General features: G+C 48.2%; 1 protein-coding gene across 1 annotated transcript; it reads left to right on the top strand.

The window, feature by feature from the left end:
* Positions 1-59853: 59853 nt before the first annotated feature.
* Positions 59854-130762, top strand: dnajc12 (DnaJ (Hsp40) homolog, subfamily C, member 12). Its single transcript, XM_085994991.1, has 5 exons — positions 59854-59950; positions 82064-82142; positions 112011-112150; positions 125500-125722; positions 130292-130762. The coding sequence occupies exons 1-5, from the start codon at positions 59873-59875 to the stop codon at positions 130384-130386; spliced, it is 615 nt and encodes a 204-aa protein (XP_085851117.1). The 5' UTR covers positions 59854-59872; the 3' UTR covers positions 130387-130762.
* Positions 130763-144179: the final 13417 nt, after the last annotated feature.

Here is a 144179-nt window from a genome sequence, read left to right as displayed (position 1 = left end):
ATGGCAACCGGGACGCTGCGCACACCGATGACGTCATCGGTGCCGGCGCAGCGCTACCGGTCTAGCGCGACGGAAGGGCCCCAGGCAATTTCGGCGCCGGCGCCAATTGCAGCGCTAGGCCCTCTAGCGCCGCAAAAGCGGCGCTAAGGCAACTCAATTTCTAGGCCTTGATGTCTGTGTCGATATGCGCGATCTTCTTGGAGATCCTCTCCACTTTGAGCCGGCAGTTTGTGGTGTCAATAGTAGCCATGGTGTGGAGATGCTGGTGTTGGACTGGGGTGGGCAAATGTAAGAAGTCACACAACACCAGGCCATTTATCACACCTCATTGTTCTTTGATGTAATGTTTTCCTGACTAACCTATTTGGACACCATTCACAACTTTGATTGCTGTGATTATCTCTCTGCCGAGGTGTGATAAATGGCAGTTAGAAAGATTACCTGTAATCATCTGGCATTATTCTCTGACTATATAAGCTGTGTCTTTATGCATCTCTCCACTTCACCTGACGAAGGAGCAGCACTCCGAAAGCTTGTGATTTCAAATAAAACTGTTGGACTATAACCTGGTGTTGTGTGACTACTTACATTTGTCCACCCCAGTCCAACACCGGCATCTCCACACCATATCTACAGAGAGACACAGAGCTGTGTCTGGGCTCATGGTAAATCTACAGAGAGAGACACAGAGTGTATCTGGGCCCCTGGTATATCTACAGAGAGACACAAAGTGTGTCTGGGCTCCTGGTATATCTACAGAGAGACGCAGAGTGTGTCTGGGCCCCTGGTATATCTACAGAGAGACACTGGCCCCGATTTTCGGCTTATGTGGGGAATGGTCGGATTTCCCCGAATGTGGGGTTTCTGACACACATAAAAAAGTGTCAGCCAGCTCCACGCAATTTTCCCTCAATTGGCCAATTAATTCCCAGCATGTGGGGAGCCTTGCTAATTGTCCAATTCGAGTCAGAAATCCCCACAATATGATGTCATCATTCGTGGTGCTTTCAAGCTCCATAGCAAGCACTACATCCTCTGAAGGCTTCCAAATGAACCATACAGGATGGCAGAGGAGCCTACAGCAGCTGTGGCCAGTGCCAGACCCCGAGCTGCCTCCAAATTCGACGAGGCTTCACTGCAGGCATTATTGGATGGGGTTAGGGCCCACAGGGTGGTCCTCTTCCCTAGGTCAGGGAGGAAGAGGCCTCCCACTGAGACCAATGCTGCATGGATGCAGGTGTCAGCAGATGCCAACTCGCTGGGAGTCACCAGAAGAACCTTGGCATTACATCTCTATCTCCTTTCTTTACTCCCCCACAGTACCATTCAGAGCCCCCGTCCTCACTGTGGAGGAGGAAGAGGCTGTGCAGCCAGACTCCTCAGAGGAAGCTCCAACCACTGAGGGTGCAGCATCAGCAGAAGTAAGCGCACCCAGCACCAGCGCAGACACTCACACCTTGGGGGGACCTTCAGGACATAGAGTAGTGTTGTCACCTGGTGTTTCACAGCTCACAAGTGAGCCTCAGCAGATTCTGGAGACAGGGACAGCAGTGGAGAGTCCTCGTCGGAGGGCACAGGACTCTGCCAGCTCAGCTCAGCTGCACTGCATAGCGACCCTCTGCCTCTGGGTCCATCCGCAAAAGAAGAGGTGATGGATCTCCATGCACAGATGCAGGAGTCTCTGGCAGGTTTTGTCTCCAGGGTCGCTGCGAGTGTGGAGCGAATGGAGGAGTCCATAGCGACCATGAGAAGAGCCTTTGTGGAGTCATTGGCGCATGAACGCATCACCATGGAAAGGTTGGCAACCTCCATGCAGGAGATAAGGTGACTGTCTGTGTGGAGTTTGCACATTCTCCCCGTGTTTGCGTGGGTTTCCTCCGGGTGCTCCGGTTTCCTCCCACAGTCCAAAAATGTGCGGGTTAGGTTGATTGGCTATGATAAATTGACCCTTAGTGTTAGGGGGATTAAATATGTGGGGTTACAGGGATCGGGTGGGATATGTGTCGGTGCAGGCTCGATGGGCCGAAATGGCCTCTATCTGCACTGTGGGGTTTCTGTGATTCTGTGATTTCTGTGATAACTCACCAGGGTACGGAAAACATGGTGAGTGCTCATAAGAGAATGACATCTCTTGAGGAGCGTTGGCCATCTGTTGAACAGAGAAACCAAATCTCCATGGAAGTCTTTCTGAGTAGGACTGCCAGTGCAGAAATGGGTCCCACTGGCCCCCTAAAGTGCAGCAAGGTGCTCTCAAGCCACTTCCAAGTGCTGGCCCCTTCTGGCCTGTGCAGCTTCAGGTGAGTGAGCAGCAGCCTGGTGCTCCTGGTGCTCATCCTGCTGTTCCTGGTTCTGCTGCTGCCACCTCTGCTGTTGGAGATCCTCTAATGCCAGGAAGGGAAGGTATCAAAGGCCTCCCATGCTTCTGGCAGATGCCTCCGTTGAGGGGGCGCTGAGTTAGGGTGGTGAGAGGGGCTTCCCAGGAGCTCACACTAGAGAAGTGTGTGAGGCTCCAACTTTCTACAGCTGCTCCTAAGGCTTCAAAAATTCCCCCAAGCCTTGATCAACAAGGTCCTGCAGTCTGCAAATGCTGCCTATTTAAATCTCTTCAGCCCTCAGCGACCTGCTGCTGCAAGCAAGCAAGCCAGCTGTTTTCACACCAGCTCTCATCGGCGGGGTTCCCCGCAGGCATGTTTCATGTGGGGAAAGCCCCAAAGTTGCAACAGCCCCGGAAAATCTTCCTTAACAAGGTGATTGTAATGTTATCTTAGTAACGTAATTACGAGTCTCACAAGCAGTTGTTGAGGAGAACCATTTTATTCAGTCCTGCTTCTGTGTCTCCCAGTACAGTCTGAAAGCATGGCCAAGATGGCGTCGGATCCCGCCCCCGGATATGACATCAGCCGTCAACCAGCTGTCAATCAAACCCCCGCTGTCCTTACAACAGCTACGGTTATCCTTACATCTTCCCCCTTCAAAGAAGACATAACACAGTAACAACATAACACATAGAACTTGTTAACATCATATAGAACCAGTCAGTGTAACTAATTGCAGGTAGGTATAAACCTTACCCACACCCATGAGTCCATTAACTGTTTACAGTCTTATCAATCCCTGTCTACAGGTCAAGTTTAACTACAGGCTTTCTGGTGCGCTGTGACCTGCGTGGCTGGACGGGTGTTTGCTGAACCACCCCAGTTGTATCCACATTATCATTATTGTGTCCTTCGTCTCCTTGTGGCATTTCCCTCATCTCGTCTCTTTGTGGCATTTCCCTCATCTTGTCATCCTCTCCGTCCTCCTGAGGCTGAAAGGTCTGTGTGGTTTTCAGTGGGTGCCTCCTGTTTCTGCGAAGCACATTGCCGTTCTCTGTCATGACACTTTATGACCTGGGGGCGACCTGTTGTAGAACTGTGGCTCTTTTAGGCCATGACTCAGGCCCTTCAATGCGGACTATATCCTTCTCCTGTAGCGGCACTAGTGTAGTGGCTGTGCGATCATGAAGTGTTTTTTGTTTCTGTTGTAGCTTACGAGCCTTGTCTGCCCAAACCTCATCTCTGTGGTCAGGTGTGACATAACTGGGAAGTCGTGTACGGATTTTCCGACCCAGTAAGAGCTCAGCTGGAGACTTGCCACTTGCTTGCGTGCCCACCCTGTACGACATCAGGGCCAGATATGGGTCAGTGTTGCTGTGTGCTGCTTTCTTTAATAGTCTTTTCACAATCTGTACCCCCTTCTCCGCCTTTCCATTAGCCTGAGGATAGAGCGGGCTGGAGGTTACATGATTAAACTCATACTCTGAAGCAAATAACTGAAACTCATGACTGGCATAGGGAGGGCCATTATCAGAGACCAGGGTTAGAGGGATGCCCTGCCTGGCAAAGATTGACTTCAGGTGAGTTATCACAGCTCTTGATGTAGTACTGGACAAGAGAGCAATCTCTGGATAATTGGAATAATAATCAATAACTAACAAATAGTCTTTTCCTTCATAGTGAAATATATCAGTTCCGACCTTTTCCCAAGGTTGTGATGGGAGCTCTGTGGTAATGAGGGGCTCTTTTGTTTGCTTGTAGTGATACTCCTGACATGTAGCACACTCGCTGATCAACTGGTCAATATCAGAGTTCATGTTTGGCCAGTAGAGTGCCTCACGTGCTCTCCTTTTCGATTTTTCTGCACCCAGATGCCCTTTGTGTATCCTGTTGAGCATTTCTCGTTGCATAGAGGCGGGCACTACTATCCTGTCACACTTAAGCAGTAATCCATTGACCACAGAGAGCTCAGACTGAATGTGATAATATTGTTTACATGACCCTTTCTTCCAGCCCTCTTGAAGATTTTTCATTACTTTACTCAGCACTGGGTCCTTTGATGTCTCTGTGACTATCACTGATAGTTTCTCCTGTGTAGCGGGCAATGCTGCGTAGACCATATCCACATGAAGAGCCACATCCTCTTCTGTTTCACTGTTTTGTGTGGCATACGGCGCAGCCCTGGATAGTGTGTCTGCAATGAACATTTGTGTCCCTGGCACGTATGTTAGCTCGAAATCGTAACGTTGAAGTCTCATCATCAGGCGTTGTATCCGTGGTGACATGTCACACAGATTCTTCTTTGCGATCCCTAGCAGTGGCTTATGGTCCGTTTCTAAGATAACCTTGGGAAGACCATAGATGTAGGTATGACATTTTTCACACCCAAATGCCAAGTCAAGGCACTGCTTCTCGATCTGCATGTACCGGCACTCTGTAGCCGTCATGGAGCGTGACGCATACGCCACTGGTCGCCATTCTCCTTCATCTTCCTGTAGAAGGACAGACCCTAATCCATTCTTAGAGGCATCTGTGGACACTTTTGTCCTCTTTTTAGGGCAGAAGAACTTCAGTAGGGGTTCACTTGCTAGAATGTGTAGCAGCCCCTTCCATTCTCTCTCATGTTCATGCCCCCATTGGAACTCAGTCTCTTGGTGCAGCAGTTTTCTCAGATGAACAGTTTTCTCTGCTAGATTTGGAATGAATTTTCCTAGGTAGTTAACCATGCCAAGGGCCCGCTGAACCCCTTTTTTGTCCTTTGGTTTCTCCATGTCATGTGTAGCTTTTACCTTTGACTTGTCTGGCTGAATCCCCTCTGTAGAGATCTTGTCTCCGAGGAATGTGATTTCATTGACACCGAACTGACATTTGTCTTTATTTAGTTTGAGTCCATACTGCTGTATTCTCTGAAGTGTTTTCTCCAGTCTGGTGTCGTGCTCCCCTTGAGTGGAGCCCCATACTACCAGATCATCCACGTACACCCGCACTCCCTCCAGGCCCTCGATGATTTGCTCCATTGCTCTGTGAAAGGTTTCTGGGGCGGAGCTAATACCAAAGGGCAGACGTTGGTAGGAGTATCGACCAAATGGGGTGTTAAAAGTGCACAGCTTAGCACTTTCTTCATCAAGTTTCAACTGCCAGAAACCATGTGAGGTGGCCATTTTAGAGGAGACTTTCACTTCTGTCATTTCGCTGACTATTTCCTCTGTCTTTGGAATTTGGTAGTGCTCTCTTTTGATATTGGCATTAAGGTCCTTGGGATCCATGCAGACACGCAATTTATCAGTTTTCTTTGAATTGACGCAGACCATGGAATTTACCCAGTCAGTCGGCTCCTCAATCTTCTATATGACAGCTAGTCCCTCCATGCGATCTAACTCTTTCCTCAGTTTTTCACGGAGAGCCACTGGAACTCTCCTGCGTGCGTGAATCACAGGTTGTGCATCCTCTCTCAGTTTGACGGAGTATGTAAAGGGCAGTGCTCCGAAACCCTGAAAGAGATCTGCATATTTGTGTGCTATAGTCTCAAGAGACAAATTTGTCGTATCTTGGGGGGCACTCTGCACACAGTTCTGTTCATTGATAGTATAGACTCATTCTACCAAGCCCAAATCCACACAGGCCTTGTCCCCCAACAGTGACTCATGTCCTTCAGGCACTATAACAAAGGTCAAAGGGTGAATGTGATTTTTTACCTTAACATTCAGCCTACACGTTCCTTTTGTTTCAATGCTTTGTCCATTGTATGCCTTCAAAGACACAGTCTTGTTCAGTATTTTAGGTCGCACTTTGAGATTCCGTGCATCACTCCAACTTATGAGGTTTGCCTTAGCACCTGTATCTAGCTTAAAGGGAACAATGGTGCCATTTACCAGCAAGGGAGCTATCCAAACTTCAGTCTGTGGTCCTACAGAGTGCTCTTCATTAGCATTGTTGCCCTGTTTTGACTCATTTTGCACCATTCCAACAAACAAAGTCTCCGCTCCTGTCTCTTCAGTCGCAATAGCATGCACTGTCTTTTTACCTTCAGTTTTCTCTTCTAAAAAACACATCTTGGCAAAGTGATTCCTGCGTTTACATTTTGCGCAGTTCTTCCCATAAGCAGGACACTGTCTGGCCATGTGTTTATAACCGCACCATCTTCATTCGTAAGGCGTCATCGTCTTGAACTCCGTGGGCCCTCTTGTGTCCCTTTTGTGTATCACATCCACTGGCAGGTTTTTTAGCCCCAGGTCGCTCTCTTCTGCTATGCTACTCCCTTCGAATGTTTTCATGTGCATGGCTGAGAGTTCACTAGCATGACTAATTTTCACTGCTGCATCCAAATTTAGGTCATTATCTCTAAGCATTCTCTCTCTCACCGTCTTGTCGAGTATTCCAAAAACAACTTGATCGCGTATCATCGATTCCTTCAGGTCCTTAAAGTTGCATGTTTGTGTTTTTAATTTCAAGTCCATCAAAAAAATCAAAGGATTCTCCTTGCTTTTGCACGCGGGAGCGAAACACGAATCTCTCATACGTTTCTTTCTTTTTTGGAGCACAGTATTTGTCGAACCGTTCTATCACCTTGTCCAGATCATTTTTATCATCTTCGGCTGCAAACGTAAATGTGTTAAACAGCTCGATTGCCTGCGAGCAACCCACTGTTAGCAACAAAGCTACTTTACATGTTCCAGAGCTAGTCGAAGCGTCAATCGCTGTGAAGTAGAGAAGAAAGCGTTGCTTGAAGACACACCAATTTTCATCCACATTTCCTTCTAGTTGCAGATTAACCGGAGGTTTAATTCCTTCCATTGTTGTAGTATGTCCTTATCGTGAGTTCTATAAATCCTGGTACCATGTAATGTTATCTTAGTAACGTAATTACGAGTCTCACAAGCAGTTGTTGAGGAGAACCATTTTATTCAGTCCTGCTTCTGTGTCTCCCAGTACAGTCTGAAAGCATGGCCAAGATGGCGTCGGATCCCTCCCTCGGATATGACATCAGCCGTCAACCAGCTGTCAATCAAACCCCGCTGTCCTTACAACAGCTACGGTTATCCTTACAGTGATCATTGGTGATTAGTGCTCCGACGAGCAGTCACGCCAGCGGCGGCCGGGACTGAAGCGGGTGACGGAGAAATGGCGGTCCGAAAGTCGGACAGGGTGGGGAATCAGGCGGGGGGGGGAGGGTCCCGACCCGCATTTTCCGCGATTTTCGGACCCCGGCCGCATGAAATGACGCCTGACGGCTGCCAGAAAATCGGGGCCACAGAATGTGTCTGGGCTCCTGGTACATTTACAGAGAGAAACAGAGTGCATCTGGGCCCCTGGTATAGCTAGCGAGAGAGACACAGAGCTGTGTCTGGGCCCCTGGTAGCTCTACAGAGAGACACAGAGTGTGTCTGGGCCCCTGGTATATTTACAGAGAGACATAAAGCTGTGTCTGCACTCCTGGTATATCTACAGTGAGACACAGAGTGTGTCTGGACCCCTGGTATATCTACAGAGAGACACAGAGTGTATCTGGGCTCCTGGTATATCTACAGTGAGACACAGAATGTGTCTGGGCCCCTGGTATATCTACAGAGAGACACAGAGTGTATCTGGGCCCCTGGTATATCTACAGAGAGACACAGAGTGTGTCTGGACCCCTAGTATCTCTTCAGAGAGACAGAGAGTGTGTCTGGGCTACTGGTATATTGACACAGAGACACAGAGTGTGTCTGAGCCCCTGGTATATCTACAGAGAGACACAGAGTGTGTCTGGACTCCTGGTATATCTACAGAGAGACACAAAGCTGCGTCTGTGCTCCTGGTATATCTACAGAGAGACACAGGGTGTGTCTGGGCCCCTGGTATATCTGCAGAGAGTCACAGAGATGTGTCTGTGCCCCTGTTATATCTACAGAGATGTAATGATCAGTAACCTGTCATTCTGGAATGGTACACTAGGTGGTGCTGTATGTATATAAGAGTGGGCTACCCATGATGCACTAGGCTACCCACAAGGCAGCAGTCCAGATGGAGGCCTCTACAGATACTGTACCTAGTCCACATGTGCTCAATAAAGTGTCTAGCAAAAGCTAGCTGTTCTTAATAAAAACGACTAGTTATTAATGAACATAACATGGTACCAGGATTGGTAAGATCTGCTGAATATTGTGCAATGCGACATGGAGAATTTGAAGCCACCAGAGCGTTTGAAACTCACAGGAAATGTCGACTACAATTGGCAGACTTTTAAACAACAATTCCAACTCTACATTGCTGCCATCGGGTATGGTACGAAGCCAGACGCAAGGAAAATAGCGTTGCTGCTCACGGTTGCAGGCTCACAGGCGATAGAAATATTTAATACATTTGTATTTAATCCAGAGGAGAACAGAGAAAATTTAGACGATGTGCTAAAGAAATTTGATACACATTGTTCTCCCAAAAAGAATGAGACCTATGAAAGATACGTGTTCTGTTCAAGGGCACAGCAGCAAAATGAGACTTTTGATTGCTTTGTGACTGATCTGAAACTGAAAGCACAGACATGTAATTTCTCTGAGCTGAAAGCATCCATGATTCGTGCCCAAATTGTGTTTGGTATTCATGATAAAAAGGTTAGGGAATGTCTGTTGAGAGAAACCGAATTAACATTGGAAAATGCTGTGAAAATATGCCAAGCCAGCTAGCCAGCTCAAAACCATGCGAAGACTTTCAGTGAAATCAATAATGATGCGATTGTAGTAAGTGCTGCTGTTGGTGCTGTGTCCTACAAGGGGAAGAAACATGGGCAGAACAGAAGTGAAAAGCCATCGGAGGAAGGAATTTTTAATTGTAAACGCTGTGGTTACAAACACCAGTTAAAACAATGTCCAGCGTTTGGAAAAATGTGCACAAAATGTCATGGAAAGAATCACTTTGCCAAACAATGCTTTTCAAAAGTAAAACCTAAGAAAGGGCAACGAGTTAATGTAATTGAGGACACTGATTTAAGTGAGACATGTTTTGTAGCAATGGTGTCATGTGACAATATCAAAAAGGATACAGAAAATGTGCAGCCCTCAGGAATTAACAATGCTGAACATAAAGTTAATGCAGTAAAAGAGGACAAATGGATGATCCCACTGCAGGTAAATGGAGCATTAGTTACATTGAAACTAGACACTGGGACAAAAGCAAACTTAATCAGTATGAGTGACATTAACAATATGAAAGAAAAGCCCAAAATACAGAAAAAGTCAGTACTACTGAAGGACTATAATGGAGAGAAAATAGATAGCTTAGGTGTATGCAGACTTAAAGTGACAGTCAAAGACAAAGTGCATCATCTCATGTTTTCTGTTGTGGCTGAAGGACTTGATTCACTACTGGGTGACAAAGCTTGTGAGGACTTAGAACTGGTCAAGAGAGTCTACCGTATAAACTGTGCCATAAGCAGACCAGATGACTTGGTGGATTCTGTAGTGAATAATTTCCAGGATGTGTTCAAAGGATTTGGGGTTCTACCATTCACTTACAAGATCCAGCTAAAGGAGGATGCTCAGCCACGAAGAGTTCCAGCACCCCTGCATGACCGGCTCAAGAATGAACTGGACAGAATGACCACACTAGGAGTCATCAGGAAAGTCGAAGAGCCAACAGACTGGATTAACTCCATGGTATGTGTAAAGAAAAAAAACAATGATCTAAGAATATGCATGGATCCAAAGGACTTAAATGCAAACATAAAACGTGAACACTACCAGATTCCCAAGCGAGAAGAAATCACCAGTGAAATGTCAGGTGCCAGATACTTTACAAAGCTCGATGCCTCACAAGGATTTTGGCAACTAAAACTGGATGAAGAGAGCACCAAATACTGTACCTTCAACACACCATTTGGCAGGTATTGTTTCCTCAGAATGCCTTTCGGGATAATATCTGCATCTGAAATCTTTCATAGAGCGATGGAACACATAATTGAAGGTCTGGAAGGAGTTCGGGTCTATGTTGATGACATCATCATCTGGGGCTCCACACTGAAAGAACACAATGAGAGACTGACTAAAGTGCTACAGAGCATACGCCGGAATGGACTGAAACTCAACAAAGCCAAGTGTCAGTTTGGCGTCCAGGAAGTCACTTTCCTGGGAGATAATCTATCTGGTAAAGGAATAGAGCCAGATATGGAAAAAGTAAATGCCATACTCAAAATGCCCCGACCCACTGACAAAAAAGGAGTGCTACGCATCATGGGGATGATAAACCTCATTGGAAAGTTCATTCCTAACTTGTCAGCCAAGACAGCCTGTCTGCGAGACCTGCTACGTAAAACAAATGAGTTCGCATGGACAGAAAGACATGAACAAGAGTGGATAATCCTCAAAACAGTGCTGACAACCACACCTGTACTCACCGTCTTTGACCCAACAAAAAGAATCAAAGTGTCAACGGATGCATCAAAAGATGGCCTAGGTGCGGTCTTGCTACAAGCAGAGGGTGAAGATTGGAAGCCTGTTGCCTATGCCTCCAGGTCTATGACTGATACTGAGTGTCGATACGCCCAGATTGAACAGGAATGTCTAGGCTTGGTAGTTGGACTAGAAAAGTTTCATGGCTACATATATGGACTTCCCACCTTCACAGTTGAGACAGACCACAGCCCACTGGTTGCCATCATAAAAAAGAACCTGAATGAGATGTCTCCAAGGATTCAACGACTCATGATGAAGCTGCAAAGATATGACTTTGAACTGATCTACACACCAGGCAAATACATATTGTTAGCAGATGCACTATCCCGAGCACCCACAATGAGTCATGTGAGCTCTACTGAAGAAGACGTGGATGTTCATGTGAGTATGGTCACTGCTGCGCTGCCCATGTCAGACACAAAATCAAAGCAAATAGCAGAAGAAACAGTAAAAGATACAGTATTACAAACAGTAATAGAGAACATTCATCATGGTTGGCCAAAAGGTTCCTGTCCAAAATATTTTCACATAAGGTCAGAATTGAGTGTCGCAAGTGGACTATTACGAAAACAGAACAGAATAGTCATTCCACAGGCTGTACATCAAGACATGCTCAAAAGGATTCATGAGGGACACCTCGGAATTGAAAAATGCAAAAGGAGGGCAAGAGACACTGTTTATTGGCCTGGCATAAATAAGGACATTGAGAACATGATAGGCAAATGTGAGACATGTCAGAAACACCAAAACAAACAAGCAAAGGAACCAATGATAGTAGCTGACATACCAACAGCACCATGGCAAAAGGTTGGTATGGACCTTTTTCATTTAAATGGTAAAGACTATCTAATAGTGATTGATGACTATTCTAACTTTCCTGAGATGGTGCTGCTCTCAAGCACCACAGCAAGCAGTGTCATAATGCATGTGAAATCCATCTTCGCCAGACATGGAATTCCCAGGATTGCCGTTAGCGACAACGGTCCGTGCTTCAACTGTAAGGAGTGGCAACAGTTTGCAGCACATGATGACTTTCAGCACATCACATCCAGTCCTTTGTATGCTCAGTCGAATGGTAATGCAGAGAAACGTGTTCAAGTTCTCAAGCAGCTACTGAAGAAAGCGACAGAAAGCAAGTCTAATCCTTATCTCGCCCTGCTGAGCTACCGAGCCTCACCTTTAGACTCTGGTTCTTCACCTGCTGAACTCCTAATGGGTCGCAAGTTGCGCACCACGCTACCCTGCTGTGCAAAAGAAAAGCAGAGTAAGGAACTGAGACAGAGACTTCAACTGTTAAAGCTGAAACAGAAATCATCAAACAAGTCATCCAAAGCTCTGAAACCATTGACAAGGGATGATGTTGTCAGGATTGAGGATCCAGATGCATGGAACAGGAAAGCTACAGTTCTTGAGGAAGTAGGACCAAGGTCATACACTGTTAAAACTGAGGAAGGACAGATTCTCAGGAGGAACCGCCGTTCCCTCCTAAAAACACAAGAGACTATTGAAGAGCAAATCGATGACAATGCCACAACTGAATCTTGTCACTCACCACCAGAACAATCTAACACAAATACACATACAGGCTCTCATGAAAACACATCAGACTTACCTGTGCTGAGAAGATCCACACTTAATCTTTGCGTACAAAGAAAACTACATTGAAAATGTATTGACTGTTGAAGATGTTTATGTTGTTATTGATTGATATTGATTGATACTGATTTTGTTTAACCTCAAAGAAAGGGGGATGTAATGATCAGTAACCTGTCATTCTGGAATGGTACACTAGGTGGTGCTGTATGTATATAAGAGTGGGCTACCCATGATGCCCTAGGCTACCCACAAGGCAGCAGTCAAGATGGAGGCCTCTACAGATACTGTACCTAGTCCACATGTGCTCAATAAAGTGTCTAGCAAAAGCTAGCTGTTCTTAATAAAAACGACTAGTTATTAATGAACATAACAAGAGAGACACAGAGGGTGTCTGGGCCCCTAGTATATCTACAGAGAGTGACACAGAGTGTGTCTGGGCTCCTGGTATATCTGCAGATAGACACAGAGTGTGTCTGGGCCCCTGGTATATCTACAGAGAGACACAAAGCTGTGTCTGGGCCCCTGGTATCTCTACAGAGAGACACAGAGTGTGTCTGGACTCCTTGTATATTTACAGAGAGACACAGAGGGTGTCTGGACCCCTGGTATATCTACAGAGAGTGATGGAGCTGTGCTGAGCCCCTGGTAGATCTACAGAGAGACACAGAGTGTGTCTGGGCCCCTGGTATATCTACAGAGAGACACAGAGTGTGTCCTGGGCCCCTGGTATATCTACAGAGAGACACAGAGCTGTGTCTGGGCCCCTGGTATATTTACAGAGAGACATAGGGTGTGTCTGGGTCCCTTGTATATCTACAGAGAGACACAGAGCTGTGTCTGGGCTCCTGGTATATCTACAGAGAGACGCAGAGTGTGTCTGGGCCCCTGGTATATCTACAGAGAGACACAGAGTGTGTCTGGGCCCCCAATATATCTACAGGGAGACACAGAGCTGTGACTGGGCCCCTGATATATCTACAGAGAGACACAGAGCTGTGTCTGGGCTCCTGGTATATCTACAGAGAGTGACACAGAATGTGTCTGGGCCCCTGGTATATCTACAGAGAGAAACACAGAGTGTGTCTGGGCTCCTGGTATATCTACAGAGATACACGGAGGTCCCGATTTTCTGGCAGCCATCGGGCGGCTTTTCATGCGGCTGGGGGCCGAAAATCGCGGAAAAAGCGGGTCGCGACCCCCCCCCCCCCCCGCCTGATTCCCTGCCCGGTCCAACTTTCGGACCGCCGTTTCTCCGTCACCCGCTTCAGTCCTGGCCGCCGCTGGTGGGACTGGTCATCGGAGCACTAATCACCAATGATCACCTTGTTGAGGAATATTTTCCGGGGCCGTTGCAACTTTGGGGCTTTCCCCACGTGAAACACGCCTGCGGGGAACCCCGCCGATGAGACCTGGCATGAAAACAGCTGGCTTGCTTGCTTGCAGCAGCAGGTCAATGAGGGCTGCAGAGATTTAAATAGGCAGCATTTGCAGGCTGCAGGACCTTGTTGATCAAGGCTTGGGGGAACTTTTTGAAGGCTTAGGCACAGCTGTAGAAAGTTGGAGCCTCACACACTTCTTCAGTGTGAACTCCTGGGAAGCCCCTTTCACCACTATAACTCAGCACCTCCTCAACGGAGGCATCTGCCAGAAGCATGGGAGGCCTTTGGTACCTTCCCTTCCTGGCATTAGAGGATCTCCAACAGGAGAGGAGGCTGGAGCAACTCCAGCAACAGCATCACCAGCAACACCAGCCACACCAGCAGGAGCAGTAGGCTGCGGCTCACCCACCTGAGGCAGCACAGGCCAGAAGGGGTCAGCGCATGGAAGGCCGTCGGCGCAGGAGATACCCCCCAAACAGGGTGTACAGACACAGGGTCAGCTACCTCAACATGACTGAGCAGCAGTGCCAAAGGCGGCTGCAACTTTCGCGAGAGGTTGTGACTGACATCTGCGCAATGCTGCAGCAAGACCTGGAGCCCAGAGCACCAGGTCCACACTACTTGCCAGTGGCCATCAAAGTCACCACCGCACTCAACTTTTATGCCTCAGGCTCCTTCCAGGGATCAGCAGCAGACATCAGCGGCATCTCACAGGCGGCTGCACACACTTGCATCAAACAGGTAACCGATGCCCTCTTTGCCCTTGCGCACAATCACATCCATTTCACCCGGGATCGCGCAAGTGTGAGGGCGCGAACGTGTGGATTCGCTAAGCTGGCAGACTTTCCAAGGGTGCAGGGCGTCATTGACTGCACACATGTGGCCCTTAGGGCACCCCACTACAATCCAGGTGTTTTTGTCAACCGCAAGGGCTTCCACTCCCTTAACGTTCAGCTGGTGTGTGACCACAAGAAGGTGATTTTGCATGTTTGTGCCAGGTTCCCTGGCAGTTGCCATGACTCCTTCATACTGCACCAGTCTACTGTGCCTCCGCTATTCAGTCCACCAAACGAACTTTAAGGATGGCTGCTTGGAGACAAGGGATATGCCCTGCGCTCTTGGCTAATGACGCCGTTGAGGAGACCAGCCAGCAAAGCTGAGGAGCGCTACAACTCCAGCCACATTACCACAAGATGCATTATCGAGCAAACCATCAGATTGCTGAAGATGCGCTTCAGATGCCTCGATAGATCAGGTGGAGCCCTACAGTACTCATCAGCCAGGGTCTCCAAAATCGTTGTGGTATGCTGTGTGCTTCACAACATGGCACAGCGTCGTGGCTTGCAGATTCCGCTGGACCAAGAGGCTCCTCACAGAGCCGCCTCGGATGAGGATGATGCTGAGGATGATCCTGAGGAGGAGGAGGAGGAGGAGGAGGAGGAGGAGGAGGTCAGAAACGAGCATCCTGCAGAGACCCGCGAACCAGCGGCACCAGTGCGCGAGAACATTGCTGGGCGGAATGCAAGGAACACACTCATCCTGGGCAGATTTGCGTAGTCTGATGTATCAAACATTGCAGCCTCACTGCTTCTGAACTGACCATGCACATTGGCCCATGCCTGCACTTTCCAACAACTTTGATTAGCTTGCAGTCATCAGCAAGTTATCCTAAGGCCTCTATGTGACATCCCCATTCGCCAAATGACAGACGCCATAACTGCAGCAGCTGGCACCAGATTTTTTATGTACAGGAAAATGATGCCATTAAAACTATTTACAAGACTGGATGGTGGAATAGTTCTGTGAATGTGAGCATAGAGAGAGATGGAATGGGTAAGGGTGCATGGATGTGACTGTGAAGTGGGATGTGGAAGAAGAGATTGCTGAAGCTGAACGCTGTTGGGGAAAGGCAATGGGGATGAGGTTGAGGGTGATGGAAACTTCACACTTGCTTTCCCTGTGCGGTGAAGGTCATGGAAGCACTTCCTGCACTGCAGCCAGGTGTGACGGGTGACACCCAGAGAGTTTACCTCTGCTGCCACCTCCATCCAGGCAGCTGTGGACTCTTTCGGAGGCCTCTTCCTCCCTGAGCGAGGGTACAGGACCTCCCTGTGGGCCCTTACCCCATCCACCAAGGTCTGCAATGACGTCTCGTTGAATTTGGCGGCAGCTCAGCCTCTGCCGCTGGCAGCAGCTGGTGCAGGCTCCTCTGCCATTGTGCAAGAGTGGTTGAGAAGCCTGCAGAGGTGGAGAAGCTTCCTGGACACTTTGAAAGCACCACGAATGATGACATCATTCTGTGGCGATTTCTGACTCAATTTAGACAATTAGCAAGGCTTCCCACATGCTGGGAATTAATTGGCCAATTGAGGGAAAATTGCGTGGAGCTGGCTGACACTTTTTTATGTGTGTCAGAAACCCCACATTCGGGGAAACCCGACCATTTCCCACACAAGCCGAAAATCGGTGCCACAGTGTGTCTGGGCCCCTGGTATATCTAGCGAGAGAGACACAGAGCTGTGCCTGGGCCCCTGGTATTTCTACAAAGAGACACAGAGCTGTGTCTGGGCTCCTGGTATTTCTACAGAGAGACACAGCGTGTGTCTGGGCTCCTGGTATATCTACAGAGAGACACGGCTTGATTTTCATTGAGCCGTGGAATCGGACTTGGAGGCGTGCGGGGGGTTAAAATCGCAAAACCTGGCGGCCGCGACCCCCACCCGCCTGGTTCCCGACTCCGAGCAATTTTAACTCAGACATGTCTGATGCTCCCGACTCCGTCCTGCATCCAACAGGCCGGACTGGTCTTTAAGGCCCTTAATAACCACTAAATGGCCTCTCTAATGCTATTTTAAAAGGCCCTTGCAAATTTAACCCTTTTCCCACATAAAACACGCCTGGTGGGAAACACGAATGTGAAACCTGGCGGGAGCACTATTGGATTGCTGACTATCAACTGCAGGTCAACCATTAAAGAGGATATTTGATCAGCCATGATTTGCAGGTGGCAGGACTTAGTGGTCTCAGGTCTGGGGCAACTTCTAGAAGGCTTAACCACACCTGTAGAAGGTTGGAGCCTCACACTCATCTCCAGTGTGACCTGGGAAACCCCTCTTGCCATCTTCACTCAGCACTTCCTCAACGGAGGCATATGCCAGAAGCATGGGAGCCATTTATTTCCTTCCCATCTGGGCATTAGAGGAGCTCGAGCACCAGCCATGGCACCAGCAGAATCAGGAACAACAGCAGCACTAGCAACAGCAGCAGCAGCAGGAGCGACAGGCTGCTGCTCACCCACCTGAAGTTGCACAGACCAGAAGGGGCCAGCGCCTGGAAGCCCGTCGGGGCAGGAGATACCCCCCAAACAGGGTCTACAGATGCAGGGTCAGCTATCTCAACATGTCTGAGCAGCAGTGCCAAAGGCGGCTCCAACGTTCGCGAGAGGTAGTGACTGACATCTGCGCAATGCTACAGCAAGACCTGCTGCCCAGAGGACCAGGTGGACAAGCATTACCAGTGGCCGTCAAAGTCACCACCGCACTCAACTTTTTTGCCTCAGGCTCATTCCAGGGATCTGCAGCAGACATCAGCAGCATCTCCCAGGCGGCCGCACACGCTTGCATCGCGTAGGTAACCGATGTCCTCTTTGCCCTATCACACAATCACATCCATTTCACCAAGGATCGAGCAAGTGTCACGGCACGAGCGGTTGGATTAGCTCACCTGGCAGGCTTTCCAAGGGTGCAGGGTGTCGTTGACTGCACACATGTGGCCCTTAAGGCACCCCATCGCAATCCAGGTATTTTTGTCAACTGCAAGGGCTTCCACTCCCTTAACGTTCAGCTGGTGTGTGACCGCAACAAGGAAATTTTGCATGTTTGTGCCATGTACCCTGGTAGCTGCCATGACTCCTTCATACTGCGCCAGTCTAGTGTGCCTCCGCTATTCAGTCCGCCAGACCAACTTAACAGATGACTACTTGGAGACAAGGGCTATCCCCTGAGGACTTGACTAATGACGGCGTTGAGGAGACCATCCAACAAAGCTGAGGAGAGCTACAACTCCAGCTACATGTCCACCAGAGCCATAATTGAGCAAACCATCGGAAGGTGCGCTTCAGATGCCTGGATAGATCAGGTGGAGCCCTACAGTACTCAGCAGCCAGGGTCTCCAGAATCACCGTGGTTTGCTGTGCACTTCACAACATGGCACAACATCGTGGCTTGCAGATTCCTGAGGACCAAGTGGCTCCTCATGTATCTTCCTCAGATGAGGAGGAGGAGGAGGAGAGCAAAAACGAACATTTTGCAGAGGCCCATCAACCAGCGGCAGCAGTACGCGAGAACATAGCTGCCCGGGATGCAAGGAACGCACTCATCTTTGCCAGATTTGATTAGCCTAGCCACTCAAGCAGTTGTGCCTCGCAGCTTCTTACCTGAGCATCGACAATGGCCAAGAACCAGCTGATTCCTAGTAATTTGACCACCAGACTGACAATTGCAAGTAATCCTAAGCCCTCAATGTGGAAGTCCCATTCGTGAAATGACACATGCCACAACTATAGCAGTAGCCATCAGATTTTTTATTTATATTATTCATCTGATGGCTTTTCCACATAAAACATCAAATTTCACCCAAGTGACTACAGTTGTGACTATTTGTGCAGTATCTTTCTCTTACGCGTGCTCCTACGTGGTGCTTCCCCTGTGGCTTCAGCAGATGTGGAGGCCGCTTGCTCACTTTCCTGCTGCTCCTGTCTCGACACCTTTGGCGGGCATCCTCTGGGGTGGCGAACCTGTGAGGGCTCATCAACAGTCTGCAGCTCCCGCGGCTGTGCAGGGGTTGAGACGCCGATCTCAGTTGGGTATGGACTCTGGTGGGGCTCTGACCGAGGGCTCTGCAGTGGCATGGAAGTGTGAGCGCTTGGAGAGGAGCCCCCACTTCCTTGGCGTCTGCCACCAACTTCCCTCGCATGGGTCAGGTCCCGCTCAGCACTTGCAAGTGGCTTGAGAGCACCTTGCTTCACATCAGGGGGCCATGGGGACCCGTATCTGCACTGGCAGTCCTACTCAGAAGGACTTCCATGATGGTCTGGTTCCTCTGTTCAATAGATGACCATCGCTCCTCCAGAGATGTCATTCTATTCTGAACACTCACCATGTTTTCTGCACTCTGGCGACTTATCACCTCCATGGAGGTTGCCATCCTTTCCCTGGTGATGCGTTCATGTGCCAATAACTCCACAAAGGCTCTGCTCATGTTCGCTATGGACTCCTCCATTCGCTCCACACTCGCAGCGACCCTGGAGACAAAACCTGCCAGAGACTCCTGCATCTGTTCCTGGAGTTCCAGCACCGCTGATTTTATGGATGGACCCAGAGGCAGAGGGTTGACATGCAGCTGAGCCGAGCTGGCAGAGTTCTGCGCCCTCCGACTAGGACTCTCCACTGCTGTCCCTGTCTCCAGAATCTGCTGATGCTCACTTGTGAGCTGTGATACACCAGGTGACAACACTACTCTATGTCCCGAAGGTCCCACCGAGGTGTGAGTGTCTGCGCTGGTGCTGGGTGCGCTGAATTCTGCTGACGCTGTGCCCTCAGAGGTTGCAGCTACCTCTGAGAAGTCTTGATGTTCAGGCTCTTACTCCTAGATAGTGGGAAAGGGTGCTTGCGATTGTCCTGTGGGGGAGTAAAGGAAAGAGTCAAGTATGTGATGCACATTGCATATTGCAGATGATCATTAGTCCATCTGTTAGAGCTTCAGAATCATTATCAGCGACTCATGCAATGTCAATGAGAGAGATGAAAAACTATTCTGTCACCAGCTTGCTGTGATGCACCCCTCTGTCCGACCCCCACTTGCGCATCTTCCTCCGCTCCTATGATCTCCAGGACCGCCTCCTTCCAGGGGGTGAGGTGGGCTAGTGAGGGTGGCCCTCCTCCTGTCCTCGCTCTTTCTCGCTTATTGTGAGCTCTCTTTTCCTGCAATGAGGGAGACAAGTGGAGGTTGAGTGAGAATGAAGGAGTGAGTGTAGAGATTCCATAGTATAGATACTTAGAAGGAGACAAAGATGGAGTGAGGTGGCAAGACCAAGGGCCCTCCCTGTGTGTTGTCAGTTGTTTTCATAGCATCACAGCAATAGGGAGTGTGAGGGCTGCATAGTCGAATAGTTAGGTGAATGTGACCATAGAGAGAAAGGGAATGGGTAAGGGTGCATGGATGTCAGTGTCAAGTGGGATGTGGAGGAAGAGATTGCGAAAGATGAGTGCTGGTGAGGAAAGGCAATGGGGATCAGATTGAGGGGGAAGGGAAATTTCATACAGTACTTACTTTCCCAGTGCGATGGAGATCATGGAATCTTGTCTCCCTCATTGCAGGAAAAGAGAGCTCACAACAGGAGAGAGCGAGCCAGGACAGGAGGAGGGCCACCCTCATTAGCCCAGCTCACCCCCTGGGAGGAAGCCGTCCTGGAGATTGTCGGGGCTGACAGAAATGCGGAAGTTGGGGAAGGACAGACAGCTGCATCCCCGCAAGCTGGTGACAGAATAGTTTTCCATCTCTTTCATTGGCATTGCATGAGTCGCTGATAATGATTCTAAAGCTACATCATATGGACTTATGATCATCTGCAAAAAGCAATGCGCATGTAACCTTGGCATCACATCTCAAACTTTTTCCTTGACTCCCCCACAGGACCTTCGAAAGCTCCCGCCCCCAGTGTGCAGGAGGAAGAGCCTGAGATGCCAGACTCCTCAAAGGAATCTGCAACCTCTGAGGGCGCAGCGTCAGCAGAAATAAGCGCACCCAGCATCAGCGCAGACACTCACACCTCGGTGGGACCTTCGGGACATAGAGTAGAGTTGTCACCTGGTGTATCACAGCTCACAAGTGAGCATCAGCAGATTGTGGAGACAGGGACAGCAGTGGAGAGTCCTTGTCGGAGGGCGCAGGACTCTGCCAGCTCGGCTCAGCTGCATGTCGACCCTCTGCCTCTGGGTCCATCCGTAAGATCAGAGGTGATGGAACTCCAGGCACAGATGCAGGAGTCTCTGGCAGGTTTTGTCTCCAGGGTCGCTGCGAGTGTGGAGCGAATGGAGGAGTCCATAGTGAACATGACCAGAGCCTTTGTGAAGTCAGTGGCGCATCAATGCATCAACACGGAAAGGATGGCTACCTACGTGGAAATGATTGCTGCCTCCGTGTTAAGGCTGGCTACCGTAGAGGAGAGGATGGCTACGGTAGAGGAGAGGAGGGCTACGGTAGAGGAGAGCTACGGCCATGGAGGAGGTTAGTCACCAGGGTATGGAAAACATGGTGAGTGTTCAGAATAGAATGACATCTCTTGAGGAGTGATGGGCATCTATTGAACAGAGAAACCAGACCTTCATGGAAGTCCTTCTGAGTAGGACTGCCATTGCAGATACGGGTCCCCATGCCCCCCTGATGTGCAACAAGGTGCTCTCAAGCCACTTGCAGGCGCGGAGGGGGAGCTGACCCATGAGAGGGAGGTTGGTGGCAGGCCTCCAGGAAGCGGGGGTTCCTCTCCAAGCACTCACACTTCCATGCCACTGCAGAGCCCTCGGTCAGAGCCCTGCTGGAGTCCACACCCAAGTGTGATAGACGTCTCAACCCCTGCACAGCCGCAGGAGCAGCAGACTGGTGACGAGCCCTCACAAGCTCGCTACTCCAGAGGACGCCCGCCAAAGGTGTTGAGACAGGAGCAGCAGGAAAGTGAGCATCTGTTGAAGCCACAGGGGAACCACTACGTAGGAGCACACGTAAGAGGAAAATAAAGCACAAGTAGTCACAAGGGTAGTCACTTGGGTGAAATTTTGTGTATATTGTTAAAAAATGCCATCAGTTGGTTCTTGTGCATAAAAATTCTGATGGCAACTTTTGCAGCTCTGGCGTGTGACATTTCGCGAATGGCGCTTTCACATTGAGGGCTTAGGATTACTTGCAGTTGTCAGGATGCTGGTCAAATAGCTCGGAATCCGCAGGGTTTGGCCATTGTCGATGCTCAGGTAAGAAGCTGCGAGGCAAAAGAGTTTGATTTACTAGGCTAAGCAAATCTGGCCAGGATGAGTGTGTTCCTTGCATCCCGGGAAGCAATGTTCTCGCGTAATGCTGCCGCTGGTTGATGGGCCTCTGCAGGATCCTCATTTTCGCCCTCCTCCTCCTCCTCCTCATCATCATCATGTGAGGAGCCACTTGGTCCTCAGGAATCTGCAAGCCACGACGCTGTGCCATGTTGTGGAGTGCACAGCAAACCACGACGATTCTGGAGACCCTGGCTGCTGAGTACGGTAGGGCTCCACCTGATCTATCCAGGCATCTGAAGCGCATCTTCAGCAAACTGATGGTTTGCTCGATTATGGATCTGGTGGACATGTGGCTGGAGTTGTCGCGCTCCTCAGTTTCGTTGGCTGGCCTCTGTTGCGTTTGCATAGATCATCCAGAGGCCGTATGCAGAGCTCAGTTCATGTTGCTTTTAATGGCTGATCCAAACACACTCTCCCAGGCAAAAGCAATCGAATACTTATATCCAATGTCAGACACGATACAATGGTAACAGCACTATCAAACTCCATGTGCTCAGGCCAAGGCAATCGAGTACCTATCACCAATGTCAGACATAACATTTCCTCCCCCCTCACAGACTTTCAAACATGAAATGTAGTGACAAAGTCGTGTAGGTGGCCAGGGCGAGAATGTGTACGAACAGGCCGAGTTGTGGACTGGTGAAGAGCAGGCCGAAGTGGGGACTGGTGAGGAGCAGGCTGAGGCACAATATCTGCTTGAGGGTTGGCTGGCTGAGCCACATGTGCATCCTGCCACTCTGGGGGTAAGGCTTGGGGATTAGGTCCATATAATCCCACATCAGGGGGTGCTGGTACCTTCCGAAGGCGGCTGGCATGCCACCGAGAGCCGTCAGTGAGGCAGAACGTGGCTGGTCCAAGTTGGCGGCTGATTTGGAGAGGGGAGGACCAGAATGAGGCCAACTTATTGTTGCGGTGAGGCCTGCAGACTCTGACCCAATCGGAGACTGAGATGTTGGGCGCCTTGGCCCTCTTCGACTGGTCGAAGCGGAATTTCATCTTCTCCTGCTGTCTAGTGACTGTGGCTTGAGCCCGTGGAGCAGGGCTCTGAGTTAGCGAGGGGCGGAGCCTGCCAAGAAGCAGCATGAGCTCACGGCCTAGCATGGGGGATGCGGGTGAGACCCCTGTAGTGAAATGCTGGGAGGCTCTGTAGTGCAGCAGTGTGTGGAGGAGGGCCTTGTCAAACGCACACCCCTGGGATAGGTGTGCTCTGAGGCCATTTTTCAGTGTTTGGTTAAAATGCTCCATCCCCCCATTTGACTCGGGGTGGTAGTACGTATGTGACGGATGCCCTTGCTCTCAAGGTAAGAGGAGAGTTCCGAAGAGACCATTTGGGGGCCATTGTCTGTGGTGATGGCCTTTGGATACCCCCAGCGGGAGAAGAGGGACTCAAGGGTATCGATGATGACCCGAGAGGTGACGGAGCCCACGGCAGTGACCTCTGGCCATTTTGAGTGCAGGTCATAGGTCACCACTAGGAACCGTTGATGGTGGGGGACACCATGGATCTCCCTGCAGGCGTCCAGCTGCAGGTGCTCCCAGGGCTGAGAGGACCAGGCAAGGGGTTGCAGGGGTAGAGGAGCTTGGTGGCCAGTCTTGCCACTTAAAAGGCAGGCTGCACAGTCCTTGACCAGGGCCTCGATTTCCCTGTCGATACCCGGCCACCACACTAGGTCTCGGCATCGTTGTTTGAGCTTCACTATGCCCAAGTGGCCCTCGTGCGCCATGGATAAAACATGCGCACAAAGGGCACTTGGGACCACAGTGCAGAGCCCACGTGCAACACAGGAGTCATTCCAGCAGGAGAGCTCCTCTTTAACTCTGGAGTAGGCAGACAGTTCCTCAGGCACCTTGCGAGGCCAGCCATCTCTGATGAAGGTGCACAGCTGGGAGAGGGCCGGATCCTGTTCAGAGGCCTCTTTGAGCTCCTGGAGAGAGACTGTGGTTTGGAGAGGCGTGTGCAGCATCTGCACGATATCCTGTTCCACATGTTCAGACCCGACGAGTGGGGCTGGAGCAGAGACAGTGCGGGAGAGCAGATCTGCAACAACATTGTCACGTCCTGGTGTGAACTGGAGACTGGAATTGTATTGGCGGAGGTGGTCAGACCAGCGGTGTAGACGCAGTGGTCTGTGGCCCATGCCGGATGTCGACAGCAGGGCAGTGAGAGCCTGGTGATCGGTTCGCAGGGTGAAGGCACGGCCAAACGTGTACAGGTGTCACCGCTCACATGCCCAAACGCACGCTAGCGCCTCACGCTCGCCTACTGAGTACTTCTGTTCAGTGGGGCTAAGGGCTCGGGATGCAAAGGCGATTGGTTTCTCCACTCCATTCTATATCTGCGATAACACCGCCCCCACAGCTGCAGTGGACTCGCCGCAGGTGACGAGGGTGGGGCTGGCGACGTCAAAGTGAGCCAACACTGGAGGCGACGTGAGCTGCGATTTGAGGAGGCGAACAGCTTCCGTACAGGCTTGTGACCACACCCAGGGCTCATCCTTTCACAGGAGCTGGCACAGTGGGGCTGTGGTGGCTGAGTACTGGGGCAAAAACTTCAGGTAGTACCCAGTCATGCCAAGGAAGGAGGCAACCTGTGCTGCAGAGCTGGGTTCTGGGATGCTGTGAATGGCATCCACGTTTGACTGGAGTGGGGATATACCATCAGCCAACAACCAAAACCCCACAAATTCGATCTCTGAAACAGCAAAGACACACTTTTCGCCATTCAGTGTGAACTTGTGTTTTGCTAGAGCCGTGAAAACTCTGTGAAGGCGTTCGTCGTGAGTGGAGGTCAAGGGCCCATGCACGATGATGTCATCCAGGTATATGGCCACCCCAGGAATGCCCGTGAGCACAGAGGACATCACCTTTTGGAAGCAGCTGGGTGCAGAGCTAAGTCCAACTGGCATCCTGGTGTACCGAAAGACGCCAGCATGTGTCACAAAAGCAGTGAGGTCCCTGCTGCTGGGGTGGAGGGGAACCTGTAGATAGTCCTGTCGAAGGTCCAGTTTCGAGAACAGGATGGAACCATAGAACTGCGCTGTGAGTTCCTCTGACGTGGGCAGTGGATATTTGTCAGGGATTACAGCCTTATTCACTGCTCGAAGATCGACACAGACGCGTAGACCACCTGACTTTTTCGTTGCGACCACCAGGTTGGAGACCCATGGGGAGGCATCAACTGGTTCGATGATGCCAGCTTCCAGTAGCTGCTTTAGTTCAGCTGTGACCCTGTCATAGAGAGCAAGCGGGATGCGGCGCAGTGGCTGAATGACAGGGGTAATGGCGGAGTCAACCATGGGCTGGTGGGTGAAGGCAGTCAGGCAGCCCAGACCCTCGAAGAGTGCTGGCCACGTTTGGCACCACGGTGAGGCGATGTGCAGAATCGCAGACCCGCCCGTGTCCAAGAGAGAAAAACCCAGGTCAGTGAAAAGATCCAGTCCCATCAGGTTAGCTCCTTGGCGTGCCACATGAAAACAAAAATCTGGCAAAACTTTTGTTCCATAGCGTACAGTGAGGTTGACAGCCCACTAGTCCAATTTTCGAATTACCATACCCGCAAAGGGCAGTGGAGGACGCAGAGAGTGGCAGGGAGCTGAAAAAACGTTTGAATGTGTCCACATTCAGCAGTGAGATGCTGGCGCCGGCATCCAACAACAGAGGGATGCACATATCATTCAGGTTAATTGTGCATGACTTGAAAGCCGCTACTGGCCCAGAGCTCACGTTGTGAATTATAGTGCTTGAGGACTGAGAGTGTTCATTTGTAGCAACCGGGGCAGAGCGGCAGACATTGGCAAAGTGATTTTGTTTTCCACAATTGCGACAGGCTTGGCCGCGCGTGGGGCAATTCTGCGCTCTGGTAGCATGTGAACGAGATCCACAGTCTCCACACTGTTGCCGCGGTAGCGCGCGTTGCTGCCGTCACGCGAGCATTACAGTGTCAGGGCTGTCGGGGCCGAGGGCGTCGTCACTGGGTGTGTGTGCTAGTTTCGCTGCACATTCGGCTGCAGACTCCACTTGAAAGGCAATGTTAACTGCCTGTGACAACGACAGATCGTCGGACTCGAGTAACAGTCTTTCACGCACTCTCACATTGTTGGTGTGCTCTATTAGTTGATCACGCACCATCTCGTCTTGTAGTGCAGCGAACTTGCACGAGCTAGCTAACCCCCTCAAATTTGCCACGTATTGATGCACAGACTCGCCGGGAAGTTGGTGACGCTGTCTAAAAGTGACTCGCCGCAGGAGGGCACTTTGTGGGGCAGAGAAGTGTGTGCTTAACAGAGCCACAGCCACATCATATGTTTGAATTGAGTCTGCTGTGTCTAATGTCCCAAGAACACGCTGGCCCTCCGCTCCCAAGCAATGGGATAACAGTGCCTTTTTCCGTGCTGTACTCACATTTTCTAGTCCGAGAGCGGTGAGGTAGGTTTCAAAGGACTGTAACCAGCGAACCCATGGAATCGGGGGCTCACCGTGTAGTGCAAGGAAGGGAGGAGGTGGTGGAAGAAAGATTTCGGCCATCCTCGTCACCAAATGTTGCGTTTGCAAAGATAATCCAGAGGCCGTATGCAGAGCTCAGTTCATGTTGCTTTTAATGGCTGATCCCAACACACTCTTCCAGGCAAAAGCAATCGAATACCTATATCCAATGTCAGACACAATACAACAATAACAGCACTATCAAACTCCATGTGCTCAGGCCGAGGCAATCGATTACCTATCACCAATGTCAGACATAACAGCCTCCTCAACAGCGTCATTAGCCAAGTCCTCGGGGGATAGCCCTTGTCTGCAAGTAGCCATTCGTGAAGTTGGTCTGGTGGGCTGAATAGCAGAGGCACACTAGACTGGTGCAGTATGAAGGAGTCATGGCAACTGCCAGGGTACTTGGCACAAACATGCAAAATCTCCTTCTTGTGGTCACACACCAGCTGAACGTTAAGGGAGTGGAAGCCCTTGCGGTTGACAAAAATACCTGGATTGCGATGGGGTGCCCTAAGGGCCACGTGTGTGCAGTCAATGACGCCCTGCACCCTTGGAAAGTCTGCCAGATGAGCTAATCCAACCGCTCACGCCATCACATTTGCGTGATCCCTGATGAAATGGATGTAATTGTGGGCGAGGGCAAAGAGGGCATCGGTTACCTGCGTGACGCAAGTGTGTGCGGCCGACTGGGAGATGCCACTGATGCCTACTGATGATCCCTGGAATGAGCCTGAAGCAAAAAAGTTGAGTGCGGTGGTGACTTTGATGGCCACTGGTAAGGAGTGTCCACCTGGTCCTCTGGGCAGCAGGTCTTGCTGTATCATTGCGCAGATGACAGTCACTACCTGTCGCGAAAGTCGGAGCTGCCTTTGGCACTGCTGCTCAGTCATGTTGAGGTAGCTGACCCTGTGTCTGTAGACCCTGTTTGGGGGGAATCTCCTGCGCCGATGGGCTTCCATGCGCTGGCCCCTTCTGGCCTGTGCTGCCTCAGGTGGGTGAGCAGCAGCCTGTCGCTCCTGCTGCTGCTGCTGTTGCTGGTGCTGCTGTTGTTCCTGGTTCTGCTGCTGCCGCGCCTGGTGCTCGAGCTCCTCTAATGCCAAGAAGGGAAGGAGAAAAATGGCTCCCATGCTTCTGGCATATGCCTCCGCTGAGGAAGCGCTGAGTGAGGGTGGCGAGAGGGGTTTCCCAGGAGTTCACACTGGAGATGTGTGTGAGGCTCCAACCTTTCACAGGTGTGGTTAAGCCTGGTAAAAGTTGCCCCAGGCCTGAAACAACAAAGTCCTGCCACCTGCAAATGATGACTGATCAAATCTCCTCTTTAATGGTTGACCTGCAGCTGATAGTCAGCAAGCCAATAGTGCTCACGCCAGGTTTCACAGGCGTGATCCCCACCAGGCGTGTTTTACGTGGGAAAAGGGTTAAAAATGCAAGGGCCTGTTAAACTGGCTTTATAAAGACCAATTATTGCTGATTAAGGGCCTTAAAGACCAGTCCTGCCTGTTGGAGGCGGGACTGATTCGGGTCCATCAGCCACGCTTGGGTTAAAATGGCTCGGGGTCGGGAACCAGGCGGGCGGGGGCGGGGGGGGAGTCCCGCCCGCCAGCTTTAGCGATTTTAACCCCCCGCACGCCTCAATGCCCGCCTCACAGCTCAGTTAAAATTGATCCCAAAGTGTGTCTGGGCTCCTGGTATATCTACAGAGAGACACAGAGTGTGTCTGGACCCCTGGTATATCTACAGAGAGACACAGAGCTGTGTCTGGCCCCTGGTATATCTACAGAGAGACTCAGAGTGTGTCTGGGCTCCTGGTATATTTACAGAGAGACACACAGTGTGTCTGGGCCCCTGGTATATCTACAGAGAGACACAGAGCTGTGTCTGGGCCCCTGGTATATCTACAGAGAGAAACACAGAGCTGTGTCTGGGCCCCTGGTATATCTACAGAGAGACACAGAGTTGAGTCTGGGCTCCTGGTATATCTAGAGCGAGACACAGAGCTGTGTCTGGCCCCCTCGGATATCGACAGAAAGACACAGAGCTGTGTCTGGGTCCCTGGTTTCTCTACAGAGAGACACAGAGCTGTGTCTGGGCTCCTGGTATATCTACAGAGAGACACTGAGTGTGTCTGGGCCCCTGGTATATCTACAGAGAGACACAGAGTGTGTCTGGGCTCCTGGTATATCTACAGAGAGACACGGAGTGTGTCTGGGCTTCTGGTATATCTACAGAGAGACACAGAGTGTGACTGGGCCCCTGGTATATCTACAGAGAGACACAGAGTGTGTCTGGGCTCCTGGTATATCTACAGAGAGAGACACATTGTGTGCCTGGACCCCTGGTATATCTACAGAGAGACACAGAGCTGTGACTGGGCCCCTGGTATATCTACAGAGACGCAGAGTGTGTTTGGGCTCCTGGTATATCTACAGAGAGGCACAGAGCTGTACCTGTATAAAACACTGGGTCTGTGTCCAATTCTGGGCACCACACTTTTGGAAGGATGTGAAGGCCTTAGAGAAGGTGCAGAAGGGCTTTACAAGAATTATTCCACATATGAGGTGCTTCAGTTATGTTGATAGACTGGAGAAGCTGGTGTTATTCTCCTTGGAGCAGAGAAGATTGAGAGGGGAGTTTTGTATCGGCTCCCTGGTATCTCTACAGAGAGAGACACACAGATAGCTAGAGTTAAGAAATAATGGAGCTGCCGTTACTCTACTAGGTGTATTCTTTTGGCCACCAACTAGTGGGAAAAATTTGGAGGAGCAAATTTGCAGAGAAATTACAGAGAGACGCAAGAGCTATAAAGTAGTGATAATGGGGGACTTCAACTAACCTAATATAGACTGGGATAGTAATAGTGTAAAAGTCGAGAATGAGGAAGTATTTCTGAAGTATGTACAGGAGAACTTTCTTGATTAGTACATTTTTGGCCCAACGATCTGGTTCTGGGAAATGAGATAGGTCAAGTGGAGCTAGTGTCAGTAGGTGAACATTTAGGGAACAGTGATCATAGTATCATAAGGTTTAGATTAGCTATGGAAAAGGACAGGGGGCAATCTAAAGTGAAAATACTTAATTGGAGGAAGGCCAATTTCAGTGGGATGAGAACGGATCTGGCCCGGGTAAATTGGAATCAAAGATTGTCCGGCAAAACTGTAGTGGAATAATGGGCTGCCTTTAAAGAGGAAATAGTTCAGGTACAGTCGAGGTACATTCCCACAAGGGGGAACGGTAGGGCAACTAAAGTCAGAGCTCCCTGGATGATGAAAGAGATAGAGAGCAAGATGAAGCAGAAAAAGAGCACGTATAACAGATGTCAGGTTGAGAATGCATCTGAGAATCAGGTTAAATATAGAAAGTGCAGAGGAGCAGTGAAAAAGAAAATAAGAGGGACAAAGAGAGGGTATGAGAATAGAACGGTAGCTAACATAAAAGGTAATCCAAAAGTCTTCTACAGGCATATAAATAGTAAACCGGTAGTAAAACTAGGGGTGGGGCCGATTAGGGACCAAAAAGGAGACCTATGCATGGAGGCAGAGGGTATGGCTGAGGTACTAAATGAGTACTTTGCATCTGTCTTCACCAAGGAAGAAGATGCTGTCATAGACATAGTGAAGGAGGAGGTAGTTGAGATACTGGAAGTGTAGCGTATGTGCCTTTAAGAGCCCCAGGTGTGCTGTAATGCCGGTAATGGCCACTCGGGCTATATAAGCCTGTATATTGTGTATATCCGTTAGAACCCCCCCCAGACTTTGCTTAGTAAACACCTATGAACCAACTCCTGTCTTCAGTGTCTCTATCAACACACGGACACTACAGTGGCGACGAAGTGGAAACGGACTTACCTGCAATTCGGCAGCACCTCAAGGACATCGATTCCTCGGGCGTCCAGAAGATTCAAGAAAGTGAGAGAAGCTGTGGTTTCACCAGCTGGCCAAGCTGGTGGCAGGTACTGCGCTAATCCTTCCTGGGCATCAGGCTGAGGCTCCAGCGGCTGGCTCTACAGCTGAGACAGGCAGCGAAATCGGAGGCAAGCAATAACGGACTGGGAGGGAGCACTCGGGAGACGGCCGGCGCTGCAAGCAGGTCGGCGTTCAGACCTGGAGAGAAAGTCCGGCGGGAACGAGTCTCCAACTGTAAATAAATAATTTTTTTTTAAAAAGAACGGAAACCGCGGGAAACAGCGTTGTCATCGGCAGCAGCGGCGGGAAAGCGCGGGAAGCGCCATATCTTTTCTAAGATGCCTAAGTCTGGCAATATTGATGCTTTTGATAGCGAAATAGAGGATTGGACCACATATGTGGAAAGAGTAGAGGTATATTGCACTGCAAATGGAATAGAAGATGAAAAAAAAGCTTCAGCACTGCTGAACCTAATGGGCGCAAAGGCATACGGGCTGTTACGAAATTTAATCACTCCAGCCAAACCAAAGGACAAGAATTTTAAAGAAATTGTTGATACCCTGCAGGAGCACTTAAATCCAACACCGCTGCTGATAGCAGAACGATTCAAATTCTTCAAGAGAAATCAACACAAGAATGAAAGTAACGCTGATTACCTCACCGAATTAAGAAAGCTATCAAAATACTGCCAATTCGGGGCAGGACTAGCAGATTATCTTTGAGACAAATTCATCTGCGGTCTCTTAAGTGAAGGAACACAAAAAAGGCTGCTTTTTGAAAAAGATTTAACACTGGACAAGGCTTTCAGTATGGCTGTATCATACGAAGCAGCAGCAAGAGGAGCTGCAGAGATACAACAAAAGACACAGGACTTCGGCACCCATGAAATGACACAGGGTTTCGAAAGATGTTATCGCTGCGGAAGATCCACCCATAACCAGAGGGACTGCTGGTTCAAGGACAAAGCATGCAGGCAATGCGGAAAGATTGGACACATTGCACGGGTATGCCGATCTGGACAAAATAAATCCACAGACAGAAAAAAAAAAATCAATAAAGAAAAGTACAGAAAGGTACAAATGATGACGGACAGTAGCTCCGAAGACCAGAAGAGCGATAGCGACTCTGAAAACAAGAGACTAAGCTGTCTCAAATTACATAATATACTTGCCAAAGATGATTACCAAACCGTTTGGGTTACCCTCACGATAGCAGGGTCCCCAGTTAAAATGGAACTAGATACAGGATCAGCTCTAACCGTAATAAATCGACGGGATTACGAGAGGCTATTTCCGCATATACCTTTAAAAGACACATCCATTATCTTAAAAACATATACGGGGCAGAAAGTGTACCCCAAAGGAAAAATAAGGGTGCCTGTTGTATACAACGGCAAAGAAATACAAAAGTTGTATTTATACATTCTACAAGATGGTGGTCCACCGTTGTTGGGACGTGAATGGATCAGAAAGATATGTTTAGACTGGCACTCCATTCAGGCACTGACGGTGACCAGTAAGGAAAAAAACGATGATTACATCATACCTGAACGATTAAAAGACATCTTGGCCAACGCCAAAGAAGTGTTTCAAGAGAAACTAGGAACCTTGAAAGGCATCACCGCCTCAATAAAAGTGGAAGATGCAGCAATTCCCAAGTTTTTTAAGGCAAGACTGGTGCCATACGCAATTCGTCCAGCAGTCGAGGCAGAGCTGGAGAATTTGGAAAAGGCAGGCGTATTATCCAAAATAGATTGGAGCGAGTGGGCAACACCCATCGTTCCAGTCATGAAGAAAGCATTGAATAAATCTGAAGAACAGAGAAAAATTCGCATCTGTGGAGACTTCAAGGTGACTGTAAACCCGGTCCTTCACACAGTACAGTATCCTCTTCCGAGGATAGAAGATATTTTCGCCTCACTATCCGGAGGGAAACGTTTCACCAAAATTGACTTGGCACAGGCATATCTACAGATGGAGGTTGAAGAGGCCTCTAAAAAATATCTCACGATAAATACACACAAAGGTCTATACCAGTACAATCGACTGGTTTTCGGTGTAGCATCCGCTCCAGCTATCTGGCAAAGAGCTATGGAGCAAGTCCTCCAAGGGATTCCGGGTACTCAATGCTACCTAGACGACATCCTTGTAACAGGAGAAAACAACAACGAGCAACTTGCCAATTTGGAGCAGGTGCTCACTAGGCTGAGAGAACGGGGCCTACGAGCAAATCGCCCCAAGTGCGAATTTTTCCAAAATCAAATATCATATTGTGGCCACATAATTAATAAGGAAGGGTTGCATAAGTCACCTGAAAAAATTGAAGCGGTCATAAAAGCCCCAGCACCTGAAAATGTTTCACAATTAAGGTCGTTCCTGGGATTAATAAATTACTATCATAAATTTTTACCGAACTTATCAACTCTTCTACACCCTCTTAATGAACTGCTACAAACAGGAGTGATTTGGAAATGGAACGAAGACTGTAAACGTGCCTTCCATAAATGCAAAGACTTAATCACATCCGAAGAAGTTTTGGCTCATTACAACCCATCACTGCCAATCAGACTGGCGTGCGATGCATCCCCTTACGGCATAGGAGCAATATTATCGCATAAATTCCCTGATGGCTCAGAACGACCGATAGCTTTTGCGTCACGCTCATTAAACTCAGCTGAGCGTACCTATGCCCAAATCGACAGGGAAGCACTCAGCCTGGTATGGGGAGTGAAGAAATTCAACCATTACCTACACGGACAAAAATTTACCTTCTTGACTGACTATCAACCCCTCATCTCCATATTCAACCCTAAAAAGGGTGTTCCCATTATGACAGCGCAAAGGCTACAGAGGTGGTCCCTTTTTCTAGGGGCACACCAATACAACATAGAATACAAAGGATCAAAACAGCATGGGAATGCTGACGGTTTATCGTGCCTACCGTTGCCAACGGTAAAAGAGGCACCTACAGTAGACCCAGTGGAGATGTTCCACTCTACCATAGTGGAATGTCTACCAGTAACAAATTCTGCCATTGAAAGGGAGATGAGAAATGACCCGACTCTTTCACGGGTCTATGATTTAACAGTGAAGGGATGGCCAGCACACGGCGAACCACTGTTGCCAGCATTCTCGCAAAGAAGAGAACAGCTGTCAGTGTGCCGAGGAACCTTGATGTGTGGATCCAGAGTGGTGATTCCACCCAAACTCCAGGATAAAGTGCTAAAGGAGCTTCACGAGGGGCATCTGGGTGGAGTGAAAATGAAGAACCTAGCCAGGGCGTTTGTATGGTGGCCAGGTATCGATGGAGACATCGAAGAAATGACCAAGAGCTGCCTAGGATGCCAGAAGGTCCAAAACGCTCCACCACAAGCCCCTCTACATCCATGGGAGTGGCCCTCATCTCCCTGGCAAAGGGTACACATCGACTTTGCTGGTCCATTTATGGACTCAATGTTCTTAATCGCGGTTGATGCACACTCCAAGTGGCCGGAGGTAATAAAAATGTCCTCCACCACCATGGAAAAAACCATCACAGTATTAAGGACCATATTTGCCAGGAATGGGCTGCCGGAACAGATCTGTTCTGATAATGGACCGCAGTTTGTGTCCGAAGAATTCAGGAAGTTCTTAAAAAACAATGGGGTTAAGCACTACACGTCCGCCCCATACCATCCCGCCACCAATGGATTGGCTGAAAGGTTTGTCCAGACCTTCAAGAAGGCCATAAAGGCCATGGGTAATGAAGACATAAAACTTCAACACAAGGTGGATAACTTCTTATTCGCATACAGGAATGCAACACATATGGTTACAAACCAAACTCCCGCCATGATGTTCTTCAATGGAAACCTAAGATGCCGGCTGGATTTGGTCAAGCCCAACATCAGAAGGGACGTGGAGAACCGGCAGTTTGAAGGCATGAATGAAAGGCCAACTAGAACCTTCCAGATAGGTCAACAAGTTTTGGCCCGGGACTACCGTACCGAGAAATGGCAGCCTGGAACTATCTGCACATGACTAGGACCACTGATGTATACCGTGGACATCGGAGAAAGCATAATAAGGCGCCATGCTGACCAAATCATAGAGTCATCCGAAAAGGGACAACCTACACCACAACTCTATACGTCTAACAATGAAGTAGAGATACCCATATCTACCTCCGATCCGGTGATACTGGAACCCGATGAACCCGACACTGGCATTCAAGCCGAATCAGCCTTGCCAAAAGAACCTACTACACCACCAGAAACTACTACACCACCGAGGCGTTATCCGGACCGAGTCAGGAAGCCTCCTGAGAGACTGACTTATAATTAATTAACTACAGCAATGTGTATATTATTTTTCTTATAACATGTAATTAATAATTACTTAAAATATGATGTACTGGTTAGCTAAAAGGGGAGGAATTGTAGTGTATGTGTCTTTAAGAGCCCCAGGTGTGCTGTAATGCCGGTAATGGCCACTCGGGCTATATAAGCCTGTATATTGTGTATATCCGTTAGAACCCCCCCCCCCAAGACTTTGCTTAGTAAACACCTATGAACCAACTCCTGTCTTCAGTGTCTCTATCAACACACGGACACTGCAGGAAGGGATAAAAACTGATAAAGAAGAGGTACCAGAAAGGCTGTCTGAACTTAAAGCTGATAAGGCACCAGGACCAGATGGGATGCATCCTAGTACGCTGAGGAAAGTGAAGGAAAAAATCGCAGAGGTACTGGCCAGAAGCTTCCAATCCTCCTTAGAAATGGGGGTGGTGTCAGAGGACTGGAGAACTGCAAATGTTACACCCTTGTTCAAAAAAGGGTGTAAAGATAAACCCAGCAACTGCAGGCCAGTCAGTTTAACCTCGGTAGTGGGGAAGCTTTTCGAAACAATAATCAGGGACAAAATTAACAGTCACTTGGACAAGTGTGGATTAATTAAGGAAAGCCAGCGCGGATTTGTTAAAGGCAAATCGTGTTTAACCAACTTGATTGAGTATTTTGATGAGGTAACAGAGGGGGTTGATGAGGGCAGTGTGGTTGACGTGGTGTACATGGATTTCCAAAAGGCATTCGACAAAGTGCCAGATAATAGGCTTGCCAGTAAAGTTGAAGCTCATGGAATAAAAGGGACAGTGGCAGCATGGATACGGAATTGGCTAAGTGACATTGTTCTAGGACCATTGCTTTCCTTGATATATATTGACTTGGATGTGGGTGTAAAGGGCACAATTACAAAATTTGCAAATGACACAAAACTTGGAAGTATAATGAACAGTGAGGAAGATAGTGATAGACTTCAAGACGACATAGGCAGGCTGGCGGAATGGGCGGACACATGGCTGATAAAATTTAACACAAAAAAATGTTATATTTTGGTAGAAAGAATGAGGAGAGGAAATATAAACTAATGGGTATAATCCTAAAGTGGGTGCATGAACACAGAGAGCTAGGGTGTATATGCGCACAAATCATTGAAGGTGGCAGGGCAGGCTGAGAAAGCAGTTAAAAACCTTACAGGATCTTGGGCTTCATGAATAGAGGTATAGAATACAAAAGGGTGGAAATTATGATGAACCTATATAAAACACTGGTTCGGCCTCAACTGGAGTATTGTGTCCAATTCTGGGCACCGCACTTTAAGAAGGATGTGAAGGCCTTAGAGAGGGTGCAGAAAAGATTTCCGAGAATGATTTCAGGGATGAGGGACTTCAGTTACATGGGTAGACTGGAGAAGCTGGGGTTGTTTTCCTTAGAGCGGCGGACTGGTGAGAGGCACAGAGTCAGCAAGAGGAGGATAAAAAGAGTGCGGAGAGGAGGCCTGGGAACGGAGCTGAGCGGCGGACCAGTGAGAGGCACAGTGTCAGTGAGAGGAGGATAAAAAGAGCGTGGAGAGGAGGCCTGAGACCGGAGCTGAGCGGCGGACCTGCGAGAGGCACAGAGTCAGCGAGAGGAGAGAGAGAAGTAAAAAGTAATCGAAGTGTGATGTCACCAGAAAGCAGGTAAGTGATTGGTTGGTGAGTATTTCTCTCTTTCTCGTTTTTTCCAAACTTAATTTTTGTGGTTTATAGTTTTTAGGGTCTCTGTTGTGTAGCGGGGAGTGCTGTTAAACAAGGGCACTTGAGCATATCATTTAATTGTAGTGTAATTAGTGATATTGATTTGATTTAATTTAATTTGAATTAATTAAAGGGTAAGTCATGGCAGCACAGCTCGGCCTCGTGGCATGCTCCTCCTGCACTATGTGGGAAATCAAGGACACTTCCTGTGTTCCTGACGACCATGTGTGCGGGAAGTGTATCCAGCTGCAGCTACTGAAAGACCGCATTGTGGCGCTGGAGCTGCGAATGGATAAATACTGGAGCATTCGCGATGCTGAGCACATCGTGGATAGCACGTTTAGGGAGTTGGTTACACCGCAGCTAAAGGCTGCACAGGCAGGTGATCACCAGGCAGAGTAGTAGGCGCAGGCAGGAAGTGCAGGTGTCCCCTGTGGCCCTCCCCCTTTCAAACAGATATACCACTTTGGATATTGTTGAGGGGGATGGCTTATCGGGGGAAGGCAGCAGCAGCCAACTTCCTGGCACCATGGGTGGTCCTGCTGCACAGGACGGGAGGGAAAAAAGCGAGAGAGCTATAGTGATAGGGGATTCTATTGTAAGGGGAATAGATAGGCATTTCTGCGGCCGCAAACGAGACTCCAGGATGGTATGTTGCCTCCCTGGTGCAAGGGTCAAGGATGCCTTGGAGCGGCTGCAGGGCCTTCTGGAGGGGGAGGGTGAACAGCCAGTTGTCGTGGTGCATATAGGTACCAACGATATAGGTAAAAAATGGGATGAGGTCCTAAAAGCTGAATATAGGGAGTTAGGGGGTAAATTAAAAAATAGGATCTCAAAGGTAGTAATCTCAGGAATGCTACCAGTGCCACATGCTAGTCAGAGTAGAAATAGAAGGATATTTCAGATGAATATGTGGCTAGAGGAATGGTGCAAGGGGGAGGGATTCAAATTCCTGGGACATTGGAACCAGTTCTAGGGGAGGTGGGACCAGTACAAACTGGATGGTTTGCACCTGGGCGGGACCGGAACTGATGTCCTAGGGGTAGTGTTTGCTAGTGCTGTTGGGGAGGGTTTAAACTAAAATGGCAGGGGGTTGGGAACCTGTGCAGGGAGACAGAGGAAAGGGAAGCAAGGATAGAAACAAAAGACAGGAAGGAGAAAAGCAAAAGTGGAAGGCAGAGAAATCAAGGGTGTAAATCAAACAGAGCCACAGTAAATAATAATTCTAAAAGGACTAAGAGTGTTAAAAAATCAAGCCTGAAGGCTTTGTGTCTTAATGCGAGGAGCATTCGTAATAAAGTGGATGAATTAGCTGCACAAATAGATGTAAACGGATATGATATCATTAGGATTACAGAGACATGGCTCCAGGATGACCAAGTCTGGGAATTCAATAGCCAGGGGTATTCAATATTCAGGAACAACAGGAAAAAAGGAAAAGGAGGTGGGGTAGCATTGCTGGTTAAAGAGGAGATTAACACAATAGTAATGATGTGGAATCTGTATGGGCAGAGCTGAGAAATACCAAGGGACAGAAAACATTAGTGGGAGTTGCACACAGACCGCCAAACAGTAATGCTGAGATTGGAACTCACTACCACAGGGAATAGTTGAGGTGAAGAGCATAGTTGCATTTAAGGGAAGGCTAGATAAGCATATGAGGGAGAAGGGAATAGAGAGTTATGCTGATAGAGTTAAATGAGGAAAGATAGGCGGAGGGTCGAGTGGAGCATAAATGGCGGCATGGACTGGTTGGGCCGAATGGCCTGTTTCTGTGCCGTACATTCCATGTGTGTAACTCTCTCTAGATATACCAGGGGCCCAAACACAGCACTGTGTGTGTCTCTCTTTCTCTGTAGATATAACAGGAAGCCCATACACAGCTGTGTGTGTGTCTCTCTCTCTGTAGATATACCAGGGAGCCCATACACAGCTATCATAGAATCATAGAATGGTTACAGCACGGAAGAAGGCTATTCGGCCCGTCGAGCCCATGCCGCCTCTCTGCAGGAGCACCTCAGCTAGTCTCACTCCCCTGCCCTTTCCCCGTAGCGCTGCAAATTTTTCGCCTTTGGTTCCTTTGCCAATCACCTTAAATCTGTGTCCTCTGGTTCTCGACCCCTCTGCCAATGGGAACAGTTTCTCCCTATCTACTCTGTCCAGACCCCTCATAATTTTGAACACCTCTATCAAATCTCCTCTCAACCTTCATAGAAACATAGAAACATAGAAGATAGGAGCAGGAGTAGGCCATTCAGCCCCTCGAGCCTGTTCCGCCATTTAATGAGATCATGGCTGATCATCCAAATTCAGTACCCTGTCCCTGTTTTCTCCCCATATCCCTTGATCCCTTTAGCCTTAACAAATATATCTAACTCCTTCTTGAATATATTTAATGAATTGGCCTCAACTGCCTCGTGCGGTAGCGAATTCCGCAGGTTCACCACTCACTGGGTGAAGAAATTTTCCTCATTTCAGTCCTAAATGGCTTACCCCTTATCCTTAGACTGTGACCCCTGGTTCTGGACTCCCCGCCATCGGGAACATCCATCCTGCATCTAGTCTGTCTAGTCCTGTTAGAATTTTATAAGTTTCAGTGAGATCCCCTCTCACTCTTCTAAACTCTAGCGAATATAAGCCTAATCGACCCAATTTCTCCTTATGCGTCATTCCTGCCATCCCAGCTATCAGTCTGGTGAATCTTTGCTGCACTCTCCCCATGGCAAGAACATCCTTCCTCAGATAAGGTGGCCAAAACTGCACACAATACTCAAGGTGTGGTCTCACTAAGACCCTATACAACTGCAGCAAGACATCCTTGCTCCTGTACTCGAATCCTCTCGCTGTGAAGGCCAACATACCATTTGCCTTCTTAACTGCCTGCTACACTTGAATGCTTATCTTCAGCGACTGGTACACAAGGACACCCAGGTCTCGTTGCACTTCCCCTTTTCCCAATCTATTGCCGTTCAGATAATAATCTGTCTTCCTGTTTTTGACACCGAAGTGGATAACCTCGCATTTATCCACATTTGCCATGCATCTGCCAAATCACCCAACCTGTCCAAATCATATTAGAGTTCCTCTGTATCCTCCTCACAGCACAGACGCCCACCCAGCTTTGTGTCGTCTGCAAACTTGGAGATATTACATCTAGTTCCCTCGTCTAGATCATTTACATATATTGTGAATAGCTGGGGTCCTAGCTCCGATCTCTGCGGTACCCCACTATTCACTGCCTGCCAACTCTTTGCTTCCTGTCTGCCAACCAGTTCTCTATCCAAGACAGTACATTACCCCCAATTCCGTGTGCTTTAACTTTGCGCGCTAATCTCTTATGTGGGACCTTATCAAAAGCCTTCTGAAAGTTCAAATACACCACATCCACTGGTTCTCCCTTATCTATTCTACCAATTACATCCTCAAAAAATTCCAGTAGATTAGTCAAGCACGATTTACCTTTTGTAAATCCATGTTGGCTTTGTCCGATCCTGTCACTGTTTTCCAAGTGTTCTGCTATTACATCTTTTATAATGGACTCTAGCATTTTCCCCACTACCGATGTCAGGCTTACCGGTCTATAATTCCCCGTTTTCTCTCTACCACCTTTTTTTAATAGTGGGGTTACATTAGCTATCCTCCAATCCATGGGAACTGTTCCAGAGTCTATAGAATTTTGGAAGATGACCAGCAATGCATCTACTATTTCTAGGGCCACTTCCTTAAGTACTCTAGGATGTAGATTATCAGGCCCTGGGGATTTATCAGCCTTCAATCCCATCAATATCCCTCAGCTTTATTTGAAATCACAAGCTTTTGGAGCGCTGCTCCTTCTTCAGGTGAAGTGGAGAAATGCATAAAGACACAGCTTATATAGTCAGAGAATCATGTCAGATGTTTACAGGTAACCTTTCCAACTGCCATTTGTCACACTGATGCGGTGTCTACACAGATGCGGCCGGACCTGCTGTGATTTCCAGCCAAAAAAAATGTTTTTTGTCTTTTTTTGTTTTTCATACAGACCCCAGCATCTGCAATATTTGACCCCTTGTGACCCCACCTCATTGTTCTTTGATGTAATGTTTCCCTGACTGACCTGTTTGGACACCATTCACACCTTTGACTGCTGTGATTATCTCTCTGCCGAGGTGTGACAAATGGCAGTTGGAAAGGTTACCTGTAAACATCTGACATGATTCTCTGACTATATAAGCTGTGTCTTTATGCATTTCTCCACTTCACCTGAAGAAGGAGCAGCGCTCCGAAAGCTTGTGATTTCAAATAAAGCTGTTGGACTATAACCTGGTGTTGTGTGATTTCTTACATTTGTCCACCCCAGTCCAACTCCGGCATCTCCACACCATCAATTTCCCTAACACCATTTCCCTACAAATACTGATTTCATTCAATTCCTCCCCCTCATTAGACCCTATGTTCCCCGACATCTCCAGGATGTTATTTGTGTCCTCCTTTGTGAAGACAGAACCAAAGTATGTATTTAATTGGTCTGCCTTTTCTTTGTTCCCCATTATAAATTCCCCTGATTCTGACTGCAACGGACCTACGCTTGACTTCACCAATCTTTTTCTCTTCACATATCTATAGAAGCTTTTACAGTCAGTTTTTATGTTCCCTGCAAGCTTACTCTCATAATCTATTTCCCCCCTCTTAATTAATCCCTTTGTCCTCCTTTGCTGAATCCTAAACTGCTCCCAATCCTCAGGTTTGCTGATTTTTCTGGCCAAATTATACGTCCTCTCCTTGGATCTTATGCTATCCCTAATTTCCCTTGTTAGCCATGGTTGAGTTGTGGCGGAGCCACTAAGGGACTCCGATCAATTGTATATAATTCCCTTTAATAATATGTTAGCTACAGCCTGAGTCTGTATCTTTGTTTTCACTGTTTACATGTACAGAGCACGATCACTTTAATAGCGCGGGTAAACGTGATGACGTCACGCCGTTCATCACGTGATCCCTCACCGGTGGGAAAAACGTGATGACGTCATGACGTCAGCCACGGGACCGCCCAAGCAGTCCTTGTGGAGCCTCAGAACTGACTAGACGTATATTCGATGTTCTCCTGTAATTATCCGTTAAACTCTGTTAGTTTTCATTAAACCTCGTTTATTTGATCGCCTGAGTGGACCTCAGTCTTTTGATAGGAACTAGACATTCCTACATTGGTGTCCCCGACTTTTGCGAATGGTTTTCGCAGAAGTTACTGAACATGGAATCGAACACCGTTGCTTTGAAGCTACCACAGTTCTGGGAGCAACAGCCAGCCGCGTGGTTCATCCAGGCTGAAGCCCAGTTCGCAATCAGGAACATTGTTGCGGATCAGACCCGTTACTATTATGTGGTCTCCGCCCTCGACAGTGCCACAGCCTTGCGGATCATCAGCCTGCTTGGTAATCCACCAGAAGATCACAAGTATGAAACGATAAAGGCGCGGTTGTTACAGGTCTTCGGGCTCACAAAGTCGGAGCACGCCCGCCAGCTGCTCGCTATGCCCGGCCTCGGGGACTCCAAGCCGTCCGAGCTCATGAGCCAAATGCTCACGCTCCTGGGCTCTGAACCGGAATGCTTCCTCTTCAGGGAGCTGTTCCTCAGCCAGCTACTGGAGCAAATTCAGGCTGCTCTAGCCAGGTCGGAAGTCACAGACTGCACAGAGCTGGCTGCCGAAGCGGACAAGATTTTCACGGTGACACAGCAGTACTGCGCTGCCACGAGGCGCCCATCCCCCACAGACGCTGCTCCAGCCCCTCAACCTGCGGGGTTGTGCTCCTACCATGCCCGTTTTGGCGCAAAAGCAACATGCTGCCGCCCTCCCTGCAGCTTTTCGCTCAAAAAAAACCCAACAGCAACCCTGTCAAAAGAGGACTGGTTATAACTAGCGCCCCGCAGCTGCGATGGCAATCGGTAATTCGGGAAAACTCCTCTTCATCACCAACTCCCTATCTGGTCGACGTTTCCTCTGCGACACCGGGGCGCAGTGTAGCATCCTACCCGCATCAAATCTTGATATACAAGCCGGGGGGCATGGCCTCTCCCTCGAGGCAGCTAATGGTGGGGCCATTTGGACCTTCGGAAGACGGCGGGTCCAGGTGTGCTTCAGCGGCCAGCGGTTTTACTGGAATTTCATCACGGCCAAAGTCTCTCAAGCCATCCTCGGGGCGGATTTTTTGTGCGCCAACGGCCTCCTGGTGGATGTAAGGCACCGCCGGTTGATCAATGCGGCCACTTTTCACTCCATCCCGTGCCACCGCGGTAACGCCGTGTCGCGCACTGTCTCCTGTGCGTTCCCACCTCCGGATGACTTCACTCGCGTCCTCGGAGATTTCCCAGACCTCACCAGACCTACTTTCTCTTCCACGGCCACGAAACATGGTGTCGAACATCACATCACCACTACTGGCTTCCCGGTCTATGCACGGGCCCGGCGCCTCGAACCTGGCAAGCTCGCGGCTGCGAAAGCGGAGTTCGACACGATGGAGCGGCTAGGGATTATTCGCCGGTCGAATAGTCCCTGGTCTTCGCCTCTCCACATTGTTCCGAAACCTGGTGGTGGATGGCGGCCTTGCGGCAAATACCGACGCCTGAACGACGCCACTACTCCTGATCAGTACCCGATCCCTCATATTCAGGATTTCTCTGCCCATTTGGCGGGAAATACCATTTTTTCAAAAGTCGACCTTGTCCGTGGCTACCACCAGGTCCCCGTGCACCCACAAGACGTCCCGAAAACTGCAGTCATCACTCAATTCGGCCTGTTTGAATTTCTGCGGATGCCGTTTGGATTGAAGAACGCTGCACAGGCTTTCCAGTGCTTGATAGACTCCGTGCTTTGGGACCTCAAGTTTCTATTCGTCTACCTCGACGACATCCTCATTGCCAGCCCTAATAAAGAGGCGCACATCGGCCATTTACGCACCCTCTTTAGATGCCTCAGTCAACACGACTTGATCATCAACCCAGCCAAGTGCCAGTTCAGCCTGCAGCAGATTGATTTCTTAGGCCATCACATCACATCGGATGGCGCAATTCCCCTGCAAACGAAGGTGGAGGCAGTTACTTCTTTCCCGCGCCCGCAGACTGTCAAGGCCCTGCAGGAGTTCCTTGGGATGGTAAATTTTTATCACCGGTTCGTCCCTAATGCAGCTCTGCTCATGCAGCCCCTGTATGAGGCCCTCAAGGACAAGTCCGGCAAGGATCCGATTAGCTGGACGGTCGACATGGACTGGGCGTTCGTCGACACAAAAGGTGCCTTAGCCAACGCAACCATGCTGGCGCACCCGCTGCCAAGTGCCACCATCGCCCTTACCACCGACGCATCAGACTACGCCATCGGCGCAGTGCAGGAACAGTGGGTGAATGGGACATGGCAACCGCTGGTGTTTTTCAGCCGTCAACTACGGCGAAACGAACGGAAATACAGCACGTTCGACCGGGAGTTGCTGGCCCTTTTTCTGGTCATCCACCATTTCTGGTTCTTGCTAGAGGGCCGTCCGTTCACGACTTTTGTGAACCATAAGCCACTAACGTTCGCTATGGCCAAGACCGCTGAACCGTGGTCAGCTCGGCAACGTCAGTTGACGTTTATCTCAGAATTCACCACTGACATTCAGCATGTGTCCGGTAAAGACAAACTGGTGGCGGATTGCCTCTCCCGCGCGACCGTTCATGCAGTCCAGCTCGGCATCGACTATGTCCTTATGGCTGCGGATCAAGCCTCGGATCCGGAAGTCCAATCTTACAGAACCAACCCCTCTAGCCTCCAAGCGGCCGACGTCAAATTCCATGCTGCGGGCACTACGCTACTCTGCGATGTCTCCGTCGGAGATCTTTGCCCTATCGTGCCGGTCGCCTGGCGCCGAAAAGTTTTTGACGCCATACACAGGTTGTCGCACCCTGGCATAAAGGCCTCGCAACGGCTGATGTCGTCCAAATTCGTGTGGCGAGGCATGCACATGGATGTTCGCGACTGGGCCAACACCTGCGTGGTCTGCCAAAAGGCCAAGGTGCAGCGTCACGTCAAGGCTCCATTGGCCACTTTCGCTGTTCCGGAACGTAGGTTTGATCATGTGCATGTGGACCTGGTGGGGCCACTTCCGCCTTCGCACGGGTTTACTCATCTTCTTACAATGGTGGACCGCACCACTAGATGGCCTGAGGTGGTTCCTTTGTCATCCACCACTTCCATAGACATCGCCAGGGCATTCATCTCCGTTTGGGTCGCCCATTTCGGGGTACCGGCGGACATCTCGTCTGATCGTGGGCCGCAGTTTTCTTCTGAGCTCTGGAATGCTGTGGCTCAGGGGCTCGGCGTCAAGCTACATCGCACCACTGCCTACCATCCACAGGCGAACGGCCTGTGCGAACGATTCCACAGGTCACTCAAAGCTGCACTGCGAGCCAGCCTTCAAGGCGCGGGCTGTGTGGACAGGCTTCCATGGGTCATTTTGGGTCTTCGTACGGCACCTAAAGAAGATCTTCAATCGTCCTCGGCGGAGCTCTTATATGGCCAGCCGCTACGCGTACCAGGGGATTTCCTTCCGACTCCAACAGAGCCATGGTGCGCATCCCAGCAGCTCATCAGCCACCAGGAGGCAGCCAGAAGTTTCGCTCCAGTGCCTACATCGCATCACGGCTTGCAGAGCTCCCACGTCCCAGTTGAGCTGAAGAACGCCGACTATGTGTTTATCTGCCACGACGCTCATCGGGATCCGCTCAAACCCCCTTACACAGGTCCTTTCTGCGTGCTAGAGCCAGGAGACAAAACTTTTTCAGTCGATATCGGAGGTAAACCGGACCACATTTCGGTTGACCGGTTGAAGCCGGCACTTGGACCTTGACCGCCCAGTTGAGATCGCACAACCGCCGAAACGTGGCCGACCGCCCACAGTCACCGTGCCAGATCAAACGCAACCGCCCGCCAGCTCGCCCGCCATCCATCAGCTTCCACTTCAAGGCTACAGAAGTCGATCTGACAGGCTTGTCAGGCCTCCTCGCCATTTTACTTTTGCTGTTAAAGACAATTCTGGGGGGGCGCATGTGGCGGAGCCACTAAGGGACTCCGATCAATTGTATATAATTCCCTTTAATAATATGTTAGCTACAGCCTGAGTCTGTATCTTTGTTTTCACTGTTTACATGTACAGAGCGCGATCACTTTAATAGCGCGGGTAAACACGATGACGTCACGCCGTTCATCACGTGATCCCCCACCTGAATTCCCGATTTGATTTCTTGGTGACTATTGATGGCCTCTAGTTTTGTTTTTCCCCACAAGTTGAAACACTCTCTCTGTATCCACTCTATCAAAACCTTTCATAATTTTAAAGACCTCTATTAGGTCACCCCTCAGCCTTCTCTTTTCAAGAGAAAAGAGACCCAGCCTGTTCATCCTTTCCTGATATGTATACCCTCGCATTTCTGGTATCATCCTTGTAAATCTTCTCTGCACCCTCTCCAGTGCCTCTATATCCTTTTTATAATATGTCAACCAGAACTGTATGCTGTACTTCAAGTGTGGTCTAACCAAGCTTCGATACAAGTTTAGTATAACTCCACTACTTTTCAATTCTATCCCTCTAGAAATAAACCCGAGTGCTTGATTTGCTTTTTTATGGCCTTGTTAACCTATGGTGCAACTTTTAGTGATTTGTGTATTTTACTCCGAGATCCCTTTGCTCCTCTACCGCACTCAGACTCGCACCCTCCAAGTGATAAGTGACCCCCCTATTCTTCCTACCAAGATGTAATACCTCACATTTATCTGTATTGAAATTCATTTGCCAATTATGTGCCCATTCTGCAAGTTTATTACTGTCTTCCTGTAATTTGTTGCAGTCCTCCTAAGTATTGAATGTCCCCCCAATTTGGTGGCATTCGCAAATTTAGAAATTGTGTTTTTGATTGCAAAGTCTAAATCGTTAATATAAATTGTGAATAACAGTGATCCCAGCAATGATCCTTATGGAACACCACTACCCACCTTCTGCCACTGTGAATAGCTACCCTTTACCCCTACTCTCTGTTTTCTGTCTTGAAGCCAGCTAGCTATCCATTCTGCTACTTGTCCCCTGACTCCGCATTCTCTGACCTTGTTCATCAGTCTATTATGTGGTACCTTATCGAAGGCCTTTCGAAAATCTAGATAAATTACATCTACTGCATTACCCTTGTCTATGCTCTGTTACCTCTTCAAAAAATTCAATAAGGTTGGTCAAGCAAGACTTTCCCTTTTGCAATCCATGCTGATTATTCATTATTATATTTTTGGTTTCTAGATGTTCTTCTATTTTCTCCTTTACTAGAGATTCCATTATTTTTCCTACCACAGATGTTATGCTGACTGGTCTATAGTTCCCTTGACATGCTCTATCTCCCTTCTTAAATATAAGTATTATGTTAGCTATCCACCAGTCCTCTGGCACTACATAATTTTCTAACGAATTATTAAACATGTGGAGTAATGCCGCTGCTATCTCTTCCCTAGATTCTTTTAAAATACGCGGATGTAATCCGTCCAGACCAGGGGTTTTATCCTCTGAGTTGTAGTGTATGTGGGCTCCCAGGTATATCTACAGAGAGAGTTGCACATACCTGTATATGGGCTCCCAGGTATATCTACAGAGAGAGATGCACATACCTGTATTTGGGCTTCCAGGTATATCTACTGATGGATATACATGAAATGTAAAGGCCACTCATTTACAGTTTTCCTGGAATAACATTGAATTCCCAAAGCAGCAGTAAAGACCCCAGAATACCATTTAGTCTCTTGTTATAAAGCAGGGAATCCTCTCACTCAGCATGAGCAATGCCACAGGAGATAGACTATATATTTATCTTTGCCCGGCCTGTTTGGTGTCAATCCTGCTCATCACCCAGCTCCTGTGGCCCCCTCCCAGGTCTTCATAATTCATTTTCACCAGTAAACTGCAACTTTACTTCTGTCAGCAGAACCAGTGCTCGGAATGTATTCTAGATGTTCATTGTGCTTTCTGTGTGTTCATTATGGTGCTAGTTTACCAGCGAAGATAAAACAGCATCCCTGACAATGTGGACAATTGGCCAGGAATTTCTTATCCACCAAAAACAGGGCACATCTAGCCCAGCCCAATACCACTCCACCAGCCTCCTCCCAATCATCAGTAAAGCGATGGAAGGAGTCATCAATAGAGCCATCAGGTGACACCTGCTCACCAATAACCTCCTCAGTTCAGGTTCTGACAAACCCACAGGGCTCTAGATTTTGCTTCCACCTTGATCCAGATGTGAACGCAAGTGCTGAATGCCAAAGGAGAGAGAGTAACTGTACTCGACATCAAAGCAGCATTTGACCTAGCGTGGCATCAAGAAGACCTGGCAAATTGGAGGTCAATGAGGGGTCAAGGGGAAAACCATCCAGTGGTTGGAGTCATGCGTGACACACAAAAGATGCTGGCGTCTGTTGCAGGCCAAACGCAATGGCATCATTGTAGCAGTTTCTTAGGGCAGTGTTTTTGGCTCAACAATCTTCAGCTACTTCATCAATGGCCTTTCCTCCATCATATGGGTCAGGAATAGGACTGTTTACTCACAATTCCACAGTGTCCAGATTCATTCCAGCCTACAGCAGGGCCTAGGCAAGGGTTGACAAGTGACAGGTAACATTCGCACTTCAGGCATACCAGACTATGACCATTCTCACATTTTTGGGTCTTGACGTTGGATATTTTCTCAAATTCCACGTTGCTGGCCATTCCTCCGTTGGCTTTGCCTTCCCTACAATCCAGAGCATACCCTTTTCTGCTCAACAACATATTCTATAACTGGAGTGCAATTGGTCCCACTGGTGGGGGTGAAGGTGAAAGTTACTCCCAGTGAATGAGACCATATGCTGTCTTGTAACAACAGGGGCGTTAATGGCATGTCAAGAACAACATCAGCACCACTGGTTTACAGGCTCTGAATGAGTCAAATTCTGCTTTTATTACATGTATTTTTATCAGTGTTTTGAGGATTCTTTCTACGATTATCCATTTTTCTGTGAAAGCTCTAAATTAGCAGCCTTCATTTTTCTTATACAGTCCCCACCATATATACTGGGTGTGTTGGAGTTAACGTGATAGGGTAGACGTAGAGAGCGTGATAGGGTAGTCTGCAAGTGTGACTCCGAGCTTCTGGTAGCCTGTCACTTTAATTCTCCGCTCCACTCCCACTCTGACCCCTCTGTCCTTGGCCTCCTACACTGTTCCAATGAAGCTCAATCTAAGCTCAAGGAACAGCACCTCATCTTTCTATTAGGCACTTTACAGCCTTCCGGACTCAACATCGAGTTCAACAATTTCAGTTCATAACCTCTGCCTCCATTTTGTTGATGATGATTCTGATATTCCCATTTACACCTCCTCTAGACCCATCTTTTGTTTCTTTACTGATCCCATTACCATCTCCTTTCACCTTGTATCATCATCGCTTTTGTCATTTAATCTCTCCTGCCTTCCACCCTATCACAGACATTTCCTCCCCCCTTTCCCTACCTCTGTACTTGCTTGAAACCCGTTACATCTCTAACATTTTCCAGTTCTAATGAAAGGTCATCGACCTGAAACGTTAACTCTGTTTCTCTCTCCACAGATGCTGCCTGACCTGCTGAGTGTTTCCAGCATTTTCCCTTTTTATTTCAGATTTCAAGCATCTGCAGTATTTTGCTTTTGTAGATGTAGAGAAGATGTTTCCCCTTGCAGGCAATACCAGACATGGGGCCATAAATATAAGATAGTCACTAATAAATCCAATAGGGAATTCAAGAGAAACTTCTTAACCCAGAGAGTGGTGAGAATGTGGAACTCACTACCACAGGGAATAGTTGAGACGATTAGCTTGATGCATTCAAGGGGAAGCTTGATAAGCACATGAGGGAGAAAGGAATAGAAGAATATGTTGAAGGGGTGGGAGGAGGCTCGTGTGGAGCATAAACACCGGTTGGGGTGAATGGCCTGTTTCTGTGCTGTAAATACTTTGTAACAAACGGCATCTTTGTAACTGACACCTATGGTAATAACAAATGGTTAGCGCCATTTGCCCGATATAGGCGGCTGTCTGTGATAAGCATATACGGTTTAAGTTTCGTGGACTGTATTCATAAATAAGTGGTCCGGTTTGTAACTTTCTAATAAAGTTCTGCAAAAATTGAATGAATTGTTTTATGGTCAGTTCCTGGAAAATTACTGTTTACCTTGGGTAGTTAAATATCCCAGCTGCATAAATAAATACATAGGTGGCACTATTTGTGTCTCTCTTGAATAGCAAATAAACACATGGCTGCTTTAGCAAAATGTATTCTTATTTTCAATCAGTAAATTTCGGCCAGCAACTTTTACACTTTCGGAAAGTGGGTGCGGAACAGGGCTTGCAACCAACATCCTTTGTAAATGGCAATTATTCCTGTCAAGCATAATCAATTTGGGATATGATCTCAGACAAGATTACTTATCTTAGATAAGGGTCCAAAGGTACTTTGTATTGGACACAAACCTGAGAATAATCTAATTGGCTTATGTTGTGGCCAGGTTAATATACAAAATAAAGTTAACTTGCCACAGCAAGAGCAGAGAGGAGAGAGCAGACGCAGGGAGTGAGAGGAGTACTGGTAGGTGACCTGAGGCCGGGCAGGGCTGGGAGAGAATATAAGGTGGATGCCAAAGCACCTCCTAGCTTCCGGAGGACTCAAGTGTAAGTATAATGGTAATGATAAACAAATGTATCTTAGTTTATACAGGTCAAAAGTAAGGCCCAGGTGTCATACTCAGCCGTGACACCCAGACATGATGGAAGTTATGTGACAAATCATGGCATAGGAACTAAGTGTGACAAACAAAGTGTGTGCTTGCTCAAGACTTTGTATATTGGTAACCGGTTCACAGTGAGTTGGAGGATTCGCTATTTTATAACATCGAAGGGAAATTTACACCATATGGGGCAGGACGTCAGGGCCTTGACTTATAGTGACAGAATAAGTCATTTTTATTGCATAAGAACATAAGAATTAGAAGCAGGAGTAGGCCATATGGCCCCTTGAGCCTGCTCCACCATTCAATAAGATCATGGCTGATCTTCGACCTCAACTCCACTTTTCCGCCCAATCTCCATATCCCTTGATTCCCCGAGAGTCCAAAAATCTATCAATTTCAGCCTTGAATATACTCAATGACTCAGCATTCACAACCCTCTGGGGTAGAGAATTCTAAAGATTCACAACCCTCTGAGTGAAGAAATTCCTCATCATCTCAGTCCTAAATGACTGACCCCTTATCTTGAGACTATGACCCCTTAGTTCTAGACTCTCCAGCCTGGGGAAACTACCTCTCAGCATCTGTAAGAATTTGCAAAAATTTACAGTTCTGAAGATTCATTTTTTTGATTAAAGTATCCCTGGGCAATGTGCTTTTAAAATTTCCAGGGATAAAAATGGCAGTCGCACCACATGGCCGAATGACAAAAGAGGCTTGGAATGCAGCTTTCTGTGTCTGGAAGTAAGGTTCAATGAAGACAAAGGACATCTAAACTGCAGAAGAGACTTTTGTATCTTGAATGGGAAGCATTAACATTTGAATAGATTTTAAATCACCCCAGTACTGGACAATAGAGCAGATGTATCTCCCTCTTGTTTCAGCACAGGGAGCTCCGAAAATCACATTAACTCAATCCAACCACTTTGAGTTAGCCTATCACAGCTTTCTCTTGTGTATTGGACCCTTTTGGGTGGGGAATTTTGCACACAGCCTTGCAAGGCAGGACGGGAGGGGCTCACCAGATATAAAGATAAGGGCTGAGAAGCCAGCTCTCTCTCTTGACTGCTTGGGACCATAGGTGAGTCTCTCTCTCTCTCTCTCTCTTCGCTGGACCACAGGTGAGCAGAGTTTCTGACTCCTCAACAAGGCAACCTAGCAGGAGTTTGGGGTGGTGATTTAAGGGAATTGCTAAGATTGTTTAAATAACATTGTAGCCATTGTATCCCTCGTTTTCGCCGTTTGCAACCCCCCTGTTGTATAGTTTTACAATTTCACTGTGTTCGTGTGGGATAGTTTGATATTTTGATTATAGTTTCTTTTAGTTAATAAAGCTTGATTTTGTTCTCTCATCCAAACCACGTGTTCCGTTTTAATATCATTAATTATAAGTTCCTCCACTCAGAACTAAAGGAGGGGTAGCGATTCGAAACCGCTGTTTGTAAATTGGTTTAGAGTGTAGCAGCAAAAAGACTGCTGGCCAGGTAGATTATCTTAAACCAGTTTAAAAGAAGCCCCCGGAATCCTTACAATGGCGAGCCAGCCAGGAGTGGAGGCAGTTTTTGATTTAATAAGTGGTCTGGATCTGGTGAAAGCATCAACTCTTGTTTCTCTTGTTGTTTTCAGTATGTGGGTAGGCCTGCGGATGTTAGCAGCAGCGTGTAGGCTGACCTATCGGGGTATAGGTGGCTGGGTTAGGAAGGGTGTGAAGAGAGAGCAGGAGGAAAGGTTTAGGGAAGCAAAGGCAGCTTATCAGCTGGCCTGTGCCCTAAGGTTTGAGGAAGCAGATCATGGCCCCTGTAGTGCAGAGCTAGAAAGCCTTAACATGGTTTTAAATGCATCTAAGGGGATGATTTGCATGATCAGCCTGAAGGCAGGTCAGCCGGGCTTTACTGGCAGCCCAAGTAGAACCATCCCACAGGCAACACCCAGAACGGTGCTGGATTGGGAATTAGAGACCCCAAGACCGCAGCCCACAGCTCCGAGTCTTGAGGAGCTCTGGCAGCGAGGAGGGGTGGACAATGGGGTGGTAGGAGAACACCAGCAGGTCTCGCTAGGCAGGCGGGGACCAGGACCAGTGTACCCCCTCCAACAACGGAGGTACGGTCCGCCCGTGAGGAGTGAGCCTGAGAATAGGAATCCTCAGCCCACAGCAAGTTCGAGTTCACAGGCAAGCACTGTGGCTTGTGTGGGGGGAGGAGCCATTCATATTCAGAATAAGCTGTTTAAGCCAGGGAACAGGAAAGGAGAGTTCTGGGACCCCTGTAGAGCAGGCCCAGTAGCAGAAATCCAGGACAAGGGAGGCACACAGGGGATAGTTTTGGCCCTAGGAAAAAGGCAGGTCCAAAATTCCCCAGTTAAAGCCACCTGGGTGAGGGAACATGAGTTTGCTGTCCATGCAAGTTCAAGTTCACAGCCTATAAAAACAGGAAATGTGACTTGTTTCCAGGGAAAAGCAGACAAACCCAGAGAGAGATTTGCACCAGCAGGCTGCCAGGTATATTATACAGTGCGGGCTATTTGGACATGGGGGAGCAGGTTCCCAGCCAGCTGGGGCTGTGACCCAAGCTCAGGGTCCGCCAGCCAAAGTTACCCCCATAGAGACACCCCTCAGAAGGTCTCAGCGGGTGCCCCAGCCTAAGAAAGCATGGTCACCCACTTTACAGTGGAGTAGGGCGGTCTCCCGAGCCAGGGAGAAGCCAGAGAACAGGGGTCCCCACTCAACAGCCATAAGCTGCGAGGGACCAGAGACAGGAGGCAGTCCAGCTTCGCTGCAGCCAGCAGCAATCTGTGACAGTGCCAGAGATTAGACTGGCCGTCCGGAGACGGGCGGCATTTGCATTATAGCTATGTGTGTGTATATAGCGTGCTTTTAAGGTGTATTTTAAGTTTTGTTGATTTAACTAGTTTTAAGTTAAAGTGCAAAGAGTTTAAGTTCACATGTGTGCCAAATGTTTGTGTTTTGGTCCGAGGTCGAGGGACCTGACCATGTCTCCACCTAAGGCAGCAGGTCAGTGAGACCTGGCTGCATGTCCCTTTTAAGTTTTGCAGGAGATTGGAAAATGAAGCAGCCATGTTCGCCCAGCCCGAGCTGGACATCGAATGAAGATACGGAATGTTGGGGATCACCTCGCTACTGGACGAATCCAGGAGACCCCGCAGCGATCTTCGGGAAAAACCGGACAGAGTCTGGAGGAACTTGCCTACTCCTCCTACGGGGAGGAGATGGCCCCAGCTGGGTGGGGCATGGCCCCCAACCCAGCACTATCCTGACCGAAGTTCACTTGCGGGAGACCTCGCCGTCGAGGAGTCATGATGGGGAAGCGTGGGCGCCTTGTGATAGGGACGCGTTCCCCGGGGGTGGGTGGTGATGGCCCGGGAAGATTGTATAGAGGAGGGGGAGACCCAAGAGTCGCGTGGGTGCGGTCGGGGGAGGGAGGAACTCACCCGGGGGCCCACGGGCAAAGAAGGTAAGTTGTGGCTGGGAAGGATGAGTGGGTGGCCGGATCAGTGTGAGGCCAGGGAGTGCTGCCACACAGGCACCCATCATTTTCTGCAGCCAGTCGAGGGAAGACGGGAGGGGGAGGGACTGGGAGTCATGAGATCCCATACTCCCCGGTCTCGGTCTGTGCCAAGGTAATTTTAAACGTGAGGGGTACCCTGCCTCCACAAAGGGACAAGGGAACGGTTCGGGGCTGGCGGAGCAGGCTGGTCGCTAAATCCATTCTGCCTGTTTTAAAGTTTAAGCCGATCAAAGGGGGGTGGAAGGTACTTTTACTGCCCGAGTGGGAGGAGCAATACCCACTCGAATTTCGCGACCCATCATCGGCACATGATGATCGGGGTTCATAAGCATGTTGTTTAATGATTTTTTGTATTTTGTGTTGCAGCCCCAAGTTGAGCAGAGGCGTAAGGTCATCTCCGTGCTTGGGACCAGTTTGTGACAACTCCAAGTTGAGCAGAGGCGTAGGACTCTCTCCGTGCTTGGGATCATTTTGATTACATTGTGTAACTAAGATTGCAACATTTTTGTAATAACTTATGATGTAAAAAAAGGTGATTGTAAATTTGGTTTACACTGTATAATTTTACAAGCGTGTAGGGGTATGAGACCCCTTATTGAAAACTGAAGTATCTGTAAGATGCCTACCGTACCATGGTTTTTTTCTTGAATTTAAGGGGAATAGACGGGACGGGGATCAAGGCAGATAGCTATTAGGTAAATACAGGGGATGGTTGTTTGTGGGGGGTCAGAAATCATTGCTCATTTCTTCAAGAGGATACTACAAGCAAGCTGGAAGTATCCAAGGGCGGACTGTAAGAATTCGCAAAAATTTACAGTTCTGAAGATTCATTTTTTTGATTAAAGTATCCCTGGGCAATGTGCTTTTAAAATTTCCAGGGATAAAAATGGCAGTCGCACCACATGGCCGAATGACAAAAGAGGCTTGGAATGCAGCTTTCTGTGTCTGGAAGTAAGGTTCAATGGAGACAAAGGACATCTAAACTGCAGAAGAGACTTTTGTATCTTGAATGGGAAGCATTAACATTTGAATGGATTTTAAATCACCCCAGTACTGGACAATAGAGCAGTTGTATCTCCCTCTTGTTTCAGCACAGGGAGCTCCGAAAATCACATTAACTCAATCCAACCACTTTGAGTTAGCCTATCACAGCTTTCTCTTGTGTATTGGACCCTTTTGGGTGGGGAATTTTGCACACAGCCTTGCAAGGCAGGATGGGAGGGGCTCACCAGATATAAAGATAAGGGCTGAGAAGCCAGCTCTCTCTCTTGACTGCTTGGGGCCATAGGTGAGTCTCTCTCTCTCTCTCTCTCTCACTTCGCTGGATCACAGGTGAGCAGAGTTTCTGACTCCTCAACAAGGCAACCTAGCAGGAGTTAAGGGGGGATGGTGATTTAAGGGAATTGCTAAGATTGTTTAAATAACATTGTAGCCATTGTATCCCCCGTTTTCGCCGTCTGCAACCCCCCTGTTGTATAGTTTTACAATTTCACTGTGTTCGTGTGGGATAGTTTGATATTTTGATTATAGTTTCTTTTAGTTAATAAAGCTTGATTTTGTTCTCTCATCCAAACCACGTGTTCCGTTTTAATATCATTAATTATAAGTTCCTCCACTCAGAACTAAAGGAGGGGTAGCGATTCGAAACCGCTGTTTGTAAATTGGTTTAGAGTGTAGCAGCAAAAAGACTACTGGCCAGCTAGATTACCTTAAACCAGTTTAAAAGAAGCCCCCGGAATCCTTACACATCTACCCTGTCAATCCCCCTCAGAATCTTATATGTTTCCATGAGATCGCCTCACATTCTTCTAAACTCCAGTGTAAGCATCAGCGCAGGCCCCAAGGATTTTTGTATCGGACATTTTGTATGATTGTTACTGCTGATTGACCTGTTTGGAGAAGATGAGAGGGGCCCAGGTGTTCGTGATGGACAGGAGATGCCAGCCAGGCCTACAAATTGATTACCGGAGAAAGTCTGAGCAGACAGAGTTCTCTGGGAAACAATGGGAAACCACTTAACCCAGGATCGGGTGAGAAGTGCGGCCCATCATCTGCCATTAACACTAGCACCTAGATGGGATAGCCCCGAAAGGCGGGAAGCCCGACAAAGAAGGGTGATTAAAAAGACATCACTGAACTTTTAGGGTATAAGAGAAGGCAGCTTTGGCCATTCTCGCTCTCTCTCACTTGCTCTCGCCTTCGCGGGCCCTCATCTCTGAACCAAGAACCGAGCACTCCGTCCGGGATGGAGAGAAGAAACCACCACGAGCGACAAGAGCCTCGCCTTGCTCTTCGACTGTAGGAATGAACCTCGAAACTGGGACTTGGATACTGCATCGGCGATACGGAACCAGGAGACACGCCCTACACAGGGAAGCAGCGAGCAAGAAAACAGACAATCTGGGTGAGCATTGTCCAAGCTCACAAATCCTTAAGACCACCGATTCTGTGTGAGGGGGTGTTGTGTGTCCCAACCAATCCAGAAGGGCTTAGTGGGGAGGTTCCGTGTGTATTATATAGTGTATGTTCCGGGATTTGTGGGACAAGTCCATGTTTACTCTGTATAGCAACACTGTGATTTTAGGCGTCTTAATACGAGACAGGGGCCTGTTCGACGGACCAAGTTGTATTGTTGTACAGTGACAGGTACATGTGGCACAGGCAGGATGGGCCTCTTTCTGTGCTGTATCATTCTATGATTCTATGAAGATCAACATAGCAAGAGTTCGATATTCCCAGAGATAAATACAGGGAATAGACACACACTGAAAAACAAAACACACAGAAAAATACATACATATACACACACAGATGTACTGTATCACACACATGCACCAAAGGCAACTAAATAGGAAAACAGATACATGCATATATACACACAGATACAGATAAATACATAAACACACAATCACCAACAGAGGCCCCGAAATTAGTATCTCTGCAAAAATAGCGCAGAGAGGAACTTCAGACATATTCCTAAAATAAGCAAAGAGTTGGAATAAACGGGTTGTTTTCCGAGTGGCAGGCAGTGACTAGTGGGGTACCGCAAGGATCGGTCCTAGGACCCCAGCTGTTCACAATATATATTAATGATCTGGACGAGGGAATTGGATGTAATATCTCCAAATTTGCAGACGACACAAAGCTGGGTGGAAGGGTAAGCTGTGAGGAGGATGTCGTGAAACTCCAGTACGATTTGGACAGGTTGGGTGATTGGGCAGAAACATGGCAAATGCACTATAATGTGGATAAATGTGAGGTTATCCACTTTGCTGGCAAAAACAGGAAGACAGATTATTATTTGAATGGCAATAGATTGGGAGAAGGGGAAGTGCAAAGAGACCTGGGTGTTCTTGTGCACCAGTCGCTGAAGGTAAGCATGCAGTTGCAGCAGGCGGTTAAGAAGGCAAATGGTATGTTGGCCTTCGTAGCAAGAGGGTTTGAGTACAGAAACAAGGATGTCTTGCTGCAGTTGTACAGTGCCTTGGTGAGACCACACCTTGAGTATTGTGTGCAGTTTTGGTCGCCTTACCTGAGGAAGGATGTTCTTGCCATGGAAGGAGTGCAGCGAAGATTCACCAGGCTTATACCTGGGATGGCAGGAATGACGTATGAGGAGAGATTGTGTCGATTGGGCTTATACTCACTGGAGTTTAGAAGATTGAGAGGGGATCTCATCGAAACCTATAAAATTCTGTCAGGCCTGGACAGACTAGATGCAGGAAGGATGTTTCCGATGGCCGGGGAGTTCAGAACCAGGGGTCATAGTCTAAGGATAAGGAGTAAGCCATTTAGGACTGAGATGAGGAGGAATTTCTTCACCCAGAGAGTGGTGAACCTGTGGAATTCTCTGCCACAGAGGGCGGTGGAGGCCAGTTCATTAAATATATTCAAGAAAGAGTTGGATATATTTCTTAAGGCTAAAGGGATCAAGGGATATGAGGAGAAGGCAGGGACAGGGTACTGAATTTGGATGATCAGCCATGATCTCATTGAGTGGCGGAGCAGGCTCGAGGGGCTGAATGGCCTACTCCTGCTCCTATCTTCTATGTTTCTATGTTTCTAAAAACAGAACATACTGGAAACACTCTTATTTCTCGCTCCTACACTATCACCCCACAGGGAGGCTGTAGAGACGGACACATACATCAGTTTTTCAAACTTCGCCCCCTCCCTATCTCTATAACCTCCTCCAGCCCTATAACCCTCTGAGAGCTCTGTGCTCCTACAATTCTGGCATCTTGCACCTCCCTGATTTTAATCCTGTAAGATGCTTCTTAAAGCCTACCTCTTGGACCAAGCTTTTGTTCACCTGTCCTAATATCTCTTTAGAATCACAGAATCATAGAATGGTTACAGCACAGGACGCCATTCGGCCCATTGAGCCCGGGCTGGCTCTCTGCAAGAGCACTTCAGCTAGTCTCACTCCCTTACCCTTTCCCCGTTTTCTTTCAGGTACTTATCCAATTCTCTTTTGAAAGCCACGATTGAATCTTCCTCCACCACCCTTTCAGGCAGTGCATTTCAGATCCTAATCACTTGCTGCGTAAACATTTTTTTCCTCATGTCGCCTTTGGTTCTTTTGCCAATCACCTTAAATCTGTGCCCTCTGGTTCTCGACCCTTCCGCCAATGGGAACAGTTTCTCTCTATCTACTCTGTCTAGACCCCTCATGATATTGAATACCTCTATCAAATCTCCTCTCAACCTTCTCTGGTCTAAGGAGAACAACCCTCCAGTCTATCCACATAACTGAAGTCCCTCATTCCTGGAATCATTCTCATAAATCTCTTCTTCACCCTCTCTAAGGCCTTCACATCTTTCCTAAAGTGCGGTGCCCAGAATTGGACACAATACTCCAGTTGAGGCCGAACCAGTGTTTTATAAAGATTCATCATAACTGCCTTGCTTTTGTTACTCTATGCCTCTCTTTATGAAGCCCAGTATCCCGTATGCTTTTTTAGCCACTTTTTCAACCTGCCCTGCCACCTTCAACAATTTGTGCACATATACCCCCAGGTCTCTCTGTTCATGCACCCCCTTTAGGATTGTACCTTTTATTTTATATTTCCTCTCCTCATTCTTTCTACCTAAATGTATCACTTCGCATTTTTCTGCATTAAATTTCATCTGCTACATGTCCGCCCATTCCACCAGCCCGTCTATGTCCTCTTGAAGTCTATCACTATCCTCCTCACTGTTCACTATACAGGTTGAGCATCCCAAATCCAGAGTTCCATAATCCAGAATGTTCCGGAATCCAGACTCCGGGACGATTGGTGGCAGGGGTCTGGAATCCGTAAAATTTTCCGGAATCCGGACACCCTGAGGGAGGCTGACCAAAAGCGCAACCTGGGCCCAGGCATTTCCGGACTCGGCACGTATTTCTGATGTCCGAAGTCCAGAAATATCGCAACCTGGGCTCGGGCGTTTCTAGATTTCGGACATCAGAAACACGTTCTGAAGTCCGGAAAACCCGAAAACCGGCTCGGCCTCAGTCCCGAGGTTGCTGGATTCGAGACGTTCAACCTGTACTTCCAAGTTTTGTGTCACCTGCAAATTTTTAAATTGTGCCCTGTAAACCCAAATCCAAGTCATTAATATACATCAATAAAAGCAGTGGTGCTAGGACCGACCCCTGGGGAACACCACTGTATACCTTCCTCCAGTCGGACAAACAACCGTTCACCACTACTCTCTGCTTCCTGTCACTTAGCCAGTTTCGTATCCAGGCTGCCACTGTCCCTTTTATTCCATGGGCTTCAACTTTGCTGGCAAGCCTATTACGTGGCACGTTATCAAACGCCTTTTGGAAGTCCATGTACACCACATCAACTGCATTGCCCTCATCAACCCCATCATTATGTGGCTCGGTGTCAAATTTTGTTTAATAACGCTCCTGTGAAGCGCCTTGGAGCATTTTACTACTTTAAAGGCGTTATATAAATGCAAGTTGATGTTGTTTTGGAATTCAGTTCCTACCATTCTTGATGAAGTCACCCATTTGAAACTTGTCTGAGTTTTGAATTAGCCCTGATTCCCTCAGATTGGGCTGCTGGCTGTATACCATTGCAGTCTGCAGAGATCAATGAAACTGTCGGAGGCTGCCCCGCTGTCTGTCCTCAGACTACAAGTCCCAGGAGACTGGCCAGTGTGTGTGGTGTGTGTGTGTCATTCCCCGGGATTTAGCGAGTGGGCGGCACATCCGCCAGCTTCTTTATAAGGAGCCGAACCGGCGGCCGAGCGCTGGCTCACCGGGCTGGGAGCGGGCGACAGGTGTCAGGCGGGGTCTGAGCCGGGCTCCGCACATGGACGGGACGATGAACCGCACTGCCGACTGTCCCGACGATTATTACCGGCTGCTGGGCTGCGACGAGCTGTCCACGGTGAGAAAGATCCGCGCTCTCCCTCCGGGCACATTTAACTGGCTCCAAGCGATCGCTGTAACCCAGTTTGTATCTTAGTGCGAACCAGTTTGTACCTTAGTGTGAACCAGTTTATGTTAGTGCTGACCAGTTTGTATCTTAGTGCTGACTAGTTTGTATCTTAGTGCGGACCAGTTTGTTTCTTAGTGTGAAGCAGTTTATATGTTAGTGCTGACCAGTTTGTATCTTAGTGCTGACTAGTTTGTATCTTAGTGCTGACCAGTTTGTATCTTAGTGCTGACCAGTTTGTATCTTAGTGCTGACTAGTTTGTATCTTAGTGCTGACCAGTTTGTACCTTAGTGCGTACCAGTTTGTTTCTTAGTGTGAACCAGTTTATATGTTAGTGCTGACCAGTTTGTATCTTAGTGCGGACCAGTTTGTTTCTTAGTGTGAACCAGTTTATATGTTAGTGCTGACCAGTTTGTATCTTAGTGCTGACTAGTTTGTATCTTAGTGCGGACCGGTTTGTATCTTAGTGCTGACCAGTTTGTATCTTAGTGCTGACTAGTTTGTATCTTAGTGCGGACCAGTTTGTATCTTAGTGCTGACCAGTTTGTATCTTAGTGCTGACCAGTTTGTATCTTAGTGCTGACTAGTTTGTATCTTAGTGCGGACCGGTTTGTATCTTAGTGCTGACCAGTTTGTATCTTAGTGCTGACCAGTTTGTATCTTAGTGCTGACCAGTTTGTATCTTAGTGCTGACCGGTTTGTTTCTTAGTGTGGACCAGTTTGTTTCTTAGTGTGGACCAGTTTGTATCTTAGTGCGGACCGGTTTGTATCTTAGTGCTGACCAGTTTGTATCTTAGTGCTGACCAGTTTGTATCTTAGTGCTGACCGGTTTGTTTCTTAGTGCTGACCAGTTTGTATCTTAGTGCGGACCAGTTTGTATCTTAGTGCGGATCAGTTTGTATCTTAGTGCGGACCAGTTTATATCTTAGTGCTGACCAGTTTGTTTCTTAGTGCTGACTAGTTTGTATCTTAGTGCGGACCGGTTTGTATCTTAGTGCTGACCAGTTTGTATCTTAGTGCTGACCAGTTTGTATCTTAGTGAGGACCGGTTTGTATCTTAGTGCTGACCAGTTTGTATCTTAGTGCTGACTAGTTTGTATCTTAGTGCGGACCGGTTTGTTTCTTAGTGTGGACCAGTTTATATCTTAGTGCGGACCGGTTTGTATCTTAGTGCTGACCGGTTTGTTTCTTAGTGTGGACCAGTTTGTTTCTTAGTGAGGACCAGTTTGTATCTTAGTGCTGACCAGTTTGTATCTTCGTGCTGACCAGTTTGTATCTTAGTGCGGACCAGTTTGTATCTTAGTGCGGATCAGTTTGTATCTTAGTGCGGACCAGTTTATATCTTAGTGCTGACCAGTTTGTATCTTAGTGCTGACTAGTTTGTATCTTAGTGCGGACCGGTTTGTATCTTAGTGCTGACCAGTTTGTATCTTAGTGCTGACCAGTTTCTATCTTAGTGAGGACCGGTTTGTATCTTAGTGCTGACCAGTTTGTATCTTAGTGCTGACTAGTTTGTATCTTAGTGCGGACCGGTTTGTTTCTTAGTGTGGACCAGTTTATATCTTAGTGCGGACCGGTTTGTATCTTAGTGCTGACCAGTTTGTATCTTAGTGCTGACCGGTTTGTTTCTTAGTGTGGACCAGTTTGTTTCTTACTGAGGACCAGTTTGTATCTTAGTGCTGACCAGTTTGTATCTTAGTGCTGACCAGTTTGTGTCTTAGTGCGGACCAGTTTGTATCTTAGTGCGGACCAGTTTGTATCTTAGTGCTGACCAGTTTGTATCTTAGTGCTGACCAGTTTGTATCTTAGTGCTGACCAGTTTGTATCTTAGTGCGGACCAGTTTGTTTCTTAGTGAGGACCAGTTTGTATCTTAGTGCTGACCAGTTTGTATCTTAGTGCGGACCAGTTTGTATCTTAGTACTGACCAGTTTGTATCTTAGTGCGGACCAGTTTGTATCTTAGTGCGGATCAGTTTGTATCTTAGTGCGGACCAGTTTGTATCTTAGTGCGGACCAGTTTGTATCTTAGTGCGGACCAGTTTGTATCTTAGTGCGGACCAGTTTGTATCTTAGTGCGGACCAGTTTGTATCTTAGTGAGGACCAGTTTGTATCTTAGTGCGGACCAGTTTGTATCTTAGTGCGGACCAGTTTGTATCTTAGTGCGGACCAGTTTGTATCTTAGTGCGGACCAGTTTGTATCTTAGTGCGGACCAGTTTGTATCTTAGTGCGGACCAGTTTGTATCTTTGTGCGGACCAGTTTGTATCTTAGTACGGACCAGTTTGTATCTTAGTGCGGGCCAGTTTGTATCTTAATGCTGACCAGTTTGTGTCTTAGTGCGGACCAGTTTGTTTCTTAGGGCGGACCAGTTTGTATCTTAGTGAGGACGAGGTTGTATCTTAGTGCGGGCCAGTTTGTATCTTAGTGCGGACCAGTTTGTATCTTAGTGCGGACCAGTTTGTTTCTTAGTGTGGACCAGTTTATATCTTAGTGCGGACCAGTTTGTATCTTAGTGCTGACCAGTTTGTATCTTAGTGCGGACCAGTTTGTATCTTAGTGCGGATCAGTTTGTATCTTAGTGCGGACCAGTTTATATCTTAGTGCTGACCAGTTTGTATCTTAGTGCTGACTAGTTTGTATCTTAGTGCGGACCGGTTTGTATCTTAGTGCTGACCAGTTTGTATCTTAGTGCTGACCAGTTTGTATCTTAGTGAGGACCAGTTTATATCTTAGTGCGGACCGGTTTGTATCTTAGTGCTGACCAGTTTGTATCTTAGTGCTGACCAGTTTGTATCTTAGTGAGGACCAGTTTATATCTTAGTGAGGACCAGTTTGTATCTTAGTGAGGACCAGTTGGTTTCTTGGTGCGGGCCAGTTGGTTTCTTGGTGCGGGCCAGTTGGTTTCTTGGTGCGGGCCAGTTGGTTTGTTGGTGCGGGCCAGTTGGTTTCTTGGTGCGGATCCGGTTGTCGTGTTCCACGTAGGAACCAACAACATAGGTAGAACTAGGAATGACGTTCTGCTGAGAGAGTTTGTGGAGTTGGGGTCCAAATTAAAAATCAGAACCTCAAAGGTAATAACCTCTGGATTGTTACCTGAGCCACGCACCAATTGACATAAGGATAAGCAGATTTGAAGCTTATATGCATGGTTCAAAGAGTGGTGTGGGATGCAAGGGTTTTGCTTCATGGGGTACTGGCACCAGTACTGGGGAAAGAGGGAGCTCTTCCTTTGGGACAGGTTCCACTGGCTGGAACCAGTGTCCTGGCGAATCGAATAACTAGGGCTGTAGACAGGGCTTTTAACTAATGAAGGAGGGTGGTGGAAGGATTCAGGAAAGAGTAAATTTAAAGGCAGCAAGAGAAATGTCCAGACTCTAGAGCAGTGCAGAGGTTTGGGTAAAAATAAGCAGAGTGGGTCAGGAAGGGACAGAGAGAGTAACAAAGGTAGTAAGGCATCAGTGACAAAGGTGACAGCAGGGATAAATAGAAAAAAGTCAAAGCTAAAGGCACTATATCTGAATGCGCGAAGCATTCGCAACAAAATAGATGAATTAATAGCGGAGATAGAAATTAATAGATTTAATCTAATAGCCATCACGGAGATGTGGTTGCAAAGTGACCAAGGTTGGGAACTAAATATTCCAGGCTACTTAACTTTTAGTAGAGATAGGCAAAATAGAAAAAGACGAGGGGTAGCCTTGATAATAAAGGATGGGATAAAGTCAGTAGAGAGAAAGGATCTTAGCTCTGAAAATCAAGAAGTAGAATCAGTTTGGGTGGAGCTAAGAAACAGCAAGGGACAGAAAACATTGGTGGGGTTGTTTATAGGCCCCCAAACAGTAGTTGTAATGTAGGGCAGAGTATAAATCAGGAAATTAGAGGCGCATGTAACAAGGGTAATACAGTAATCATGGGGGACTTTTATTCTACATATAGACTGGGCAAACCAAATTTGCAGTAATAGTGTGGAGGACGAATTCATGGAATGTACACAAGATAGTTTTCTAGATCAGTATGTTGAGGAACCAACTAGGGAACAGGCTATTTTAGATCTAGTATTGTGCAATGAGGAAGGGTTAATTAATAACCTTGTAGTAAAGGGGCATTTAGGGAAGAGTGACCATAAGATGATAGAATTTTATATTGGGTTTGAAAGTGATTTAGTTCAATCCAAAACTATGGTCTTAAATCTAAACAAAGCAAGCTACGTAGGTATAAGGGGCGAGTTGGCGAAGGTAGATTGGGAAACTACATTAAAGGGTATGATGGTAGACAAGCAATGGCTAGCATTTAAAGAATTAATACATCATTTACAACAAATATACATTCCTTTAAGGCACAAAAACCCCACAGGAAAAGTGGTCCAAACGTGGCTAACAAGAGAAGTTAAAGATAGTATTAGATCAAAGGAAGAGGCTTATAATGTTGCCAAAAAGAGTAGTAAGTCTGAGGATTGGGAGGATTTTAGAATTCAGCAAAGGAGGACCAAGAAATTGATAAAGAAAGGGAAAATAGAATATGAGAGTAAACTAGCGGGAGACATAAAAACAAATTGTAAAAGCTTCTATAGGTATGTAAAAAGGAAAGCATTAGCAAAAGTAAATGTGGGTCCCTTACAGGCTGAGACAGGAGAAATTATAATGGGGAATAAGGAAATGGCAGAGAAATTTAACAAATACTTTGTGTCTGTCTTCACGGAAGAAGATGCAAATAACCTCCCGGAAATAGTGGAGAACCAAGGGTCTAGCAAGAATCAGGAACTGAAAGAAATTAGTATTAGTAAAAAAAATAGTACTGGAGAAATTAATGGGACTGAAAGCCGATAAATCCCCATGACCTGATGGCCTACATCCAAGGGTTTTGAAAGAGGTGGCTACAGAGATGGTGGATGCATTGGTTGTCATCTTCCAAAATTCCATTGATTCTAGAACGGTTCCCACGGATTGGAAGGTAACAAATGTAACCACACTATTTAAGAAAGGAGGGAGAGAGAAAATGGGGAACTACAGACCAGTTAGCCTGATATCAGTAGTAGGGAAAATGCTAGGATCTATTATTAAGGCCGTGGTAATAGGGCACTTAGAAAATAAGAGGATTGGGCAGAGTCAACACGGATTTATGAAAGGGAAATCGTGTTTGACGAATCTGCCTTTTTGAGGTTGTAACTAGCAGAATAGATAAGGGGGACCCAGTGGATGTATGTATTTGGATTTTCAGAAGGCATTCGATAAGGTGCCACACGAGGTAATTAAACAAAATTAGTGCTCATGGGATTGGTGGTAATGTACTAGCATGGATTGAGGATTGGTTAACGGACAGAAAACAGAGAGTAGGAATAAACGAGTCATTTTCGGGTTGACAGGCTGTAACTAGTGGGGTACCGCAAGGATCAGTGCTTGGGCCTCAGCTATTCACAATCTACATCAATGATTTGGATGAGGGGACCAAATGTAATATATCCAAGTTTGCTGATGATACAAAGCTAGGTGGGAATGTAAGTTGTGAGGAGGATGCAAAGAGGCTTGAAGGGGATATAGGCAGGCTAAGTGAGTGGGTAAGAACATGGCAAATGGAATATAATGTGGAGAAATGTGAAGTTATCCACTTTGGTAGGAAAAAAAGGAAAGTAGAGTTTTTTTAAATGGTGAGAAAAGCAGAGGTGTCCTTGTACATGGATCACTGAAAGTTAACATGCAGGTGCAGCAAGCAATTCAGAAATCAAATGGTATGTTGGCCTTTATTGCAAGTGGATTTGAGTATAAGAGTAAAGGGCCTAGAAATTCAGTAGCGTTCGCCAGCCGTTAACGCCTTAAGAGGGGTAGATTTCCAGCGCTAGGCACTTAGCGCCCGGGCGCAGTCCGATCTGCGCCTACGCCCAACTTCAGTTGACATTTAGCGCCGGCGCAAAGTGTTTGCGCCCGCTCAGCTGCGTGCGCAGCTTATGACGTCATTTCGTCGTGCAACGCTGTTTGTGCGCCCCAAACCGGAAATTCAGTGGCGCCCGCCCAATGTGGGCGTGGCGCTGTTAAGAACTGTGAACTGGAACACAGCAGAGGCCCTGCGGGCCTCGGGGAGCGCTAATTAAAGGGCACTTAGACTGAACTATAAAGGCCAGCCATTTTGCTGCAATGACTTTATTGCTTTGGATTTCTGGACAGAGACCAAGGAACAGACCTTACTGATTTGGGACAACATAGGCGAGGTATTTTTGGCTTCTGGCCAGAGCTTGGAAATTAGACTCATTGTGATTTCACTGTTTGCAAGTTTATTATGGGGGCTGCATGGGGTTCCAACCCTCAGTTCCAGCATTATGTGCGAAGGGCTCACAGATGCTGTGTGAGAGGGCCAGCCATGCCTAGACGCAGAGGGGCCATCAGGTGTCGGCAACGTAGGCCTTACCCACTCAGGGAATACCGCCAGCAGGTGTCCTATCTCACCATGACTGCCGCGCATTGTGTTAAGAGGCTGCGCTTCAGAAGGGAGGTGGTTGCAGAGATCTGCCAGCTGCTTCACAGAGATCTGCGTCCACAGCTGATGTGCAGGACGTCTCTGTCGGTGGAAGTGAAGGTCACGGTGGCTCTGAACTTTTATGCAAGCGGCTCCTTCCAAGCCGCTGCTGGGGACATAGCGAACATCTCCCAGTTCGCCGTGCATCGCTGCATCCGGCAGGTCACCTATGCCCTTTTCGCAAGGAGACACCAATTCATCTCCTTCCCCATGACCCTAGAGAGGCAGGAGCAGCGTGCAGTCGGATTTGCCAGGATCGCCGACTTCCCCATGGTGCAGGGCGCCATTGACTGCACGCATGTGGCTATGCGGGCACCTATCGACAATGCCGAGGATTACCGCAACCGGAAGGGCTACCATTCCCTCAATGTACAGCTGGTGTGTGACCACAGGCAGCGCATCCTAGCTGTCAATGCCCGCTTTCCAGGAAGCAGCCACGATGCATTTATCCTGCGCCAGACTACTGTGGCTGACATGTTCGAGGCACAGCCTCCACCAAGGGGATGGCTTATTGGGGACAAGGGCTACCCTTTGTGTACATGGCTCATGACCCCGCTCCGCGCGCCCAGGACCCCTGCGGAGGAGGCATACAACGAAAGCCATCAAGCCACAAGGAACATCATAGAGCAAACGATTGGCGTCCTCAAGCAACGGTTCCGCTGCCTGGATCGTTCCGGCGGATCTCTACAGTATTCGCCGGATAGAGTCTCCCAGTTCGTCGTCGTTTGCTGCATGCTGCACAACCTGGCTATCCGCAGGACTCAGGCACTGCCACCTCGCGTTGGACCACCACCTCAGGAGGACGAGCAGGAGGACCATGAGGAGGAGGAGGAGGAGGAGTACCAGCCCAGGAGGGAGCCACAAGGTCCAAGGGCCGTCCGCCGGCGGCTTATTGAACGACACTTCTAGGCCCCCTGTCAGGGAATGGCTTGTGGCAATGAACGCACCTGAATGCAGCCGCTCCGCAAGCCCTCAGCCGGTTAACGCAACAACCACTTGAAACATGACACCTGGACAAGCTGAATAAATAAAAAGCTTTATTTAACAAACTCAGGGCCCTTCCCACATGAAACAGAAAAACAGACAAGACCCCCAAAAAACAGTCAAAAACATATCTCACTCCCACAACCTGGGGAGGAATAACAAAAATTGTCCTTCCAATTGGCCTTCATCCTCGGCCTTACCAAAATAAGCCCCCCCCCTCCAGAACACAAACACCCCCATATAAAAAAACATTTGCCTTCATCTTCGGCCTTACCAAAATAAGCCCCCCCCCTCCAGAACACAAACACCCCCATATAAAAAAAACAGTTGGCAACACACTCTACTTGGTGTGCCGAGAGGGCGAGTCCTTGTGCAGGCTCCTCCGGCCCCTGCCCGACCTGTTGCTCCGCCTCAACCTGGGTCCTGTGGGTGTTGCAAGGCTGGGGGAAGGCTCCTGAGGGGCACAATGCGTGACGGCAGATGCCCTTGGGGGTCGGCCTAGACGAGGTCCGGCCCTGGAGGGGCCGGCTGCTGACTGCTGCAGCTGTGGCTGGCCAGCATCAGTCTCTCCAGCAGCTCGTCGCACCTTGGCTGGGGGAGTGGCAGTGGCAGCTGCAGCAATGGGGGCAAGCTGGCTGATGCCAGGCGCTCGCTGGTCGCCAGAGACACTGGCACTCGGCCGGCCTGGCACTGCAGCAAGCGCTGCAATCTGGTGAAGGCCAGACCGCTGTGCTGCAGCAGGGCGGCGGGTGCCCTGGCGATGCTTCCGTGACACAGCGAGTGTGGGAGAAGTGAGTGCGCGAACTGCCCTGGTCTGTGCCCGCATCAGATCAGCCAGTGTCTGGACGGCACCACTCATGAACTCGCGACTCGCGTCCTGTGCTGCCGCGAGTTGCTCGACACCCTTGGCCTGTGCTGCCGCGAGTTGCTCGACACCCCTGGCCTGTGCTGCCGCGAGCTGCTCGACACCCCTGGCCTGTGAGTCCCCGAAATTGGCCACACTATGAGCCAGGGACTCAATGGCCTGAGGCAACTGTCCCACAACCCCCATGAACTCGTTGTGGCGCCGCTCCGAGGCCGCGGACATTTCATCAAGGAGGCGCACCTCCTGGGCGAGGACCGTCTCCGGACTGGAGGGCGGACTCTCCCTCTGGGGAGAAGGCCGCCGTGCTGCCCGACCCTTCCCGCGTGCCTGGACGCCACTGGGCCCAGCAACTGCCCTCCCCTGCAACACTTCCCCCCTCTGGGGAGAAGGCAGCTGTGCTGCCTGACCCTTCCCACGTGCCTGGACGCCACTGGGCCCAGGAGCTACACCCCCCTGCAACACTTCCCCCTGGCTCTCCTCCAGGCAAGACGTGTCCCCTCCATTGCCATCCCCTGGCGCGGATGAGGGTTCCCCCGATGTGCCGCCTTCCTCTTGGTCCTCGTCGTCCTCCTCTTCCGAGGGACTGGCACTCTCAGCTTCAGGGACCTCCTCCTCACCAGCTAAAAGCAGGAAGGCACAAGAGTAGCTTTAGAGTGAGGACAGGGCGTCAGCGAGGGAGGCATGAGTGGTGCCATTATGCGCATTGGTGGGACAGTGGCAAAGGATGTAGATCTGAAGCGCAAGGGGAACCAGAGAGGTCCAAACGGTCATGTCCTTACCATTGGGGCCCAGCACAGGGTCGGCATCTCCAATAGCAACGGGGCCAGTAACCCGGCCACGCACGAGTCGAGCCACGCTCTCCTCCAGCTGACTGAGCTGCTGGAACTGGGGACGGCCTCCCCCGGTGACAGTCTGGCTCTTCAAATTCCACGCCAGCTTGGCCTGCAAGAGAAAGGACGGCCTCTAAGTACAGTGTGGTGCCCTGTTGTTGTGTGCACTGCCTCCCATGGTCGAATAGCTTGGCCAGTGTGTTAAGTGCAGAGAGTGCTATTGATGATCATGCCAGTGCCATAGCTGCGGGAGGAGGGCTGGCCATTAGGCCTTTGAGGTCCCTTTGCCCATAATGTGAGGTGCACATGCAAGGATGAGGAGGACACTGGAAAGGGTACTCACCCTGACCAACCGACTGAGGTCGTTGTACTTCTTGCGGCATTGGTCAGCAGTCCTGGGGACATCGCTGTTGGCTGACACCCTCAGGGCGATTTCCCTCCAGGCTCTCCTGTACTGCCTCCTGGGAGCCTTCTTGCCACTGTCCGGGCACAAGATCTCTCTGTTCTTTTCCAACCCCCTAAGCAGCACCCTCAAAGCATGCTCTGAGAAGCGCTGCGCTCGTTCACGGGCCTTCTGCATGGCTTCAGGCGCTATTTGGGTCCACCAGCAGTGTTCAGGCCTAGCTGCAGGGCTCCACTATCCAGGGCGTGGCTGCAGACAAAGTCGACCCTTCCCCCTTTAAGAGCTGGCCGGCGTCAGGGTGTCTGCTGTCAATCAAAACATGACCGCACCTGCGCTGCGCGCGGCCTCGGCGTTATCAGTCCGCACCGCCGGCTTAGCGCCTAAAGATAGGAGTGCAACGCCAGTTTCAGCGCTCGCCCAAACTCCTTGGCCAAAGCTACTGAATTTCGGCGAAGTGGCCTCCACTTTCCGGCGGGCGCTAACTTTAGCGCCCGCCCGACTTTACCGCCCCAAAAGTGGCTATACTGAATTTCTAGGCCAAGATGTCTTACTGCAATTATATAGGGTCCTGGTGAGACCACACCTGGAGTATTGTGTACAGTTTTGGTCTCCTTACCTAAGGAAGGTTATACTCGCCATAGAGGGAATTCAATGAAGGTTCACCAGACTGGTTCCTGGGATGGGGGGATTGTCCTATGAGGAGAGATTGAGTAGACTAGGCCTATATTCTCTAGAGTTTAGAAGAATGAGAGGGGATCTTATTGAAACATACAACATTTTTACAGGGCTTGACAGGGTAGAGGCAGGGAGGATGTTTCTCCTGGCTGGGGAGTCTAGAACCAGAGGTCACAGTCTCAGAATAAGAGGTTGGCCATTTAGGACTGAGATGAGGAGAAATTTCTTCACTCAGAAGGTGGTGAATCTTTGGAATTCTCTACCCCAGAGGGCTGTGGAGGCTCAGTCGTTGAGTATATTCAAGACAGAGATCGATAGATTTTTGGATATTAAGGGAATCAAGGGATTTGGGGATAGTGCAGGAATGTGGAGTTGAGGTAGAAGATCAGTCATGATCTTATTGAATGACGGAGCATAGCCAAATGGCCTACTCCTGCTCCTATTTCTTATGTTCTTATGACCAGTTAGTATCTTAGTGCTGACTAGTTTGTCTCCTGCTGCGGGCTAGTTTGTCTCCTGGTGCGGGCTAGTTTGTCTCCTGGTGCGGGCTAGTTTGTCTCCTGGTCCGGGCTAGTTTGTCTCCTGGTGCGGGCTAGTTTGTCTCCTGGTGCGGGCTAGTTTGTCTCCTGGTGCGGGCTAGTTTGTCTCCTGGTGCGGGCTAGTTTGTCTCCTGGTGCGGGCTAGTTTGTCTCCTGGTGCGGGCTAGTTTGTCTCCTGGTGCGGGCTAGTTTGTCTCCTGGTGCGGGCTAGTTTGTCTCCTGGTCCGGGCTAGTTTGTCTCCTGGTGCGGGCTAGTTTGTCTCCTGGTGCGGGCTAGTTTGTCTCCTGGTCCGGGCTAGTTTGTCTCCTGGTCCGGGCTAGTTTGTCTCCTGGTCCGGGCTAGTTTGTCTCCTGGTGCGGGCTAGTTTGTCTCCTGGTCCGGGCTAGTTTGTCTCCTGGTGCGGGCTAGTTTGTCTCCTGGTGCGGGCTAGTTTGTCTCCTGGTGCGGGCTAGTTTGTCTCCTGGTCCGGGCTAGTTTGTCTCCTGGTGCGGGCTAGTTTGTCTCCTGGTCCGGGCTAGTTTGTCTCCTGGTCCGGGCTAGTTTGTCTCCTGGTGCGGGCTAGTTTGTCTCCTGGTGCGGGCTAGTTTGTCTCCTGGTGCGGGCTAGTTTGTCTCCTGGTGCGGGCTAGTTTGTCTCCTGGTGCGGGCTAGTTTGTCTCCTGGTGCGGGCTAGTTTGTCTCCTGGTGCGGGCTAGTTTGTCTCCTGGTGCGGGCTAGTTTGTCTCCTGGTCCGGGCTAGTTTGTCTCCTGGTGCGGGCTAGTTTGTCTCCTGGTGCGGGCTAGTTTGTCTCCTGGTCCGGGCTAGTTTGTCTCCTGGTCCGGGCTAGTTTGTCTCCTGGTGCGGGCTAGTTTGTCTCCTGGTGCGGGCTAGTTTGTCTCCTGGTGCGGGCTAGTTTGTCTCCTGGTGCGGGCTAGTTTGTCTCCTGGTCCGGGCTAGTTTGTCTCCTGGTGCGGGCTAGTTTGTCTCCTGGTCCGGGCTAGTTTGTCTCCTGGTCTGGGCTAGTTTGTCTCCTGGTCCGGGCTAGTTTGTCTCCTGGTGCGGGCTAGTTTGTCTCCTGGTGCGGGCTAGTTTGTCTCCTGGTCCGGGCTAGTTTGTCTCCTGGTGCGGGCTAGTTTGTCTCCTGGTCCGGGCTAGTTTGTCTCCTGGTGCGGGCTAGTTTGTCTCCTGGTCCGGGCTAGTTTGTCTCCTGGTGCGGGCTAGTTTGTCTCCTGGTCCGGGCTAGTTTGTCTCCTGGTGCGGGCTAGTTTGTCTCCTGGTGCGGGCTAGTTTGTCTCCTGGTCCGGGCTAGTTTGTCTCCTGGTGCGGGCTAGTTTGTCTCCTGGTGCGGGCTAGTTTGTCTCCTGGTCCGGGCTAGTTTGTCTCCTGGTGCGGGCTAGTTTGTCTCCTGGTGCGGGCTAGTTTGTCTCCTGGTCCGGGCTAGTTTGTCTCCTGGTGCGGGCTAGTTTGTCTCCTGGTCCGGGCTAGTTTGTCTCCTGGTCCGGGCTAGTTTGTCTCCTGGTGCGGGCTAGTTTGTCTCCTGGTGCGGGCTAGTTTGTCTCCTGGTGCGGGCTAGTTTGTCTCCTGGTGCGGGCTAGTTTGTCTCCTGGTGCGGGCTAGTTTGTCTCCTGGTGCGGGCTAGTTTGTCTCCTGGTCCGGGCTAGTTTGTCTCCTGGTGCGGGCTAGTTTGTCTCCTGGTGCGGGCTAGTTTGTCTCCTGGTGCGGGCTAGTTTGTCTCCTGGTGCGGGCTAGTTTGTCTCCTGGTGCGGGCTAGTTTGTCTCCTGGTGCGGGCTAGTTTGTCTCCTGGTCCGGGCTAGTTTGTCTCCTGGTGCGGGCTAGTTTGTCTCCTGGTCCGGGCTAGTTTGTCTCCTGGTGCGGGCTAGTTTGTCTCCTGGTGCGGGCTAGTTTGTCTCCTGGTGCGGGCTAGTTTGTCTCCTGGTCCGGGCTAGTTTGTCTCCTGGTGCGGGCTAGTTTGTCTCCTGGTCCGGGCTAGTTTGTCTCCTGGTGCGGGCTAGTTTGTCTCCTGGTGCGGGCTAGTTTGTCTCCTGGTCCGGGCTAGTTTGTCTCCTGGTGCGGGCTAGTTTGTCTCCTGGTGCGGGCTAGTTTGTCTCCTGGTGCGGGCTAGTTTGTCTCCTGGTGCGGGCTAGTTTGTCTCCTGGTGCGGGCTAGTTTGTCTCCTGGTGCGGGCTAGTTTGTCTCCTGGTCCGGGCTAGTTTGTCTCCTGGTCCGGGCTAGTTTGTCTCCTGGTCCGGGCTAGTTTGTCTCCTGGTCCGGGCTAGTTTGTCTCCTGGTCCGGGCTAGTTTGTCTCCTGGTCCGGGCTAGTTTGTCTCCTGGTGCGGGCTAGTTTGTCTCCTGGTGCAGGCTAGTTTGTCTCCTGGTGCGGGCTAGTTTGTCTCCTGGTGCGGGCTAGTTTGTCTCCTGGTCCGGGCTAGTTTGTCTCCTGGTGCGGGCTAGTTTGTCTCCTGGTCCGGGCTAGTTTGTCTCCTGGTCCGGGCTAGTTTGTCTCCTGGTGCGGGCTAGTTTGTCTCCTGGTGCGGGCTAGTTTGTCTCCTGGTGCGGGCTAGTTTGTCTCCTGGTGCGGGCTAGTTTGTCTCCTGGTGCGGGCTAGTTTGTCTCCTGGTGCGGGCTAGTTTGTCTCCTGGTGCGGGCTAGTTTGTCTCCTGGTGCGGGCTAGTTTGTCTCCTGGTGCGGGCTAGTTTGTCTCCTGGTGCGGGCTAGTTTGTCTCCTGGTCCGGGCTAGTTTGTCTCCTGGTGCGGGCTAGTTTGTCTCCTGGTGCGGGCTAGTTTGTCTCCTGGTCCGGGCTAGTTTGTCTCCTGGTGCGGGCTAGTTTGTCTCCTGGTCCGGGCTAGTTTGTCTCCTGGTGCGGGCTAGTTTGTCTCCTGGTCCGGGCTAGTTTGTCTCCTGGTCCGGGCTAGTTTGTCTCCTGGTCCGGGCTAGTTTGTCTCCTGGTCCGGGCTAGTTTGTCTCCTGGTGCGGGCTAGTTTGTCTCCTGGTCCGGGCTAGTTTGTCTCCTGGTCCGGGCTAGTTTGTCTCCTGGTGCGGGCTAGTTTGTCTCCTGGTCCGGGCTAGTTTGTCTCCTGGTCCGGGCTAGTTTGTCTCCTGGTCCGGGCTAGTTTGTCTCCTGGTGCGGGCTAGTTTGTCTCCTGGTCCGGGCTAGTTTGTCTCCTGGTGCGGGCTAGTTTGTCTCCTGGTCCGGGCTAGTTTGTCTCCTGGTCCGGGCTAGTTTGTCTCCTGGTCCGGGCTAGTTTGTCTCCTGGTCCGGGCTAGTTTGTCTCCTGGTGCGGGCTAGTTTGTCTCCTGGTCCGGGCTAGTTTGTCTCCTGGTGCGGGCTAGTTTGTCTCCTGGTCCGGGCTAGTTTGTCTCCTGGTCCGGGCTAGTTTGTCTCCTGGTCCGGGCTAGTTTGTCTCCTGGTCCGGGCTAGTTTGTCTCCTGGTCCGGGCTAGTTTGTCTCCTGGTGCGGGCTAGTTTGTCTCCTGGTGCGGGCTAGTTTGTCTCCTGGTGCGGGCTAGTTTGTCTCCTGGTGCGGGCTAGTTTGTCTCCTGGTGCGGGCTAGTTTGTCTCCTGGTGCGGGCTAGTTTGTCTCCTGGTGCGGGCTAGTTTGTCTCCTGGTGCGGGCTAGTTTGTCTCCTGGTCCGGGCTAGTTTGTCTCCTGGTCCGGGCTAGTTTGTCTCCTGGTGCGGGCTAGTTTGTCTCCTGGTGCGGGCTAGTTTGTCTCCTGGTGCGGGCTAGTTTGTCTCCTGGTGCGGGCTAGTTTGTCTCCTGGTGCGGGCTAGTTTGTCTCCTGGTGCGGGCTAGTTTGTCTCCTGGTGCGGGCTAGTTTGTCTCCTGGTCCGGGCTAGTTTGTCTCCTGGTCCGGGCTAGTTTGTCTCCTGGTCCGGGCTAGTTTGTCTCCTGGTCCGGGCTAGTTTGTCTCCTGGTCCGGGCTAGTTTGTCTCCTGGTGCGGGCTAGTTTGTCTCCTGGTGCGGGCTAGTTTGTCTCCTGGTGCGGGCTAGTTTGTCTCCTGGTGCGGGCTAGTTTGTCTCCTGGTGCGGGCTAGTTTGTCTCCTGGTCCGGGCTAGTTTGTCTCCTGGTCCGGGCTAGTTTGTCTCCTGGTCCGGGCTAGTTTGTCTCCTGGTCCGGGCTAGTTTGTCTCCTGGTCCGGGCTAGTTTGTCTCCTGGTCCGGGCTAGTTTGTCTCCTGCTGCGGGCTAGTTTGTCTCCTGGTCCGGGCTAGTTTGTCTCCTGGTCCGGGCTAGTTTGTCTCCTGGTGCGGGCTAGTTTGTCTCCTGGTGCGGGCTAGTTTGTCTCCTGGTGCGGGCTAGTTTGTCTCCTGGTGCGGGCTAGTTTGTCTCCTGGTGCGGGCTAGTTTGTCTCCTGGTGCGGGCTAGTTTGTCTCCTGGTGCGGGCTAGTTTGTCTCCTGGTGCGGGCTAGTTTGTCTCCTGGTCCGGGCTAGTTTGTCTCCTGGTGCGGGCTAGTTTGTCTCCTGGTCCGGGCTAGTTTGTCTCCTGGTCCGGGCTAGTTTGTCTCCTGGTGCGGGCTAGTTTGTCTCCTGGTGCGGGCTAGTTTGTCTCCTGGTCCGGGCTAGTTTGTCTCCTGGTGCGGGCTAGTTTGTCTCCTGGTGCGGGCTAGTTTGTCTCCTGGTGCGGGCTAGTTTGTCTCCTGGTGCGGGCTAGTTTGTCTCCTGGTGCGGGCTAGTTTATCTCCTGGTCCGGGCTAGTTTGTCTCCTGGTGCGGGCTAGTTTGTCTCCTGGTCCGGGCTAGTTTGTCTCCTGCTGCGGGCTAGTTTGTCTCCTGGTCCGGGCTAGTTTGTCTCCTGGTGCAGGCTAGTTTGTCTCCTGGTGCGGGCTAGTTTGTCTCCTGGTCCGGGCTAGTTTGTCTCCTGGTCCGGTATACTTTGTCTCCTGGTGCGGGCTAGTTTGTCTCCTGGTGCGGGCTAGTTTGTCTCCTGGTGCAGGCTAGTTTGTCTCCTGGTCCGGGCTAGTTTGTCTCCTGGTGCGGGCTAGTTTGTCTCCTGGTGCAGGCTAGTTTGTCTCCTGGTGCAGGCTAGTTTGTCTCCTGGTGCGGGCTAGTTTGTCTCCTGGTGCAGGCTAGTTTGTCTCCTGGTGCGGGCTAGTTTGTCTCCTGGTGCGGGCTAGTTTGTCTCCTGGTCCGGGCTAGTTTGTCTCCTGGTGCGGGCTAGTTTGTCTCCTGGTCCGGGCTAGTTTGTCTCCTGGTGCGGGCTAGTTTGTCTCCTGGTGCAGGCTAGTTTGTCTCCTGGTGCGGGCTAGTTTGTCTCCTGGTGCGGGCTAGTTTGTCTCCTGGTGCGGGCTAGTTTGTCTCCTGGTGCGGGCTAGTTTGTCTCCTGGTGCGGGCTAGTTTGTCTCCTGGTCCGGGCTAGTTTGTCTCCTGGTGCGGGCTAGTTTGTCTCCTGGTCCGGGCTAGTTTGTCTCCTGGTGCGGGCTAGTTTGTCTCCTGGTGCGGGCTAGTTTGTCTCCTGGTGCGGGCTAGTTTGTCTCCTGGTGCGGGCTAGTTTGTCTCCTGGTGCGGGCTAGTTTGTCTCCTGGTGCGGGCTAGTTTGTCTCCTGCTGCGGGCTAGTTTGTCTCCTGGTCCGGGCTAGTTTGTCTCCTGGTGCGGGCTAGTTTGTCTCCTGGTCCGGGCTAGTTTGTCTCCTGGTCCGGGCTAGTTTGTCTCCTGGTCCGGGCTAGTTTGTCTCCTGGTCCGGGCTAGTTTGTCTCCTGGTGCGGGCTAGTTTGTCTCCTGGTCCGGGCTAGTTTGTCTCCTGGTCCGGGCTAGTTTGTCTCCTGGTGCGGGCTAGTTTGTCTCCTGGTGCGGGCTAGTTTGTCTCCTGGTGCGGGCTAGTTTGTCTCCTGGTCCGGGCTAGTTTGTCTCCTGGTGCGGGCTAGTTTGTCTCCTGGTCCGGGCTAGTTTGTCTCCTGGTGCGGGCTAGTTTGTCTCCTGGTGCGGGCTAGTTTGTCTCCTGGTGCGGGCTAGTTTGTCTCCTGGTCCGGGCTAGTTTGTCTCCTGGTCCGGGCTAGTTTGTCTCCTGGTCCGGGCTAGTTTGTCTCCTGGTCCGGGCTAGTTTGTCTCCTGGTCCGGGCTAGTTTGTCTCCTGGTCCGGGCTAGTTTGTCTCCTGCTGCGGGCTAGTTTGTCTCCTGGTCCGGGCTAGTTTGTCTCCTGGTCCGGGCTAGTTTGTCTCCTGGTGCGGGCTAGTTTGTCTCCTGGTGCGGGCTAGTTTGTCTCCTGGTGCGGGCTAGTTTGTCTCCTGGTGCGGGCTAGTTTGTCTCCTGGTGCGGGCTAGTTTGTCTCCTGGTGCGGGCTAGTTTGTCTCCTGGTGCGGGCTAGTTTGTCTCCTGGTGCGGGCTAGTTTGTCTCCTGGTGCGGGCTAGTTTGTCTCCTGGTCCGGGCTAGTTTGTCTCCTGGTGCGGGCTAGTTTGTCTCCTGGTGCGGGCTAGTTTGTCTCCTGGTCCGGGCTAGTTTGTCTCCTGGTGCGGGCTAGTTTGTCTCCTGGTGCGGGCTAGTTTGTCTCCTGGTCCGGGCTAGTTTGTCTCCTGGTCCGGGCTAGTTTGTCTCCTGGTGCGGGCTAGTTTGTCTCCTGGTCCGGGCTAGTTTGTCTCCTGGTCCGGGCTAGTTTGTCTCCTGGTCCGGGCTAGTTTGTCTCCTGGTCCGGGCTAGTTTGTCTCCTGGTCCGGGCTAGTTTGTCTCCTGGTGCGGGCTAGTTTGTCTCCTGGTCCGGGCTAGTTTGTCTCCTGGTGCGGGCTAGTTTGTCTCCTGGTCCGGGCTAGTTTGTCTCCTGGTGCGGGCTAGTTTGTATCTTAGCGCTGAAATTTTGTTGCATGTTTCTGAGTGAATGGCACTCGGGAGATTAGGGATGTATCTTTTTGTTTGAAATAAATAATCACTCAATGCATTGACCACATTATTAAGTTACATGTGTGTAATGATCAATAACGTCATTCTATAGTGGACACTAGGTGGAGCCGTAGAGCTGTATATAGCTGTATGTATAAGACTACACTACCCAGCTGTATGATATCAAGACTACATTACCCATGAGGCACTAGGCTAGCCACAAGGCAGCAGTCAAGATGGAAGCCTCCACAGATACTGTACCGGTCCACGTGCTCAATAAAAAGTCTAGCAAAAGCTAGCTGTGTTCATAATAAGAATGTCTAGTTATTAATGAACATAACAATGTGAACAACAGTTTGTCTTTTACAAAGATTTCCAAGCCGCTGCACACTATTAATCCTAAATATCCTCCTGGAGTACAGGTTTGCTATAAGATCTCTTTGAATTCAGGCTGTGCAGAGGATGTTTGCCTTGTAGCGATCGGTGTAAAGGTTGGGTTTGGGACCCCTACATTTTTCTAGACAATGATACTAATTAATTCGATTCTATTTTTCGTTTTGGAGTTTAAAGAATTCTTACAGACTCAGTGTGACAGTACACACATTCTTAAAGCTCTGCCCTGTGTCACAAAAATGTATGTAACTTTACTTTCCTTCCGTGTTAGATATAGTCGCTCCTTCAATACTCCAGTAAATTCAACATCAGTGTCACAATCCATAACAATAAAGCTTTGATCTGTGAGATTTGGTATATGTTTTATATAAAGCAAAAACAACAACACCAACTTGCACTTATATAGTGCCTTTAATGTAGTAAAATGTCCCAAGGTGCTTCACAGGAGTGTGTTCAGGCAGAAATTGAGACCGAGCCAAAGAAGGAGACAATAGGGCAGGTGACCAAACATTTTGTCAAAGAAATCACTTTTAAGGAGCACCTTAAAGGAGAAGAGAGCGGTAGAGAGCTGGAGAGGTTTAAGGAGGGAATTTCAAACTTTAGGGCCATGACAGCTGAAGGCATGGCCACTAATGATGGACTGAAGGAAATGGGGGATGTACAAGAGGCCAGATTTGGAGGAATCCAGAGATCTCGGAGGGTTGTAGGCCTGGAGGAGGTTAGAGATAGGGAGGAGTGAGGTTATCGAGGAATTTGAAGATGGGGATAAGAATTTTAAAATCGAGCTGTTGGTGGACTGGGAGCCAATGTAGATCAACGAGCACCGGGGTTGATGGGTGAACAGGACTTGGTGTGAGTTAGGATATAGGCAGCAGAGATTTGGATGAGCTGAAGTTTATGGAGGGTGGAAGGTGGGAGGCCGTCCAGGAGAGCATTGGAATAATTGAGTCTGGCGGTAACAAATGCGTGGATGAGGGTTTCAGCAACAGATGGTTGAGGCAGGGCCGGAGACGGGTGATATTATGGAAGTGGAAGTAGGTGGTCTTTGTGATGTAAAGGATATGGGGTCGGAAGCTACGCTCAGGGTCAAATAGGATGTCGAGGTTGCAAACAGTCTGTTCAGCCAGAGACAGTGGACAGGGAGAGGGATGGAATCATGGGCTAGGGAACGGAGCTTGTGATGGGGGCCAAGGGCAATGACTTCAGTCTCCCCAATATTTCATTAGAGGAAATGTTGACTCATCCAGGACTGGAAGTTGGCCAAGCAATCTGACAATACAGAGGCAGTGGAGGTGTCGGGGAGCTGGTGGTGAGGTAGAGCTGGGTGTCGTCAGCGTACATGTGGAAACTGATGTGCTGTTAGATGGCCGAGGAGAGCAGGACCCAATAGTGCTTGTTGAAACAAAATGGGTACATACAGCCCATGCTGTGGCACTAAGAGATATAGACCAAAAGGTCCTGGTTTGATTACCAGACTGTGTGCTACAATTGGCCACAGCTCCCTGGGAGGGGATAGGGATATAGCGGAGTATCAGCCAGGGTTCCTGCTCCTGTTTCAATCCAGTAAATTGTGAACAACAGTGGTCTCAGCAACAATCCTTGTGGAACACCACTTCCCACCTTTTGCCAGTCTGTGTAGCTGCCCTTAACCCCTACTCTCTGCTTTCTGTTCTGTAGCCAGCTTGCTATCCATTCTGCTACTTGTCCCCTGACTCCACATGATCTGACCTTAGTCATGAGTTTACCATGCGGCCCAAAGACCTGGACTAGTAAGAGACATGAGTTGAAATCCCATGAAGTATCATGGCTTTAAGTCAAACATGGGTAAGGGAACCTCCTGCTGATTACCACCTACTGCCCTCCATCAGCTGATGACTCTGTACTGTTCCATGTTGAACACCACTTGGAGGAAGCACTGAGGGTAACAAGGGCACAGAATGTACTATGGGTGGGGGACTTCAATGCCCATCACCAAGAGTGGCTTGGTAGTACTAGCACTGCGGTACCGAGCTGGCCTAGTCCTGAAGGACATAGCTGTCAAACTGGGCTTGTGGCAGGTGGTGAGAGAACCAACATGAGGGAAAAACCTACTTGACCTCGTCCTAACCAAGCTACCTGTCGCAGATGCCTCTGACAATGACACTATTGGTAGGAGTGACCACTGCACAGTGGTTAGTAGGATAGATTCAGAACAGATCTAGCTCAAAAACTGGGCATCAGTGAGGCACTGTGGGCCATCAGCAACAGCAGAATTGTATTTCACCACAGTCTGTAATCTCATGGCCCAGCATATCCCTCACTCCTTCAGCACCATCAAGCCAGATGACCAACACTGGTTTAACGAGGAGTATAGAAGAGCATGCCAGAGCAGCACCAGGCATACCTAAAAATGAAGTGCCAACCTGGTGAAGGTACAACACAGGACTACATGCAGGCTAAGCAGCATGCTATAGATAGAGCTAAGTGATCTCACAAACAATGGATCAGATCAAATTCCGCAACATCTGCCACCTAGAAGGACAAGGGCAGCAGGTGCATGGGAACAACATCACCTCCAAGTTCCCCTCCAAGTCACACACCATCCTGACTTGGAAATATATTGCTGTTCCTTCATCGTCGCTGGGTCAAAATCCTGGAATTCCCTGTCTAACAGCATTGTGGGAGCACCTTCACCACAAAGACTATAATGGTTCAAGAAGAAAGCCCACCACCATCTTCTCAAAGGCAAGTAGGGTTGGCCAATAAATGCCAGCCTTGCCAGCATCACCCACATCCCAAGCATGAATTAAAAAAAATGAAATGTTACAGTAGAATGTTCCTTATCTGCACTAATGGAGAGCCCCCTCCTGATGGTGTGAAAACTTTTTAGATATTGGGTAATGCCCCACAGGACAGTGCCCGGTCCCAGGTGGTGGATGAGGTTACCAGACCCTGGGGGCAGAGCGATGAGGAAGAACTGAAGAAGGGCGGTTGACGAAAGGTCCAGCCAGGACCATGTCTGCAGACTGCGGCGGTGTAGGGGCCCCGTGCAACTGCAGGGGTTTCAAGGCTCGAACTCCGGCCGTGTTGTATCCTGAAGTTTACAGGCTGTGCTGTGATTTGTCACCTTTTTAAAACCAGAGATCCCAGTGAGCTCATACAGCAAATGACAGTTTATGGGAAGTGTACATAGTACAGTATTTAGGAAACAGATTCAGGCTAAAATATTTAAAAGTCATTCCTCGTCTGTGTCATTTTAATGAATCAGTGTTTAGTTCTCAGGTCAGTGTTACTAAATCACAAATTAAAATCTTGTCCCGAGAACTGATACTGTGGTTAATGAGCAATCTCCAATAACTGCCGGCATACGTGCGGAAAGCCTCACACCAGTTGTTACCATGGAGAATGTATTACATCAAAATAAACAATTAACTTCCTGAATACAAAATAAACCAACCAAAATGAAGCGATAAATACGCAACTGGAAATGCTGATTCATAACTGTCAGATAGGATTACATAGGATATACGGCTCAAACAGGCCATTTGGCCCAACCAGTCCCCGCCAGCGTTTATGCTCCACTCGAGCCTCCTCCCGTCTTTCCTCATCTAAATCGATCAGCATAACCCTCTATTCCCTTCTCCCTCATATCCTTTCCAGCCTCTCCTTCAATGCATCTAGACTATCTGCTTCAACCACTCCCTCCTCACCATTCTTTGGGTAAAGAAGTTTCTTCTGAATTCCCTATTGGATTTCTTGGTGACTATCTTATATTGATGGCCTCTAGTTATGCTCTTCCCCACAAGTGGAAACATTCTCTCTCTATCCACTCTATCAAAACCTTTCATCATTTTAAAGACCTATTCGGTCACCCCCTCAGCCTTCTTTTTTCAAGAGAAAAAAGACCCAGCCTGTTCATCCTTTCCTGATATGTATACCCTCGCATTTCTGGTATCATCCTTGTAAATCTTTGCACCCTCTCTAGTGCCTCTATATCCTTTTTATAATATGGAGACCAGGACTGTTCTGATGACATCGGTGACAAAAGGTTTACCTTAATACTTCAAGTTGTGTAATGATTAAATTTTTATTTTGTCAGACAGAACAAATCATTGCAGAGTTTAAAGCCAAGGCCCTAGGCTGCCATCCCGACAAACATCCGCAGAATCCGAAAGCAGGCAAGTGTGCATTCAAATTAAAATACATGTCTTGTGAACGGCTGATGTCCATTTCTGGCCTGGCAATGCTGCAGCACAGTGGTTCACCTGGCTGGGAATCTGCAAAACTTTGGTCACGTGTCAGGTCACCCAGAACCTGAACCTTGACATCATCCAGCTGAGAGGCAGCTCGGGTTCGCAACCCTCCCGGTCTCCCAAAATCGACGGTCCCTCGTAGTGCCAATTTGCGCATTCATGTCCCTGTGTCAGGTGAATAAACTCTGGGACATGGCTCCCCCTCCGATTCACTTTACATTCAGGCACCGGTTGCACTGGCCCCCTATGTAATTTCCCACCTCTGGCCCGTGGCCGTTACTCCCACCACCGCAGAGAGCTGGCATCGGCAGGTGTGCCGGGAACAATTGAGGGTCAGGAGTCAGGGGGAGATCAGGACTCGGGGGACGGGGCGTGCCTTGGGAATCGGGGGGAGAAATGGAGAATGGGGGGTCGGGGAGTGAGGAAGACTGGGGAATGGGGGCTCGGGGGAGAGAGGGAGACTGGGGAATGGGGGCTCAGGGGAGAGAGGGAGACTGGGGAATGGGGGCTCAGGGGAGAGAGGGAGACTGGGGAATGGGGGCTCGGGGAGAGAGGGAGACTGGGGAATGGGGGCCCGGGGAGAGAGGGAGACTGGGGAATGGGGGCTCGGGGAGAGAGGGAGACTGGGGAATGGGGGCTCAGGGGAGAGAGGGAGACTGGGGAATGGTGGCTCGGGGAGAGAGGGAGACTGGGGAATGGTGGCTCGGGGAGAGAGGGAGACTGGGGAATGGGGGCTCGGGGAGAGAGGGACACTGGGGAATGGGGGCTCGGAGAGAGGGAGACTGGGGAATGGGGGCTCCAGGGAGAGAGCGAGGTGGAGGAATAGGTTGGATGTGGGATCAATATTTTCTGAAGAGCTGAGAGTAGTAGCAGCAACGTGGTGAGTGGGAGCTGCGCTGTGATGGAGCAGCCAGTAAAGGGGCGAGTGAAACCTTGGAACCTACTGTGGGTAAATAGGGATGGAGACTGAGGATTCCCACTGGAAGGATCTTGAACGCAGGGCTATTAGTCCATGGGATGCTTCACCAGGTGGCTATTGAGGCAAACTAGACCATTGTTTAAAAGGGAATGGAGTAATGTTTAAAAAGGAGCAATATAAAATAATCTGAATGGTTGGGGATGGTATTACAGGAGAGAACTGCAGCACTGGGGGTTGAATGGCCTCCACCTGTGTATTTTCTATCATTCTATGGAAAATCTCCTTTTATTGAGGCTAATCCCAGGGAATGTTTTAGAAAAATTAATGCTGAGCTGAGTTTTGGATGTGAGGTCTGTGCCGGCCGGTTTTGACGTGTGATGTCCAAGTACAGATCAGCTCCGACTGAGGCTCCAAGTTCAGAGTTGGCACCTTCACACAGAACCTGAGTCCAAACCAGAGTCCAAGGAGATGGGGGGAGAGATGGAGCCTGTTAAAAGTGGCATCAACTGGGGACTGACCAGACCTTGTGCAGTGCAGGGGGAATCTGGCTATGGTTTCAAGGTGAATATCAAGGGGTTATAGGATTACTTCAAGTTACAGGTGGGATGTTGGGGCATTACATCTATTACTATCAGTTACTCATAGACTTTCAGTGAGTTAATGTATGCGGAGCAGTGGCAAATGGAATTTAACCCTGAAAAGTGTGAGGTGATGCATTTTGGACGGACTAACAAGGCAAGGGAATACACAATCACAGAATCACAGAAACCCCACAGTGCAGATAGAGGCCATTTCGGCCCATCGAGCCTGCACCGACACATATCCCACCTGATCCCCGTAACCCCTACACCAACACATATCCCACCCTATCCCAGTAACCCCACGTATTTAATCCCCCCTAACACTAAGGGTCAATTTATCATAGCCAATCAACCTAACCTGCACATCTTTGGACTGTGGGAGGAAACCGGAGCACCCGGAGGAAACCCACGCAAACACGGGGAGAATGTGCAAACTCCACACAGACAGTCACCCGAGGCCGGATTCGAACCCGGGTCCCTGGCGCTGCGAGGCAACAGTGCTAACCACTATGCCACCGTGCTGCCACAATGAATGGTAAGACCCTAGGAAAGACAGAGGATCAGAAGGACCTTGGTGTGCATGTACATAGATCCCTGAAGGCAGCAGAACAGGTGGATAAGGTGGTTAAAAAGGCATATGGGATAATTGCCTTCATTAGCCGAGGCATAGAATATAAGAGCAGGGAGGTTATGATGGAGCTGTACAAAACGCTGGTAAGGCCACAGCTGGAGTACTGTGTGCAGTTCTGGTCGCCACACTATAGGAAGGATGTGATTGCTTTGGAGAGGGTGCAGAGGAGATTCACCAGGATGTTGCCTGGGCTGGAGCGCTTCAGCTATGAAGAAAGGCTGGACAGGCTGGGGTTGTTTTCCTTGGAGCAGAGAAGGCTGAGGGGGGACCTGATTGAGGTGTACAAAATTATGAGGGGCATAGAGAGGGTAGATAGAAGGGAACTTTTCCCCTTAGTGGAGGGGTCAATAACCAGGGGGCATAGATTCAAGGTAAGGGGCAGGAGGTTTAGAGGGGATTTGAGGAAGAACTTTTTCACCCAGAGGGTGGTTGGAATCTGGAACTCACTGCCTGAAAGGGTGGTAGAGGCAGGAACCCTCACAACATTCAAGAAGCATTTGGATGAGCACTTGAAACGCCATAGCATACAAGGCTACGGACCAAATGCTGGAAAATGGGATTAGATTAGACAGGGCTTGATGGCCAGCGCGGACGTGATGGGCCGAAGGGCCTCTTTCTGTGCTGTAAAACTCTATGACTCTACAATATGAGGAGGAGTTTCTTCACTCAGAGGGTTGTGAATCTTTGGAATTCTCTGCCCCAGCGGGCTGTGGATGCTGAGTCTTTGAGTATATTCAAGGCTGAGATGGATAGATTTTTGGACTCTAGGGGAATGAAGGGATATGGAGATCGGATGGGAAAGTGGAGTTGAGGTCTATGATCAGCCATGATCTTATTGAATGGCGGAGCAGGCTCAAGGAGCTGTATGGCCTACTCCTGCTCTTATTTCTTATGTTCTTATGACTATTAGTTATGAGGGGAATCTGAGTGTTACCACTATTACTATTAGATATCAGTGCAATTTCAGTGAGTTACCATTAGTTACTGGCGGAATCAAAGTTTCTCCCACCTCTGGTTGCTCCCTGCAAATCATTTTCCCCCCTTCGGTTTCTCCTCTTTCGCCCTCGTTATCTCCTCTCCCCCCCCCCACCTCGATTTTCTCCTCTTCCCCCCCCCTCGATTTCTCCTCTTCCCCCCCCCCTCGATTCCTCCTCTCCTCCTCCTTCCCCCCCCCCTCGGTTTCTCCTCTTTTCCCCCCCCCTCGGTTTCGCCTCTTTTTCCCCCCCCCTCGGTTTCCCCTCTTCCCCCCCCCACTCGGTCTCCCCACTTTCCCTCCCCTCGGTCTCCCCTCTCCCCCCCCTCCCCTCGGTCTCCCCTCTCCCCCCCTCCCCTCGGTTTCCCCTCTTGCCCCCCGCCCCCCCTCGGTTTCCCCTCTTCCCCCCTTCCCCTCTCCCCCCTCCCCTCGGTTTCCCCTCTTCCCCCTCCTCCCCCCCTTCCCCTCTCTCCCCCTCCCCCCTCCCCTCGGTTTCCCCTCGGTTTCCCCTCTCCCCCCCCTTCCCCTCTACCCCCCTCCCCTCGGTTTCCCCTCTTTTCTCCCCCCCTCTCCCCCCCCCACTTCCCCTCTCTCCCCCTCTCCGCCTCCCCTCGGTTTCCCCTCTCCCCCCCCTTCCCCTCTACTCCACTCCCCTTGGTTTCCCCTCTTTCCCCCCCTCCCCTCGCTTACCCCTCTTTCTCCCCCCCCCCTCGGTCCCCCCCCCTCGGTTTCCCCTCTTTCCCCCCCCATTCGGTTCCCCCTCTTTCCCCCCCCCACCTCGGTTTCCCCTCTCCCCCCCTCGCTTCCTCCCCCCCCCCCTCGGTTCCACCCCCCCTCGGTTCCCCCCCCCTCGGTTCCCCCCCTCCCCCTCGGTTCCCCCCCCTCGGTTCCCCCCCTCCCCTCGGTTCCCCCCTCCCCTTGGTTTCCCCCCTCCCCTCGGTTTCCCCCCCCCCTCGGTTCCCCCCCCTCGGTTTCCCCTCTTTCTCCCCCCCCCTCGGCTTCCCCTCTTTCTCCCCCCCCCCTCGGTTTCCCCTCTTTCTCCCCCCCGCCCTCGGCGTCCCCTCTTTCCCCCCCCTCGGTTTCCCCTCTTCCCCCCCTCGGTTTCCCCTCTTCCCCTCCCCCTCGGTTTCCCCTCTTCCCCCCCCCGCCCCCCTCGGTTTCCCCTCTTGCCCCCCCCTCGGTTTCCCCTCTTTCCCCCCCCCTCGGTTTCCCCTCTTCCCCCCTGCCCCCCCTCGGTTTCCCCTCTTCTCCTCCCCCTCGGTTTCCCCTCTTCCCCTGCTCATGGGTGCCTTCCTGGTTCTTGGCATTTTTGCGCAAAACCACAAGCAAAAGTACTCAACTACAGGGAACCCAACCTTTATAAGGTAAATGCAGTAACATTTGTGGATGTCATGTGATCAGATGTTAGTTAATCGGGCATCACCTGATCAGACGTCGCATGGTCAGATGTCATGTGGTCAGAACATCACGTGATCGAACCTCGAGGAATGCCTCCAACCTGAGCTGGCATCGCTAGCAGGCAGCTCCTCTGTCACCTCCTGTAACTGTATTTGTGTTAATGATGAAAATAACAGTGCTCTCATTTTTCTTGTGGGTCTGCGTTTATGTTTTGATGCAATGCTGAGAGGGTTTATTTTAAAATGCTTCCTCCCCTCCCATCTAAGCGATTGCCATTAAACTTTCACTACACTCCTCTGTCCATGGTACTTCTTTCTTTGACTGTGCCAGCGGGATAATGCAACCTCCAGTGAGTGTTTCTGATTGACAATTCATGTCCCCATGTTTTGTGTGTAGATTCCCGGCGTTGTTGCCCACTAGTTTAGCGGGATGTGGCTGGGGAGTGGAGAAGGTGGTTAGGCAGGGAAGCACGAAGAGGGGAGTGCAACATGGGGCCAGGGAGCGGGGTGGATGAGTAAAGTGGGACTCAAACAGGACACTGCACCATAGCTGAAGCAGAGTTGGTCCCTTAAATGTGGGCAGGTCTCGTGGTGGGAGGTGGTGGGAGCGAGGGGCAAATGCTATGGGAGAATTTAAAATGCAGAAAAGGCGTGAGAATATGAGAAAGTTTCATGATATTGTTGATGAATGATGTAATGTTTTAAATGTGTTTACTATGTTAGAATTCTTACTCCCGGTACTAAATAAGATGGCAGAGAAAAAGATTTTCGAAAACAATATTCTCAATAGGGGGTTGGGAACCTGAGCAGGGAGACAGAGGAAAGGGAAACAAGGATAGAAGCAAAAGACAGGAAGGAGAAAAGCAAAGGTGGCAGTCAGAGAAATCAAGAGTTTAAATCAAACATGGCCACAGCAAATAATAATTCTAAAAGGTCTGAGTGTTAAAAAAACATGCCTGAAGGCTTTGTGTCTTAATGCGAGGAGCATTTGTAATAAGTTGGATGAATTAGCTGCGCAAATAGAGGTAAACGGATATGATATGATTGGGATTACGGAAACATGGCTCCAGGGTGACCAAGGCTGGGAACTCAACATCCAGGGGTATTCAATATTCAGAAAAGACAGGCAAAAAGGAAAAGGAGGTGGGGTAGCATTGCTGGTTAAAGAGGGGATTAACACAATTGTAAGGAAGGATATTAGCTCTGATGATGTGGAATCTAATGGGTAGAACTGAGAAATACCAAGGGGCAGAAAACGTTAGTGGGAGTGGTATACAGACCCCCAAACAGTAATGCGGAGGTTGGGGATGGCATTAAACAGGAAATTAGAGACGCGTGCAATAAGGGCACAGCAGTCATCATGGGTGACTTTAATCTACATATAGATTGGGCTAACCAAATTAGTAACAATACTGTGGAGGAGGAATCCCTGGAGTGTATACGGGATGGTTTCCTGGACCAATGTGTCGAGGAACCAACTAGAGACCAGGCCATCTTAGACTGGGTATTATGTAACGAGAAAGGATTAATTCGCAATCTTGTTGTGCGAGGCCCCTTGGTTCGGAGCGATCATATGATAGAATTCTTCATTAAGATGGAGAGTGAAGTAGTTGACTGAGAGACTATGGTCCTGAATTTAACTGAAGGAAACTACGATGGTATGAGGCGCGAGTTGGGTAGGATTGATTGGGGAATGGCACTCAGGGTTGACGGTGGATAGGCAATGGCAAACATTCAAAGATCGCATGGATGAACTACAGAATTTGTTCATCCCTGTTTGGCATAAAAATAAAACACAAAAGGTGATTCAACCGTGGCTAACAATGGAAATTAGGGATAGCTTAAGATCCAAGGAGAGGACATATAAATTGGCCAGAAAAAGCAGTAAACCTGAGGATTGGGAGCAGTTTAGGATTCAGCAAAGGAGGACAAAGGGATTAATTAAGAGGGGGAAATAGAGTGTAATAATAATAAATAACTTCCGGAGGAAGTTATGTGCACATCACTTCCTGTGAACTGTGAACTGTGAACTCTGTGCATACATCACTTCCTGTGCATACGTCACTTCCTGTGTTTGGACTAGTATAAATACTGAACTGCTCAGTATAGTAAAAGGGCTTCTCCTAGAGGCATGGTGAAGACCGCTCTTGTATATAGTAGAATTATAAGTTGTTTAAAGCTTACTTTAAAGTTCCTTGATGTGTGAGACTTTTTATTACATCGATTTAAACAACTTAGTATTTACACTCACAAATGCTAGACCTTCGGACAAACTCGGAGTTAAGGATCCAGGGAACCACCCATCATGGAAAACATCCTTAAACCTACTCGTCTGGACTTGGACCCAAACGCACCAGCAGCTGGCAGGGTATGGAAGCATTGGTACCGTACTTTTGAGAATTTTCTTGATGAATGTAAAGCGAATGCTTCTACTAAACTGAGGATACTTATCAACTATGTGACCCCAACAGTGTTTGAATATGTTGATGAATGGGATAATTACGATGAGGTGATCCGGGCACTTAAAAAACTATATGCCAAGACCGCAAATGAGGTCTATGCTAGACATCTACTGGCCACAGCCCGACAAGGGCCAGGGGAATCGATTAACGAATTCCTTCAAGAACTTCGCAGGCTCAGCGTAGATTGTAACTTTCAGGCAGCCTCGGCTGAGCTGTACCGCGAAGAAATGATTCGTGATGCTTTCATCTGCGGGATTGCCTCTCCATTTATACGCCAGCGTCTGCTAGAAAGTAAAACACTTGAGCTACAAAAGGCTTTTGACCTGGCTTGTTCTCTGGATTTGGCAAAGAAAAATGCAGACCTCTATCAGCTGCCCAGATCTCGATCTGCTGCTGTAACTGCAACCAGACGATTCAAGTGGCCTCATGGAGGAATCTAATCCTGATGATAATTCTGATGAAGAAGAGGAGGATGACCCCACTTTAGCAGCCTCTTGGCAATCTAGGAAGGAATGCTTCTTTTGTGGAGATTCTTTTCACCCTAGGAAATTCTGCCCTGCTCGCAATGCGATCTGCAGTCATTGCGATAAAAAGGGACACTTTGCAAAAGTTTGCCAATCAAGAGCCTCTGCGAGGGCCTATCCAGCTAAGGCCTACCGAACTGCCCCAATTAGGGCCTATCAAGATGCTCCGGCTAGGACCTATCAAGCTTCCTCTCGAGCTCTCTCCCGAAGAAGCACACCTAGAGTTTCAGCCACTCTCTGTGCAACCACACCAATTACAGCTGCTTGCCCACAGAACCTGTTTCATGCAGCTACAAAAGTTTCAGTTAATGGGCATACCTTAGATGCCTTAATTGACTCAGAAAGTACTGATAGTTTCATTAGAGAACAGATTGTTGCGAAATTGAAACTACATATCTTCCCATCGGACCAGGCAATTGCGATGGCCCAGTCATCACTTAATACCAGAATCTCCGGCTTTTGTATTATTGATATGACACTTAACGGTCGCATGTATCCCTCCACCCGACTTTCGGTGCTCAAGGACTTATGTAGTGATCTCATCTTAGGGCTGGATTTTCAAAAACAGCATAAGAAACTCACCATTGAGTTCGGCGGATCCAAACCTGGACTTACTATTTCTAATATACTGTCTAAATTATCGTTTTGTGCATTATCAGCAGCTTCACTTGATGAACCCTCATTATTTGCCAGTATTCCTCCTCGATGCAAACCAATAATAATGAAATCGCGGCGCTTTAGTCAGGAATACCAATCTTTTATTGAGGCTGAAATCTCTCGACTTTTAGCAGAGGATATCGTCGAACCATGTTCGTCGCCCTGGCGGGCTCAAATCGTCATCGTCAAGAACCCTCTAAAACCTCACAAACAACGACTATGCATTGAGTATTCGCAAACCATCAATCAATATACTGACTTGGACGCCTACCCATTGCCACGCATTGATGATATGGTTAATAAACTGGCCGAATACAAAGTGTTCTCAACTTACGATTTGAAAAGTGCCTATCATCAGGTACCCTTGAAGGTCTCAGATAAGCAGTACACGGCCTTTGAGGCTAATGGACGGCTGTACCAATTTCGTCGCCTCCCATTCGGGGTTACTAATGGAGTGGCTGTCTTCCAACGGGCAATGGATGGCCTGGTTAAGCAGGAAAACTTAAGGGACACTTTTTCCTATCTTGATAACATTACTATTGCAGGTCACGATCAACAGGAACACGACGCCAACCTCCAAAAATTTCGGGATGCTCTCCATCACCGTAACTTAACTTTGAATGAATCTAAATCTGTTGAGTCGCAACCGACCATCAACATCCTTGGCTACTGCGTAGGCAATGGTATCATTAAGCCAGACCCAGAAAGACTTCGCCCGCTCCAAGAGCTCCCGTCACCTAAGTATCCGGCTTCTTTACGTCGGGCTCTCGGTCTGTTTACATACTACGCTAAATGGATTCCTCATTTTTCAGACAAAATCCAACCCTTGCTGCATGCTAGGTCATTTCCATTGGAAACAGCGGCTGTTGCAGCCTTTAACCTTCTCAAAAAACAGTTGGAGAAAGCGGCTCTTCACTCCATCGATGAGAATCTCCCTTTCATAGTCGAATGTGATGCCTCGGAGGTGGCGATCTCGGCTACTCTAAATCAGGAAGGTCGTCCTGTAGCATTTATGTCCAGGACCTTACAAGGTGCCGAGCTACATTATCCTCCGGTTGAGAAGGAAGCCACAGCCATCATAGAGGCGGTACGGAAGTGGAACCATTTCCTAGCTCGCCAGCACTTTACATTAATCACGGACCAGCGATCAGTCGCCTTCATGCTCGATAATCGAAAACGAACCAAAATTAAGAATAATAAAATACAGCTTTGGAGGATGGAACTGGCCTCTTTTGGTTACACCATTCACTATCGACCTGGCAAGGAGAATGTGGCCCCGGATACCCTCACACGAGCATTCTGCTCCACTATGTCGTCCTCTACTCTCATAGATGTCCATAATGGATTGTGTCATCCTGGCGTTACGCGCATGCTACATTTCATACGATCACGGAATCTCCCTTTTTCTACTGGAGATGTAAAGAAAATGTGCTCAGAATGCCGGCTTTGTGCAGAATTAAAACCTCAGTTCTTCCGCCCCTGAGATAGTATGCTCATACACGCAACCCAACCGATGCAACGACTTAGCATCGATTTTAAGGGCCCAGTGCCCTCTTCAACTCGGAACACATATTTGCTCACCATGATTGATGAATATTCACGTTTTCCATTTGCCTTCCCCTGCTCCAATATGCTGGCGTCCACAGTAATCTGCTGCCTTGAGCAGGTATTTTCTCTCTGTGGCATGGCGGCTTACATTCACTCGGATCGGGATCCATCCTTTATGTCAAGGGAACTCAAGGACTACCTCTCAGAACGGGGAATTGCTACAAGCAAAACGACGCCATATCATCCCATCGGAAATGGGCAGGTAGAGAGGTATAACGGTATCATCTGGAATTCCGTACATCTTACTTTAAGATCTCGGGGCCTACCAAACCAGCAATGGGAAGCAGTGCTTCCGGATGCATTGCACTCTATACGGTCCCTTCTTTCTACAGCCACAAATACTACACCTCATGAGCGGTTCTTTGGATTCCAGCGTCGCTCATCTTATGGGACATCCTTCCCATCATGGCTAACTACTCCTGGACCTGTACTACTCCGAAGATATGTTCGGACGTCTAAAAATGACCCTCTCATAGACGAGGTCGAACTAACCGATGCCAACCCCACCTATGCATACATACGATAGCCCGACGGCCGAGAATCTACCGTATCATTACGGGATCTGGCTCCCTGCCCACCAGGACCTAGTGGGACATCGAGTGATGGTATTTTACCAGGAGCCTCTTGGAACCTACCGGGTACCCCTCTCCAGGATCCTGATCTGACACCAACTAGCTTGGTGCCGGTAGAACCCCGTACTCAAAGTTGCGACCCTCCCAGTACCGCGCACCAAAGTACTGATCTGCCACAGACCAGCTTTGCACCTCCCTCTGAACAGAGACAGACTGACTCTGCACCTATTGGGGCTCGTACACGAAGCCATGATCTCCCCGACCCTTCACAGGGTAATCCAGGCCACACAGACTCTGACCAATGGCCAACAGCATGTAAGCGGACCAGTGACCCTCTACGACGGGAACCCAAACGGGTGCGACTCTTCCTCGTTCGGCGGCTGCGGAATAAAAGGAAGACCACAGCCTTCTAATCTCGCAGGAGGGAAGAATGTAATAATAATAAATAACTTCCGGAGGAAGTTATGTGCACATCACTTCCTGTGAACTGTGAACTGTGAACTCTGTGCATACATCACTTCCTGTGCATACATCACTTCCTGTGTTTGGACTAGTATAAATACTGAACTGCTCAGTATAGTAAAAGGGCTTCGCCTAGAGGCATGGTGAAGACCGCTCTTGTATATAGTAGAATTATAAGTTGTTTAAAGCTTACTTTAAAGTTCCTTGATGTGTGAGACTTTTTATTACATCATAGAGTATGAGAATAAGCTTGCCGGGAACATAAAAACTGACTGTAAAAGCTTTTATAGATATGTGAAGAAAAAAGATTGGTGAAGTCAAGCGTAGGTCCCTTGCAATCAGAATCAGGGGAATTTATAATGGGGAACAAAGAAATGGCAGAACAATTAAATGCATACTTTGGTTCTGTCTTCACAAAGGAGGACACAAATAACCTCCCAGAAATGTCGGGGAACATAGGATCTAATGAGAGGGAGGAACTGAAAGAAATCAGTATTTGTAGGGAAATTGACGGGATTGAAGGCCGATAAATCCCCAGGGCCTGATCATCTACATCCTAGGGTACTTAAGGCCCTAGAAATAGTAGATGCATTGCTGGTCATCATCCAAAATTCTATAGACTCTGGAACAGTTCCCATGGATTGGAGGGTAGCTAATGTTGCCCCACTGTTCAAAAAAGGTGGTAGAGAGAAAACGGGGAATTATAGACCGGTAAGCCTGACATCGGTAGTGGGGAAAATGGTAGAGTCCATTATAAAAGATGTAATAGCAGAGCAGTTGGAAAACAGTGACAGGATCGGACAAAGTCAACATGGATTTACAAAAGGTAAATCGTGCTTGACTAATCTACTGGAATTTTTTGCGGATGTAACTGGTAGAATAGATAAGGGAGAACCAGTGGATGTGGTGTATTTGGACTTTCAGAAGGCTTTCGATAAGGTTCCACATAAGAGGTTAGCGTGTAAAGTTAAGGCACATGGGATTGGGGGCAAGGTACTGACTTGGATAGAGAACTGGTTGGCAGACAGGAAGCAAAGAGTTGGAATAAATGAGTCTTTTTCCGAGTGGCAGGCAGTGACTAGTGGGGTACCGCAGGGATTGGTCCTAGGACCCCAGCTATTTACAATATATATTAATGATCTAGACGAGGGAACTAGATGTAATATCTCCAAGTTTGCAGACGACACAAAGCTGGGTGGGCGTGTGTGCTGTGAGGAGGATACCGAGAAACTCCAGTATGATTTGAACAGGTTAGGTGATTGGGCAGATGCATGGTAGATACAGTATAATGTGGATAAATGTGAGGTTATCCACTTTGGTGGCAAAAACAGGAAGGCAGATTATTATCTGAATGGCAATAGATTGGGAGAAGGGGAAGTGCAACGAGACCTGGGTGTCCTTGTGCACCAGTCGCTGAAGGTGAGCATGCAGGTGCAGCAGGCGGTTAAGAAGGCAAATGGTATGTTGGCCTTCGTAGCGAGAGGGTTTGAGTACAGGAACAAGGATGTCTTGCTGCAGTTGTACAGGGCCTTGGTGAGACCACATCTTGAGTATTGTGTGCAGTTTTGGTCACCTTATCTGAGGAAGGATGTTCTTGCCATGGAGGGAGTGCAGCGAAGATTCACCAGACTGATACCTGGGATGGCAGGAATGACTTATGAGGAGAGATTGGGTCGATTGGGCTTATACTCGCTGGAGTTTCGAAGAATGAGAGGGGATCTCGTTGAAACTTATAACATTCTAACAGGACTAGACAGACTAGATGCAGGAAGGATGTTCCCGATGGCGGGGGAGTCCAGAACCAGGGGTCACAGTCTAAAGATAAGGGTTAAGCCATTTAGGACAGAGATAAGGAGGAATTTCTTCATCCAGAGAGTGGTGAACCTGTGGAATTCTCTACCACAGAAGGCAGTTGAGGCCAATTCATTAAATATATTCAAGAAGGAGTTAGATATATTTCTTAAGGCTAAAGGGATATGGGGAGAAGGCAGGGACAGGCACTTAATTTGGATGATCAGCCATGATCTCATTGAATGGCGGAGCAGGCTCGAGGGGCCGAATGGCCTACTCCTGCTCCTATGTTTCTATGTTTCAACTTTGTCATTGTCCCTGTTCTCCGAGCTAGTGGTTTGGTCGGTAGCTGAAGCCAATGGTAAAGAAAATCGCGCAGGGTGTAAAACGGGTTGCCGATTCACTATTGTGTGATTTGCACTACCACCCAAGACAGATTTCTCCTTCTTTGACTATTAACTGTTGCCGACTGTGCTCACAGATACCACATTGCACGTCTACAGATGGCCATTTGAATAAGGCACATGTGATGATAAAAGACCAACTTATTTTTGGCCAGTAACACTGTACCCCCTGTCCACTGGAGGTCAGGTTCCACTGGAAGATTCTGTCCCAGAACTTGCTGCGAGCTACCTATCAATCTGCCAGAAACTATAGTAAGAGTTGGCGGAAAAATATAAAATGAGTGTGTAAACCACCTCTCGGTTCAAGAAACAGATGCTGGTTTAATCTTGTGCCAAAGACACAAGCTCTTCAGACTCTTGCAAAATGAGACATTATAGCTTGTCATGAGATGACCGTAATACAACTAATGCACGTCATAGATGCATGAGTCAGGAGTCTAAGTGCTGTGCTTTATTCCGGAACTCACTCGGCTGTGTTATATTAAGCTTGGACCACAGTCGTTCTAATTTTCCATAAATGCATTCTCTTTGTTTCTGTCTCTCAAAAAGCTTAAATAGGAAGGGAAAATAGTGCAGCTAAACAGCTTCTCATCAGCACTAGACACTGTAACGGCAGATGTTGCAGTGGTCTATTTATGATGTAAATAATGCTGTCGCTCTGTTGCCGTGGGTAACGTGTATATTTCCATTTTTAGTTGTCTTTGATGAAACTTTAGGACATAGATAATTTTATTCCCATCACAGAACTACTCCTGATTCAGGTTCATCCTTCAAAACAAAACAAACTTGTCTGCTTGTATTATATAATGAACTTCATTTCTACTACTGGGATCTAGTTAGCCCAGGCGTACAGGTAATATATGTTATGGTTACATGTGGGAGTACCTTCTTCACACAAACTGCAGCGGTTCAAGAAGGCGGTTCACCACCACCTTCTCAAGGACAACTAGGGATGGGCAATAAATGCTGGCCTTGCCAGCGATGCCCACATCCCATGAACGAATATAAAAAAAAATATAAGAGCATTGTGAATGGGAAATAAATAGAGCTTTCTATTATTTTAAGATTTTATACAGCTAAATACATGTGGTTTTAATGAATGCAGTAGAAATATTATTGACACTGCGCGTGCTTTATTAAACAATATCTACAGCTAGATATGTCAACTGTTCAGTTGAGTAATGCTACGGATTGGTGGTAGTTTTACTTTTTCATCAACAGTTGAACTGCAGGAAAATTCTATCGTGATAGTACGGAGCAGCTGAATGTGTTTGGGAAGAGATTCCTGACAGTCACGATTCTAACATACCAGTGTCAGCTTTGCCTCAGTAGTAGCACTCTTGCCTCAGAGTCAGGAGATTGTGGGATCAAGGTAGCATAGAGAAAGACCTGTTCACTCTCTAAGTGTGGGCCTATTTCTGCCCCAAATTCCAGAGATGGTAGAATTGCACCAAAGCCACAGAGCCACTCAGTTCTTCAATACATGTTTTAATGCTTTTACTTTTGGAGCCGAGGTTTCATGAACTGCTTTTTTGATAGTGTGTGTGTGTGCGCTAATCGGCTTTGGGTAAAAACATTAACATAATGGCCCTGAATTTGCGGTCGGAGGCGTACCAGAAGAATATTCCTCTGAACCAATAAAAAAAACATACGAACCTACCTGGTGTCTCCGGAGCTTCGGACTCTTTGGGCCCTGGGCTTCAGGTGTACATCTGCGTAAAGGCCCACGGATCCCGGAGCGCAGGCAGTTCTCAAGCGTCCCTGGAATCACGTGGGCCCGGTCAACCAATCAAAAAGGGGGATTCCTATGATGCTTATGGGGATGCCATTTACGTACAGAATCCCCCATAAGCACATTAGAAATCCCCAACTAAATAACAATTCACACCATTAAATAAAAATAACTGATCACATGTTCAAAATTAATGAAAAGACTGTTTAATTAAAGCATTTAAAATAAAATAAATTTTGAAAAATAAAACGGGCCAAAATTTTACCAAACACATTTTAAATGTATGTGTGTGTTTAAATCATTTAAAAATTTTTATTTTAACCTTTATTTTAACACTTATGCTGGTAAAAGATGGCCTTACATCTGCTTTTACCAGGCATAAGGGTTTGCTGGGCAGTAGTTGGGTGAACAGCCCAACTCTGCGCCAGTGAAAGTGATTTTGTAGCGGAGGCGGTTAATCTGTCCAAGTGAAACTTGACAGATCGCAAGTTCCGGGTTTTCACGCATGCGCAGCGTGTGTGGAAACCCGGGACTTGCGGGGCCATTCCGAAGGCTTCCGACAGCGTATGTTGTGCGCTCGCTGTCTGAAGCATCGTAAAATCCGGGCCATTTTATACCTATAGAACAGCAATGAATCACATGAACCTGTTCTCGATTTGATTGGCCTACGACAGCATCACTTGGTAAAATATGCTGCAATAAAATGTTCCAAGGGACGCGGTGGCAGAATGGACTCTACTCTCGCCTTTCAACTCCAGGACCTGGGTTTGAATCCAGCCCAGACTAATTGGATGAAAGGCTCCCTCGGTCTACTGGTTTTGTTATTTCTTCTTGGCCTGTGGGTGATGCTGGCAAGGCTGCATCTATTTCCCATACTCAGTTCCCAGAGAAGGTCTTTTCCTGGAATCACTACAGTCCTTGTCTTGCACGTATTCCCACAATGGTGTTAGGTATGGAATTCAAGGCTATTGACCCAGCAACAATGAAGGAACATAGGAACAGGAGTAGACCATTTGACTCATCAAGCCTCTTCCACCATTTAATTAAATCATGGCTGATCTGTACCTTAACTCCATTTACCTGCCTTGTTTCTGTAACCCTTAATACCCTTACCTAACTAAAATCTATCTGTCTCAGTTTTAAAATTTTCAATTGACCTAGACTCAACAGGGGATGGGGGGAAATTGAGTATTGCCCCATTCGGTGCGATAACTTTAGCGGTAACGAAAAAGTGGTGTCGGGCGCTACGCCAGTGAATCCGACGCGAACTTCAGGTTTAGCGCTCCAGGAAGGAAGTGGAACGCTAAATCAAGTGCTACCACTTCCCTTGGAGCGCTAAAGTTCGGCAAGAGAGGCAGTAGCGGTGCAGCGCTGCCCAATGTTGAGTGAGAATGGAGGTTCCTTCCCTCCCTGAAAGGGAAGGGTCATCGCTGCAGGCAGCCGCGATCCACGACAATCAACCCCAAGCACTCTAACAGAGCGCAGGGCTGATCAATCGCGGCACAGGAAAAAGTTGAAAAAACAACCTAAGGGGTAAAACAAATTTTTCATTGGCACAAGTGGCCTTACCTTTAAATACTACTCTCCAGGCAGCCGGCCTCCCAAACAACGCCTCCTGCAGCTGTCGGTATTATCGACCAGTGATGTTGCAGGGGGTGGAACCGAAGTTCGGATCCGGGGCACTACCGGAGCGCTGCGCAGCCGAATGATGTCACGATCTCCAGGCGCAGGAGATCATGGCACTAGTGGTTACCGCCGCCACAAACCTCCACGTCAATTTCACAGGCGTCAGCACTCTCGCCGCGCCCGGTCGCAAAGCCGGTAGCGCCCCGTTATTGCCCCCCGGAGGCACTAACTGGAGGCACAAAGAAGCCGAATTTCTAGCCCATAAGCTTTTTGGGGGAGAGAGTTCCAGGTTTCCACTACCCTTTGTGTGAAGAAGTGCTTCCTGACATCACCCCTGAACCGCCTAGCTCTAATTTTAAGGTTATTGCCCCTTGTTCTTAGGGCTCATGGGATTGGGGGTAATATACTAGCATAGATTGAGGATTGGTTAATGGACAGAAAACAGTGAGTGGGAATAAATGGGTCATTTTCGGGATGGCAGGCTGTAACTAGTGGGGTGCCGCAAGGATCAGTGCTTGGGCTTCAGCTATACACAATCTATATCAATGATTTAGATGAGGGGACTGAGTATAATATATCCAAGTTCTCTGATGATACAAAGCTAGGTGGGAATGTAAGCTGTGCGGAGGATGCAAAGAGCCTGCAAAGGGATATAGACAGGCTAAGAAGGTGGCAGGTGGAATATAACGTGGAGAAATGTAAGGTTATTTACTTTAGTAGGCAGAATAGAAAAGCAGAATATTTTTAAAAGGTGAGAGACCAGTAAATGTTGGTATTTAGAGCGATTTGGGTGTCCTTGTACACAAATCACAGAAAGTTAACATGCAGGTACAGCAAGCAATTAGGAAGGCAAATGGTATGTTCGCCTTTATTGCAAGGCGGTTGGAGTGTAAGAGTAAGGAAGTCTTACTGCAATTATATAGGGCTTTGGTGAGACCACACCTGGAGTACTGTGCACAGTTTTGATCTCCGTATCTAAGGAAAGATATACTTGCCTTAGAGGGGTTGCAACAAAGGTTCACTAGATTGATTCCTGGGATGAGAGGACTGTCCTATGAAGAGAGATTAAGTAGAATGGACCTATATTCTCTGGAGTTTAGAAGAATGAGAGGTGATCTCATTGAAACGTATAAAATTCTTACAGGGCTTGACAGTGTAGATGCTGATAGGATGTTTCCCCTGGCTGGGGAGTCTAGAACCAGGGGTCACAGTCTCAGAATAAGGGGTCGGCCATTTAGGACTGAGATGAGGAGAAATGTCTTCACTCAGAGGGTGGTGAATCTTTGGAATTCTCTACCCCAGAGGGCTGTGGAGACTCAGTCGTTGAGTATATTCAAGACAGAGATTGATAGACTATTGGTCTTTAAGGGATCAAGGAATATGGGGACAGGGCGGGAAAGTGGAGTTGATGTATAAGTTTAGGCATAATCTTATTGAATGGTGGAACAGGCTCGAGGGACCGTATGGCCAACTGCTGCTCCTATTTCTTGTGTTCTTATGTTCTGGATTGCCCCACCAGAGGAAATAGTTTCTCTCTATCCACCCTATCAAATGCTTTAATCATCCTAAACACCTCAATTATATCACCCCTTAATCTTTTATACTCAAGGGAATACAAGTCTAGTCTATACAATGCAAGCCTAGTCTATGCTAATGAATTCCGATATGTGTCGAAGTCAGGATGGTGTGTGACTTGGAGGGGATCTTGGAGGTGATGGTGTTCCCAAGATCTTGCTGCTCTTGTCCTTCATGGTGGTAGAGATCACAGGGCTGGGAGATGCTATGAAATTAACCTTGGTGAGTTGCTGTTGTGTATTTTGTAGATTATACATACTGCAGCCACAATATGCTAGTGGTGGAGGGGGTGGATATTGAATCCAGAGGCAGTGACACTGATCAAGCAGACTGAACAGTTCTGGATGTAATTGAGCTTCTTCAGTGCTGTTGTGGTTGCAGTCACCCAGGCAAGCCTTGTAGATGGTGGCAAAGCTTTGATGGGAGGTGAGCCACACATTGCAGAATACGCAGCCTCTGCCCTTCTCTTATAGTCACAGTGTTGATATGATGGTCCAGCTAAGCATCTGGTCAATGGTGCTCCTATGGTGTTGTTGGTGGGGATCTCAGAGATAGTGGTGCCTTCGAAAGTCAGGCGAAGGGGTCTGATCTTTTGTTAAAGTCGGCCATGGCCTGAGAATTATGTGCCATGAATGTTGCCTATCACTTGTCAGCCCATACTTGCATGTTGTCCACGTCACGCTGTAGGGTAGTATAGACTGCTTCATTATCAGGAGTTGTGAATGGAGCTGAAGACTGTGAAATTATCAGTGAACAGTCACACTCCTGACCTTATGATGGAGGGAAGGTCATTGATGAGGCAGTCGAATATGTTTGGGCCAAGGATACTGTCCTGGGGCTGCAATAATTAGCTTCCAACATCCACAACTATGTTTCTTTCTATCAGGTACAACTCCAGCCATTGGAGGGTTTTCCCCTTGACCCTCATTGAGCTGTAAGAGCAGTTATCTCACCTGTCTTCTGGCATTCTGCTCTAGTGTGCATGTCTGGATCAAGGCCTGGAGCCACGTGGTTCTGGCAGAACTCAAATTGAGCATCAGCAAGCAAGTTATTGGTGGGTAAGTGCCAATTGATGGCACTGTGGATGACTCCTTCACTCACTTTGCTGATGAGTGAGAGGTTGGTAATTGGCTGGGTTGGATTTATCCTGTTTTTTGTTGATAGGGCATACCTGTGCAATGTTCTATATTGTCGGGTATATGTCAGGGTCACAGCTGCACTGGAATAGCCTGGGTAAGGGAGTAGCTAGCTCTGGTGCATGGGTTTTCAGCACTACAGCCAGGATGTTGTCAAAGCCCATAGCCTTCACTGTGTCCAGTGCACTCAGTCGCTTCTTAATATCACATGGAGTGAACTGAAGTGGTTGGACCCTGGCATCTTTGTTGTTGGGAACCTCGGGAGGAGACTGACTTGGATTGTCCGCTTGGCACTTTTGGCTGAAGACCTTTGCAAATCACCGCTGCCTTGTCTCTTACACTCATGTTGAGCTCCACATAGTTGAGGATGAGCACCTTCATGGAATCTCATCTTCCATGTTAGTTGCCTGGTGTCTACCACCATCTTCTCTTCTATCTATCTACTATCTATCTATATATATATATACTAGCTGAAGTGCCCGGCGGTGCCGAGGCTTTTTCGAGGGCATGTTGTTGTTGGAAGAGAGAGAAAGAGCGACTGGGGGGAAGAGAGAGAGTGACTGGGGGGAAGAGAGAGAGCGACTGGGGGGGAAGAGAGAGAGCGACTGGGGGGAAGAGAGAGAGCGACTGGGGGGAAGAGCGAGAGCGACTGGGGGGAAGAGAGAGGGCGACTGGGGGGAAGAGAGAGAGCGACTGGGGGGAAGAGAGGGCGGGGAGGGCAGGGAGGGGGAGGGAGGGCAGGGGGGGAGGAGGGATATATATATATATATAATATTGATCCGTCTGTCTGTCCGCTATACACTCAAAAGTTATAGAGCGTACCTAAACATATGTTATATCAAAAGCAAGCTTATGATTAGGGGAGTCTCATAGGCGTATTTACTTTTTGGTCAGACAAAAATTGTTCAGACAGTATACAAAAAACATTCAAAAATCCACTCATTAGCGGTTGACCAATCCTACCGCTCATTAGCGTTGAGTGACATGATGGTTGACCAATCCTGCAGTTCAGTGACCTGATGGTTGACCAATGGTGCGTCACGAGGAGCGTTTCATTCCGTGTGTGGGCAGGACCTAATCCTGCAGCCTCCCGAAACGTAGCCGCCATTTTTTTCACTGCTTTTACTCAACAGCGAGTGGGGCAGCTGCGGCAGCCCGCCGGAGTGGGAGGTGAGTTCGGGTCACTCGGGCCGGGCCTCACAACCGCTCGGCCCGAGACACAGAGCGGGGGAGCGGCAGCGGACGACCGTCAACCGCGCGGCCCTGTAAACTGCCATTTCACAAAAAAGCCTTGGCAACGCCGGGCCCCCCCAGCTAGTCTCAAATAAATGTGGCAGTGCTACAGAGCTTTGCTCTAATCCGTTGGTTGTAGGATTGCTTAGCTTTGTCTATAGCTGGTGCTTTTGGTGTTTAACATGTTGGTAGATCTGTGTTGTAGCATCGTTAAGTTGGTGGCTCCTTCTAGGATATATCTGGTGCTGCTCCTGGCATGGCCTTCTGCACTCCTCATTAAACCAGGGATGGTCTCCCAACTTGACGATGATGGAGAAGTGAGAGCTGTGTCGGGCTGTGAGATTATAGTAGCATACAGTTCTGCTGCTGCTGATAGCCCACAGCACTTCATGGATGGCCAAGTTTGGGCTGCTAGATCTGTCCCTAGTCTGTTCCACTTAGCATGGTGGCAGTGTTCTACATGATAGCAGGTGTCCTAACTGTGAAGGCAAGCTTAAGGCCTTGCAGGACTGATCACAGCAACAGGTTAGTTGGTAAGGACAAGGTCAAGTTGGTAACTCCCGAATGTTGGTTCCTTCACCACCTGACACAGGTCCATTCTGACAGCTATGCCCATCAGGGCTCGGCAGCACTGTCACCTGACACCTTGGTGAGCCCAAAGTTCACAAAGAAAGTGATCCATCTCTGAAAAACATTGCCACTGATAATTCTAATTCCTTCCCAATAAACATACACATTATTCAAGAACTATTATACTTTTTCATGTCAAGATTTTGTTGCCCACTAAACCACATTGAGGAGGTAAGATGGCAAATTCAGGAAGTGATGAGATTTTGGTACCATGTCAAATCAAACAGTTCCATTTAATGGTGGTTGATGGAAGATGTAAAATATCACAAGTTATGAGGTAAACCCATAGAATAGGATAAAGGCCTGGGATTGCTCCGGTGTTCCCCCTTTACTCATCAAAGGTGAACTGAATTACTGCAATGCTGCTGTGACTCTGAACGCTTGTGATGATTGCTTTGATAACAGTGTTATCATTACATACAGAGTTAGGGAAATAGTAGGGGTTTATTCCTTGAACTCTGGTAAGCCATGAGTTAAATGGTTTTCAACCAATATTCAGGCTGTTAGCGATATCTTAATTTTTTAATTAACTTTATTCAGGTTGGTTTAATGTAGGACAAGTTGAGCGAGCTAAGTATGGCTCCATGTATTAGACACACAGTAATTGCTCCTGTAGTGAATTTGCACTTGTCACTTTTGGCATATGTTGAGAACTGTATAACAGTAATTACACCACACTGCCATTCGGAGGGGTAATTTGGTTGACATGTGCCTCTGAAGCCAAAAGAATGTCTGTTAAAAGATTAGCATAGCACTGACACAATTAAAAACACACCATGAGCAAGACAGAGATGTATTTTTATTTAAAACTGCCCAATTTGTCAGACATAAAAAGACACTGGAAATCTGAAATTAAAACAGAAAATGCTGAAAGATCATCATAAACGGAAGGAAAAAAACAGAAGTTTCTCACTCTGGTGTTTCTCCAGAAGGTTTCTCGTGTCACTCGTTGCTCAAAAGGTTATCATGCCTGTTCAGGATTGTGGTTGGACCACTTGGAAGCTTTTAAACTGTTGTGTTATGCCTGAGGGGCAATTGTGTGAGGTTTCACTCCCAGCTAGATGCAAGCGTCACTATCGGGCCATCTCTGACTCACACGTGCGTCTCGAGAGTCTTTGCACCTGTATCAGAGCCTGGCAAAGACAGCCTGTCTGTGCTCTGCCTGCTTAATAAAGTAAAATAAATATGAAAGTAATCTGAGCACCTAATTAGCTCTTCTCAATCAATAAAAAGAGAAAGGTGATACTGTAGGACTCCTATATTCAAACAGGAAAACATTAGCCAATTTGTGCTTTTAACTTACTAAATGTTGTGGTTCTGTGGTTTTTATTGGTTCTGAAGTGGTGTACTCTTTCTGATGGGGTGATTAAACAAATGGACTGTAACTAAAATAACTAAATAAAACTTAACACATTAAATTTAAATTTTGTTGGCCGGGGTGATGATGCACTCCAGTTCCCGTGGTGCCCACCGGTCATGGAAGGCCTCGAGCGTGCCGGCGGACACCGCGTGCTCCATCTCCAGGGCCACCCGGGCTCGAATGTGGCCGCGGAAGATCTGAAGTGGTGTAAGGCCACTTGCTGGAATTACTTCTACTGATACCGTACCAGCCCGTGGCAGTGGAGTTGCATGGCACATTTGGCACTGGCACATCTTTGCATGGCACTGGCAATAAGCCTGCACAGTAGGCGCTGGTGAGCGGTTTGAGGTCACTTGCTGAGAGTTCTTTATTTCCCTCACTTTTGAGGAATCACTTAGCATAGCCCTGCTCAGCACAGCTGAGAGTAGGAACTTGACTGTGTTAACAGCTTCGAAGATCACTGTTTGGTAGTAAGTGGCACTGCACACTTCAAAGATCAGACAGTCCGGAAGTAAGTGGCACTGCACACTTCAAAGACCAGACAGTCCGGAAGTAAGTGGCGCTGCACACTTCAAAGCTAAAAGAATGTTAACAGCGGCAGAAAATGTTGTTGCAGGAAAGTCAACCAGCAACAGCTGGCAAGTGGACAGCAATGGAGAGGTGATACACATCGGCATCAGTGTGCTTCACGCACTGTCCATTGAGTCACTCTCGCAAATACAGCTGACTGACTCTCTTTCCCAAGCCGCGTGTCGCCCTTAATCTTCCTTTCAACGTGATAATTCCATGATCCACACTATCAAAAATGTCCTGAGGTACGTTTCCTGCGACACGGATTGTGCAACCACCCCATAACTCCTGCTAAAACCGCACTCTCAGGAAACCCAGTACAAAGCTGCTTACTCCCAGAGTTTGTTGACCAGAAATTATGATGGGAAATTGGCATTTCTCCTGTTTGTTTTAATAAAAGAGGAAATTTCAGTCACTCAATAACCCTTAGTAAAATTAATCCTCATTCTTGTATTTAAAGAAAGCTTCTTTCATTCAAGGAACTTGACATTTGCAAGTAATGATAAAGGACTGTTAGAATGTGCGTGCTCCTGATAAGAGCTGAAATTCTGCGGAGGAGGCTGCTCTGTTTAATTTGACCTTATCAACATGCTTTAAATCAAATATTTGTCTGCCTGTTAGCTAGAACAGATCTTTGAAACAATGCCAATTTTGAAATTGGATGGCGAGGAAAGACAGAATATCACATGCACGGAATAGAATCAGTAGGATGAAAGCCAAGAAATGTCAATTTCTTAAGCTTACCCAATGATATATTGGCAATATATTAAAAGTCTTATATCTGTTCCATTAAAATTCCTGTGTCCACATTTATAATGGAAACTGCCTATGTAAACATGTCACGCTGTAATTACACCCTCCTTCCAGTGGCAGCACTGCAGCACCTCAGTTTTGCATCTCCCAGCTCCTCAGCCTATACTCCACCTCGAGTCCTTTGCTTCTCAAATTGCCCTAAGCTTGGCTATTGAACTATAAACAATAACATGAAATCAAAGTAATATATGAAAATAAGGACAGAATGTATAACTTTAAAATGGCGGCTGAATTACACCTGTGCGTTGGTCCAATTATCCCCACTCTCTAACCCCACTTCACCTGAAGACTACACATGGTCTTTATTCCCTGTGTAGTGCCATGGGAGGTTGACCAGTACACACTCATTTTCCACTGCACAGGCCTCTCCTGAGTGCCAACATGTTGAAATGTAACAAAGGATGATTAGGAAACCAAGGAACAACACTTTGTTAAAGGTTTGTTCTTGGTTGGGAAGGCCTTGCATCAAGAAAACTGTGCAAAGTTACAACGATCGCAATATAAAAAAAGTGTTGTTCAAGCGAACCCAGACCTGCTCTTCAGTAAAAAGAAAAAAGACTTGCATTTATATAGCACCTTTCACGACCACCGGACGTCCCAAAGTGCTTTACAACCAATGAAGTACTTTTGAAGTGTAGTCACTGTTGTAATGTAGGAGATGCAGTAGCCAATTTGCACACAACAAGCTCCCACAAACAGCAATATGATAATGACCAGATAATCTGTTTTTGTTATGTTGATTGAGGGATAAATATTGGCCACCGGGATTGGCAACAGGACACTGGGGATAACTCCCCTACTCTTCTTCAAAATAGTGCCATGGGATCGTTTACGTCCACCTGAGAGGGCAGATGGAGCCTCGGATTAACGTCTCATCCGAAAGACGGCACCTCTGAGAGTGCAACACTCCCTCAGTACTGCACTGGAATGTTACATAAGGACATAAGAACAGCCTGGATTTTTGTGCTCAAGTTTCTGGAGTGGGACTTTGAACCCACAACCTTGTGACTCAGAGGTGAGAGTGCTACCCACTGAGCCACAACTGACACTGTAGCAGAAAGAAGCGTAACTCCTAGAAGTGGCAGCACAGGACTATACAGGTAGACTATCCTTTATCCGAAAACCTCGGGACCAGCCGAGTTTCGGATAAAGGAGAATTTCGGATTTCGGAAGGTGGGTCGGCGGGGGTCCGCGGGGGGGTCGGCGGGGGGTCGTGCGCACGACTTACGCTGACGCTCAGCGTAAGTCAGTCGGGGTCGGCGGGGGTCGGGGCCGGCGGGGTACGCGGGGGGGGGTCGGCGGTTGTCGGGGCTGGCGGGGTCCGCGGGGGGGTCGGCGGTTGTCGGGGCTGGCGGTTGTCGGGGCCGGCGGGGGGGTCGGCGGCTGGCGGGGTCGGCGGTTGTCGGGGCTGGCGGGGTCCGCGGGGGGGCCGGCGGTTGTCGGGGCTGGCGGGGTCCGCGGGGGGGTCGGCGGTTGTCGGGGCTGGCGGGGTCCGCGGGGGGGTCGGCGGTTGTCGGGGCTGGCGGGGTCGGCGGTTGTCGGGGCTGGCGGGGTCCGCGGGGGGGTCGGCGGTTGTCGGGGCCGGCGGGGTCCGCGGGGGGGTCGGCGGTTGTCGGGGCTGGCGGGGTCGGCGGTTGTCGGGGCTGGCGGGGTCGGCGGTTGGCGGGGGGGTCGGCGGGGGGTCGTGCGCACGACTTACCCTTTATCCGAACTTCCGCAACCAGAACCCTCTAAAATCCGAAGGTTTTTTCATTCAGCGTAAGTCGTACGCACGACTTACGCTGAATGAAAAAACCTTCGGTTTTTAGAGGGTTTCGGTTTTCGGAAGTCCGGATAAAGGGTAGTCTACCTGTACAAATGTTTAATGGTTTATTTTCCCCTGCAAGTACCATGGGGGAAGGTGCAGTAATTGTGGAGCTGCCCTCGGAGCAGGTTGTGTAGAGGAAGCCCAGATGGGGCAAGCACTGAGGTGGTTACAGATCACATTGGGGCAAGGTAAGACCTTACAAGGTGAAGCTACCAGGATCTCATAGAGGAGCAATGCCTCACACCGTGTTCGAACGGTCAGAGTGTTACTACACAGAGGCAGGCCGTTTGGCCCCATCAGGTCTGCAGGCCAAGCGAGGATGCAGTGAGGAAGCTCTACCACCTGCCTAAGAGCGATCTACAGCCCAAATCAAGAGTCAGCACAGCCCTTTTCGTGGAGGTGAAAGTCAAGCCTTGAGTTTTTATGCCAGGAGAATATTCCAGGCACATATCAGTGACAGATTGGCAGACAGTCAGATGCTGCATTACGATTGTGTTTTTCCACAGATTAGTGCACGGACTTCAGTGTCTACTCAGCATCAGCTGCAGTTTTATTTCCGTATAAATTCCCAAAGGTGCAGGGTGTAATTGACTGCACACACATAGGCGTCCAGACACCAAATAGTAACGCAGGCCCATGTGTCAGTCGGAATGGTTCACATTCTTTTGAATATGCAAATATTAGGCAACACCAACTTCAAAATAGCCAGTATGCAAGTTTGACAGAAATGTAGTTTTTAGGTTTAGCTTAATGCTTGTCCCTTTAAAGTCTGTAACGATACATAAGGGTGAATGTCCACCACTTGCGGTGGAATTTGGAGTGGATCTGGTTCTGCCAGGATTCTGCCCCATTTATTTGTGATTGCCGTTTTCCGATGAGGAGGAAAGCGTGCGATTCCTCTGTCCCGCACCTTCCCCGCCCCTCCCCCCTCATCAGGGGGCGTGTGTATAGTTCCCAAGCTCCCTGGGAATTTCTGCTCTTGTGATGCGTCAGTGGAACTGTCGCCAACTGAGAGCTGGTACGAGTACCACTGAGGCCTCTTGAAGGACCCCGAGGCTGTATCAGAACTAAAAAGGGGATCGATCACCTTTTATCTAGAGGCAGAATGGCTCTCCCCAGGTGTGAAGACTTGTATTGTTTTCTTAAACACGGAAGGACCTGAAGGCACCTTTGGGTGAGGGACTGTTCTGTCCACCAAAAGGCTCTGGACGCTGGGTCCAATTGTAATTTTCGAGACTGAGATCGATAGATTTTTGTTAGGTAAGGGTATCAAGGGATATGGAGCAAAGGAGTTGAGGTAAAGATCAGCCATGATTTAATTGAACGGTGGAACAGGGTCGAGGGACTGAATGGCCTCCTCCTGTCCCTATCTTCCCAAGACATCACGCTAATACTCTACAGTGCCTTGCTCAGACTGCGCCTTTAATACTGTGGTTAAAATTCTGAACACAAAGGTGTATTGGAATCATTCAAGCCTGGGAGGCTGTGCACAGAAATGCCATGAGGCTGATCCTTGGTATCAAGAGAGCAGAAAATGGGGCTTTTTAGCTTTGAAAAGGGATGATGGAAAGAGGATTTTATAGAAGTATGAAAGATATTGAAAGGTATAGATAAATGAGATACATGCAAAACACTGCTTCATGGTGTGTCAGGATACGAGCACAGGGGGCCAAGGCTCAAAACTGGTGAAAGGAAAGTTCAGGACAGATGTAGGAAAAGCTTTAAATGCAAAGGGTGACCCGCTTCAATGGTGTTCTGGACAGGCTGGAGTAGCAGAGGCCAAAAGCTTAGACTCGTTCAAGAGGCAAATGATGTGCTGGATGGATGGGTCATGATGGGCCGAATGGCCTCGCTTTGCTGTATCTATCTTGGGATCTTATGAATCCTGACGGTGGATTGAGCTTCGGTGTCCCGCATAAGAGATTAGCGTGCAAAATTAAGGCACATGGGATTGGGGGCAAGGTATTGACTTGGATAGAGAACTGGTTAGCAGATAGAAAGCAAAGAGTTGGAATAAACGGGTCGTTTTCCGAGTGGCAGGCAGTGACTAGTGGAGTACCGCAAGGATCGGTCCTAGGACCCCAGCTGTTCACAATATATATGTGGTAAACCACTGTTATACCTGTCTGTATGTGTATGTGTATTCCACTAGGTACAGGTCTGGACATGCCTCGGCTGACTCCTCCCACTATTCCAGGTATATAAGTGACTACCTCCCAGTCCCTTAGTATTCTGGACGGGTCGACCACTCGAGACTAGACCTTCATTCTTTAGTTAATAAAAGCCTGGTTGTTACTCGCTTAACCTCAGTCTTTTGAGTAATGGATGGCGCATCAATATATTAATGATCTGGACGAGGGAATTGGATGTAATATCTCCAAATTTGCAGACGACACAAAGCTGGATGGGAGGGTATGCTGTGAGGAGGATGTTGTGAAACTCCAGTACGATTTGGACAGGTTGGGTGATTGGGCAGAAACATGGCAAATGCACTATAATGTGGGTAAATGTGAGGTTATCCACTTTGGTGGCAAAAACAGGAAGGCAGATTATTATTTGAATGGCAATAGATTGGGAGAAGGGGAAGTGCAAAGAGACCTGGGTGTTCTTGTGCACCAGTCGCTGAAGGTAAGCATGCAGGTGCAGCAGGCGGTTAAAGAAGGCAAATGGTATGTTGGCCTTCGCAACAAGAGGGTTCGAGTACAGGAACAAGGATGTCTTGCTGCAGTTGTACAGGGCCTTGGTGAGACTGCACCTTGAGTATTGTGTGCAGTTTTGGTCGCCTTATCTGAGGAAGGATGTTATTGCCATGGAAGGAGTGCAGCGAAGATTCACCAGGTTGATACCTGGGATGGCAGGAATGACGTATGAGGAGAGATTGTGTCGATTGGGCTTATACTCACTAGAGTTTAGAAGATTGAGAGGGGATCTCATCGAAACCTATAAAATTCTGTCAGGCCTGGACAGACGAGATGCAGGAAGGGTGTTCCCGATGGCCGGGGAGTCCAGAACCAGGGGTCATAGTCTAAGGATAAGGGGTAAGCCATTTAGGACTGAGATGAGGAGGAATTTCTTCACCCAGAAAGTGGTGAACCTGTGGAATTCTCTGCCACAGAGGGCGGTGGAGGCCAGTTCATTAAATATATTCAAGAAGGAGTTGGATATATTTCTTAAGGCTAAAGGGATCAAGGGATATGGGGAGAAGGCAGGGACAGGGTACTGAATTTGGATGATCAGCCATGATCTCATTGAATGGCGGAGCAGGCTCGAGGGGCCGAATGGCCTACTCCTGCTCCTATCTTCTATGTTTCTATGTTTCTATGTCCTCAGTAAACCACACTGACTTGCTGTCTGTGCCAGAGAAGGTGGAAGTTGCGTTTACAGCAACATTCATAAGTTACAGCTATAGGCCCAGAAATTCGGGTCGGGGGCTTCCCGCGGGTGCAAGCCCCCAACCTACACTTACCTAGCGCGCCGGCAGTTGAGCTCTGGGCCTGCGTAGAATTCCGCTCCGGGGCCTGGCCCAGCTGCCGGCGCGCTGTGCTTGCGTGTCCCAGGGGTGTAGTTAGTGCGATGCATCCCCTGGGATCACGTGAGCCATGGGCAGCCAATCGGAGGAGGGAAAAGCCCATTCATAAGATTGACAGAAAGATCTGTCAAAACGTATGAATGCTGAGGGCCCAAAACAGTAGTTAACCTCCAAATACATTTTTTTAAATCACACTTTTTAAATAAACTATAAATTACATTAAATAACTATTTTAAACAATAATTTAAATTTTTGAAAAAAATTTTTTTATAAAAAAACCGGGCTAAAAATAAACTTACCTTGCTTTAAAGTATTTAAAAATAATAAACCTGTGGAAAAAATGTTTTAATTTTAATTAATTGACCACTTACCTTTTAAAATGCAGTCCTTACGCCTGGTTTTTACATTTCTAAAATCTAAAGACTTACCCTCACGGAAAAACCTGTAAAAAAAAACGTAAGTTCAAAGCGCACGCGCAGACTCCCGTGCGCACGCGTTCGACCTCTGAACCCCTTCGTTCAGAGGATCGGAAGTGCCGGTTTCCCGCGCATGCATAGTGCATGCAAGAAACCGGCACTTCCATCGGGTCCACGTGTGAGTACCCCGTGCGTACTCACGCGTTGGGACCCGAATTTCTGGGCCAAAGTTTTGAAAGTGAGTCCTGATCCTAGTGCTCCTTTAAATTAACAGTACAAGGGAAATGTTTTCTCGGTGAGTAAAGAACGCGTGCAATTGCACAGATTTCTGTTACGTACTCTGCCAGGTTGATTAACTGAGCTTTGTTTCATTTCTGTCATCTAGTGGAACAGTTTCAGAAGCTGCAGCAAGCTAAAGAAACCTTAACCAATGAAGTCCGGCGTTCCCACTATGACCACTGGTGTCGCAGTAGGATTGCGATTCCATTTCAACAGTGGGAGGCTCTGAGTGATGCTGTCAAAATGGTAAGTAGTTTCTAGGGCTAAACATTGATTTTTCATTTGGAATACATAGGACCATTTTTTAACATGTTGGCCTAGAAATTGAATTGTGCTGTGCCCGTTTTACAGGCTTATAATGGGCGGCTAAGGATCCAATAAGGTGTGCGTGCGCCGGAAGTGCACCGCCTGCCATATTAGTAAAGGCTCCTCCTTAGGCGTCCAATATCTAGGCTGTTATCTGTTAGTTCTTACGTTGAATAAATGATCAGAACCTCTCTTGCTTCTCTCAGTCTTATGGATACTATTATGGCCATTGCCCCTACACAAGTAGGTTTTCTCAAAACCTAGATCCCTCCCATCCCAATTTACTATCAGCATATGATAGTCCGTTTGTCTGCAGAATTTAAACTGTAAATCAAAGGGGCATAGACTGTGGATTGTCACTAAAAGAATGAGGGGGGAAATTCGAAGACATTTTCTCACACAGGGTTATTAGAACATGGAATATTTCACTACAAGTGGCTATTGAGGCAGAGACTGTAACATCGATTAAAAGGGAATTGGATAAGGATTTGAAACCTTGACTTGATAAACACTTGGCATGATTAGCTTTGTAATCCTTTTGGTTGACGTGATACTGTATCTAATGGAGTTTAGTGTGGGTCAGGTCAAATCCACTCTGACATATGAGAACTATTCAATGGCCCAGTAATTCCGGGCACAACGCGTGAATAAGGACGGGGTACTCACGCGTATGCCCGGAGGAATTGCCGGTTTTCAGCATGCACAGCACATGCGCTGAAAACCGGCATTTCCTGTCCTCTGACCCAAGGGGTTAAGAGGCAGAGCGCGCGCGACTGCACAGGCAGCGCGTGCGCAGTGAAATTCCTTTTTTTTTTCAGAGTTGCCCGAGTGTAAAGGCCTCCGGTCTTTACGCGTGGAAAAAACAGACGTAAGTACTTAGTTTTACAGGTAAGTGGGCTTTTAGTACAATGTAGAAATTTTTTTTCCACAGGTTTATTATTTTTAAAGAATTTACAGTAAGGTAAGTTTAGTTTTAGACCCTATTTTTAAAATTTTTATTTTTTTCAAAAAATTGATTAATTGTTTAAAACATTTTTTAAAACTTATTTATAGTTAATATAATCAGTGGGATGTTTTTTAAAATTTTATTTAAAGTTAAAGTAGTGTTTTGGCAGCCCATACTTTTCATGAGTTTGACAGCTCTTACTGTCAAACTCATGAATGAGTTTCCCCTCCCCTGATTGGCTGCACAGTGCTCACCTGATCCCAGCCGGCACATCGCACTAACTACGCCGTTGGATCAGGTAAGCACATCGCGCCGACATCTGAACCGGGCCAGTGACAGGAAATGCGAGCAGGCCCGGGCTTCAGATGTCGGCGCGCAGGGTGAGTGCACATCGGGGGCTTGCACGCGCGGCAAGCTCCCGACCCTAGTTTCAGGGCCATTATGTCCACAAAACTGGTCTCCCAGCAGCTTTTAATCTTTGAAGCCATTGTTCAGGTTTTTTTAAATGAACACCAAGGTCAGATATACTGTTTCTTAGCCTCGCTAATGTATACATGCCTTACTGTATATCGGCCCACAATACCACCTCTATATATTAGAGCTGGGAACTCCTGAGAGATGCCACCTTCAGTATATAGAGGCTGCAATTAGAGTATTAACACTGAGAATGCATGAAGAGGAAGAGCACGACCTGTCCGATGCGTTAGCCCCCCAGACTCAGGAGGAGCAGGACAGGGTTATAGAGGGTGTCCCGGTTGCACTGGTCAATGTGAAACACTGATGGCATGTATGTGAATGGGTCTTCAACTTCTACCAGACAAAGCCCCAAACATGGTTATGTATATAGAACATTAATGACTGGTACTAAATACGGAAAGAATTTGCATTTATATAGCGCTTTTTACGACCTCCGAACATCCAAATCACCAACTGCAACAGTACCTTACCTTCCATCTCTCGCTCCCTCTCTCTTTTGGAATGGATTTCCACTGAGGTATCACGCATATGCCGTTATTCTGGGTTTTCCGCGACTCTTCCGCCAAAGTAACGATGGACGAGCAGAAAGTCACCTCCCCTTCCAACTCTCCACAGAGCTTTGCGTTTCTCCCCATATATCCAACAGCTCCATGGCCTTTATCAGGAGTGGGAGGAGGCCCCACTCCACCTTCCCCCTCCCTACCCAATCCTTTCGGACTGTTACCCGCGCATCCCAAACCCAATCTTCCCACCCAAGTACCCAGATAGTAGAAACAGAGTGATTTGATTTTGTGAGGCAGAGATTGAGCCATAGGCATGAGCTCTTTTAAAATGTATCTGAGCAAGAAGGTTTAATGTTTTATTACTTTTCCTCCCTCTGCGACCTCGCTTATTCTTCACACTATTAAATCTGCTTTTAAGCTTTTTCCATGTGCAGACACAGTCCCACTCCATTTGCTTCCAAAATTAGCACTGTTCCTGCCTGCCTTTACAGCCAGAGAGAGATTCTGGGATCAGATTTCCCCTATACTCCAAAAGTAATCCATTTTTTAAATTCATTCATGGGCTGTGGGCATGGATGGCAAGGCCAGCATTTATTGCCCACCCCTAGTTGCCCTCGAGAAGGTGATGGTGAGCCGCCTTCTTGAACTGCTGCTGTCCGTGTGGTGAAGGTACTCCCACAGTGCTGTTAGGGAGGGAGTTCCAGGATTTTGACCCAGCGACGATGAAGGATCGGCGATATACTTCTACGTCAGGATGTTGTGTGACTTGGAGGGGAACTTGGAGGTGGTGGTGTTCCCATGTGCCTGCTGCTCTTGTCCTTCTAGGTGGTAGAGGTCGTAGGTTTGGGAGGTGCTGTTGAAGAAGCCTTGGCGAGTTGCTGCAGTGCATCTTGTAGATGGTACACACTGCAGCCACGGTGCACTGGTGGTGGAGGGAGTGAATGTTTAAGGTGGTGGATGGGGTGCCAATCAAGCGGGCTGCTTTGTTCTGGATGGTGTCGAGCTTCTTGAGTGTTGTTGGAGCTGCATCCATCCAGGCAAGTGGAGAGAATTCCATCACACTCCTGACTTGTGCCTTGTAGATGGTGGAAAGGCTTTGGGGAGTCAGGAGGTGAGACACTCGCCGCAGAATACCTAGCCTCTGACCTGCTCTGTTGCCACAGTATTTATGTGCTGGTCCAGTTAAGTTTCTGGTCAATGGTGACCCCCAGGATGTTGATGGTGGGTGTAAAGTCTGTGGGTTGTATAGCGAAGTAATACACAGACTACAAGAGTAACTTTAACAGGACTTTACTATTCGAAGGTCAGGGCGAATCTGCCCAATAAATCCTGACACTGCACTTATATACCGGTGTGGTCACCGTTGGTATTACAGTATACAGCAGCCAAGGCAAGTAGTGCCACACATAAAATAGTTCTCTTAAAGGTGGACGGTTACATACAGTAGTTCTCTTAAAGGTAGAATAGTTACATACACTACAATCCTCCCTTTTTAGCTTACAACATACTTATTCCCCATTAACATAACATCATAACATATATACAACTTTATGCAAAACAGTTCACAGATTCAGTCTCTCTGGAGGTTTCCTGACTCTATCCGGATAACGCCTCAGTGGTGTAGTAGTTTTCGGCGGGGTAGTAGGTTCTTCTGGTAAGGTCGAGTCGGCTTGAAGGACAGTGTCAGGTTCATCTGATTCCAGTATCACCAGATCGGAGGTAGGTGTTCTGGGTATCTCTGCTTCAACATTAGCAGTGTAAGGTTGTGGAGTAGGTTGGCTCTTTGTGGATGACCCTATGATCTGGTCAACATGGCGCCTTATTATGCTGTCACCAATGTCCACGGTATACAGCAGCGGCCCTAGCCTTTTTACAATAGTTCCAGGCTGCCATTTCTCGGTACGGTAGTCCCGGGCCAAAACTTGTTGACCTATCTGAAAAGATCTAGTTGGCCTTTCATTCATGCCCTGGAATTGCCGGTTCTCTACGTCCCTTCTGACGTTTGGCTTAATCAAATCCAGCCGGCATCTCAGTCTTCTATTGAAAAACATCATGGCGGGAGTTTGATTTGTGACCGCATGTGTTGCATTCCTGTACGCCAACAAGAAGTTATCTACTTTATGTTGTAAGTTGATGTTTTCATTACCCATGGCCTTTATGGCCTTCTTGAAGGTCTGGACAAACCTTTCAGCTAATCCATTGGTGGCGGGATGGTATGGGGCTGACGTGTAGTGCTTGACCCCATTGCTTTTTAAGAATTTCCTGAATTCTTCGGACACAAATTGCGGTCCATTATCAGAACAGACCTGCTCTGGCAGCCCATTCCTGGCAAACATGGTCCTTAATACTGTGATGGTTTTTTCCGTGGTGGTGGAGGACATCTTTATTACCTCCGGCCACTTGGAGTGTGCATCCACCGCTATTAGAAACATTGAGTCCATAAATGGACCAGCAAAGCACCCTTTGCCAAGGAGATGAGGGCCACTCCCATGGATGCAGAGGAGCTTGTGGTGGCGCGTTTTGGACCTTCTGGCATCCTAGACAGCTCTTGGTTATTTCTTCGATGTCTCCATCAATACCTGGCCACCACACAAACGCTCTTGCTAGGTTCTTCATTTTCACTCCACCCAGATGCCCCTCGTGAAGCTCCTTTAGCACCTTATGCTGAAGTTTGGGTGGAATCACCGCTCTCGATCCACACATCAAGGTTCCTCGGCACACTGACAGCTGTTCTTTTCTTTGCGAAAATGCTGGCAGCGTTGGTTCGCCATGTGCTGGCCATCCCTCCACTGTTAAATCGTAGACTCGTGAGAGAGTCGGGTCATTCCTTGTTTCATTCTCGATCATCGAATTTGTCACTGGTAGACATTCTACTATGGACGAGTGGAACATCTCTACCGGGTCCACTGCAGCCGCCTCTTCAACTACCGGCAACGGTAGGCGCGATAACCCATCAGCATTTCCATGCTGTTTGGAGCTTTTGTATTCGATGTCATATTGGTGTGCCCCAAGTAACACGGACCACCTCTGTAACCTTTGCGCTGTCATAGTGGAAACGGCCTTGTTAGGGTTGAATATGGACACCAACGGCTGGTGGTCTGTCAGTAATGTGAACTTCTTGCCCTGCAGGTAATGATTGAATTTCTTTACTCCCCACACAAGGCTGAGGGCCTCCCTATCTATCTGGGTGTAATTTCGCTCAGCGGAGGTCAATGATCGGGACGCAAATGCGACTGGCCTTTCCGAGCCATTTGGGAACCTGTGTGAAAGTACTGCTCCAATTCCATAAGGGGAAGCATCACAAGCTAGCCGAAGAGGTAACGTTGGGTTGAAATGAGCCAACACTTCCTCAGAGGTAATCAACGCCTTGCTTCTGCGAAAGGCCTTTTTACAGTCCTCGCTCCACTTCCATGGCACTTCTTTCCGCAACAGAGTATTCAGCGGATGCAACACCGTGGATAAATTTGGCAGAAACTTGTGATAATAATTAATCAACCCCAGAAACGATCTCAACTGTGATACGTTTTCCGGAGCGGGGGCCTTCACGACAGCTTCTATTTTGTCAGGCGACTTGTGTAGCCCCTCTTGGTCAATGACATGACCGCAGTACGAGATCCGTTTCTGGAAGAACTCACATTTCTGGCGATTAATTCGAAGGCCATATTCCTTCAACCTGGTGAGCACCCGTTTCAAATTTGTGAGGTGTTCCTCTTCGTCTTCTCCCGTAATCAGGATATCGTCCAAGTAACACTGCGTGCTTGGAATACCTTGTAAGACCTGCTCCATTGCCCTCTGCCAAATTTCCTGATCCAAAAACCAGTCTATTATAACGATACAAGCCTCTGTGCGTGTTGATTGTGAGATACTGGCGCGACTCTTCCTCGACTTCCATTTGTAAGTATGCTTGTGCCAGGTCTATCTTGGTGAAGTGTTGCCCGCCAGACAATGAAGCAAAGATATCCTCAATCCGCGGAAGCGGGTATTGTACCGTGTGAAGCACCGGATTAACTGTGATCTTGAAGTCTCCGCAGATGCGGACCTTTCCCAGTCCCCCTGGCTTGTTACTTGATGAAGACTTCATGACGGGAACAATGGGCGTGGCCCACTCACTCCAGTCCACCTTAGACAGTACCCCTGAACGTTCAAGCTCTTCCAGTTCTGCCTCCACAGCAGGTCGTATCGCGTAAGGTACCGATCTGGCTTTGAAAAATTTTGGGCTTGCATGTTCTGCAATCTTGATTTTTGCTTTAATTCCTCTCAGTGTTCCCAGTCCTTGCTGGAATACCTCTTTAGCTTCGTCCAATATTCTGGACAACCGTTCAGGTTTGACCTCTTCCTTTTCGGAATCTACCGTCATTGTGTTTAGCGAATGCCAGTCTATCTTTATTTTCCTGATCCATTCCCGTCCCAGAAGTGGTGGACCTCCCTCGGGCAGCACATACATGTCCATCCTTTGGTGATCTTTGTCCTTGTATCTCACCTTGACTTCTATCTTTCCGATGGGGTATACTTTGTGCCCCGTGTATGTCTGCAATACCATCTCCGTATCCCGTAGGGGAATATGTTTGAATAACTTTTTGTAATCATGCTTATTCATGACCGTCAGCGCCGATCCGGTGTCCACTTCCATCTTCACTTGGACTTTTGCAATCTGTAGTGTGATCCAGATAGTTTGTCGGTCAGCTTCTTTACTCACATTGTGAATCCTCAGACTACCCAGTTCCTTGCTGTTGGAGTCTGCATCTGAATTCTGTTTATCTGGACTCTTCCCAGTCACCTCATGTACCTTTCTGTACTTCTTCTGCGGTGACTTATTATTGCTGGTCATCTTTCCTGCCCGGCATACCTTAGCTATGTGGCCAAGCTTGCCACATTTCCTACATTCCTGGTTTTTAACCCAGCATTGGTTCTGGTCGTGTGTTGTCTTCCCACAACGATAACATTTCGTTGTACTCGAAGTCATTTGATCCACTCTGAGTACCGCTGTCTTCCGCTGCATTTCCGCCGTGCCTCTCGCTGCGGCTTCGTGCGATGCTGCAATAAGGACAGCCTTATCAAGTGTAAGATCGTTCTCTTTGAGCAGTCGTTTTTGTGTTCCTTCCTTCGACATTCCGCACACGAACTTGTCTCTCAGTGCCTCTGGCAGATTTACCCCAAACTGGCAGTATCTTGCTAGCCTCCGCAGTTCAACCAGGTACTCCGCGTTGCTTTCCTCTTTTCCTTGCATTCTCACGTAAAATTTAGATCGTTCCGCTAACATCAGCGGTGCGGGGTTAAAATGATCCTTCAGGACAGCAACAATATTAGCGAAAGACTGATCTGCCGGTTTAGCTGGTGATAGAAGATGCTTCAATAACCCGTATGTTCTCGCACCCATTAAGTTTAGTAAGGTTAGAGCTTTTTCATAATTTGCTAACTTATTGGCCGTACAATATATCTCGATGCGTTCTACATACGTGGGCCAATCTTCCACCTCGGCATCGAACCCGTTGATGTTACTACGCTTAGGCATCTTCACCTCTTCCTGAGAAACAACAACAATATTCTTTAACTTTTTATTTTTTATTTTTCCAAGATGGCAGTTTCCCGCGCTTATCTTCTTTCCCTGCCCAATTTCAAAATGGCGGTTCCCGCTTCTGTCTTCTTCCCCGCCTACTGGCGGCTTCCCGCGTTTCTTCCCCTGGCGGGAGGGGTAAGCTTTCCCTCGGGCGACGGCCGCTGGCTTTCGCGGTTCGCAGCCTGTGCGTCGGCTTCAGCGCGTTCCCTTCTCTCGGCAGGGCAACCGGCGCTGGGTACAACCCGTTGGCGGCGAACAGTTTCAGCCGCTGGGCTGGTTCTCGCTCGGCCTTCCTTGCTTGGGCTCTGTCTCTCCTGCTCGCTCGGGCTCCCAATTGCGCCTCCCAGCCCTCTCGCAGTCCGGTGCTTCCCTCCCCGGCTGCGGCTGAGTTCTCCGCGGTTTATTTATTTTATCTCTTCCCGCGCCCTACGATCCTGGTCGCCGCTTTTCGTGGCCCCGGTCGCTGCCGGCCATTTTCGCCGGTCGCGGTCTAGCTGTCTCACGACGCCGTTGCGTCTCCCAGCCCGCTTGTACCGCGGCTTCCGTGCTCCACGCTGCCCCCGTCTCAGCGCCTCTGGGCCCGACTTCTGTCCGGCTCCTTTCCCCCCCGACCGTGGTCGAGTTCACCGCCCTTCTCCTTCGTTGATTTTATTTATTTTCCCTTTACTCACAGTCACCATGGCCGACTTGCTTCTCGTGCTGCTCGGCTCAAGCACCACCGTGGCAGAAGGGACAATCCGTGCCTGTTGCTGATGGAAGGCTGCGTGTCTGAAGTCTTCCTTCTTTCTTGCTGTGCAGACTCGAGTTTTCTCTCAGCAGAACGACGAGGGCGGTTGCCTCTTCTCGACGCTTCGTTAACTGCTTCGGACGTATTGCTGCACGCAGGGTAAGATCGAACTCGTCGCCACTGTAAAGTCTGTGGGTTGTATAGCGAAGTAATACACAGACTACAAGAGTAACTTTAACAGGACTTTACTATTCGAAGGTCAGGGCGAATCTGCCCAATAAATCCTGACACCGCACTTATATACCGGTGTGGTCACCGTTGGTATTACAGTATACAGCAGCCAAGGCAAGTAGTGCCACACATAAAATAGTTCTCTTAAAGGTGGACGGTTACATACAGTAGTTCTCTTAAAGGTAGAATAGTTACATACACTACAGTGGGGGATTCAGCGATAGTAATGCTGTTGAATGTCAAGGGGAGGTGGCGAGACTCTATCTTGTTGGAGATAGTCATTGTCTGGCACTTGTGTGGCTCGAATGTTAATATTGATAGTCAGTTTGAGTGTAAGGGAGCCTGGGATAGCCTTGCATCCCACTAATCTTTAATTCCCCATTCCCCCAACAGAAAGCACTTCTGATTTATGGAAGTAAATGGGATGGGTGTAGAGGATAGAGCCAGTGCTGGGGGGATAGGAAATGACCACCTCCATATGTTAATCGCCAATTAGTGGTTCAAGATGGTTGCTTATCACTGTTTTACCTCACTACTATAGCGTAATCCTCTCCTGAACCAATGTGCGCACATGCACCTTCCGGCTGGATATGTGGTCTGGAGTGGGACCCCTGGTGGACTTTTCCCCCTCCCTACACTGAAGATACTGAGGCCGACTGTAGCGATCCCAACTGCCCCCTGGCTAAGCTCAGCTCACAGGTTGATCCTGGCACCTGTGGGCCAGAACTACACTGGGTGGTGTGGGACTCACTAATATAATCCCTGCACAAAAAGCTCACCATAATATCTGATTTTATCAGTGCACAAAGATTTCTATACAGTTTCAGCAAGCCAAATGTTTTAAAATTGCGATGAGACATGATGATGGTGCCCACAGTTCATTTTTTGCTGTTTGAGGAATTTGTGGCAACAATTTCTTTTCATTCATTTGTCTGTGGAACCTGGTCTGTGCAGGACTCTAAGGGTAAATTCTATGGGGTAGATTGTTACTGGGCGCGCATTCGGAGCGAGCAGCGGTGTGGGACGGGAGGGAAACTCCCATGGGGAGCTCAGCGTGCGGCCCGGACCATTTTAACAACCTCATTTAAATAATCCAGGGCAGTCTCCTGCCCAAAACTGGTGGGAGTGACTTCAGGGCCAGTGAGAGGGAGCAAAAAAATCAGGTCGGAAGCCCAAGGAGGCCAGGGACCGAGTTAGAATGAGCGCTGGGCTGAGGCTGAGGAGGCCATTGCTGCTACCTGCATTGGGGAGGAGAGGCAAAGGCAGGGCTGGAGAGGCCATTGCTGCCACCTGCACTGGGGAGAGGCAAGGGCAGGGCTGGAGAAGCCAGTGCTGCCACTGGCACTGGAGAGACACAAGGCTGGGGCTGAGGAGGCCCAATCACTCCACAGAAAAGTTACATTTTTAAACTTACCTTGGCCTCTTCTGGCCCACTGCGCGACTCCCGCCGGGGTTCTGCTGTCGGGGTTGGCCCCGTTCGATCTCCCCCTGAATCCAGATGTTAAAATGCTGTTGTGGCGCCGATGACGCCATTACGTTTCAGGCACAGGAGCAGGTGGGCCTTCCTTGATTAAGGTAGGTTAAGGTAGGTATACATGGTCAGGGGCAGGAACATGGCATGACACCACCCCCATCATCTTGTACCCCATCTGCACCATTCCCGCCGGGCCGGGCAGCAGGGGGGGCGGAAAGGTTGGGAGGGCTGGGGGGAATGGGGGGGTTGGGGGGGAGGGGCAGGCGCTAAAGTCTACTCTTCTGAATGCACGTTCCTGGCCTGGAGACTCGCCCAGCAGGAGCGCTAAATGGAAAATTGCCCAGGTGGCCTCCCCCCAACAACGTTCTGGGTCAAATTTACCCTTTATTACCAGTTAACCTTTAAGCTTCGGGACTAATCATTCATGGTTACAGTTGGGATTGAAGAGGTCCCCGTCGCCAGCCAGGGCAGCTGAATATCTCTCTGAGGCCGCTCTTCCTGGCTTGGATCACGATTCCCTCCAGTAACTATGTTGAATGCATTTTGTTTTCTTGTACAGCCACGAATGAATCATCCTGAATGTATTTCCACTAAAAAGGTTTGTCCACCTGAATGATTAGTGGTTGTGATGGTAACTGTGAAAACAACACGTAATGGGTCTGAAACCTTTCATTCTTTCGATTTAATAAAGAACATCATATTCGTCATGAGCGCAGGCCCTGATTTATAGCTGTGTGGGTTTTAATGTATCTTTGATGTGACAGACAATTGAAGCTTTTCTTGTGCTGGTGCAGTGGGATCACTGAATGTGCAGGGAGCAGGTTCCAAATCTTTAACCCTTTGGTTGCTGGCTGTGCAGAGCCTCCAAGTTCCCCTCTCCTGTTGCTTGGGCAGAGTTTGTCCATTCTCTTCTCAAACTGCCACCAATGTTTAAACTGACTGCACAACATCCTTGAATTGAAGAGTTAGCCGGATCATTATTTAGGATACCCTATTCACACACATCCTGCAAACACGTGTCAAACTTGAGACTTCAAAACCTAGATGTTCCAATGGGTGTGTTTAATGTGTCAGCCTGTTATAATTAATGTATTGTTGCTGGAGTTAACCTCAGCTCAACTCCATTCAGAAAGTCCAGTGATGGGGCTGATTACAGATGACCCGGGCACTTTTTACCTTCAGCTCCAGAGTGGATCGCCATTGAAAACAATCAAAATGAAAACCGGTGGGTTCTATATCGAGTGGGTTCTATATCGGGCGGGTTCTATATTGGGTGGGTTCTATATCGAGCGGGTTCTATATCGGGTGGGTTCTATAACAGGCGTGTTCTATATCGATCGGGTTCTATATCGATCGGGTTCTATATCGATCGGGTTCTATATCGAGCGGGTTCTATATCGGGTGGGTTCTATAACAGGCGTGTTCTATATCGATCGGGTTCTATATTGATCGGGTTCTATATCGAGCGGGTTCTATATTGAGCGGGTTCTATATCTGGCGGGTTCTATATCGAGCGGGTTCTGTATCGGGCGTGTTCTATATCGATCGGGTTCTATATCGATCGGGTTCTATATCGGGCGGGATCTATATCGGGCGGGATCTATATCGAGCGGGTTCTATATCAAGCGGGTTCTATATCGATCAGGTTCTATATCGATCAGGTTCTATATCGAGCGGGTTCTATATCGAGCGGGTTCTATATCGAGAGGGTTCTATATCGAGAGGGGTCTATATCGGGCGGGTTCGATATCGAGTGTGTTCTATATCGAGAGGGTTCTATATCGAGCGGGTTCTATATCGGGCGGGGTCAATATCGGGCAGTTTCTATATCGAGAGGGTTCTATATCGTGCGGGTTCTATATCGATCGGGTTCTATAACGGGCGGGTTCTATATCGAGAGGGTTCTATATCGAGTGGGTTCTATATCGAGCGGGTTATATATCGGGCGGGGTCAATATCGGGCAGTTTCTATATCGAGAGGGTTCTATATCGGGCGGGTTCTATATCGGGCAGGTTCTATATCAATCGGGTTCTATAACGGGCGGGTTCTATATCGAGCGGGTTCTATATCAAGCGGGTTCTATATCGGGCGGGTTCTATATCGGGCGTGTTCTATATCGATCGGGTTCTATAACGGGCGGGTTCTATATCGATTGGGTTCTATAACGGGTGGCGTCTATATCGAGAGGGTTCTATATCGAGCGGGTTCTATAACGGGCGGGTTCTATATCGAGAGGGTTCTATATCAAACGGGTTCTATATCGAGCGGGTTCTATAACGGGCGGGTTCTATATCGAGAGGGTTCTATATCGAGCGGGTTCTATATTGAGCGGGTTCTATATCGGGCGGGTTCTATATCGGGCGGGTTCTGTATCGGGCGGGTTCTATAACGGGCGGGTTCTGTATCGGGCGGGTTCTGTATCGGGCGGGTTCTATAACAAACTGGTTCTAAAATGGGCAGGTTTGAGAATGGACGGGTTTTATTATGAGCCAGTTTCCCGCCATGCAGTGAAAGTGAAAATGACCCTGGGTGAATTCGTCTGCTTCCTTCAGTCTGCAGAGTCACAAACATTAGACATCAAATAATCTTCACATACAATTAACCTCTAAATACAGACAACATACTAGGCCAAATTATTCCCATGGTACTGTGGAGATCTTGGTGTAATGTGAGAAATTTGCATGTATGGGGCTTAGTGCGTATTGGGAATTTGGTCTCCCCTTCTCAGACTGATTACCATAGTATAAATGCACCCTCGGGGATAATTGCCTGAATTTGCTCACTGTTGGGGAACTTTGCCTGCTGCTAGTGCATACTGCAGAATCACGGATATACCTTCAAGTTCCCAACATGCACTGGCAGTGGGCAAGGTTTTCCTCTGGCGAACCCGGAACGTTTAACTCGTTGGGGCTAACAAAGCAAAAGTGCAAATGCAGAAAGTTTTATTTCTGAAGTGGATCTAACATTTAGACTTAAATGATGCCTCTTGAGATGTGTTTGGTCATTGTTGTAGAAAGTCGGAGTAGATTAACAAATAAAAAATCATACAGGGCACGCTGAACTACGCCCAAATCTGCCAATAGGAGCTCCCTTTTCGTGGAGCTCCACACTAGGTGTGCCACTTCATGACATCTACCCCAGGTCAGTTAAGTGTCACAATTGAAATATTGTGCAACAATTTTGACAGACCTGTGGTGATTATCGGAGCTTCGTTCAGGAAATTGTAAAAGGGACAACTCTGTATTGGTGCATGTACCACACATCAGGAAAAAACATTTTAAAACATGTGAACTAAACAAAATACAACATCTTTGGTACTTGTCTACTAGTAGATTGCAGAAGATTTACGATGGTCATATCTTGTGTCTCCTAGTCCATGCACTGGGCAGTGAGGAGCAAGAAAGAACCAATGCTGGAGGCACCTACTGCAGCTTCAGAAGGCTCTACAAAGCCTGGGGAACAAAGACAGCCAGCAGAGGAAGAATGTAGTGATGGCTCTCCTGGCAACATGGAACAGGCTGATTTGGATGGAGCTGGAATCAAAGAGAAAAGAATGACTAATGATCAGCAATCTTCAGAAAGTCCCACCTCGCCAAGTGAGTATAGAAAACAGCATTTTATGCTGTGAAGATGCAGGAAACGACAATTGAACAGTAGCTGGAGAAGTAAAGTAAAAGTGAGGAGACCAGTTGATGTAATTGTCACAAACATTGGGGTCTGTCTTAGATATTCTTTTGGGAACAGCAGTGCAGGCCATTCCCATAAGCGGCCTAAACATCTTGGGGCAGATTTTGCGGTGGGCATAATGGCGTACTCTGAGTCATACCGCCTTTGAAAATGATCACAAGTTCGCGCTAAATCCCGAACTTGTGATCTGTCAAGTTACAACTTGACAGTTGATCCACACCGATGGGGAAATACTCATTGCTGGTGCAGGGTTGGGCTACTTGCCCACCAAATGCCCAGCAATTACGGATGAAAATGTTAGTGTTAGTGAAAGCAGGCGCAGGAGCCTGTTTCACTGCGAAAGGAACCACCTTTCCATTTTGCGGGTTATTTCTGATGATTAATGAAGCCGCGTTAACAGTGAAAACATTGAGTTTGCATCCAGCCAGAATATGCCTTCTCTTTAAAAGTTGGCAGCCGTGGTTAAAGAACATTGTAAGGTTGTAAATCCCCTTTAGACCTAGTTCATCAATTGCTAAAATGCTTTAGGGAGTGTATTTTTAAAAATTTATCAAAAGTTTTTTTCATTTTAGACAGGCAGTAATATAAGTTGACATTGTGAATAAATACGGTACAATTTACTGTAATACAGTTTAATGAAAAGAAAAAATCTAATATCAATTTGCATCCCCCCCATTATATGTAAAAGCACCCTCTCTCCTCTGTCGCCTTATTCTGTAACTTTATTCCCCTCTGTACCAGTTATCCCATTGAACAATTAACTGTAAAAACCTGATGCTGGTTCCCACATATCTGTCAAGAGAAAACTCGGCATTTCCACTGATTGGAGCACCAGGCCCACATGATCCCAGGTAAGCTGCCGCACACGCTGCGGCCCCTGGGATCTGTGGGACATTATGATGCCCTCAAGTACGCAGCGTCAGAGAGCAAGTTTGCGAAGGAGGGTCCCCATCAGGTAAGTTCAAAGGTACGCCGCCAACCGCAAAATCTATCCCCTTATGTTCAGGAGTGTTCCCGTAATGCCTGATATCTAATTATAGTGTGCTTCTCTAATCTTTCAGTAGATGGACTTTAGTGAGATGATACCTGATATGAATTGTTAAGCTGCTTATTTCATAGACAGCAAGCGAATGTGCAGACTAACAATTATAATCAAAAACCCACTTATTTCACTTAACTTGAAACCCCTCTTTGTGAATAATAAAACAACAAGAACAACAACAACTTGTATTTATATAGCACCTTTAGCGTAGTAAAACGTCCCAAGGTGCTTCACAGGAGCGTTATCAGACAAAATTTTACACCGAGTCACATAAGGAGATATTAGGACTGATGACCAAAAGCTTGGTCAAAGAGGTAGGTTTTAAGTAGCATATTAAAGGAGGAGAGAGGTGGCAAAGTGGAGAGGTTTAGGGAGCGAGTTCCAGAACTTTGGGCCCAGGCAGCTGAAGGCACAGCAGCCAGTGGGGGAGCGATTAAAATTGGGGATGCGCAAGAGGCCAGAATTAGAGGAGTGCAGATATCTCGGCGGGTTGTAGGGCTGGAGGAGATTACAAAGATAGAGAGGGGCGAGGCCATGGAGGGATTTGAAAACAAGGATGAGAATTTTGAAATCGAGGCATTGCTTAACCAGGAGCCAATGTAGGTCAGCAAGCACAGGGGTGATGGGTGAACGGGACTTGGTGCGAGTTTGGACACGGGCAGCAGAGTTTTGGATGACCTAAAGTTTACGGAGGGTGGAAGATGTCAGACAGGCCAGGAGTGCATTGGAATAGTCAAGTCTTTTAGTCCATCTTAGCATTTAAACAGGCCAATGCTAATATGGGCTTGATCAGCACTAGTCTTACAATAAACTGCCAAAGTCTTTGACCGAGCAAAGCATCCCGACTGACCTGGAACATGGGTTTTTCCCTTTTGTTACTTCTGACCAGAGGAACTGATTGGGGGGTTGGAGAGGGTGGGTGAGGGCTGTCCCTCCAACTTCTTCCCTATTCAGTGATTCACTAGTAGACCTGTTAATAAAATGGGCTACTCCCCTCCAAAGAGTAGATTCTCAGCCGATACCCCATGCTGTGCTCAAATGAACAGATTCATTCCAACGATAATAGGTGTGGATGTTTGCAGAAATTCTAAAATAAGGTAACAAATTACCCATTGTCCTAAGTTGTTATAGACCACATCTCTCCAATGGCAGGCTCATTAAAATATAAACTCCTCTTTATCTCAGTGACTTCAGCACGTGCTGTAAGGAGAATTTTAAACTGCTGTGATCCCACTTTAAAACACACCACTTAATTGTAACTCATTTCCAAATCCTCTCTACGGGAAATTGGTTAGAAATTCCAAAACGTGACAGTGGTATATGGATGTCAAATGAATAATCGATTCAAAGACCTATAGAATTATAAAATTGGGTAGTAATCATTAAAAGAAAAGCACAAAATAACATTGTGGGATACGGTATGTGAGTAATTTGAGACATGACATGTGGTGAGTGTAGCGTGCTTGGGAGGAACAGGTGATTTTGGACCTATGGTTCCCAAAGCTCTCCATCACTGGGGTTTTCCTCGCCTCATGTCTGGGTCTGTTGTAGACTAATCGTTAAGAGATTGATCGCTGTGATTAGTCAACAACTCCATTATCGTCATATCACGTGACTACCAGGAAGGTGAGCTAGATGGACCTTGGTCTGTTTTCCTCCAGCAATTCCTGTGTTCCACAGTCGTGTCTATGGTTTAGCTAAGTGAATAGATAAATTGAATCCTGCTAATATCTCTAAGATTGCCACAAGGGGACACGGGCTCAAGCTTAAAAGGTGAAGGTCCTCAGACAGTTGAGATTAAACTACTTTTAGCAGAGGCTGATCAATGTGTGGAATGGTTTGACCAGAGATTCAGTAGGGGCAGAGAGTGTGAAAAAATTTAAGGGCGAATTGGATAGATATCTGAGAGCATGGGCGATTGAGGACTGTTTGTTTTTGGGACCGGCCAGTTTTTACGGGTCCTGCAGATTCCTGGGTTCATCTGCTAGTCAGGTTAAAAAAGGATTAGAAACAATTTTCAATCACTAATTTTAGATTGAAATATGGAGGTGATCACAACGCACAGTATCCTAAATTGGAGCTGTGTACATGTGGTACTGGGGTATCATTAGCTAGATGAGTTGTGACAGTCGCTTGGCTGAATACAAGTGAAGTTACAGCTTCTCTAATTAAATGTAAATTTAAAATAACATCCATAAAGAATAAATGTTTCTAGCCTTATAAAGGTAAATTAAAGGAGAGTTGGTCAGACAGCTGGTGCTACAGTGTTGTAGCCCTATCTCTGATGACTGGGAGTGTGGGATTGGTGACTTTACCCTGTAGTATGTTGACCAGGTTGGCTCGTGTGCATTACCAATAGCATTGATTTCTCTAGGAACCTCCTGGGGTTGTCCTACTCCACCCCCACACGCCCATCAGATGTCAATATAACAAATTGGTGAAATGGCCGTGTGTTCTGGCCGCCAGGTTGGACTTGTGTGCCAGCAAACCAGTACAGGCAAGTACAGTGAGTTTACGCTCACTAGCTTGCACAGATCTTCCTGAGCCATTGGGAGGGATATGGCACCCAGATGTCCGAGTCACACCTCCAATTGGGAAACAACTGCACATACAGGGTTATGTTCTGCGTACTATGGAGTCCACACTGCAATAGTCAGAAGGCAGTTTCTAGAGCACCTGGGACTTGATTCAGCACTATGGGTGCACCATTAGACAAAGCGCTAGGTAGATGTTTATTGTTAATTCAGCCACCATTTCACCAAGCTCCCGATACAAACAGTGGCGATGTCTGACTACACTGCAGTACTGAGGCACTCAGCCTCTACATACCAAGTGGACAGTTAACAGTACAAGCTGAAAGAAATATAATTAACACTTCAATTTGCCTGAAATCAGCGGAGTTTTTAAAACAGTCAGTAGAGAGGATTAAGTAACTAAGTTAATCGCACTTTAACGAGGGGTTAAAAGCTTATTGAACAGCCCGAAATAGCCGGTCCGCTCAGTATATTGTAATTGACATCTACAGTAATAGAAAATGGCTATGGTTAATTGGCATTAAATAAGTGTGGTGGTATAAGTGGTGGGGACTGTATTATGTGCTTAATATGAGCTGTGCGTTATAATCTGGGTGCAAGAGGTGCCAGTGTTTTTGAGCAAAATAATTTTGTATTCAATGAGCTTTGAAGACCCACTTTTTATTTGGTCCTCCCTGTGGCCAGAATTAATGAACCTGGTAAGTTTACTATAGGTGTAAACATTTATGACATGTTAAAGTCTTGCATCTGACATGCACTTCCTGTAGGTGTCACACATAGTTCCTGTAACACTTTTCCCGGTCACACTTTGTCGATACCTCAATTATTACATCCTCTGACTCACCATGAGTGATGCAATAGGAGATCCACCATTGACTTGTTCAAATTCTGATTTCCTCCAGGAATTTCCGATGTGAACAACTGCCATTGCCGTTTCCGCTGGTCGGCAGACTCTCCTTCAGAACTGCTACGGAAATTCAGGAACTATGAAATCTGAAGCAGGTTCAGACACCTGGGAGCTATGTGGTTTCTCAATCGTACTATTAAAATGTCTTTCACTCAGATAAGTGCTTTCCTTGTAAGTCGGATGTTCTATGGAATGTTTTTATTGTGATATGTTGTGCGTTTCCATACATTGTCGTGGTGAAAATTCCCAAGAGAGATGGGACCTATGGTTAGAGATGACAACACTGGCGCCGCAATTTCCTCTAGTGTATGTAATTAAATGTTAACGTTACTCATTGCAACCTGGTATGTGAGTGTTGGTAATCTGTTGCTGTTATTGTAGATGTAAATAGTACTGTATGTGATCTTAACCCTTTGAGGTCTTGCAGTATCATTTCTGAATGGCAATTAAAAATATGATGCTACAACTTCTTAATTTATTCAATGGATTGCATTGTCTTTCAATGAGGTCATTAGCATGTATTCTATGTTATAATGCTCTGCTTTCAATATTTATGGAAATCAGTTCTACACATTCTGTGATAATAGGCAATACTTGGTTGATTGAAAAAGTGAACATAAAATCATAAAAATTACAGCACCGAAGGAGGCCCATAATGCCGATGCACCCTACCTCTTCAACTGGAGCTATTTATGTATCCTTTTATGTTCTTCCTTTCCAAGTACTTATCCAATTTCCTTTTAAAGGATGTTACAGTCTCTGCCTCAGTAGCCCCTTATGGTTGAACATTCCATGTGAAAAAAATATTCTAACTTCCCTCTTCATTCTTTTAGTCCTCAGTCTGTGCCCCTTGTTACTGATTCAACAACCAGTGGAAACTTTTTACCCTCTCAAAACCTTTCATAATTTTGAAAAGTTCTATTATAGCCCCTACAACTTTCTCTTGCTCTTGTGTATAAAAGCTCTTTGAGTGTAACAAGCAATTTGTATTTATATAGCACCTTATCACACCCTCCAGATTTTGCAAAGTGCTTCAAAGCCAATTAACTTCTTTCAAGTGGAGTCACTGTTTTTATGTTGGCAAATGTAGAAGGCAATTCGTACACAGCAAGGAACCACAAACAGCAAATGTGATGAATGACCATTTCACCTGCTTGTGGTTGAGGGGAGAATGTTGTCCCAACCAGATGATCGTGTGTTTGAACATTCTAGAGCTATTATTCAAACCTACATTCCCGCTGTGGCTATTGTTTGTTCTTAGCTGGAGTATGACACAGAGGCAGGTGCTGTAGCTGACAAACCCAAATTACATTTTGAATATTTCTCAGTGAAGGGTAACAGACTGAAGAAATAACTGAAGTGCACATTTTGAAAACTGTAAAAGAACTTCGAGTTGATTCATGCCCTCTCTATCCCAGGAGGAACAGTCCCAACTCCCACCTGCCACCCTCCATAAACTTCAGCTCATCCAAAACTCTTCTGCCCGTATCCTAACTCGCACCAAGTCCCGTTCACCCATCACCACTGTGCTCGCTGACCTACATTGACACCCGATCCACCAACACCTCGATTTTAAAGTTTTCATCTTCGTGTTCAAATCCTTCCATGGCTTTGCCCCTAATCTTCGTGTTCAAATCCTTCCATGGCTTCACCACTCCCTATCTCTGTAACCTCCTCCAGTGCTACAACTTTCCGAGATCTCCATGTTGCTCCAACTCTGGCCTCTTGTACATTCCCCACTTCCTTTGCCCCACCATTAGTGACTGTGCCTTCAGCTATCTAAGCCACAAGGGCTCAAATTCCTTCCCTTAAACCTCTCCACCTCTCTCTCCTTTAAGACGCTGCTTAAAACCTATCTCTTTGACCAAGCTGTCCCAATGTCTCCTTCTTTGCCTCTATATCAATTGTTGTCTGATAACGCTCCTGTGAAGCATCTTGGGATGTTTTAGTATTTTAAAGGCGCTATATAAATGCAAGTTGTTGTGGGTTGGAAATACAATGACGTAGCCTTGTATCCATCCAGCGCAAGGTCCCAATGCCCCCTCTTCAACACTCAAAGGGTTACCAGCGGTTAGTGGCGCAGTATCCCGTGGTATTAAAATGTATGTTGCAAACCCTTGTCATATCTTTGATGTATAGTTAATCTGGTGGAAGGCAGAATTCCAAACGAGGTTGTTATTGCTTTGACATTTCTGTTTGATGACTAGGCTGAGAGCAGAGCTTTAATTTCCTGCATTTGATGAATATTCTGTTAGAAGCTGCAGCTATTTTCATCAAAACACCAAAAATGTCCCCAGTATTATTGAAATTAGCAACTGATAACAAACCACCGGAATCTAGCACCGAGTTTTAATTAAAAGTTTCACTTTTTATGTATCTGTCCTGCACTAACACTGACTACGATCAGTGACATTGTGTGCAATTTTCTCTGGTATATTAAAGTCTGTTCAGTGTGTTGCAATTTCTTATCAAAGTCTTTTCTCTCAGTCACATGTGAAAGGACTTATGGAGAAAGAGAGAGAGCGTACCCCCGCGTTTCCGGGCGATCACTGAAGAGATCCCGGTGGGAAGCCCGGCTCCAAGGGAGCACTTGCCCCCCCGATCTCCTGCATTGCGTGCTCTGAGAATGTGGCTCCCTGTCAGGTGCGTGAGATCATGGACTCGCCCTTGTCTGCCAGGAAATGCCCAAATCCTCCCGCTCTGCAAAAGTACTCGCTGTTGTTTAAGCAGCTTTTCAAGTATTTATCCAATTCCCTTTTGAAAGTTATTATTGAATCTGCTTCCACCATCCTTTCAGGCAGTGCATTCCAGATCATCACTCAGCTTTAAAAAATTCTCATGTCGCCTCTGGTTCTTTTGCCAATTACCTTAAATTTGTATCCTCTGGTTACCAACTCTTCTGCCACTGGAAACAGTTTCTCCTTAATTACTCTATCAAAATCCCTCATAATTTTCAACGCCTCTTAAATCTCCCCTTAACCTTCTCTGCTCAAAGAACACTTATTGTAGAAATCCAAGTTAAGAATCCGCTTGCATTACATTATGCATTTTTGTCAGCATTTAAAAATCTCCTCTCTCGGGAAAACAAAGTTCCCCAGAGTGTGTTCCTAGGTAAGTTTAGAGTCGTAAATCTCAGAATTCCTCTCAGCATCTTCTCCAAGGTATCAATATCCTTTTGAAAGCAGGGCTCCCAAAATTGCATACCAAAAAATGTTGACTCACTTGGTTACTATACACGATATAAATGGCTTGTTTTTATTTCCAGTTAAATACATTTGAGATATCTTCCAGCATTTGATTCTCATTGGGAGTGACACCTTCACACTGACTAGCGACAAGTTGAAAAGGTTCAACTGGTCATGCTAAGCTCAGGGAAATATGGCCCAAAATAGAGGTGTGAAATATGTATCTTTTTAACAAAGGAATCCGCTGTTGCTTGTTCAGACCTGTTAAAGAAGTTAAAACAATCGGATAGAGATTAGCTCACTCTCTGAGCCGGAGTTAGGTGTTCTCTGAGTTTTTTCGACCCAGGGATTGCTTTTTTTTTATTCGTTCCTGGGATGTGGGCGTCGCTGGCAAGGCCAGTATTTATTGCGCATCCCTAATTGCCCTTGAGAAAGTGGTGCTGAGCCGCCTTCTTGAACCGCTGCAGTCCGTGTGGTGAAGGTACTCCCACAGTGCTGTTAGGTAGGGAGTTCCAGGATTTTGACCCAGCGACGATGAAGGATCGGCGATATACTTCCACGTCAGGATGGTGTGTGACTTGGAGGGGAACTTGGAGGTGGTGGTGTTCCCATGCGCCTACTGCCCTTGTCCTTCTAGGTGGTAAAGGTCACGGGTTTGGGAGGTGCTGTCGAAGAAGCCTTGGTGAGTTGCTGCAGTGCATCTTGTAGATGGTACACACTGCAGCCACGGTACGCCGGTGGTGGAGTTAGTGAATGTTTAAGGTGGTAGATGGGGTGCCAATCAAGTAGGCTGCTTTGTCCTGGATGATGTCGAGCTTCTTGAGTGTGGTTGGAGCCGCACTTGTCCAGGCAAGTGGAGAGTATTCCATCACACTCCTGACTTGTGCCTTGTAGATAGTGGAAAGGCTTTGGGGAGTCAGGAGGTGAGACACTCGCCGCAGAATACCTAGCCTGTGAACTGCTCTTGTGGCCACAGTATTTGTGGCTGGTCCAGTTAAGTTTCTGGTCAATGGTGACCCCCAGGATGTTGATGATGGGGGATTCAGTGATGGTAATGCCATTGAATGTCAAGGGGCTTTTAGTAGAGTGAGGCGGGCGAGGGGGTTATTTTCATTATTTCATTATTTTATTTTAGAAATCAGTGTCAATCTCACCAGATTGCATTTAACTACAACTAATGAAAACGTTAATGACTGCAACTTTCCTCGGGGTGAGTTAACTGAACAGGATTTCATTAACCTTATTGTCAGGCACCTGGTAAATTAGCACTGACTTGCAGCACTGCTCAAATGGCATGGACATTTCTAGATTTTCAAAGATTGATTTCTGCATCTAAGGCAATAGAACCAAAGGATTTGCCTTCATATGTGCAATCTCGGAGTTTTGAAATCAGAAACAAAGTATAAAGCACAATTTGAGTTTTAAAAATTGTCTGCATCACCTGCTTGTGTCGTTTGTATTGAAAATCACATTTAAATCAATTTCTTGGTTAGTTCTGGCCTTGTAATGATTTATTTATATATTCAAACCTTGTGGTGTTGAATTTCCTGTGAGGGAGAAAGACATGTGCAATTTGCTCCTCAGCTGTTTAAAGTGTTGGTGAATGCAGTTGAGTAAAGTGAGCGGGAGCTGATACTGGTTAGTGAAAGCTGAATTAATGATTGTTTTACTACAGTGAATTTTATGTTCTGAGAATTTTCCAAATCCTGTCATTTCTTTTAAAAGCTTTTGTAAGTAAAGTAATGGGTGTTTACCTCGAGTAGCGCCTACAATTCCTGGCAGCCTCTCCCACCAGCACTGACACTGAAGCAGTGAATGTAGCAATCGCAGCAAAACCCACGTCGAGCACATAGTCTGCCACGGAGATCAGCTGCTCCATTGCTGAATTCACTCGGCTCAGAGAGTTATCCCTAACCTGGCTGTTTTAATTTCTTTTACCCGGGGGGCGGGTGTGAACAGCAGATTCCTTTATAAGAAAAATTACCTATTTCACTCCTCTCTATTTTGGGTGGAAAATGGGACCTGGAGCAGAAAAGTGAGAAATTGTGGGTTTCCGTACATCTCCCTGTTTCTGCCAGTTTTAATGCCTGACTCTGTAGGCAGGTGCTGCTGCTGAAAACATCCCTCTAGATTTTCAAAATCCAAATAGTGTGGGGTTTACAACTAGCCACACAGGCTTGATTTTGCCGGCGCTGAGGGCGGGTTTGGAGGCGGGTCCGCTGTCAAAATAGCAAAGATTGACAGCGGGTAGGAAACCCGCCTCTACGCGAGGCTCCCAGGTGTCGGGTCTGCCTACGCAGACCTGACCCGACACCAAGCGGCGGGGGAGACGGTTGAGATCATTAAATGGCTTGTTAACAGCCAATTTAATGGTATTTTGAGGCTTCCTTCCAATTTTACGGGTTACCCGCTGCTTGGGCAACACGCCAGCTCATTCTGGCATGAGTTGAGTCTGCTCTGATGTATCTTATAGGCTGACAGCTACAGAAGTGGTGTAAAGGATGCCATGTCGCAGATGGTCAGTTTCAGAGCACAGAAACTGTTGGTTATTGCATTTGTAACACATATAGAGATTTCTTTAACTTGCAAGTGTTTAGAGACAACTGTATGTCCAGTGTTGCCTCATTGGAACAACCTCTCTCACCACTGACAGATTGCTTCTGTCATCTCACCTGCAGCTGCCATCTATTGCAGCAGCATCGGTGCCCTTGAAAAAAATCAGACCTTGGTCCTCTGAATCCTTCCACGATCAGCCCCAACACCAACATCACCAGGCACACCAACATCACCGCCATTACCTGATGCTGCACTGGACACAGGGCATCAGTGCCCGACAACATTGCTGCCCGGGAGGCCAGTGATGGCATCACTATGACCAGATTTACTTCACTTGACGCTGTAAACCCTGGCTGCCACATGATGCGCCAGGTTGACACCATCCCACACCAGCACCATAAAGCATCCCTTTACTGTCCAAGCCATTCCATTCACACTCATCACAATTCGGGGGGAGGGGGGGGGGAGTTATGTCTCAACATTCACTGGAACTCAGTAAGAAACTTCTCAAGGTGTGCACCGATCTGTCCAATAAGGTGAAGTGTTGAAAATATAGATTTCACTGTAAACCACCCAGGTGCCTACCCTTGTGTGTTGTTAGTTGGTATGCTTGTAGTAGGATGAGGGTGAGTGTGAGGGGTGGCTAGTGAGATGGGGATGTGAGAATATAGATAGATAGAGAGGGATGGGTGGAGGTAAGTTGGTGTGAGTAAGGATGTGCAGGAGTAGGGTAGGGAAGGCAGAGTGATGGGGATGTGATGAGTGACACAGCAGGATGAGGTTGGGTGTGGCTTTGCAGTAACGTTTCGTGATCTACTGAGATCATTGAAAGGTTTGCGCCACTGCCGCCTGGTTCTCCTGATGACATCCCTGCTTGTGTCCCCCTGTGCAATGTGCAACCAGGCTGTGTTGGTCTCCTGGGAAGGTCTCTTCCGCCCATGAGAAGGGAAGAGAATCTCCCTGCGGGCTGTGACTCCCTCCATAAGCATATCACAGAATCACAGAAACCCCACAGTGCAGATAGAGGCCATTTCGGCCCATCGAGCCTGCACCGACACATATCCCACCCGATCCCCGTAACCCCACGTATTTAATCCCCCTAACACTAAGGGTCAATTTATCATAGCATCTTTGTGCAGTGCTTGTCAGTGTTTGCAGCACCTCAATGCTGCAGAATCCTGGTCAACAGTTATCCCTTAACCAACACAAATTGGTACAACACCGGGCAGCCTGAGGGGGCAGGGACTCCCTATATACCGTGAATTCCCACTTCCTCAGGTCAGTCAGAATCCAGTATAGTGCGCCAAGTGAGATGAGGTATACTGGTCTCCAGGTGGGTATAAGTGGTCCCCACCCAGAGGGGAGTCCAGACACGGGAAGCACCCTCCATAGTAAGATATCACAAATCTGTGACTCCCCCTTGCACAGGGGGTCAAAGGTGAGATGTGATCTCTAGGAAGGCCTCACCAAGTCTTCAACATTTTCCCTCATGAGCAGAGTGCGGAACAACTAGTGTGGAATGAGCTGCTTCAGTGTCGCAGAACCGCCCCCACTCCGCACCCTGCACCCCCACTCCATCCTAGGCCTTCTCCCGGGGTTTATGAGCAGCCTTGGCCTGCGGACATAACACGCTAAAGAACATTAGTGGAACTCATCCCATACCCTGTGACCACAACACCTCCCACCCGTGGTCAACACTTTGCAATGGGGATCGTCTGATCTTTGCAGTGGCAGTCTCGAGTTGGAGCAGAACTTACCAGCACTAAGTGAAAGGTGTTATGGTGTCTCAGTGCAATGTGCACCGTGCATTGCCTGTAAGAGTGTGGTGTAAAAGGAGACACCGTGCCCTCATCAGGGATCCCTGACGGAGATGGGGAACCACCAGTTAGCTTCAGATCGTGCTGTGTGAGCTGAAAACTTTAAAAGCTGGCCCGGGGTCGCATGTCATTTTGCAAGAACTGCCAGCAGTTTAAGGAATTACATTTTTTAAAAGAGTAATTTTTTTCTTTATATCTTACCGATTGTGCCGTTCCAAACCTGCCTTGGTTACATCTTAACTCCACACCTAGCAGAATCCTGAATAAATGTTCCTACATTTGATAGGCACAGCCACAAGTGGCCAAACTGGTTGCAGAAAATGACTCCATCCCCCTCCCCTGCACCGCTTTGTCAAAATCTCATCTCGCGGAGTTGGGTTTCAGTATTTCTCAACCTTTGTATCTTCATTTTAAACTGATCTGTATGTCAGTTCCAATTGTTTTGAGGATCAGACCTGTGATGATCTTCCTGGTAATCCTCTTATTCTTGAAACCTGGTGTTCTGAATAACAAGTCAATTGTTAACAGGCATTATGGTGATGCCAATGTGCGCATCTTTGAGAGGGCAGCACAGCCGAACGCATGCAGAAAAGATCTAAGAGGACAGAACCTGTGTCATCCCCTTCGACCATTTTACATGAAAATTGGACAATGGTTTTCATAAGATCATAATCATTCATGAATTTTGTTTCTAAAATAAGTTAAATATTATAGATTATGAACACAAAACATCAAACTCATTAAACATACCATCATTTTCCACACACCAGGAAACTACACATGCTAACGTCATGTGGCTCAGTTATTCAAACCACGACTAGCACTCCCACCTACTAGATAAACATTACCTATCAGTTATCTAAACTAGCTGCTTTTCTGAACCAACTGCCTCTCTCCACAACACCCGCTTTAAACCACTTTCAGATAAATAAGAAATGTCAAACCTGGCTTTTATTATCAAATATATTAAAATAATATGTTGACTCGAACATTAAGACCGATAACAACTGCAATATCCCATTTAATCAGACGGTTCCAGCTTAAGTTTTAGGTCCGTGTCTATTATATGTAATAAATTTGTTACACGGCGAGTGCATTTCAATGAAAACTCATTACAAGTACCTGCCGTACCTGTTGCTTCTGCAGGTGATGCTGGGATGGGTATTTTCAATGTTAAAGGTATCACATAGGAACAAGAGTAGACCATTCAGCTGTTCCAGCCTGTTCCGCCATTCTATTAGACCATGGCTGACCTGTAACTCAATTCTACTTACCCGCCTATCATCCATATCCCTGATACCCTTACCTAACTAAAACCTATCTATCTCAGTCTTGAAAGCTCCAATTGACCCACAGCATCCACAGACTTTTGGGGGAGAGGGTTCCAGGTTTCCATTACCCTTTGAGTGAAAAAGTGCTTCCTGATTTCACTCCTAAATGGTCGAGCTCTAATTTTAAGCTTATGCCCCCCACCCCCCCTGTTCTGAATTGCCCTACCAGAAGAAATAGTTTCTCTGTATCTACCCTATCAAATCCCTTTTTAATTTTAAACACCTCGATTAGGTCACCCCTCAACCATCTAAACTCAAGGGGATACAAGCCCCGTTTATGCAACCTGTCCTGTTATAATTCTGGTGAATCTGCTCTCACCTCCTCCAAGGCCACTATATCCTTCCTGGGGTGTGGTGCCCAGAACTGAACACCGTACTCCAGATGGGGTCTGACCAAGACTCCGTACAACTGAAGCATCACTTCCTCACTTTTGTATTCCAGCCCCCTTTGAGATAAAAGACCAACATTCCATTAGCCTTTTTGATTACTGTTTGTACTTGTGCACGAGCTTTTAGTGAACTGTACACATGGACACTTAAATCCTTTTGCTCCTCCATCGCTCCTAGTTTCTCTCGATTAAGAAAATATTCCAATTTGTCTTTCTCGGATCCAAAGTGGATGATCTCATACTTGCTCACATTGAACTCCATCTGCCACTGTTTTGCCCACTCACTTAGTCTGTCTATGTCCTTTAGTAACTTCCTGCTACCATCTATGCAATTTAATGTACCTCCCAACTTGGTGTCATCGGCAACCCTGGATATACAACTCTCTATTCCTTCATCTAAGTCATTGATATATATGGTGAAAAGCTGAGGCTTCAGTGCAGATCCTTGGGAATACCACTTGCCACATTCCGCCAATATGAGAATGTTCCCTTTTCCCTACTCTCTGTCTACTACCTCCCAACCAATTACCAACCCATGTCACAAAGTTACCTCCAATTCTATGTGCTTTCATGTTTGCTGTAATCTCTTGCGCAGAACCTTATCAAAAGCCTTCTGGAAGCTCATATCGTCAAAACCCATAGATACTCCCCTATCCACCATGTTAGTGACTTCCTCAAAAATTTCAACTAGATTAGTTTGACAAATCCATGCTGACTCTCTTTGGTCAGCTCATACTTGTCCAAGTGCTCAGTCTCTGATAATAGATTCCAGTAGTTACCCCACAACTGATGTTAAACTGATGGGTCTGCAGATACTTGGGTTTCTCCCTTCTTAAATAATGGAGCGATAATTGCAATTTTCTAATCCAAAGGCACAATTCCGATGGCTAGAGAGCTTTGGAAAATTACAACTAACGCATTTGTAGTTTCTTCACTTATTTCTTTTAATACCCTGGGGTGGAAACCATCAGGTTCTGGAAATTTGTTTATCTTAAGTTCCATTATTTTCTCCATTGCCATTTTTTTCCTCCTCTTGACTTATTTTTCGGTTCCTTTGCACAGTTGGGGGGAAAAATTTGGTTGATTAGTGCCTCCCGTTAGCGCCCTAAGAGGGCGCTAATGGGGCGGAAAGCAACTAGCGCCCAGGCGCGGCAATGTTTGTGCCGCTCGCGAAATTGACCAGACATTTTGTGGCGGCGCTAAACACTACCGCCACGATCTCCTGCGCCCACAGATCGTGACCTCTGTCGAGCGTGCAACGCTCCGGTAGCGCCCCGGACTGGATATTGAGTGGCGCCCCCTGCCTTTCCACCTCCCGCTAGCAATGACAGATAGAGGGGAATGTTTTGCAGTTGGGAAAGAGAGCTATTTAAAGGTGGCCGCTTCCTGCCTTTTTTTGTCAGCAACATTTTTGCACCACACATTCTGAGAGAGAGAGAGACTTCTGGAGAGATTCAACGCTGTGTGAAGGAGCTTTGAGTACTGAGCAGCACTTTGCAGGTTCATTTTGATTTGACCTTCCTTGCATCGATTTAGAAGAGACTGGGGGCTGCACTGATTTGGGGCATCGTCCTGCAACTGCAGAATTGGAGGCATCAGAGATGCAGAGAGAGAGTGGCAAACATGGCCAGAGGGAGGAGGGCCAACAGGCCTCTGCACAGGAGACCTTACCCTCCCAGGGTATTCCGGGAGCAATTCTCCTACATTCATTTGTCTGAGGAGCAGTGTTTGCGCAGGCTGCGCTTCAGCAAGGAGGTGGTCACTGAGCTCTGCCGCCTGCTGCAACCAGCTCTGCAGCCTCAACTGAGGACCAGGACATCTCTGTCGGTGGCAGTGAAGGTGACAGTGGCTCTGAATTTTTATGCCAGGGGCTCCTTTCAATCATATACTGGGGACATTGCCAATATCTCCCAGTTTGCTGTCCATTGTTGTATCTGGGAGGTGACAAATGCCCTGTATAAAAGGAGACACCAGTACATCTCTTTCCCAATGACCTGGGTCAAACAGCATGAACGCGCATTGGGCTTTGCGAGGATAGCGAGCTTCCCCATGGTGCAGGGCGCCATTGACTGCATGCATGTGGCATTGCGGGCACCGCATGAAAATGCAGAGGTATTCCAAAACCGCAAGGGCTACCACTCCTTAAATGTGCAGTTGGTCTGTAAACACAGACAGCTCATACTCGCCATCAATGCCCGCTATCCTGGCAGCAGCCACGATGCTTTCATCTTGCGCCAGACTGGTGTGACAGACCTTTTCCAGGCACCGCATGCCCCAAGCGGATGGCTCCTCGGGGACAAGGGTTATCCACTCTGCACCTGGCTGATGACAGCGCTCCGTAACCCCAACACCCTTGCCGAGCTGCGGTACAATTAGAGCCATATCGCCACCAGGAACATAATTGAGCAGACGATCGGCATGCTCAAGCAACGGTTCCGCTGTCTGGACCACTCAGGAGGAGCCCTGCAGTGCTCGCCTGAGCGAGTCTCCCTCTTCATAGTTGTGTGCTGCATGCTTCACAACCTGGCAATCCTGAGGACCCAGCCAATGCCACCAAGGATTGGTGCACTACCTGAGGAGGAGGAGGAAGAGGAGGAGGATGATCAGCAGCAGCACCAAGGTGGGAGGGAGGCGCATAATGTTGCCACTGCAAGGGCCGTTCGTCAATGGCTGATAAGAAGCCGCTTCTAGGTCCCTACTCAGAAGATGGCTTCTGGCATGTAGAACAGCATCATGGAAAACAACCCACACCCCCTATTACCGGCCAAAGCTGGAATGATTCCAAAGGCCAAAAATGTAAATTTAGAATACAACTTTTTTATTTAACAAACTCTGTGTGTCATTTATTCAGGGCAAACAATTAGAAACAAACAGAACAAATCATGAATTAACAGAACTGGTTCTCACAAGCTGGAGATAAATGCCAAAACAGTAAACAAATGTAATCAGACGAACCTCGACCTTTACTACAAACATTCCCACCATTTATTTAGACCTCCTACTGTTTGCCCTTCGAGGGTGATCTCCATCCCCTGCGCACTTCCCCCCCTTCCCACCCTACTGCTCCTCTGTAATGGGGCACCAGTGGCTGCAGCAAGGCTGGTGGAAGGCTGCTGAATGTCAGATGCTGAGACTACAGATGCTCTTGAAGGATGCCCTCGACCAGCTCTGGGCCTGGAGGCCCCGGCTGCAGACGGCACCAACTCTGCATGGACGGCAGCAGTCTGGCCTGGCTGTGTTGCAGGTGGTGGCAAGTGCAATGAGGAAGTGACAGTGGTGGGAGCAGGAATGCTGTCCTCCTGAGAGAGGACAGCACTGTAAGGGGAGGGGGGTTTTGGTTTGGGGTTTTTGCCTGGTCAGTCAGCCGTGTGTCTGAGCTGTTCCAGCCCCGTGCGGTTCGAATCGCTTCCCCTTTGGTTCTGACAGCCGGACTTATTTCAGTAGCGATATAGACAAAACGAGACCAGTGGTTTGGTGCAAAGAAAAACCAATGTTTTATTGAAATGAAGAATAAATTGCTATACAGTGAAAATAATTATGAATACAGCACACTTTTACTTAACGGGGAGGAGAAAAGACGGACACATCGAGGGAAAATTGACTAAATTTACAATTTAACAAAATTCCCCCTTAGTTCCCACCCCTTATACCTATCTAGGTTGCCTTGTAATGGGTCAGAAAGTTTATGCTCACCAGTCTACGATGTTGAAACGCCTGCTCCGTGCCCTGCAGTCTGCCTTGGAGGTTTTTCACCGCCCGAAGTAGAGATACCCCAGTAATTCAAAAGTAACTGCTGGTGTTCCACTTCTTTGGGCGGGCTGTGACAGTCCTCTTGAAGGCAGGGCACCGGAGGTGAGGCGGTAGAGAGAGAGAGCATGCTTCCTGAGGGGCTACCTTTATACCCCATTGGGATCCCTTATCTTCGCGCCCAAATCTGGACATATCTGGGTTACACAAAAGGGACCAATCTGTCCCCATTGACCGTAATGGGTTTGAATGCGTTTCCCATTCATTTAACTGGTTTGTGAATGGAGCTGTCCCAGTTTGAAAAATGTCCTGCTGGTTTCTTGAGTGCTCGGTAAATAGTACTTGAGTGCTCGGTAAACAGTACTTGAGTGCTCGTGTAAACAATCCTTTGTTCTGTGGTTACAGCCTAACTGCAACTAGATTGACAGCAATCACTTAAGCCCTTGAGTCAACACTGCTGAGGGCTTGTGCAAACAGAGTCCTTTGTTCCATGTTGAAACTTCCTAACCACAGTTGATTGACAGCTTCAAGTAGCTTGTGTCAGCCAGTGCTGGGAGATCCTGCTTTTATATTCATACAGGCTGTCTTTCTCTTTTTCCATGAGGCCGGCTACAGCCATCTTTAATGTCCTGGGTTTTTAAAGTACATTCCAACCAGGTTTTCTTTAATCAAATAATCTTCGGGGGCTGCTGAAATTTTGTGAACCTTACACACCTTCCTGCTCAACCGACACACTGGCACTCCCATGGGGCAGTACCTCAGCATCCGGAGCAATCTGCTCGAGCATAGATTGCTGGCCTGCTGCAGCACCGTGAGAGCCCTGGGGCAATGTGGCTGACCCAGCGAGGATGGCAGCAG

This window comes from Somniosus microcephalus, chromosome 8 (assembly GCF_052327205.1).
Source record: "Somniosus microcephalus isolate GS21.2 chromosome 8, FLI_Smic_1.0, whole genome shotgun sequence".
NCBI lineage: Eukaryota > Metazoa > Chordata > Chondrichthyes > Squaliformes > Somniosidae > Somniosus > Somniosus microcephalus.
The sequence above is the reverse complement of the archived record's forward strand: the minus strand, read 5'-3'. Positions and strand labels throughout refer to the sequence as shown.

What these genes read in the sequence shown, in the direction of transcription:
- dnajc12 (XM_085994991.1), top strand. Translation starts at nt 59,873, where the DNA reads ATGGACGGGACGATGAACCGCACTGCCGACTGTCCCGACGATTATTAC. An exon ending in TCCGCAGAATCCGAAAGCAG is followed by an intron (nt 82,143 to 112,010) that starts GCAAGTGTGCAT and finishes TCTGTCATCTAG; the next exon opens with TGGAACAGTTTCAGAAGCTG. An exon ending in TGAGTGATGCTGTCAAAATG is followed by an intron (nt 112,151 to 125,499) that starts GTAAGTAGTTTC and finishes TGTGTCTCCTAG; the next exon opens with TCCATGCACTGGGCAGTGAG.